This window comes from Blennius ocellaris (genome assembly GCF_963422515.1).
Source record: "Blennius ocellaris genome assembly, chromosome: 20".
Lineage (NCBI taxonomy): Eukaryota > Metazoa > Chordata > Actinopteri > Blenniiformes > Blenniidae > Blennius > Blennius ocellaris.
The window spans coordinates 6,323,191-6,467,369 of record NC_137669.1 but is presented as its reverse complement, the minus strand read 5'-3'; the positions used below and the strand labels follow the sequence as shown (position 1 = coordinate 6,467,369).

Genomic DNA, 144,179 nt, shown 5'->3' with positions numbered 1-144,179 from the left:
ATTTATGACATATACCCTAAGTGTGAGCCACTAAAACAGCTAGTGGAACGTTACGATAATATTGTGACCAGGAGACCATAGTCCATCGGATGGAAGTCGAAATTCACAATTACTTGGTGTGGAAAGTTTTTAAAAGTGCTTTTTGTCCACGAGGACACATTAATCAGTCTCAATCGCTGTTGTGGACAGTTTCCTGTCCAGTGACCTCCTGCTGTTCTGCCCCCTTCCCCCTCAGATCCTGCGCATCTGTACGAGGTACACCCCCGACCAGGACACCATGACCTTCTCGGACGGACTCACCCTCAACCGGACGCAGATGCACAACGCCGGCTTCGGCCCCCTCACAGACCTGGTCTTCACTTTTGCCAACCAGCTGCTGCCCATCGAGATGGACGACACGGAGACGGGGCTCCTCAGCGCCATCTGTCTCATCTCCGGAGGTGAGAGAGCCCGGGCCGGGTGGGGTGGGGGTGGGGGGGGGGGGGGGGGGGGTGGACGGTCCTGAGGTTGTACTGTGTACAATGTTTTTATCATTATTATTGATGGAGTCACATTTTTGTAAAGCAGACAACCAGCAACTCCTTCTGGGTGTGTGTGTGTGTGTGTGTGTGTGTGTGTGTGTGTGTGTGTGTGTGTGTGTGTGTGTGTGTGTGTGTGTGTGTGTGTGTGTGTGTGTGTGTGTGTGTGTGTGTGTGTGTGTGTGTGTGTGTGTGTGTGTGTGTGTGTGTGTGTGTGTGTGTGTGTGTGTGGTTGCCTGTTGGCTTGCTTTGTTGGTTGGTTGGTTGGTTACTTAGTTGCTTGGTTGGTTAGTTGGTTGCTCTGTTGCTTGCTTGCCTTATTGGTTGGTTGGTAAGTTGGTTGCTCTGTTGCTTGCTTTGTTGGTTGGTTATTTGCTTGCTTGGTTATTTGGTTGCTCTGTTACTCACTTGCTTTATTGGTTGGTTGGTTGGTCAGTTGGTTGCTCTGTTGATTGTTTGCTTTGTTGGTTGGTTGGTTGGTTGGTTGGTTGGTTGGTTGGTTGGTTGGTTGGTTGGTTGGTTGGTTGGTTGGTTGGTTGGTTGGTTGGTTGGTTGGTTGGTTGGTTAGTTACTTAGTTGCGCCTCCAAATCTTTCTGACGACACGGACGGAGACGTGAAGAGTGAAGAGGAGGAGGACTGAAGACATAAAGTTGCAGCTCCACTCTGGAAACACCACATTTGACTCATTGATGTCAGTTTGCTTCAGCGTCACACTTCAACAGAGGGAACATTTAATTCTAAACAATAGTTACATGCTCCGCTGCAGGATCACCTGCTGGTGTTGAAGAGAAGAAGTCTACTTCTTCTACTCCAATCTAACACTGCAGTGGAGGTGTGTTTACGATGCACTGCCCCCTGCAGGTTGGGAGCGGGAGCCACTTGTAGTGTAAATGGCACACACAGTCTCTCATGCTGATTCGGCAGGTCACGCCCATACGTCAAGCATAAAACAGCCTTAAGCTCCTCTTTGACTCAACACACCATCTGGTGGTACAAAGCGGTATTACAAAAGTGCATACTGAATCTTCTTTTTGATGAGGCCACTAAAATGAGTCTTGAGGCAATTCAAACAAATATTGGGCACTGTTTCTTTAAGCATAGCGCCCCCATATGGCTATTTAACCAACAGCTTCTCCACGTCTCACTACACATCAGACAGTTTTAAACTGGGGCTCTATTACGATTACAATTAATCCTGTTTTTTTGTTTGTTTTGTTTTTAATCAATTAGTAGTTTTAATATCAGCTCCAGTGTTTTCATTGTGACTTCTTCTCAAAAATCAAAAGTCATGCCGAGGACCTGTAGCTCTGGATTAGAATGAGGTTCTGTGGTGCTTCGTGGCTGCAGGCGTCCTGACGTGAGGCTCGTCATGGTAACAGCGGCTTGCACCTTGGTTACATCAGGTACGTAGCGTGAACCGGGAGCTGGTAGCGTGGTGCAGGAGAACTTCAGGTGCAGTGGATGAACTCATCCACTGCTCCTCCGTCACACACCCCCCCACACCCCACCACCCCACCACCCCGCCTTCGCTGCTCCGATCGATTGCACCGCTTAAATATTGAGTGGAGCTGCAGCTCAGTTTGGGATGAAAGTAAGCCGGGCTCCACGGGAGGCTGTAACCAGGTCAGACTCCGGCTGACAGCAGTGAGGCAGCACCACTGTGACGAGGGAGGGAGGGTAGGGGGAAGGGGGGGGGGGGGGGGGGGGGTACAGGTGTGTCACCCCTCTGTTCAAACTGCCCCCCCACCTCACAGAAAACCTGCCCACGCTGCCTGTTTTCCACCGAGACACCCGAGGCATCCCTCCTGTCACACACACACAGAAAGTTTCCCACCAAAGCCTGACAGACTCTCACTTCTCATTACTGCCCCCCACCCCCATAAACCCACCCCCCCTCTGTGTCAGGCTCCATGGCTGCCGCCGGCTCTCCTCTCCATTCAACAAGTTATATTTATATCCTCAATCCACACAGCCTTGGCAAATATTACACACTCTTGCATAATCCATGAAAAGTAGAAGAGCCTGCTCATGTGGAGTCACACACCTCGACTGGAGGTCCACAATCTGAGTCCAGAACCACACTGCCACCTGCTGGTCAAGCCAGGAGAAACACTCCACGCTGGCTGCAGGTTAGATCTAAACAGACAAGAGATCCAAACACTTGATGGAGCTTAACTATAAAACAGATATAAATAGACCCGATGGGATTTAAAGAGGCTATATAATAGAACATTTGTAATACTTGACATCGTCATTCCTTTTAATTGCTCCATGAGGTTGCAGTAACATGGTAACATAGATATGTTCGTAATATTATTGTTAATAGTTTTATTTCTGTTATTTTGATATGGATAACACTTTGTGAGACAATTACATTTTCTGTATTTACAGTTAGTATAGCAGCTTTTTCCACACAAGAATATTTTTGTGGTTGTTTTTGTGTTGAGCATTTTATGTATGTTTTTGACAGTATATTTTCATATATTCAAGTAAACAGGGAAAAATACACTAGAAACGCATACATATTTGTGATATTTGTAATTTTTATATATAAGTTTACTATATTTTAGATTTATATGTTGACATTCACCAAATACTTTCTTCAAGAATCAAAACTTTCGAGGTGAATTAAAAATAATTCAAAAACGGTCCAAATAGGCTAAGAAAACTCAAGGTAGTTTGCTTAAATCAAATTACTCTTAAAGTAAAGACTGGAATATTTGGGATGAGCTCAAACATACAGCGTGAAGTTTTTGTTTTTTGTTTAAATCCAAGAAATCAGTGTAATAAAGACATTTTTCAGGCTAATCCGTCATGTAATACAAGTTTTTACCACTAGCTGGTGCACGTAGTCACTTTTTAAAAAACAGAACAAACGGCAGATGCTGAATCAAGTGAGAAGTTTCTGGAAACAAGGGAATGAAAACCGCTGGACGTTAAATAAAAGTGACTCTCTACTGCCACCTAGCGATTAAAAATAAAAACGTGGCATTACCAAAATATAGTATAACGTGCCTCTGAGGCCTTTCCCAATGTGATAAACTCTCTCGTATGGTAAAACACATCAAAGTACTTCGCTATCCTTGTACTGCTGCACTAGCTGACGCTGATGCTTCGACAATTCCTGTGGTGGAAACTGATCTCTGAACAGTTCTGGATGGGTTTTTTTTTCCCTCGACTGTCCGACACGCTGCAGTTCTGAGCGCCGAGCAGTTTTCAGTGAAAAGAAAAGATCCAGATGAGTTCTTTCGACTCGACTTTATCTAATTGTGGCTATCGCTGAAATCTCTCCTCCGCAGCGAATGGGTTGACGTAACGAGATAAAGGCTTCCTTCTTAATCAAACCAGGCTTCGCACTGTGATACACGCATTAGCCTCCGGTTCCGTCTGCATCAGATAAAGCAAAGACACGGATTTGACGCAACTGAGCCTCAAGTTTGACTAAATGTGTGTGTGTGTATGTGTGTGTGTGTGTTTGTCTCAGACCGTCAGGACCTAGAGGAGCCCTCCAAGGTGGACCAGCTCCAGGAGCCGCTGCTGGAAGCTCTGAAGATTTACGTGAGGAAGCGTCGGCCCAGCAAACCGCACATGTTCCCGAAGACCCTGATGAAGATCACCGACCTGCGCAGCATCAGCGCTAAAGGTGAGGAGGACGTCCCGGGAAAAAAGAGGGAAGCGAGGCGACAGCCCGCTCACGACATCGTGTGGAAAGAGGGGCGCTCGGAGGCGTTGTAGGGGGTCGGCGGTGAAACCAGTGGGTAGTGTATATTGTCTGGTCCGAATGACGGAAAGGGACGTCGTGAACTTTAGGTTTGGGGTGAAGCCAGCAGACCAGAGCGACGAGCTGCAAGCCGGCTTCCTGCAGGGTCGTCCAGGTTGTCGGAGGTGTCGCAAGGCGTTTTGGACGGAACCAAAAACCAGAATATTTCACGCTGCTTCCAGGCCTTATGTGCTGCTCACTCTTGAATTTAACGGCTTCTCCAGTGACCTGCAACCAATCGACCAATCACAGCCTCGGTGTTCTGTGGGGCTTCGCCTTGTATTTAGGAATGGAGGGAGATCCAGGCAACACGTCCTCTCGTTTCCTCAAGGTGCGTGTCCACGAGGGCGTCTGAGAATCGCTTACTTGGCGGACGAGTCCCATCCCCAAAAAAAACTAACTACGTAACACCTGCCTGCACCTCATTGGACAAACACATGGACTCTGCAAGAGCCGCTACCTACTGCTGCACCAAGATGGCGGCTTGGTCACAAACCTTCTCTTTTAGTACTTAAACAGTTTAGCGCAAAGTAATTTGAGGCCAGAAATAAGTTGTTGCTGAAGCTGCCGTCGTTTTGGTTCCGCGTTTCGCCAAAGTTTCACGAAGTTGCGACTTCATGCAAACGAGCGAAGGACAGTTGTGTCTATAATCTATCTATCAAACTCTAGATAGATAGATAGATAGATAGATAGATAGATAGATAGATAGATAGATAGATAGATAGATAGATAGATAGATAGATAGATAGATAGATGTGAGAAATGTCCACTCTGTATGCAGACGTTGTTGTTGTTGATGTTTTCATTGATTGGTGGATGTTCAAAGTGCTTCACTCTGGATGCCATATTGAAAGAGTCTCGACATCGTTATCGTTGCAAAACAAACTGCAAAATGCAACAAAGGCAGCGGTTTCCCGACTGACCTTGGCGGTTCTTAAAGGAGACACGCTCTCACATTAGGCGGGAGTTTTAGCAACACACACACATCCACAGCGACTTAGGCGAGCTGCAGGAGACCATGGTTCTAAATCATAAAGTAACTGTGATTCACCGTGCTCCACTGGAGTCATGGCACTTTGGAGGTTTTTTTTTTTTTTTTCCCCTGAATCCTCCTGTAAATCCACTGGAGCCTGAACGCTCTCACTGATTCTCTCTGTATCCCTCCTCGTCCTCCTGCGGAACCTTCCGGACACTTGACTTCCCGCTGACCCACCTGAAGAACTTCTCTCTCTCGGCTTCCCCTCCTCCAGATCCGCTCTAAACCCACCGGCTTTTAAACTTTCCTCTTTGTACCGCGGCGTCGCCGGCTTTTGTTCTCACCCGCGCTTTTATTTGTCTCCCTAATCCTTTAAGAAGCATTTCTTCGGGGTTTCTCTCTTTATGTACTTTCTTTATTTGAAGCTGCTGCCACACAGATCACAGGAAGGTCAGAGAGCGAATGAGGAGATTCAAGCAGATTTAACTTTGTTCATTAAATTAATTTGAGTCTCACGGTTGAAATGATTTCAAAACACTTGGAAAACAAACTGCTTTAAATATTATATTAACATTATTACAGGATGAGCCATTGCACCACTAAAGTCTCTTACATGGTTTATATAGATATCTAAATTATTTAAATTTATCTGGTTTAATAATCTTTTCCACATTAAATGTACTGGCTAACAGCTGTTGAGATCTTTCCTTGTCCGTTGCTCCTGACAGGATATTTTAAATCTTGTAGGTTTTTATATAAAAAAAAATTCTTCAACGTTTAGATTTTTCACCAACAAATTGTTATTCAATTTTGGGTAAGTGCACAAAATAATCACGTTCCAGATATGTGAGGTTTGGTTCCTAACTTTGTTTGTTTTTAAATGTTAGATATATGCAGTATTAAATTTCACTTAAATTACAAACTATTCAGCTTAGTTTTGATTCAGCAGTGATTTAAAATGAGTATCATCCTTCCAGTGCAGCTGAATTCTCCCATCACACATTTTAACATAATATATTTATATAAGTCTGATACTTAGCATGAAACTAATTACAGCTTATGTAAAGACAAATAGGACATGGTGTAGTTTTGCACCCTAAGTTTTTAACTATATGTGCTTTTGGTTCATCATACACTTTTTAACTGATCTTTTTACATAAGAACAACATGGCATCTTTACCCATTTTAAACTATTTGAATAGTTTTACTGCATCTTTCTTTATTTACGGAAATAAAACACATTGTGCTGGGAAAGGTTTATGAGAAGCAGCAGGTCTGTTACGATCTCACTGGACGGACACGACGCACGTGAACCGAGAGCGATGATGTCATGGCCCCGCCTCTCGACCTATAACCCCCACCGCCTCAACATGGCGGACGACCTGCTCCGGGTGGAATTGCAGAAGCTGCCGATGGCCGTCGCTTTGAGACCACATGCTGGATTTCTTGAATACAATGATTTTTTTTTTTTCATACTCTCTGTCTTCTTCTGCATTTTCGGTGTATTTCTGTGGCAGAGTGACAGTGCCACCTACAGGCCTGGCATATGTACCACATTGTTTGGGTAGTTTACATGGTAGTGTGTGGAGAACGACAGGGAGAAAAAAATGTTCTAGCTCGTGTGGACAGGCCCTGAATGATAGCATTAGCATTAGCCTGTGTGGACAGTAACCTATGAAGCATTAGCGATGATTAATCCTACTTGGTCTGTTGAATTGCATTTGACATTGTTGGGGGTTGTGGTGTTGCAGGAGCGGAGCGGGTCATCTCCCTGAAGATGGAGATCCCGGGGTGCATGCCGCCGCTCATCCAGGAGATGCTGGAGAACTCGGAGGGTCAGGACGGCCAGAGCAGCAGCAGCAGCACTTCGGCCGAGGCCGAGGCCGAGGAAAGCTCCAGCAACAAGGGCAGCCCCAACCAGGACGCCGCCACACTGGAGTCGCCGGACTCCCCAGAGCCTCCGGACCGGGAGGAGCAGGAGGAGGAGGAGGAGAAGGAGGAGCCGGAGGAGGAGGAGGAGGAGGAGGAGGAAGAGAAGGAGAAGGAGGAGAAGGAGAAGGAGGAGGAAGAGGTGGAGGAGGAGGAAGAGGCTCCACCGGCTCCGTCAGCTCCTCCGGCTCCTCCGGCCACGCCGCCCAACGACGACCCCTAGGAACCTCCGCCGGAAACTCTCTCTGACATTCCTTTGCACAAAAGAAAGAAAAAAAAAAAGAACAGATGCGGCGAGAAGCCGCCCACCCTATAAACCCCTCCCACCCTCGAACACCCCCTCCCCCCTTTCCCCCGCTTGGTATTCCATTATCTTTCTATCTTCGTCCTATTTTTACCCTCCTTTAAAAGAAGACGGTCGACACGGAGGCCTCCAAGGATCAGCGCTTTGTGTATAATTCTGAATCCAGCTCTTATTCGGCGTGGTGTCTCTGGAAGGCGGGACTAAGACAGGAAGGGGGCGTGGCCCCCCCCAACACACACACAATCCGCCAGGGATGATACTCCTCAGGTCTCCTGTGTAAATTATTATCTGCATGACGGGAGTTTGATAAGTGGTTTCTCTCACTCTGTCTCTTTTTCTCTGTCATCTCTCTTCATCCCTCGTGCATTGTACATACCATGGTATGGTTAGATCTCTGTTTCTATGATGAACTTTGTGGTGCTTTTTTCTCATTGTCTTAAATATTATCTCCGGGGCGCTGCGTCAAGAAGGAAGGACGACTTGTAAGTCCTCCGAAGAGTTATCTAGAATGTTGTTGCATATAGACATTAAGGAAGTCTAATATTTTATATTCGTTCCTATATTTAAAAGCCGTATTTTATAACACTCCTTGGTTTCGTGTCTCCACGCCGCCAGAATGCAAAGCTTCTCTCCGTTATTATCGACAGCCGAGTCTGTTTCAAACCCGTCCGCACAACAGCAGAAGCCTTCCATACACACTCATCAGACTGAGCCTTCTGAGAGCCGGCGTGCCGAACCGACATACCGAACCGGTGTACCGAACCGACGTACAGAACCGGCGTACCGAACCGGCGTACCGAACCGACGTACTGAACCGACGTACCGAATCGGCGTACCGAACCGACGTACTGAACTGACGTACCGAACCGGCGTACCGAACCGACGTACCGAACCCATGTACCGAACCGGCGTACAAAAACCAATGTACCGAATCAGCGCACCGGACCAACATACAAAATCAGTGTGCTGGACTGATGTACCGAACCGACGTACAGAACTGGTGCACCGAACTGGCGGACCGAACCGGCGTACAAAAATCAATGTACCGAACCGGCATGTCAAAGCGGCGTACCGAACTTCCCGCATCGCCGTTCGATCCATTCAACTCGCCGTCTAAACCAAGCTGCTGTTAAATGCCAGAGATTTCTCTGCAGTCCGGTTCAACCGGGAACCTCGAGCTTCAGCTTTAACCGATATCGCACTTTATTATCTGTAAGACGAAGACTTTTCATCAGAAACATCTATAAAAAAATCTCGCTTCACATTAGTCTACTATCTAGCTAGTGAGCAGGTTTCAACTAGATTCAGTGTAAAACAGAGGAAATTAGTTTCTCTTGAGACGCTAAAGAGGGAAACGTATCCTGGAAGTGGAAGTCGCAGGAGACTGGAGCTGCTCTCATTGTTTCCCTGAAGGAAATGAGCCGAGTCGTTGTAGAGACTTGGTCACGTTAGTAGCTGTACGTATTGAACTAACTTGTTTCAGTTACTATTAGTATCTGAGTAAATGAATAGTTTCTATTAGCTCCCAACATTAGAGTCTAGTTGATTCCGTTTATTTAGGTTGCATGTTACTTTTTCTTCGCTTCAAAAGTTTACTCGCGCTGTGATTTTCACTTGTTCGTAGCATTTGTGTAATTTTAGCTCTTTGATATTAGCACTTGGCTGACTTTATAATTCAGGTTTCAGAATTTATTTCGACCCAGTCGTTTAACGTTGACCTGACTCAAAGCTTTCAATATCATTTCTTTATCAACCTGAAGCTATATTAAGGTTACGTTTTATTTTCCGACTATTTGCTCGTAACTAACTCGGTAAGCTTAACGTGTGTATGGTTTATGTTTAACAGTCATACGTTAATATTCTTATTGCGTTAACTCATCTTGGTTAATATTTCATATTGGCTGTTTTTGAACGTCCTTTTCGTCTGTTCTCAGTTTCTGACGTTAAACTATTGAGATTTCATCTCTTAAAATCAACACCAAGCCAGCGTCATAATTTATTTTAATTTGTTTTATACAAGTTCTAACTAGAATGTCATTGTGACAATTTACGTCAAAGCTGCACTGCAAAATGAATTTACTATGCAGTGTCAATGATATAAACACACACACTTAAAAAGTATGTGGGATAAAATAGGTTCTAAAATATTGGTGCAGGGAAATGCAGTAGAAATTAGTAAACAGAGAACAAATGGAAGTTATTGCACATGTCCCATGGTAATTCAGCGTGTGACTAATTTTAGCTTTTAATTTCAGCTCTGAAGAGACACAATATCTTTAGTTTTGCTCAGTTTCAGTCTAATATTGACTCTAAACATTTGCATACAGTTATAGTATACAATTTCAGCACGGTTGCTGTTTAGCATTAGCTTTTAATAGTAGAATTCTGCTTAATTTATCGTTTTAGTCAAAAGCAGTACATTACCTCCAAAAATAACGCACAACAAACTCAAAAGAGCTCAACAAAAAGAAAAAGTGAAAGTTTGATGCTGCATAAAAGCCTGAGTAAACAGAAAGTGTAAATATTAGCTTAGCTTTTTAGCTTTCGTCTATCACTTTCGGTTAGTGATAAATGTTTCCTTGTAATAATTTAGTTAATTAAGTAACAGATGCTACAAAAGATTGCAGACGTTATATATCACATTGAAACTCAAAAGGAACTCAACTACTGTCTCAGTTAGCTAACCGTTAGCATCTTTGATTGGTTTATGAATGACTCATGTAAATATCGATCAAATACTGACCTCTGTGTTCATCGTCCTGTGCAATGGTTAGCTCAATTTTGCACTTAGCACTTTTTACCGAATAAATTTGCGGCTAATATCACAAAATATTGTTTGAAACTTTTATGATGGTATGACCAATGTATTTATTTAAAAAAAAAAAAATTGTGATGTAGCATTTCTAAACTCTGAGCTGGAATTCCTTAACTTACGCTTTCCATTGACATGTTTAAATTTAAAAAAATACCTGAAGCACAAACATTGTGCTGCAAATAAGCAATTTCTTCTTCTTTTTTTTTTATTATACTTGATCTTTCTTTTTAAATTTCATTTCTGGGAGGTGCAGGAACACTGTTGGACCTTTTTTTTTTTTTTTTTTTTTTTGCAAAGGACCATAAGAAGACAGAATATGTAATATGTGGAAACATCAAAATTTATTTGGCTGCGTCGCGTTTAGCCTCGCTTTTAACTTAACGACAGATCGGAGTTAAAACTACACAAAGAGAAACGCCGGTTCTCCTGCAGCTCATTTGCTGCCTTGACCTGTACGGGCCGTTTCTCTCCGAACCACACGATCGTTGTGACGTCTTAAAAGACAAACGTTTCCCAACTGAAATTGTGTGTCGGACTAATGAGTGTGTATCTACCTCCAGCAGCACGTACTACAAACCGCACTTACTCTGCTACGGCCTTACCAGCAGAGACCCTCAACTCGCATTTTCTGAAGTGTCTTGTTAGAAACCGGTGGAGCACGGTGGCGGTGGCGGTGGCGGTGGCGGTAGTGAGTGGAAGGGGGGGAGGGGCAGGGCGGGGCACTGCAATCCTTAAAACACACTGACGACCGAGCCTTGTGGGTCGGGATGATTGTACGCTCATGCAGAAAGCACACAGACGAGCAGAATCCGACCCCGTACGTCTGACGCCTTGCTCTTCAGACTCGATGTGTAAGCTAGTTCATAACAATGCAAAAGGAGTTTCCAGGTCGGCCAACGGAATCCAGACAGTCGATCCAACCCGTCGGCGGGGCGGTGGCAGGGCGTGGTGGCCCAGAGAGAAAAGATCATCCTAGAAAGCGGCGTTCCCCCACCGCCGAGGCGGGAACGTTAGATACCGAACTCGGTGAAATAAGATGCTCCCAAACCGGGACCCGGGTCCGTCACCAAACGTTCTCTGTTCGCTGTTGACGGAACAACTGCAGCGCTTAAACCCGATGAGGCCCAACGACATCATGGAACTGATCCGATCAAGCACAAAAATCTAACGTAACTCTGGAAGTCTTTAAAAGAGAAACGGAAGGCGTTTGCCCGTCGACAGCCGCGATCAGTTCCAGCAGGCCGATCTGGATCCGACTGGTTAGGATCTTGACGGATGGACGGAGCGTCCGTCCAGGTTTTAGCACTACGTTTCTTTAACGTCGTGACTTTGAGGCTGAAGGTTTGTGGTCGCTCACAATTCAGACGTCGGTGGTTCGGTTTGTGCCGGTCGAGGTTTTCGGAAAAGTCCAAATGCTCAAACTTCTGATTTGAGCTCAAGGAAAACTCAACTTCAAACACGAAGACGTATTGCTGTTCATGTGGTTGCCACAGCAACACTTTTTACGGCTTCTACACTAATTTACAATGACGCTTAGATTATGAGACGACAAGAGCCTGTAGGAAGTGTATTTGAATTCTTTGAATCTGAATCTCAATAGTGTAATTTAAAATTAATTTGATTGGTTTGGTTTTGCTATAAAATCAACTCACAATTCAGATTCACTTTTCTCTATTCGGATTCAGTTTGTATATTCTATGTTTTGTGGCACACATCCATGACCTGGCTTCAGGCAAAACTGATCGATGGCAGATGGGACGAAACGGTTTTACTACAACAACGCACTTTACGTTCTATACCTGGCGTAAACACCTCTGATAGGGATATTTATTGGGAATACGATGTACCCAGTTGCATACTGGCCAGCCAGTGTATCGGGACAACTCCTACAAGGCTGACACCATTTTTCCTAGACCCTGGTGGCCTGAGGGCCAGTTTAGGCCTTAAGTTTGACCCACCTGGTCTCAAATATATCTCACTTTTTAGCAGTACAACAACCCTAAATTTCCACATATTATCACCTAAAGCAAGAAAACATACTTTGGATTTGTTGTTTTTCTTGCTGAGCAATGAATTAGAACAACTATGATCTGTTCGTACGTTCCTTTGCCTCGCCTCGTACCGTAGGGCTGCTCAATAGACCGCCACTGTATCGTGATCACAACAGTCTCAAGTAAGGAATACCGGGAAAGGCGATATGTGAGCTGTGATAAATTATGTTTCCATGTACGGTGCATTGATTTCTCATAATTTTTCTAACATCACGTACATGTGGTTGAATCATAGAGTATCATCATATTTATGAAAACGTCACAGACCACGTTAACTAACATCAGGCAGCCCTGTTTTCTCGACCCCGACGGGTTAAGTCGTCTTAACGTCTTAATCAACTTTGTACAAATTAAAACTCGTGTTTAACAGGCAGGTGAAGGAACGATTCCAAAACACTGTTTTCAAGTGGAGGGAACCAGAAATATATTGTCCACTCATCATTTTCAGTGACGATGGAGCCTACTGTGTTCAGTAAACACTCAACAGGTGATCAGCCTGTCCACGATTTCCGATGAAAACAAATTCGTAAGGACATGATGTGAATGTCTTGGTGGTTTGAGATTTCCTTGGTTTTTCCTCGACTTTCCAGCGTCCGGATTCTGATCTGCGACCACAAGCTACTTCAGGAAGTCAACCCGTGACATGTTTTCATTAATCGCACAATTTTCCGTGTATTAATCTGAATTAACTGTCTGTAAATTCCATCGTTTTAAATTTGCAGAGTGCATGGAAGCATCGTTTTGTCGCAGTTCAGTTAGTCTTTTGTGATTGTGTTTGTTGAATTGCGATACATTTTGCGATATATTTGCGTGGCGTCGTTTTGTGAAGGCTTTTCTTCTCGATCCCCGACAGACGACGCTAGAACGACTTTTTTAAAAAGCTCGTGTCACTTGCATTCTGGCACAAAATGTCTCCTCGTGCGTTCGCTCCCGATCGATTCGGCGCCGACGTTCCGTCTCGCGGACCTTTCTAACGGGGCAGTGAAGGATTCTGGGCCTTGGCGACACACAAAAAAAAACAAAAAAACCCTGAAACCAACACATCTGCATTCCATCCCCGCTTGGGAAATACATATCATAAGGGAAACCAGAGCTGTTTGAGTTTTCTGTTTGAATGTGAATAAGGAGTCGGAGTCTGTCAGAAGAATGATGCAGTGTGGAGGAGCACTTCCTCTTGTTTCCATGTACGAAAGGAAACGCTCTCCCTCCGTTTCTCTCCCGGTCTTGCTCTCCTGGTGAGAGAAAGTAGGGAGACGTCTCGGTGTTTTCCTCCTTTTTTTTTAAATTTTATTTTAATTGTTTGCTTTGTTTGTTTGTTTGTTTGTTTATTTGGGAGCTGGAAGTCCTTCACAGCTGAAGAATGTCTGCATCCACCCCCTGAAGTGGTGGGGATTCGTTCCGCCGCTCCTTCGGGGGGGAAAAAAGAAAAAAAAACGACTTTTGCTGAATTACTCTCGTTCGTTTCTGTTGAATGTTGTACCGACGTAACTGTAATACTCTACTATCTAGCTCACTGCAGAGATGTTATATAAATGGTGTGTGCTTTGCATTCCAATTGGCAGCTCTGTGGGAAAAGACGCACGACTCGGAATCGGAGAGGAGGAGCTGGGCCGTTCTGAACACGCAGATCGGTGACGAGTCGTTAGGTGGAAGAAACGGACGACCAAGTCACCTCATTGAAACGTTCTGTTTCCGTTACATGTCCTCTCTGAACAATCCTCAGCCAATCAGCCGTCACCAATCAATCAATCCAATCAATCGGCGGCTTATTGGCGATCCCCTCCAACAGGGTTTGACCGATATGGGTTTTGTTTTAGGTTTTTTTTTAGAGCCGGCGAAGGGTCAGTGAGTCAGATCTGGTCGTGTTGGTGCCAATAATCAGTCTGACAACAGCAGCCCTGCACGAACACACATCCGGTGGTTTAAGACTTCAGTACTCTCAGTAAATCTTGTAAAAGAGAGTCCCCGCGATGTTTCCTCATGTACAGTTCAGCACAGAATAGATGGATATTAGAGGTCCCATATTATACAGTTTTTCAACAATTTCACATCGGTGTCACAGGGCCAACAACATCCTGTTCAAAGTGTATTTCCCCCAAACCAGCCGTGGTCCTGAATGTCCATCAGTTGAAAAGTCCCTCTGGTGAGCTCTACTGAGAACACGCTGTTTCTGTGACTGTACCTTTAAATGCTAATGAGCTGTGTCTGGCCACGCCTACTCCATGTCTGTTTTCCGGTTGCGTCTGCAAGGAGAAAAAAAAATGGCCCCCGCTGGAGGGTTGAGCTCCTCCACCTGTGGCAGGGTCAACGTGAGTGTTTACTACCAGAGAGAGTGGTTGTTTCTCCTTGTGATGTCATGAAGGGTAAATTTGTTTAAAAAAAAAAAAAAAAGTGCAGCAAAAGTGAGGATTGTCATAGATAAATATTACAGTAGAGTTGAATTTCACACGATATGGGACCTTTAAGGTGTCGGGGTAACTAACATACGACACAACAGATGTTCAGTTTGGTTTTTGTGTCAATTGTTGGTCTTGAACAGGATCCATGAATCATAAAATCCCCCCAGAGGCTCATTATGAAAGTTTGAACTCAGTATTAGGAACCTTTTTTTTTTTTTTTTTTAAAGGGAGCTAATGCTAATGCTAATGCATATTTTGTATGAGTAGTGACATTTTTTTTTTCTTCCTCTCTGCTTGTTTCGATGTCATTGGGAATCAACGATTGTCTTCCGAACTCACGCAGAACCACCAACATTTCGGAGGCAGTGCTAGCAAAGCGAGCTAACCTCCATTTATCCGGAGAAGCGGCGTTCGGGGCCGTCGACGCCTCATATCGGTCTCACCCTCGCTGTCACACCTCCACCGGAGCCGCGGAATCCTGACCGGAGCTCAGTGTTCGTCGTTCCCAGTCGCTCTGGTGGAGAGAAGAGCCTCTCCCGCTGTCCTCCGTCGCCTTCGCCCATCGTCAGGATCAGAGTCTGTACCAGTCACATGCAGTGTTGACGAGACAATGACGCTCGTATTCTCGCCGAGCACGGCGGCGGGAGGTGGAACCGCTTCGGACCCTTCCCATCAGCCCCTGCTGCGGATCCTTTAACTCGACCTTCCAGTTTCGATCGGGTGTCTGCTCTCCATTTAAAATATTGTCTCTGTTTGTACATTAACATATGCTTTTTATGTTCACATACTGTCTAACTTTACCATGAACTGTCCTGGCAAAGTAATAAAATATATTTATTTTAAAGTACTCGTGTGAGTGCACATGATTGAAGTTTTGTTTCGGCGTTTGTTTCGTTTGCGCAACAACAGGTGAAATTGATTGACAGTTAGTGTTGCTTCCTACCTGGACAGGTTGATTTGTTTCACCTCTTTATTCCCGCCAAGTCAGGCGCAGTGATTCCCAAGCTTTTTCTTCAGGGACTCAGGGGAATGAGGGAGAAACCCCCCTGATCGATCAAGACAATGGTATGCTCCAACACGCACACCTGAAGATAAGCCCCATTTCCACCGCACAGAAAGTGCAGGGATAGACCGGTATGGTCCGTCACGGTTCGTGTTTCCACCACAGGAATTTGTGATTTTCCCGGAAACGACCGCTCCAAAGGCGGCCGCTTTTCCGCTCCCCCTCCGTCGGGGTACCAGGACCATGGAACGGGTCTGAGCTTGAGGAGCCGTCTGCTGATTGGTCAGTGATTTACTACACGCCCTCAATATTTTAATGTGTCGGCTGGATGAATCCTCTGCTGTCAGTGTGGTCAGCTTTGCACTGGTTGTTTTTGGGGGGTTTTGTTTTTTTTCTTTTCTTTGCTGCTCAACTTTCGTGTTGGTTGTGACAGAGTGGATGTGAGGCAGGGGGAGACCGGGGCTCGGGACTTTGCATCGCGTCAGCACGCCGCGCGCCGGGTCTGTCTTTGCATCGCGTCTGTGGTTTCTGTTCAAACGCGGCGGTCAACGTTCTGTTCATACCCGGCCAGTGCCGCTGGTACGGGGACGGACCGCGGACGTGATGCAGCGACACACTCGGAGCAGCCTCCTTGTTCCGGTGCGGAGCTGCAGGAGCGCCATCAGCGCCGGAGTGGCTGCTCCCGCGTTTGAGCAGAAAGCTAAAGGCTAAAGAGCAGCGCACCAGCGAAGCTCTGTGCCGCGGCGCAAGTCACCGGAGTGTTCGCTCTCTCAGAACCAACACGGAAGTTGCGGCTGTAAAAAATAAAAGTGCAAAGTGGAGGATGTAAACAACAACAGAGGATTCATAAGATCGAGATCTGCCGCCAGGCTGAGACGACTGTTGTAACGTCACATATCTGCGGAGCTCTTTAAGCCCCGCCTACTTTTTTAACCTCCTTTCTGCCGTGGAAACGGGTACCGGACTTTGCTCCGGTTACGCTTTGCAGCATCGCTCCGTAACACGGCTATGGTGAACCTTCCTCTGTAGACACACATGGGCCATTTTCCAATTCTTAGATCACCAGTGCGTCCGTGCATACGTCATGATACGTCATGCATACGTCAACTGCTTGGAAGAGCGGATGTCCTCCACCATCTCTTGCCAAATGCATTATGGGTGATTTGTCCTCCCAAGCCTACACAGGTCCGGTGTCAATGTGTCCTTGATAAAGTGGGCGCAGCGAGAATGCATCGGTGTGACCCATGTGTACTTGGTGAGAAACTGCCTATGAATTGGATCAGTACTTGATCTCCCACTGATGGAAAAAGGCCATGGTTTGCTCCACACAGTGAACCTCCCTCTGATAAAGAGCACATGGTACGCTCCACACTCACCTGAAGGGAGTGACCCTCCCTCCTATAGAGGGCAGCACTCAGCTTCTGCTCATTTTACCTGCAGCAGCACAACAAAGTGAGAAACTTCACTTATTAACTTTAGGGTGGTGTGTGTGTGTGTGTGTGTGTGTGTGTGTGTGTGTGTGTGTGTGTGTGTGTGTGTGTGTGTGTGTGTGTGTGTGTGTGTGTGTGTGTGTGAGAGAGAGAAAAGACAGTAAGTTAAGGTTTACTTTACCATTTTAAATCAGTAAACACTAACAGTCAAACAGCTCATAATAATGTAATGACCACTGAAAAAACTAATATTTTATCTCGTGAAAGGATCAAAACAACGGAAGCTGAATTCTGCATAAATGTTTCTGAGATACAAATTATTTTTCAATTGATCCATGAAGGAAACCTTCATGTCGTTCCTGCGATCAGCCACCGGGGGGCGACATTGCCTTTATCTTGAACGTGAAGACAGAGAACCATTTCCCAGAGTTTCCCTTTATGAGTACACGATGTAAGACTAAAGAATAAGTAGAATTTGAGCCTCGAATTTAACCCTTGATGGAAAAGTTAACTTTCTAAATAAGTTTAAAAATTAGAACACAACAAAATGCGTTTTCTTTGTGTGTGATGGTGAAATATTTTAAGCCTATTGAAACATTTTTAACCACAGTTCATGAACTTAAATGCGATTTTGGTCAGTTTTATTACATAGACATTGATGGAATAACACCCGAGTGTTGACATTCTTAATTTCTGAATGTTTCAATGAATTTCGGGCTAAACTGACTGAGCTTGAATTGATTGACTCTAAACTCTCCAGTGTGAAGTTTTTCTGCAGCGCAGTTTCTATGAATGGCCACTTGGTGGCAGCAGTAGACTGTGGGTCATCGTCGTCGTCCCCCCTCCAATCCAACCCTTCAGGTTCTCGCTCTTTCACCCACTTGACAGTCCTGAAGCCTCCATGATGAACACACGAGTCCTGGCTCTGGTCGTTTCCGTCCACTGCGAGGAAACCCGCTGCAGTAAAAGTCCTGAATGAGAGGGAATCTCGTCCCGGGAGGGAGGGAGGGAGGGAGGGAGTGTTCAGGCTCCGACACAACTTCCCCCGGTTGACAAGCCACGTCGGGAGACTTGCCAAGTTTCCAGAGATTTCCCAACAAAGCGGGAGTGTGAGCTGAGCGGGTTGCGTAATAAGCTGGACTGTGTGTGCCGTCGTGTTTGAGGTTGTTTGGAGGGAAGTTGAGTGACGGGACGTTCAGTCGGAAACGTTTTTATCTCCGTCTTTGGAAGATATAAATCTCCGGACTCGGCCTGAAGGCCTTGCACTCCGCCGCTCTTATGTAACGCATTCATACGTCGGGCAAACATCGCGATAAACGACAGGCAGCTTCCTCTGTGAAACCGAAACAGCTTTTTAACAACGGAAACCGCTAAACACCTGCCGCGGTTTTAGAAACCAGGTTCGGCTCCATGGAGGAGGAGGACGTTTGTGGATTTGGCAGTCTGGGTTTCTATTTTTCCACCATGGGTTTCGTCCCTCAACACGTTTCTTCTAGTTCCGTGAGCCCGTGGACTCTTTTTTTAATTTTCTAACTTTTCATGAAACGGGATTGTTTGTTCATCAAATGATTACATTTCTCTGCAGAAGTCCGTTTATTGGCAACTCCAGATGATCTGCACTCGTTCATAAAGGGAACAAAACCTCCGGTCAGACGGACTAATTTGAGTTTGTCGACTCGAATACGACAACATGTTGTGTTTCTGTTTCTGACAACATGAAGGCAACATGGGCCGGAAAATTACTGCAGCCCAAGACTTGAGTCCACACACACACACACACACACACACACACACACACACACAGTGGGGTTGACCTCAATTCAACAAAAACACAAAAGTCTTTGTGTGTTCAGGTTACGTCACGTTACATCATGTACGAGTACCAACGCTACCGTGGCTGCAGAGTGGAGGGGCTCCGCCTCTATGGTAAGGGTGGGGGCGGGGGGGCAACTTTAAAAAAAAATACTTGTGCTGCATCTTCATGCAGACGGACAATGAGGACAAGGTTAACCTCCTGTGTCATGACTCCCAGTCCATATTCACCTGGCTGCTTTTATTTTGACAGTCACTGTAATAACAATCCAACTTGGTGGTCTGTCTGTACCTCAGTCTGGTTCTGCAGGTTTCTTCTTGTTAAAGGAATTTTTTTTTCCTTTCCACCTTTGCAATATATGCTTGCTTACGTAGTTGTTGTTTTTTATTTCATCTCTGTAAAAGCTTCTTGAAATGACTGTTGTATTTGGTGCTTTAAAAATAACATAGAAAGTGAACCGAATGACTGAAAACCAACACCACCACTAAGACTTGATTTTGAGGGATCACTGATTGATCGTCACTCCATCACCTGATGCTGCATCGCAGACTTGCTCTGGGTTTTTTTGGTGAAGCAGTGAACTCCAGAAAGGTTTCACGTTTTGAAAAACGACGTAGTTCTGATGTTGGTCCACTAGTTGGTGCTGTTAGTTTTAGTAGTGAAAGCACACAGAGCAGAGAACAACAGACTCTAAACATTCACGAACATGGACATTGTCGTGGACAGAATACCAAGTTGGATTGTTATTACGGTGACTGTCAAAATAAAAGTACCAAGTCCGAGGAGAGTACGGACTGGGCGTCATGACACCACGGATGAAATGTTACTATGACTGCAACATAGCAGTGTTTTAGAAAATGAGTGATTTCAATGGGTTCCTTGGATCCGTTTTCAAAAAGTCACATTATCAGTGTCTTTGACCTCTGTTGTCACGGTAACGGACAAACACAAAAAAAAAGCTACCAAAGTTTCCTGTTTTCGCAAAAATTCTCACGTAATCAGGTCCTCGCCCCCCCCCCCCCCCCAGTTTTCCTCTCCGACATAACTTCTGAAGCCTCACATTGCCGACCTCTGGTGTGATTTTATTTTGAAAGCGGTGCATGTCTGCAAACAAGCAGGTTCACTACTGAGGCCTGGTTTCATTCACAGTCTGGTTAACGCTTCTTCACCTGCATGCTGACCTGTCGTGTGTGTGTGCGTGTGTGTGTGCGTGTGTGTGTGTGTGTGTGTGTGTGGGTGTGTGTGTGTGTGTGTCTTTGACGGTAACGCCGCCTGACAGCTCCCAGAACAAAATGCCCCAGTTGCCAGAGGGAGCAGGCACTCCACTGCACACAGATACTTTATTTATAGGTGGAGGAGATCGGAGAGGGGTCGGGGGTCACGGGGTCGGCTGCCGGCACATCACTGATTGTTTGCCGGACGACACATTAGACGAGCCACACACTCGACAAGGGCGGTTCTTTGAAGCGAAACATCTGGGGAGCGTGAAGCACACTGATGCAATTTTCTGTTTTTTTTTTTTTTACTGGGGCCTGATTACTTTAGTGTGTGTTGTTTGATTTCAGAGGTGCTCAAATGAGAAACAGTCCAAGTTGACGTCAAAATTAAACAACAAATCGCGGCCAAATGGCTGCCCGAAGTCGTTTCAGCTCGTCCCGCCGACGCCTTGGCAGCGGAGCTGCGAGAAATAGTTTTTGGAAGTAATGGCCCAGATAATGTTTGCAAAAGGCTTCAGACACTGTCAAATCCAATGTTCCAGGGTTCTGTCCAGTTCGGGGACGGCACCAATTACTTCCATATCAGGACGTCTCGAACTGCCGAGAGGAGAGACGGAACTCTTCCATGTTTGCTCTTGAAAAGACGAATCGGTTCCAGAAGCTTCGGCGGGTTCTGCTTGTCGGTGAAGGTTCATCATCAAAGTCTGAGGAAAACTTTTGTCTTGCCGTTATTTATCGGCAGCAACAGAGTTGTTGTTTCGCTTCTAATTGAATGTTGGACTAACGTGTAGTAAAACCTGACAAGTCACTAATGTTCCATTATTATAATCACTTCATTATTTGCTGATTTGGCACTTTCTCTGTTTCCTTCCAGCTTTGCCTTTTGTGGTTTTGTTTGTTCAGCTTTAGTTCTCTAATCCGTGAACTCGTTACATCAGGACGGCTCCAATCCAGGTCAAACTCACGTAGAATTAAATTATAAAGACATAAACTGTAAACAGACCGTTGGCCTAATATGAGTCTGAAGGACGGCCGAGGCTTTCCTTTTTTTCTTTGGTTTGTGAAATATTTTCATCACTTCATCTCATTCAGCAGTCAGTACTGTGGAGGATTTTGAAGTAAAGCACCTAATTGTTGCTGAAAAGTGGAGTAGAAATAAAGCGGCTTTGCTTTCAGGACCTTCAGCCTCAGAGACGCTGGTTTTGTTGTTGTGATTCCCCGTCACGGGTTCAATCTTCTGCCAGTAGGATAAAAGAATTTGGATTCTTTACACGCGAATCTGAACGGTCCCATTAAAAAAAAAAAAAAAAAAAAAAAAGGAATCCATTGGTTTGAATGTGTCTCACAATAAAAAACAAAACTGCATTTTATTCCATTGAAAAAAATGTCTCCGTAATTCACTCTCACTTTTCACTACATTCAGTTTTTCGATATTATTTTGTTGTGCCACACATCCGGGACCTGACGTCAGGCCAAACTAGTCGATCGCTGATTGGGGAAGGAGTGAATTCTATAACAATTTTGCACTTTCCATTCTTTACCTGGGTCAACGCAAAAAAAAAAAAAATAGCTGTACATGCCATCTGGGACCACTAGATGTCACTGTATGACCACAGAAAGCTGCTACAGGACCACAGGAGAACCGCCGCAACGACTTTAGTGGAGAAAAGCAGCGGAACTGTGACAGTGAGGAGGAAAACAAAGGCGGTGACGTGATCGTTCTCAGGATAAAGACGCATCATCGGACGGACGACTACTTCCACTTTCGTCTTTGCATTTCCCGTGAACGTCGGCGCAGAGAATCCAGCTGTGATCCTCTGGAGGGAGCCGTCGTCCCCGTCTGACGCTGAATCCTTGAACGAGAGACGGAGGGTGTATTCTGGGCTGTGTGTCACATCAGATGAGTGAAGTGGGGCTTCATGTGACGATTCCGGAGTCGTTTCCAGGCTGTGGGACTCCACGGTGCGGCTGGAAGCTCCGAAACAGGAAGTTCAGGTGTATGAAAGGAGCTCCGCCGGCTGTCACTTCCTATCGGAAAGCGGGAGTCTGTGGGCGGCGGTGACAGAATGAGGTCTTCGGTAATTGGGTTGACGGAGCAGTATTGTTATGACGTTTATAAAATTATCAGCAGGAATCCCACTAAAAGCAACTTCGGTTTGGAATATTTAACGGCTCCGCGCTGCCACGTGAGCTCACAGCAGATGGAACGCTGGCGGGATTCCAACAGAAAGACGAGTTCGCGGAACGTCCAAGAACAACTTCTGGGTAGGGTCCAAACTGGTGTTGATGGAAAACTCATCAGTACCAATGTGAAGTAATCATTTCAAACAAACCAAAGGAGGAGGTGCCAAGCAAAGCAGATCCTGACCTGGATCGACCGCGGCGGCCATGATGGATCGATGAACTGCTGAGCGCTCGTTATCTGGAGCCGCTTGTTAAGACAAGACGTCGTCAGCGTTGGTTCAAGTCTCTCGTCAAGGCTGTCAGGGCTGTCACGACTGTCCGACGACAACCCAGAGGGACAAGGACCAGACTGAAGACAACCCAGAGGGACGACGACTAGACTGAAGACAACCCAGAGGGACGACGACTAGACTGAAGACAACCCAGAGGGACAAGGACCAGACTGAAGACAACCCAGAGGGACGATGGCCAGACTGATGACAGTCAGACCAACATCAAACGCGGCAGACGAGGAAATATCAGATCAGATTACTTTACTCTGGATCAGATCAAACTTTAATGACCCGTGTGGAGAATCTGGGTCACTGCAGAAAGTTAAATAAATAAATAAATAAATAAATAAAGTGCAGAAAAGAATAAAAAAATACAGACTTGGCTTGCATGTTACTCCCATTAAAATGCTTTTTAAAGTGTATTTTAAGCATTAACTTGTCCTTTTTTCCCCCTAAGATGCAGCATTTATTCAGATGTAGTCAACAAACAGCTATTGAGAAAACAAAATGGTAATTCAGCCTCAAGCTATCGAGGTTCTGCAGGATAATTATCATGAAGTAGATTTTAAAGTGAGGGTTTGTGTATCTCCCGCGTTGATTATGCAGATTTCTCCACCTGTGCCGCCGATGGCTTCCTCCCGAGCATGAATACTTTGGAAATTGACCGAAGGTCGTCGCCAGACGTCTGCAGGCAGACGAACATCAGCTGGAAGAAAAGACCTCCAAGTGCCGGGGGGATCGAGAATGGAGAGGTTTCCTACAGGCAGTGATGGCGCTGCAGACGTCAGCTGAAACCAGGATAGGCTCTTCCAGAACCATCTTCTTCGCCCCTGAAGCAGAGTAAATGTACGCTACAAAAATTCTCCATTTTAACATCCGATACATCATTTTAAGGTAATTCACTGGTCATACCAACGGCTTTCAAAAACAACTCTGTAGCGTCTCCCAGGATTCTGGCTGCAGAAACTGTGTGGGGCTTCTTTTTTTTCTTTCTTTTTTTTTTTTGTTTTTAAATCGCTGAACCTGTTAATATTTCATAATAAAACATATGTACCTGTCTTATTTGTTCTCAACAGCCGGAGGCCTCAGGTAACAAGTGTGCACTCATTAGATCGTTAGAGTCCCTCAGGGTCTGTCGTCATCAACACACTGAGAAGGTAAACAGCAAAGTTCAACTGTGTGTGTGTGTGTGTGTGTGTGTGTGTGTGTGTGTGTGTGTGTGTGTGTGTGTGTGTGTGTGTGTGTGTGTGTGTGTGTGTGTGTGTGTGTGTGTGTGTGTGTGTGTGTGTGTGTGTGTGTGTGTGTGTGTGTGTGTGTGTGTGTGAACCCTCTTGAACTGTGGTGTTTCCGTGACCTTGGCGGCCTCAGTAACACGCTGTTCCTCCCATCGGGACTCGATGCGAACAGGTTCTGCATTTACATCAGCCGGTGTGGTTTACATATGGAGCCGCTGCAGGAAGGATCGGCAGACCGTCCTCCACCGGGTGACGGCGTCCTCCGCTGGCGCCACCGGGGCAATGACGCTCTCCGGCAGGTGACGTCCTCCGCCGGGAGACGGTGTTCTATGTCTCCCTGCCGGGTCACGATGTCCTCCACCGGGCGACGACGTCCTCCGACTGCCTGCTGGATGACAAGGTCTTCTGCCTGCCTGCCTGCCGACGACGTCCTCCACCAGGCGACGACATCCTCCACCAGGCGACAATGTCCTCCACCAGGTGAAAACGTCCTCCACCAGGTGACGACATCCTCCACCAGGCGACAATGTCCTCCACCAGGTGAAAACGTCCTCCACCAGGTGACGACATCCTCCACCAGGCGACAATGTCCTCCACCAGGCGACAATGTCCTCCACCAGGCGACAATGTCCTCCACCAGGCGACAATGTCCTCCACCAGGCGACAATGTCCTCCACCAGGCGACGACGTCCTCCACCAGGTGAAAACGTCCTCCACCAGGCGACGACGTCCTCCACCAGGTGAAAACGTCCTCCACCAGGTGACGACATCGTCCACCAGGTGAAAACGTCCTCCACCAGGCGACGACATCCTCCACCAGGTGAAAACGTCCTCCACCAGGCGACGACGTCCTCCACCAGGCGACAATGTCCTCCACCAGGCGACGACATCCTCCACCAGGTGAAAACGTCCTCCACCAGGCGACGACATCCTCCACCAGGTGAAAACGTCCTCCACCAAGTGACGACATCGTCCACCAGGTGAAAACGTCCTCCACCAGGCGACGACATCCTCCACCAGGTGAAAACGTCCTCCACCAGGCGACGACGTTCTCCACCAGGTGAAAACGTCCTCCACCAGGCGACGACGTCCTCCACCAGGCGACAATGTCCTCCACCAGGCGACGACATCCTCCACCAGGTGAAAACGTCCTCCACCAGGCGACGACATCCTCCACCAGGTGAAAACGTCCTCCACCAAGTGACGACATCGTCCACCAGGTGAAAACGTCCTCCACCAGGCGACGACGTCCTCCACCAGGCGACAATGTCCTCCACCAGGCGACGACATCCTCCACCAGGTGAAAACGTCCTCCACCAAGCGACGACATCCTCCACCAGGTGAAAACGTCCTCCACCAGGCGACGACGTCCTCCACCAGGCGACAATGTCCTCCACCAGGCGACGACATCCTCCACCAGGTGAAAACGTCCTCCACCAGGCGACGACATCCTCCACCAGGTGAAAACGTCCTCCACCAAGTGACGACATCGTCCACCAGGTGAAAACGTCCTCCACCAGGCGACGACATCCTCCACCAGGTGAAAACGTCCTCCACCAGGCGACGACGTTCTCCACCAGGTGAAAACGTCCTCCACCAGGCAACGACATCCTCCACCAGGTGAAAACGTCCTCCACCAGGTGACGACATCGTCCACCAGGTGAAAATGTCCTCCACCAGGCGACAATGTCCTCCACCAGGCGACGACATCCTCCACCAGGTGAAAACGTCCTCCACCAGGCGACAATGTCCTCCACCAGGTGACGACATCCTCCACCAGGTGAAAACGTCCTCCACCAGGTGATGACATCGTCCACCAGGTGAAAATGTCCTCCACCAGGTGACGACATCGTCCACCAGGTGAAAACGTCCTCCACCAGGCGAAGACGTCCTCCACCAGGTGAAAATGTCCTCCACCAGGTCACAATGTCCTCCACCAAGTGAAAACATCCTCCACCACGTCCTCCACCAGGTGAAAATGTCCTCCACCAGGTGACAATGTCCTCCACCTACCCTCCAGGTGACGAAGGTGAAGCCCTCGAAGGGCCTGTAAAACAACAAAATCCAGTTTTAAAGGGAAATAATCCATCTGTGATTCGTTTCTGTCTCAGACGATCAGAAAAAAGCAGAAGTGACCTCATTATGTAGAAAAGCTCCCAAACTGATGCACTGCAGTTTGACAGCGTTTAAGAAAAAGGAGAAAAAAAAATGTGTCAGCCATGAAATATCAACAGGAAACCCGGGCTTTGGTGTCAGTCACTGGAATCACAGAGCTTTTTCTGACTTTTCAAGGAGAGCCAGGGAAACGTTGTGTTTTCTGCTGGATGTTGGACCAGGACCGTCCAGCTGTGGACCATATTCACGTTAAAGGGAAGAAACGAGACGTCTGACTTCTGTCTGCAAATATTTTGTATTTGTGTTGGAAACTGAGGACGTCCATGGAGAAGCATTGGTCCTGGTCACCACATTGGTAGTAACTAGTTCTTCTGCACATGCTCAGTAGAGACACTCAGAACAAACTTTCCTCCAATGTGTCGTGACTCCCAGTCCATACTCTCCCGGGAGTTGGTACTTTTATTTTGACAGTCACCGTAATGAAACTCCAACTTGGTGGTGTGTCGTGTTCTCCCGTTGTTAGTGTGTAGAACCCGTTGTTCTCTGCTGCATGTGTGTGTGTGTGTGCTTTCATGACAAAACTAACAACAGCACAGTGGCTCAACATGAAATATAGATTTTTTTTTTTCATTCTGCCATTACTGTGTTAATCATTTTCATAGTGCTGTCATGTAAATTTTTCTGAAACAAACGCAAAATCAAAAGTTTTCACTTATATGGAATATCATGTGGAATTGTTTGTGGGGGGGGGGGGGGGGTCTGTAAAAGTCTTTTTAGAAATAAAGTTGAGTTGAACTGAATTTATTAATTTTTAAATGCTTAAAGTGACAGAAATTCAACAGAGGAATTAAAGACAAACCAGATCCAACACTGACTCACTACTGCCCCCTACTGCATTAAAGCTGGATTACTAGAGCTAAAAAAACGTTATGCATTGAGAATTCCTAAAACTAACAATGGTACCAACTACTGGTCTGACATGGCAACTACATCATTTTCAGCGTTTCACTTGTTTCCATGGAAACGTACATTGCTGAGCTCTGTGGCTGCCTACCTGCAGGGCAATTCTGTGAAGAACTTTCCCCAAGAGGATAATAATAAAGTATGTACTTTAATAAAGTATGATTCTTCATATACAGGCCTTTCACAGCTGAAAGTAACTTTCTGACAAATGGATTCATTATTTCGCAAAAAAGGGTTTCTGAGACAAATGTCTGACTTTTACTTATCTTAAAAAAAAAAGATTTAAAGTTCAGATTTTCGAGGAAATAATTGAATCTGAATACTAATTGTTTTAAAATCCTGAATGATGAAGGAATTAAAGTTAGAATTGTGACGTCTTCAGATGAATTCCAGCACTGAGCTGCTTGAGAGGAAGAAAAAACGATCAATCAGTTCAACTTAAAAGGAAAACTACCTTTGACAGAATTCTGTGGAAGAAGTGAGGAAATGAAAGTCACAAATATGAAGGAAATGTCAAATATTAGACCGAGAAAAAAATCTAAATTAAAAAAAAGTCAAAATTAAGAATTAAAAGTCAGAATTATGACTTGATGTGATTCAAATTCTGCTAAAAAGGCAAAATCCAAGTAAAATAACCAGAATCCTAGCAGACAAAGCCAGAATTCAGAAATGTAAAGAAAAGATTTAGAAGTCCACAGAACAGAACAATTCTGAATATTCAGTTAAACTTCAGGAAAAGAAAATAGAGAATTCTGCTTAAACACACATTCCCACTTAAAAAATTTAAAAAAAAAAATCCAAATACTGAGAAAAAAAAATCAGAAATATGAATAAAAAGCCATGAGACGTCTTGGTTCAATCTGATTATTTCTCATCATTCAGATTAAAAAAGACAAGAAGAAATTAGGAGAAATTACAGTCAGACTTTGATCTGATTCGGAGAAAAATGTCACAACATGCTCATTTATGTATTTATCTAGTTTGTCCCAATTCCCATCCAGACAAAACAGACGCACATACGCACGCACGCACGCACGCGCGCGCACGCAGATACACACACCGTTTCCTGCAGCCAACCGCCGTCTGAAGCTGAAGGAGAGAAAAAAAAAACTGTGAAGTTGGAGTCAGTATGAAGGGCGAGGCTTCAGCCCTGTGTGTGTGTGTGTGTGTGTGTGTGTGTGTGTGTGTGTGTGTGTGTGTGTGTGTGTGTGTGTGTGTGTGTGTGTGTCGTGCTCTCCGATACCCCGCCGCGTTCAGTCGGAGCGCTGCAGCTTCATATTATTTTTATTACAACAATATGATCATTTATTATCATGATTATTATTTGGGATTTTCGGGCTGCATGTGGAAGTTTAGTCCGTGTGCCATGGACTGAGTCAAACACACACACACACACACATACGCACACACACGCACACTCTCGCGCGCGCACACAGACGCGTGCGCGCACACACTCGCGCGCGCGCGCGCAGCCCTCGCCTGATTTGCACCAGCCCGGGTCATTCCAGGTGAAAGCCCGGCTCTGAGTCCCGTTCAGCCCGCGGAGAGCTCCACCGGCTCCGGCTGAGGAGGAATGCACCGGCACCGGGACCACGACTGAGCTCCGGATCCCTCTTATGCGGTATGTGCGTTTAGATTATTATTAATATTATTATTATTATTATTATTAAATAAAGAAGAAGAAGAAGAAGAACGGATTGGAGGTTAAGCTGGCTTGATGTGTGTTGTGACAACAGTCCAATCTATAATAATATTCATCCCTTAAATTAAATAAAACGTTTGGAATCTGCACGTTGACGTTAATACTGTTGTGTTTTTTTTTTTTTTTTTAAATGTTTTCCGGATAAAACCACGTCCGCAGAACTTCATTCACATTTACTCCAATTTAACGCCGCCTTGGCAATAAAGCTCCGAATTCGCCGCCGTCCCAATGCAATTTACACCCAGTTGGAATTATTACGATCCATGCGAGGATTCGGCTTGTTTGTTTTGGGCAAATTGTCGCGTTTGAAAGCTGCAGCGTTTATTCTGGAAAACCCCCAAGCGGCTCGCCTCTCCGTGCCCAGCGCGGTCCATCTACCAGGGCGAACGCAGGAATACGGGCACATTTCATGGGGAAAAGTTGGCGTTTTTTCTCCAAGTTGGGGGAGTTTCACTGCAGCCGAATTGTACACGCGTCTCTCGCCGTCCTGGAGTAGTTTGGAAGTAGTTTGCCCAGCGAGGCGTGGATTCAACAAATGGTGGGGGGGAGAAGCGATAAACGGATGCGACGCCCGCGTCGCGGTTCTGAAGACTTCGGGGGGAGTTTTATTGGGGTTTTATGGGCCCAGAGGTTGCAGGGTTTCGACACGCTGTCGGCTTTTGAGTGACTCGGTTCTGCTCGGTTCAGGTCACCACATGTCAGCGGACTACTAGGAAGCTTTCGCTTTCTTAAACTTGACAAACTGCGTCAACATCTGGGGGAGAAAAACCACGCAGCAGCCTCCAGAGCGCAAACGTTTGGACTCAACATTCGGCCTGTCACTTATTTATTGACTTATTTATTGTTCGCGTGCTTGTTTATTTTTTTGCGCAAACAAAGTGAGTGTATTGTGAGGAAGTCTGGTGGAGGTGACTGACAGAGGCTCCATGTGTGTAAAGTTATTTCCCAACCGCGGTCAGGTTGAGCCTCGCGGGGCGCCGTAGATCGAGGAGCGCTAGATGATATGTTGCCGTCTTCTGTGATGCCTTCACTGACAGTCGGGAAATTAAGACGCCTCAGAGGTCACTTGGGGACACTTGGTGTAAAAGATAATCCTCAGGGAAATAAAAAAACATTTATGATCCAGTTGTTGTTGATGTTCTTCTCTAAAACATCGTCAGAACCTTTTCTGAAGGAAGTTCCTCATCACACTCGGGCAAACTCGTATTTCCAGAATTTTAAATTAGTGGAACATCTCCCCGTTTTTGTTGACGTCTCGGCGTCACAGAAGCTCCAGAACCATCCGGAGGCGTCGTGTCACAAGATCCCGTTTGTTCACTGGATCCTCCAGATGTGGATTCTCACTGGAAAAACCATCATTCACTACATTTCAGTCTGTTCTGGTGGCTTCAACACTCTTTTATACCCTGAATCAGTCAAATGGTGATATTCTGACTGGAGCTGCAGCCTGTCTGATATCCCAGAATCCCTTGCGGCAAGATGGTGTCAGTCAGGAAACATATACAGTTTAATGGTTAAAGTTTGTTCTGGTGCAGGAACTTTAACTTAATATTGATTTGTGAGCTTTTCGTCGTCAGTCCAAAAAGACGCCACAGCGAGAAGAAGAGCACATCTTCAATACGAAACTTTAACATGTTAAATTACTGCTCTTATTCAAACGCCTTTGTTTTTGTAATGCTCAGAAATGACGAACACGTTTTAGAATATCGTCCACATGAACATGTTTGCAAAAAAATGGATAATTCCCCCTCGTCTTTCAAAAATGACTTATTTTTTCGCACCATATTGTTTAATAAAAAAAACCAAAAAGCTGCTATAAGCGTGCTAAACCTTCAGGAGGCGGTGTAACGAGCAGCATGAGTGACGACACGAAAACAGAAATATAGAGTTTTTCCAAAATCTGCATTTCGGCCAGAGTTTTCATATCAAAATCGTGTGTGTGTGTATGGATTAGCATGTAGCTCGTTAGCATTTAGCATCAACGTCTTCCATTAGCGCCTGGAACTTTTTAAAGCTCAATAAGCGACGTGAAGCAAACCTTTGAGCTCCTTTTGGCGACGAGATGTTTTCCTCTCAGACTTTCCGACCGGCTCGGGTGAAACTTGTTGGAATCCCAGTTTAATTTGCGAACGAACGAAACAACTTTATTTTAAAGAAACGATTTAGCTTCTCGCGAAAAGCTCCTAGCTTTGTTATGAGCTCAACGTGCATTAAATCCTGCGAGGTCGCAGTGAGACTCCGGAAATATCATTTTAATTGTTATGCAGTTTTCACATGTCGTCTAAAATAAATAAAAAGTGTTGTTAATTGGGCCTGAAAATCTTTGCTCCAAATATTTGGTAAAAGCTAAGATTTTGGTACTTCAGCCTCTTAATTTTAATTAATTAATTGTAGGGGGAGAAATAAAAAAAACCCTAACATTCCTTCTTTTCTCTTGAGTGTGTCCTCGACGCTAAACACGAAGCCTCTGGCTGACGTCAAGCTTTATCCAATTAAAAAATTATTTGTGATGAATCGGCGTGAATTGAAAATTTTTTGGGGGGGGGATTTTGAGCTGAAGTGCAAAGCCTGTATTTTAATGAGGTTTGATATTTCAGCCTCTTGTCAGGGTGGAGGAGGTCGGGGGAATTAGAAACGCGCCGTTCTCACCACGCCAGGCGGCTGAGCGGCGGAGGGTATTTCAGGTCGCCGCGGCTCCATGCTGTGACCATTCCCGCCGCCGCAGCTGCTGCCGGGAGGCATTTCTGCGAATCCCAGCGAAGCTTTTCAACGCGGTGTGTTGAAACTTGTTCCACCGCCGAGGAGACGGACGCCACGCCCCGGCCGCGGCAGCTGTCGGGTTTACGGCTCGGGGAGGCGGCGGCGGCGGCTGCAGTGGAGGGCGAAGCTCAGGCGCAGCAGAAAGACGAGGTGGAGAATCGAGGGGGGGGGGGGTGGGGAGTTTTCTCAGGAAAGGAGAAAATACAAACACAGCGGAGGATTCCAGCTCATTTCAAGAAGGAAGAGCGAGCAGGATTCTGAGGTTGTAATATCGGCACATTAAAGAAAAGCCTGTTGCGTAAAGTGGCTGATTAGATTTGAGCTTTTAGCGGCGCCGCTTCTCAACGTTCGCCTTTTTCAAAAGTGTTTTTTTCTATCTCGTCGTCTTCAAGACAAATCCCTCAGAGTTTTATAGGATTTCTCATTCGATTAGTTTTACCCGTCACCGTTAGGGGGGGGGAGCAGCCCCGGAGCATGATGCTGCTACCGCCGTGCTCCACAGTGGAAATGGCGTCAAAAACACACAAAAAAAAAATAAAATATTTAAAGACTTTTGCAGATCTTTCTGGATAAATTAATATTGCTTGGCTGTTGAAAGTGGTAACGTTCTCTTGTAAAATCCAACAGTGACAATTTAAAATGGTTTAAATTCATCACACAGAAATCAAAACGTTTCAATTCTATTTGGTTTTAATATATAAAGAGATTCATTCATTTTGCTTGCCCTTTTAGTGCATTAATTACATTTTTCCTGTCATGAAATCTTAAAGCGAACGTTAGTCTGGATTATTTAATCTGACAAATTCAAGACTAATATTTCATCACAGTTCAATCGCGTCTCAGTATTTGACACAGGATTCTTTTCTATTCAAACTGAATTTGTTTGAGTAGATCAATAATTACACTTGAATATAGAAGTATTGTTTAAACATAACAACAGAAATCATCTGAACGTTAGCTGGCGGCTGCATGTTGAGCATTAATCTGATTCCAAATGCTTGAAATTAAGATGAATAGAACGGCAGAGTTTCTTTTTAAACACAATTCTTTTTTCTTTTCTTTAAATAATCTTATTTTTATGTCTTAAAATCGTGACTCTAGAGTCTAAAATGTGTCGATATGCAAATATTTCATATCATTTGTTGTCTTTCCTGTTTATTTGACCTTTTTCTCAACCATAATCATCAAAAATCCAGAATTTAAAATGGTTGAGTAATTTATGTTATATGTAGATAAAACTAACTTTTAAATAATAGTCTTAGTTTTTGAGATTATGGCAGAACTTTTACTGTTGTCTTGCTGCACGTTTGAGCTCACAACAAAGTTGCAATAAACTTAAAGTGAAATTCAAATGATGGAGGCAGAAAAGTGTGTGCAATTGGCTAAAAGAGGAAAATAATTAACTGCGTGACATTTAATCAGGTTTAAAAGCTTCACTTTTTCATTCCAACCATCAGACGGTTAAATCAAAGTGGACCGAGTCGAAACACTGTACACATTTTTAATATATTTTAATAAAATCACATTTTTCCAGCTTTAGATTAATTGAAATGAAAGAAAAATGTGTCTTGAGTCGCTGCTTTTAAAATGAGACTTTTTAAAGAATTGACAAAGTGATTTGGGAGCGACTGGACGTCACGCTGAGGAATGAAACGCCGCCGCCTCGTTTCAAGAGACAGACTGAAGCAGACGCTTTTGTTGTTTTTTTAATTACACACAAAAGTTTTTTTATAAATTGCAAGAAAATAAAAAAGCTTTAAAATAAAGGCACAATAACTGCAAAGCTGCAATAACAAAAATGCTAAAATGACTAGAGTTTCAAAAAAATTTGATCAAATGGTTAAAATACCCTTCCTTCCTGTAGCCATAAGACTATTTAACTCCTGTTTATTTGCTGTGTTTTTAGTTAATTTCACCCTTTTTGTGCTTCTAATTAGTCACCGTTAAGACTTGTGCCTATTGATATTGAATTTCTACGCAGCCTTATTTGATATTCAACTTTCTTTCTATTTATTCGCTGTTGAGCGACGCCTGTTCTCCCTCTGGGGTTAATAGAGGAATTCTATTCTAAAATGTCAAAACTGTCTGTAAAATGCTGTGAAAGAAGGATGAAGCCACTGAATCCCGGTACAAAAACAGCTGGAAATGTTATTTTCACGTTTATCGTCCTGAATTGCAATTGAAACTTCAAAAATTCAACATAGTGGAGTTGCACGAGTTTCAAAACTACTGTAACGATATGAAACTTTAAAAGCTGCGTCATATTTAAGGCTTGAAGGTGTTTTATGGCGCCGATTAATTAGTTTTGTTGAAAAACAGTCGTTCCTGTGCACATAGATGGACAATAACTAGAATCAGTGCGACGCACGTTCTTCACTTTTTCTATTTAACAACACAACAAAACTCAAGATCGACAACCTTTATGGCCAAAAGAGACATTTTTAAGATTTTTAACCAAATGAAAATTACCCGCTGAACATGTTGAACCTTTCAAATGAAACAGACACATGAAGTTTCATATCTACAGTAGATTTGAAGCAAAAACTGTGCTTTAGGTTTCTTTTTATAGAGTTTGACTTGCAATTTATTATTATGGTAAACGTTTCATTGTATTTTCAAATGCTTTTGTACCTTATTTTAGTGGTTTCATCCTTTTTTTTTTTTCCCCCCAGCAATGTTCAGACAATATTGACGTTTCAGAATAGAATAGAAATACTTGAATCATCCTTTAAGCATGGCTCCACACAGAATTAATACAAAGGAAGTTTAATATCAAATAACACAAACATAAACAACACATAAAAACGACTTCAACTAAAACGACATATTGTGGATTATTTTGACTGTCTAACCTCGAAGTTTCATAACTTTTTTTATGGTTCAGAAAAAAAGTCTCCTGAGCAGGAAGAGGAGGAGGAAGAGGGACAGGATTTGATTTGTTATTGACAAATAGAATAAAACATTTTATATGGTTAAAAAGTGACTAATACAATGAATATGGTGTCCAATCTCCAATCTTTATACTATCAGATTTATTTCAGACCAAGTACAAAGTTAAAATATAGATTATTATTCCTTCAGATTAAAGAGTATAAAGAGATTCACCTTCCCTGAAGGTTTCATTGAGACATCTTGATTATTAAAGAAACTACAAGTGTTTTTATGTCATCCATTCATGACCCAAGCTTATACATTTCCATTCAACTTCAGGCAAGGAAAAATGTGTCCGGGCAAGTAAAAAGTTGTAAGCAACTGGCCCCAAGGGCAACTGCTCCAAAATCCTTAATGTCAAGCCGTGACAGGCGTTACATAACGACACTTAAAGTCACAGACATAATACCGCTTCATTCACGGGGACATTTAATCATCACAGCAGCTTCTCACTGCACAAAATACTATCAAGGAATAAGAAATATTCCATATTATGCAAATTTAACAAAGAAGGTTTACAATCAGTCGTTCTCTTGATGTTTTTTTTTTTTTTTTTTTTCATTTGCGCATGAAAATCGCCAGATGGTTTCACAACTATATCACGTTTACCACAGACTGTCTTGACAGTAAAACCTTTCTCGTTTCTCTTCATTTGCTTTGAATCAGACGTGTCAGACACTCGGTCTCCACAGTCGCCTTCCACTTCCTGTCTGTGCCGCTCTGGCTTCTTTTACACGAGTGAAGACGACCCACTCAGGTGAAAGTCCGCGATTTAATTACCCCCCGGCGACTGTTTGAATCCTCGTTTTATTCCTGCTTGAACGTCCACCTCTCGCCCATTAAAACCTGTAATTTGGCAACAGCCTCCTTATTGTCCACCTTTTTCATTACTGCTTGCGTAATGTATGTCTGATGCTCTCGTTTATGCATTACGACTTTTTTATACGCAAATTTTTCTTCATATTCTCACCAGAATGTTAAAAACATTATTTCATATATATATATATATTTAGTGAACTCTCTTTTTTTCTTCAGTGTATTTATGACCTATCAGCCTGAATTCTGAGCAACTTTAAGCCAAATGTCGACGCTAAACGTTGTAACAAAGCCAATCCAGACTGCGACACATGAATCACATGTCAGAGTTTCATTTTTCATGATTAAAAATGAAAAAAAAAAAACTACAAAAAGCTATATTGAACATCCAGCGAGGGCCACGTCGCTGCCCTCAAAGGCCCAAATGGAACTAAGACGGTATAAATGTGAGCAAATATAACGTGAAGTAAATGTAACGACTCCTCGGTTTTAAATAACTCAGATTTGACGACTTGTCCATATTACAAATATCACATTTGCAGGGATATAGAAAGAATATATTTGTTAGTTGCTTTGTCAAGTGGAACTTTGGCATACTTGGCTCAGCTTGGTGTCAAAATGTGGACTTTATTGTCTGTTTGACAGCCGACATGCCTTTTTGTTTTGTTTTTTTCCTCCTTGAAGCACAAACATGTTCATGACGCAGCCCAACCATCTGCATCCACTCTGCTCTTCCTGGACATTTTGGGACCATTTGTATTTCTCAATTTTACATCAAATTGCATTGATGTTTATACACTAATATCAATTTACTCATTTGATCGGGACGACGCACATTAATGAACAATCATATACGACTTGTACACAAATGGTAAATGTGCCAGATTGTAGCAAAACTGCAAATTTACATCTTTGAAGTATTATTAAAACTAAAAGCCCATCGCCATGCATTGTGGGAACTGTAGTTTATGGTCAATGCAGTTTTACAAAGATGTGGCGAGCTCCAAGAAACAAACCTCACTACTTGATAACATGATATTTTTGCAGTGGCTGCAAAAGTGCATAAACAAGCACTGCGCCTCTACTGGAAACAATACAGTATTTATTTTTAAGCCAATCAGACCATTAAGCCCTCGCGGGCCACGTAAAATAACGTGGCGGGAACACGACAGCTCCAGAGGGCAGACCCTCCAGCGCTTACTCTCCCTGCTAGATGATCTCAAGGTTGTCACGGAGACGAGGGGAGAGGAAACCACCAGGTTCAGTGACGCCGAGTGCTGGTTGGATCTGGATTTCTTGACCGACGTGACATGGGGGGGGGGGGGGGGAATGAACCACCGGACCCAGCAGCTTGCAAGATAAGGACAAAAAATGGAAGTGATGGGATCAGTGCTGTAAAGCCATGAAGAGGAAAACTGTGTTTTTACATTCAGCGAATGGAAATCAAAAGATTTCAGCACTTCACTGCTGTTGAAGGAACACAGATCTTGTGAGCCTTGTGGGACGTTTATCACCAGCCTCTTCCTGGATGTCCACGTCAGTGAGCTGCCAGCAGGGGTGGAGGAGATGGAGGAGGCCGTGAATCTCCACAGTGACGTCCGGCTTAAAAATCCCAGCAGCATTTTTTTGGGAGTTTTGGTGTAGCCCGAACGACGTCACTGGAGTTTTCACCGGGCGGCACTGAAAATGGCAGCTTTTATTTGGGTCAACGTGTTTTGTGTGAATCAGCCTTTTTCTCACACGAACGTAATGAAATCGTGAGTTCAGAAGACAGACTGACACTGGACGTTTTAAACGGCTGCAGCAGATCCTCTCCTGCTCACAGCTCTCTGGTTGCACTATTGCACTGTTTATAAATGTTTTGACAGCGTCTCTCAATGTGGAAAAGATGAGCGTCGTTACATATTCAGCATGCCGCTGACATTTCTTTGATTATATAAGTGAGCCGTTTTACTGTTTTATAACCGTCGAGAATGTCTAAAATTTAGTTGGAACCGCGCGCATATGCAGGTGATTTTGATTTACGTATCCTTTTCACATTAAAAATGCATTTATCGGTGCACGTTTTAAGTATTGTTCATTAATTAGAAATTACAAAATACGCATGCTGGCGAACGTTTTATATATGTGGACATTATGTGTTCTGTGTCAATATATTTGAATGTGAATCCAAAATAAGCACATTTACCTGTTCTCTACGGAAATTAGCCGTCTGAATAAATCTTACAAAACACCAGTCGCTCTCCGGCAGTTACATTGTTCAGAAGTCGCTCAGAGACAATAAAAGGTTGGAGACCCCTGATTTAGAAAGTTCGTTTTTGAAAAGTTCGCAGCTCCGTCCAGTGACTCGAAACAAAGTGACTCTTGCTGTTGAAAGTTTGAAGATTAAAAGCTAAAGTGAATTATAGTTTAATTTGCCAGTTTTAATAACTTTTATGAACACAGGAACTCAAATCATTGTACAAAGTAAATTGTTTTGGTTTCATTAAAAAATGTCTTTTCCATAAAATGAATGTATCATGAGTGATAATAATCATGTAAACGCAGTATTCATGACGGTAATTGTGGGACACCAGCCCTTGTGTTGCCTGTAGTTTACAATTAGTAAAGACAAAAAAAAAAAAAAGTAACAAAGGAAGTAATTGGCGCTTCGCCTTCGACAAACAGGTTTTTCAACTCGGTGATTCATCGCTCTTTTGTAGAGGCAACAGCCAACCAGCCATTTGTATATATTTCGTAGAATCATAAAACTTTTTATTTTCCAGTTGAAATGGTGGCTGATGTGACCAAACTGACAGTAGGTCATCGTCTACATATTGTTAAACTCACTGGTGGAGGAATCAGAAACACGACAACTGAAATGTCCCCCCCCCCCAACTTTTTCAAATTTTCTAATTCGATTCTCTAATTTTCTGCTCGGGGGTGAGACTCAAAACTGCTTCTTGCTGAGAACCGGTTCTCTGTGTTTCAATTCCTTCCAATCGTTTAGCAGTTTGGCAAATTTTGACAACGTCATTCCTCGGAGCGGCGGCAGGAAACGTGGCGCAGAGCAGCACAAAGTTTGGTTCCATTTCAGGAGAACAGAGCAAATATAATGAATGAAAAAATGCAATTATTTTGGTGTTTATAGATCTTTCATACCGTTGTTTTTTATGTTTGTATTGTTCCGTACATGTTGGAACACGTTAGCACTGGTGTCCATTTAGCATCGAGCTAATACAACGTCTTGATTGGTAGATTTGTCGCGCTCTCATTCATCTTCTATCTTCTTCCGTCCCAGTTTTCAATCGAAAACGTTCATCCGTTTCATCGTCACCTCCGTTAGCCGCTACTGTTAGCTTAGCTTGGCTAGCGCTCTGCTGTGGTCGGAAACAAAACTGAAGTTGGGACGTCTCCAACAAGAACGCAGAGAAAAAGTCCTGACGGGTTTTATTGACTTCCTGGAACCAACTTGATGATGTTTATCCTCTCAGAGGGAGTTTATATATAAACTATATATTCTTTTCTATAGCTCATCTATGTTGAAATGCTACCATGTTTGTTTAAGAAACGTTTCCATGACGTTTCATGTGAAAATGCATCCTTTTTACATTTTTTGTTCAAGAAAAGTTTTACATTTCATGACAAAGACCGCGACTCAAAAAAACCTGTTAGTCATGGATTTATATTTTTTTTTTGTTCAAGGTTTTTAGAAATGCAGATGCTATAATAGTTAACGAGGTTACAAATATACGTTTTTTGAATTCTGTATTTTCTAATTTATCGTCCTGCTGAAAATGAGTAATTAGCCATTGTTTTATTATTTTGTCAAAAACAAGCAGATGGATATGTTATTTTAATACAGTTAATAAGTTCATATTGAGAAGCACCTTATGTTTGAACACTGAAATAAAACAGTGAGGCATTTCTCTTTTTTTTGGTGGAGGTCATCGTAATTTGGTGAAAATGTGTATGAACAAGCTGAATCCGCTGCACTTTTATTCAGGTGTCTAAAAGTATAAAAGAGCATTAATACCAAACCCACCAGGGATTTTTCCTCCATGTGCTTTATGCTCCCTCTGCGATCGTTCTCCGTCATGGCTGCTGCAAAATACCTTCGCTATTCGATAACGGCGGCGACATTTGTTTTTGGTTTTCTGTAGAGAAATGGCCAAAGAAAAGTGTCATTTGAAGTCTTACGCCTCATCAGTTGCTCTGAAAACAAGCTCATTTCATAGATGGACAAATAAATAGACGTTTCCTCACAGCCTCAGCTTGATGTGTCGTTCTCTTTCGTCTCAGACGGATTGTGAGGCCGTCGAATATTAAAGCCGTCTCCATTCTTTGGGCTCCCGCCGCCATCTTGGATGACGTCTCTTTGGTGACGGTGCCGAAACAAAGGCTTCATTCTGCACCGCCGCATCATGGAAAAGTGCATCTATAGAAGGCGTCTCCCTGTGTTTCCCCACAATGTTGCATTGAGTGAGAAATATTCCCTCCTTCCCACTCGCCAGCAATATATTAATATTGTATACATATATCAGCTCGCAGGGGTTTCCATGTTTGCAAAGGCAAGATCACAACGTTCCCGTCTTGCCGTGGACTCCCAGGCCTCGTCTCGGTTTCCTCGCCGTCAGAATAAAGTATCATTGGCTGAGAAAATGCAGACGGTAGATCTGTGTTCCCGGGTAACCCTGATAACCTTAATCTTATTGACTGTAGAAGGAAACGCAGCCGCTGGAATTCACAGATCATGCTTGATAAAAGTCGAAGAGGGGAAATACAAACCGATTGTGGTCAGTTTGATCCCAAAAAAATAAATAAGTCAACCCATTCGGCCACCACGAGACCTTAAAAGCCTCTCGGGAGGCAATCGTGAAGTGAATAAAGAAACTATGAAGGATGATCAGTTACGAGATTCCCACACATATAATTACTAAATAGCTTTACAGTTCATGTAGTTTAATGTTGTAGAGTCTGACCTTCTCAAAAAGTGTGAAATAACAATGTTCAATAACAAATGACAGAAAAAAATATTTCATGATTTTTCTTTCAAGTAATTTTTGTGATTTTTAAAAAAAATATATATTTTTATTTATTTGTATATTAACTATAAAGTAAAAATCTAGAATTTTTTCTCGTGTGTGTGTATGTATATATATATATATATGTACGAAATATTTGTATATTTTTTTAGATCATTAATAAAGGTGCACAAACAGTGTGTTCCTTAAAGGACAATGAAAGAATTATGAAATGGTTGTTTGTGTTTTCATGTTGTTGGGCCTGCAACAAAACCCATGATCAATAAAATGAGCCAGTAAATTATAACTCTGACAGACTGAAGTCAGTTTTAATCGTTTCTAAGTATTAGGAGGTTAAATTAGACATGAGAAGTCTATCAGTTTAATTTTATTGCCGCCGAATTAGTGAGTTCCTCTCAGGCTTCGCCGTAATACAGACACTGCTTTCTTTCTTTTTCATATTTCATCATTAAACCACGGCCACTTCCTCACATATGGATGCAGTTAAACGCAGCGCAGCCTATTGCCGTCCAATAAAATCCCTTATTACATAATTGAAAATTGTGCCCAATTTACCCTCTAAATTCCCCCTAAAAGGAATTAGAGTAATTATATTAATTCCTTTCGACGTCGGCTAATGGTCACAAGTGAATGTTGATTCTTCCTCCCCGCAGTGGGGCTGATGAGGAGGGAGACTCCAGATAAAAAGCTCTGAATGGCTGTAATCAACCTCTCGTGCATTTTGCAGGTGTTAGCTCGCGCTATTGTCGGTGTCTGCCGCGGCTCTGGTGTCACGGCGGCGGGACGAGTCTGGAGGTATTTGACTCGGTCAATGCGGCGGGATTACAAGTGATGACGACGCCTTCGGGGTTACCCGGGCTGGGGACTCTCCTCCGCCGGAAGGAGGGAATGTGAGGAAGAAATGTCAAAGTGCGGGAGCGAGGTGGAAAGACACGACCGGTGTCGCTGAAGCAACACTTGACTGACAGAAGTTGGACGCTGCCGATGCTCTAACGTCGTGGTCTGCCTCGTTCTTCGACGTACCCTTTGTAAAGAGATTAATAATGTTGGTCACACACACACACACGCAGCAGGCGCTGCCATGCAGACGCTCGATTCCGTTCAGGAAGAGCAGATTGAGATGCGTCGTCCTCCGGGACACTTCCACCTGTGGACGAGGGAGTCTGATCCGACCGACTGAAGTCTGTCGCTCAAATGTCTCACAGTGTTTCTCTGTTTGATGAATCTGGAGGACAAACTGGCAGAGCAACATGGTTCCACCATTTGGAACGTTGCAGTCGACCTCATCAGTTGGTGTTTCTACATTAATAAGAAGCCACGGGGTCCCGTCTTTTTTCCAGAACATCGGCTTGCCTCCTTCGCCATCCGTCAAGGTCTTTGATCGAGAAAGTTGTGACGCCGTCGACGGATTATTTAAGTCAGAAGACCCTAAGACTTTCTAACGCGTCGGCACCGTTGCTTTGGTTTGAGATCGTTTTGCTTTTGACTCCTGTGGCTTCTCGTCTTAACCCATCTCGACTTTAATCTCCTCCTCCATCCCGCTTCACCTCAAGGTTAACCGCTCATTTACACCCTCCAACCGGCCTTTGTGTTGTTTGCTGTCTGAGCTAAAGTGACAATCGTCTCCAGTCTCATCCAGAAATGAACGCATGATCACAATGCAGTTTGTTTGTTTTTCAGGAGAAGGAAAATGGGTAAAGTAAAAAAAAATGAAGGGAAAAAGACAGCAGGAAACGTATGAAAGAAAAGAAAAGACGAAGTAAAGGACAAAGAAGGAAAATGTATTTAAAAAAGCGAAAGGGGAAACTAGGATAAAAGACAAAAGAAGAAAAAGATTAATGAGGTTTTTTTTCCCCTTCATTTCATAGAATTAACAAGTTTTTTGGCCCTGGACAAATTTTTTTTTATCTGGTAAAAAAAAAAAAATGTGACGACGGCCGTTTTGGTCACGAAGCCTACAGAGCGCCGAGCTGGTCGCTCCAGCTGGGAAACGTTTCAAAGCAGGAAGCAGCGGCTGGTCTCGCTAACACACTGACGCGATGCGCTGAGAAAATGGAATGAATACACTCCGCTGTTGCTGCACTTGACGGTATGTGCAGTCATGAATGCGATGATTCATATTTATCATGAACTGGGCTGCCCTGTGTCTCAACAACACTGGCACTCAGCGCCTCACACATCTTACTATATAATTAGAATTGAAGACGTAAATGTCAGTTTCTAAGCAGAGAGAATGTGAGGATCTGAGGTCGTTTCACCTTCACATTCTGTCCTGGTATTTGCTGACTTGTGCAGAAAACGCTCCGCCTCCGACTGAGGTGTGGAAATAGCGGAGCGTTGAGGGTTACAGAAGTAGCCGGAGTACTTTGGATGCTTCCGATTCCTCGGGTTTTAAGCGGGAACCATTTTTCCACAGTAGCCGTTATTACTGTGCCTCAGCCAATTTCCCCCAACAGCTGGATTGAGTGATTTTTTTTTGTTAAAAGGAGGTTTCAAGCAGTTTTTTTTTTTGTTTTCATAGTGGAGGGTTTCAGCTCCGGAGGGGAGGCGCTTCAGTTGTGAGAAAATAATATTTGTCTTTCTCATGATATAAAGACGTAAGAATCGTAGCACAGAAACACCGACTGGGCTGGAATGAATCATGGTTTTCATGGACGGTGCAGGAATAATCTGCCAGTTTAAAGTCATAGAGTTTCAAATCAATCAATAAAAGAAAGTCACAGGTCCTGCTCTTGTAAGTCAATAAGAACGTATCTATCACAACTCTTCAACTTGTTGACTGTTCACCTGAGATCACGCTTGTAACTTCATCCTCAAGGCCGTTTACATGGAAACGCTCTGCTGGAGACGATGTAGTTTTCCGTGTTCGTTCCAGAACCGTTGCTTGTGTCGAGGTCTTGATGATGATGACGCTTTTTACACATGGCAAACACAAGAAACTGCCTCGTTTGTCACGACTCTTACAGCAGTTGTCAACTGGTATCTTCACATATCCGGTCTTTAGACTAATTTTTTAAAATGTATGTGTAAGAGATAGTTATAGGCCATAGGAACTGTTAATCATGTCGACTTAGCGATAGCGTAGCAGTCCTTTGCTCATATGAAAATTAAAAAACAAAAATGATAGTAGTGCCATCTACTCTTAGAGCAACGCACCCGGAGATTTGAAATAAAATACAGATTCATTTGTAAATCACACCGTTCAATGTTTCTACTCGTCCCGTTACCCATTAGCGGCTAACTGTTCAATTTAACAGAGGAGGGTTTATCATGTCAACCGCCTGTGTTGACGACCACGCAGGAGCACAATCTCCCATTTCTTGATGCGCCCCGTTGTGGGCGATTCTGGTTTGAACAAAGAGTCTAAACATTAAAAAAAAAAAATCTCTTTAACCATCAAACGCCAGACTTTCAGGCGAGTTTCAACTGAAGTCCAACAGCAACACGTGTTTTAACAAGGAAACGTGGGATTTCCAGGCGACGACAGCCAAATCCTATCAGAAGTTTCGCGTTTCCTCCTAAAAACGTGTCGTTACACTGGTGCCAGAATCACACGTTGTGGAAAATGTTGTGCTTGACGATAACCGTAGCAGGTCGTCACCACGAGAGGAGGGCGGCTTTAAGAAACGAGACGTTAACTGTGGCATCGTCCTGATAGACGAGCTGTTGTTGGACGATTGTCTTGTTGTTGTAGTTTGACTCTGTTGGAGTCACTGCGCGGCTCACATCGTCCACACATTGACACTCGGTACAGGGAAACGCCGTAATAACCAATCAGTGAACGAGTCCGGTCGTGCCCCGCAGCCCTGGGAGATGTCGCGCGTTCAAATTACTAACGAAAACATTGTCATGTCTCCAGTCAGAGAGCTCAGATTTCTGGTTATTTAAACATGCTGCGGTGAAAACAGCCGAAACGTTCAACTTGTTGTGTCGTAAGACAGTCGGTCTGAACTCGTACGGTACAGATGCTTTTTTTTTGTTAAGATTCTAAACGGGTGCGTCACATTTTCACCAATACTTCATACAACGTTCTCCTTAAAAGATGTAAAACATTTCTGATGTTTTTACCTGGAAAAACAAAAGTTTCTGGATCATCTTTATAATTTTTATAATGGACTCTTCCAGAGCCTGACGTTTCCCTTTGGGGAACATTTAGACCAAATCTGCGCAGCGGTTTTGACGCAATCTTGCCAACGGACAGGCCGATGAACAAATATGCACCGACGGTTTTTATGACATTCTTGGCCGACGTAAAAAAAAAAAACTATCCGATTATAAAATACAGTTCAAATTGAGTCGATACTGGAACAAGCTCCGTTTTGGGTTTGTGACACTCTGCATCAGCAAACACAAATGTTAAGTACTTGTTTGTAATACTGAGTGCGGCGGCCAGAGAAGCAATAAAAAAAGAAAATGGGTTCAAGTCAACAGCCCATCTATCAGGGAATGACATAATCTGTGTGAGGGAGAGATTCACTTTCTCTGACGACGAGGCTTCAAGAAGCCTGACTTGACAAAATCTAGGGAGAACTGGAAGAAAAGTCTGTTTCTCACTTTTCCATGATAAAGTCATGGAGGTTCCTTCTGGCCGGTGACAACAAAAAAATGCCTTGAACGGTTGATTCTTTCCAAAAAAAGTACCTCTTGTCCGTATCGTGTGGACGGACGCCCTTCGCCCACCTCGTCACATGTGGCGGCCTCCTGATCATGTGTCGGAATGTCGAAGCGTCCAAATGCTCCCCATCGGGGTCCCTGTCCCACTCCGTCCACCAGCCCGTCCTTTACCGTCTCATTAAATACAGAAACGAGTCGGTCCAGACCTTTGGTCCTCGCCGGCGCCGAGTCGTCACAATTAGATTTGCCTTGTCAAGAGGAAACCATAATAAAGTGTCTCAAATCTACAGAGGGCCCAGAAAAAAAAAACCTCCCGCCGTCACGTCGAAGGTCTGAGCGGTTGAAAGTGACTGTTTTCTCCTCGGTTTGGCTTCGCCGGGATGTTTTGACTCATCGGAGGCCGGACAGACTCTTTCTGAGGCGAAGTGGAGGAACGCCAAGGGAAAACCAGCGGGTCGCTTGCTTTTATTGGATGTTGGTACGTTTCTGAACTGAATCATCGTCACAGGGCAAAACAAGTTGGAGGGAATGTTTGTGAAAATGAACTATAATCAACGAACAGCATAAAGACACAAATATATATAGATTTTTTTTTTATTGGAAAATAATAGATGCGAATAAATAAGTATATTTTGTTGTATTTGGAAGGCAAAAGAAATCCATCAAAATCTGTAAAATTATTTAAATATTTTCCTGAAATCAATCAATAGAATATAAATACTAAAAAATATAAAGTTAACATATGAGCAAGTCTTTGGAAAGAATTAAATACTGTTAAAAAGTCACAAACATCTAAAAGCTTAAAACATTTTAGAAATGATTGAACCGATTTGTAATAAATTATCATTTATAATGACTGATAAATAAAGATTTATTTAATAATGAGAATAATAAATAATAGTAAAAAGAAACTGGTCTGAAATAGGTTGAATAAACGAATATAAATATAGTAATGTAGTTTTACGATTTATCAAGTAAGAAGGAAAATAAAACGTAATTTAAAAGAGTCGCACAAAACAATGAAATTAAATAAACACTTTTTCGTTAGTTCGACTTTACAGATAGAATAACACTAAAGGCGTAGAAATGAAGACAGAATTATATGAAATCACATTTTAAAGATGCACAATCTTACAATAAACATCTGCAATAAAATAAATACATTGAAAAATGGCACATGAAATATAATCACAAAAAATCAAGGGAACATGAAAACTGATGATATGAAATAAATGAAATGATTATGAGAGAAGAACTAAAAAAAATAGGAAAACATTGTTATACAAGTAGAATTCATGTTTCCTGTTTATAGAAGGTTTGATTGATAATGAAGAGTTATTAGCATGTTGTATTGTTTATAATATAATATTGATCTGTTTAACTTTGTTTTAATATTATTTACTTCGTTATTATTCTTTATATATTTATATATCAGTGTTTTCCCCCTATAATTACTGTTAAATTGAGAAAAAATAATTATTGTAACGATTATGTTTGTGTTTTAAAATTATAATTATGTTTTTACTTTTGATGTTGCCGTTCTTTATGTTCGGTCACCGTTCAGCTGCTGATGAAAATACCCCCCTGACCTTTGACCTCCAATGGCGAACCCTGGTAATGATGTCACTGCGCCATGTGGCGCGTCAGAGGACAGAGAATTATAGGTTTTGGTGTTCTTCTCAATTTAATTTTCTTTGCTAAATACATTGATACATACAAACAAACCCAGAAATAAATACAGGCAGACAAAAATATAACCTTCACCCCGACTTTCCTCTGCGAACGAATATATGTTAAAACATAGAAATAAAATATTCATTAAAAAAAGGCTAATTTAAAAACTGTTGTTATTAATATAGTGCAAAGAAAAAAGAATAGCCTAATCTAAAATGCCTCATATAAATATCTATATATATTTATAAAACGGTTTTCTTCCAGTGTCAATAACTGTCGTCTCTACTTTAAATCGCCGTAATGAAATTGTTCTTCAAAATGTTCCAGATGAAAGAAGCTCAAGTCGTTTCTTTTGTCATAAGAGCAGAAGTTTGCAGGACGTTTTGGATGTTTTCACTGTTGGAAATGAGCAAATCGTTGACGTTGCACTTGTGTCTCCTTCGCCCGGTTCAGGTTGCGACGACGTTTAAACATGTTTCCTTGTTCCATTGGAGGAAAAAACAAGAAGAAATCTTTTCTCACTTTGCGCCAGGGGAGAGTCACGCTGGAGGCTCCACCTCTTTGTAAACATTGCAGAGAAAACATTGATATAAATAAATACAAAATTCATAAGAGTGGCGGACGCTGAGAGCTGAGCTTGTAAAAACTCCCACAATGCATCAGCGAGAGGAGACGTCAAAACACAAATAAATAAAAAAAACATTTTCCATTTAAAGGTTCTTATGGCGATACTGAACATTTCATTGTTTTATTCCACATCTGATTGGACTATTTCTATCCTCCCTGTTACCATTATTAGGTTCTAATGAATTAGTGTTTGTTCACTCTTTGCCAAAAACAACATTAGGTTCTTAAGGAAGGAACGTCGGTGTGAAATAATGTTAATATTGATCCTCATGTCATTATTCCAGAAATGTAAATGGTGCACCGCCGTCTACTTCATTTCTTCTTCTTCCTCTTTCTCTCTGCTGGAGGACACGTCTCTCATTTTTCCCGGCCTTCAGATTTCTGCTTTCATGACAGCCTTCGCTGAATCGCACCTTTTTATTTTTGGCAGCTTGCCTCAGAGGTCAGGAGTCTGGCGGAAGGACTTTCATGATTTTCAGAGACTTCAGCGTCTTCTTTTCTCGCCTTCTGACAAAAAAGCTGAAAGCAGCGAGGCGGCGAGCAGAAGGACTTTCGTCTGGCCTGCTGGCGATGCAGCTTTTCTCCCTCTGCTTTACAAAGTCATTGGAACCCCCCCCCCCCCCCCAACGGTCATCCTAACACCCCTAACGGTTGTCCTAACACCCCCCCACCCACCACCACCTCCACCTCCACCCCCCAACTGCAGCTGCAGCTGCAGCTGCAGGCGGATCATTGATCTGCTGGTTGGTGCCGTTTGTTTTGGTGGAGTTCAGACTTTGGCAGGGTCGTTTTAGGACACTCACACTTGAAGCGGCTGCAGCTCCTCTCTCTCTCTCTCTCCCTCTCTCTCTCTCTCTCTCGCTCCCTGTTGCTCTCACTCTCTCTCTCTCTCTCTCTCTCTCTCTCTCTCTCTCGCTCCCTGTCGCTCTCACTCTCTCTCTCCCTCTCTCTCTCTCGCTCCCTGTCGCTCTCGCTCTCTCTCTCTCTCTCTCGCTCTCTCTCTCTCTCTCTCTCTCTCTCTCTCACTCTTTCTCGCTCTCGCTCTCGCTCTCTCTCGCTCTCGCTCTTCCTCGCTCCCCGTCGCTCTCGCTCTCTCTCGCTCTTCCTCTCTCTCTCTCTCTCTTTCTCTCTCCCTCTCGCTCTTCCCCTCTCTCTCTCTCTCTCTCGTTCTCCCCCTCTCTCACTCACTCTCTCCCCTCGCTCTCTCTCACCCTCTCACTCCCTCCCCATGCTCTCCCTCACTCATTCTCGCTCTCCCTCTCTCTCGCTTGCCATCGCTCTTGCTCTTGCTCACTCTCTCTCTCTTCCTCTCTGGTTCTCCCCCCCTCTCTCACTCACTCTCTCCCCTCGCTCTCTCACCCTCTCACTCCCCCCATGCTCTCCCTCACTCTCCCTCACTCCCTCTCATTCTCTCTCTCTCGCTCTGTCTCTCTCACTCGCTCTCTTCCTGTCACTTCCCTCTCTCCCTCTCTCTCTCTCTCTCTCTCTCTCTCCTGCCGGCGGTATCGAAGCCCAGCGTCAGAGGAAGGTTCAGTCCAGATGCTGAGCGTCGCTCGGTGCTTCCAGCTGTTCTGGAGGTATTCGGAGGTATTCAGGGCAAAATGCTGTCGCTCAATCAAAGCTCCGACCTTTTTGCACTCGTAGAGTCGAGCATCAGGCTGAAGGAGCGACGTCTGCCTGCTCCATCACAATGACCATCACAGGAATTGGTTTCCTGCACACCTGGACCTGATACAGTATTTTTCCATGACTCAGCCGTATTGGTATAAATAAGGCACAATCGTTAAGATTACCGAGGAGGGTGTTATAGAAGTAATGATGTTGAGTAATGTGATATTTTTGTCACTTTTCCAGAAAACAAAGCCACTAACGTAAGTTAGGAGTGTGTGTAACCTTAACGGATGAACATGGCGACTATATCATCCATTGGGACCATTTCTGTTCAGCAAACTGCACAAAAAGCTACAAAAGAAGAAACACAGTCCTGTTTGTGTATTTTCCATGTATTCATGCTACTTTAGTATTGTGTATTAAACCCAACGATCTCGACTCGGATGGTTTATTGCATTATCAGCTGTTTTACATCAAAAATGTACATATTTATCATGTATTTTGCAGGTGTACAGGACTTGATTCCATTATTGGTGGAATGTTTCAAGGTTTGTGGGTTCAAAACACTGGAGACCCCCAACAAGGGATGTGAACTGAAACAATTTTTATGATTCCAATTTCATTTTGGAAACATCCACTACTGCAAGTTGCCCCGTTTGTCGCCTTTTCTCCTGAAATGGAACCCCTTTGCGAGAAAGAACAAACCTCACTAATTGATCAAAATGTGATATTTTGCAGTGGTTGCCAAAATGCAGAAACCACAATCTCGTCGGGACGCATCCACCAATAACGGCATCGAGTCCATACAGGAAAGCTCCCCCTCGTTGTGCTGCAGAGATACTTCTGTGTCAACACGTAATCACCATATTTTACTAATTGTTTTAACCTGCGCTCACATGCTCCCAATTGACCGAGGGTCTATTGAGAACTCTGCTATACGTGGTGACATCACCTGGAATCACCCCAACCCTAAACGATTCCAAGGAATTGAAACACTGGGAACCGGAACCGGTTCCCAGTAAGATCCAGTTCAGAAAAGCGGCGTCAGACCTAAAAGAGACCTGGATCTTTGTGGAGAATCACTGCCGGGGCAAAAACAACAGTGTGAAATATACTGAAGGTGTTACTTCAACAGCTTGTGCGGTCTGGCTTCAGGGCCTGATTAAAGTTCTGGGTAATTATCAGACAAAAATAAAAGAACATTGTGTTGGGAAGCGTTTTTGGTAACAGATGGCATCTATAGGTCCATGAAGCTTTGTGTTTTAAACACCTTCACTGCAGCATTTGGAGGCTTTCGCATCGTGGAACTCTGGAACTGACATTTTACTTTAATACATCGGCCATTTAGTAACCAATGTTTGACTTTTTTTGATTAAAATAAGGTAGGGATGCACCATATGGAAAGCTATAACCGATAATTAACTGCTTCTCATGTCCGATACTGATAACCGATGAGTTAATTTGATTACATTTATTATTAAATAGTCTGCAGTTTGAGAAGTCAAGAGATTAAAAAACATTTAAGATGCATTGATGGAAACGACTAATACTTCAGTTCTTCTGGCTCGACGAGAACAACAAACAGTACAGACTCATTTACTTACACCAGGCAGTCGCTGGCGGCTCGTCAGTCTCTCACTCTGGAAGCATCGAGCCGTGAAAGAGTTCGGGGTCGGAACACTAGGGGGCGTAAAAGCTCAGTCGAAACCACATGAAACCCGGTGGTCGTGTTTATTTTCCAGTCATAATGAACAATTTACCACAAAGATCGGTGGTGATGTTGTGTACTTTAGCTTTGAGAGCAAGCGAGCCTGCTGTAGCGACAAGCTACCCACTAGCAGATTGTAGTGATGAGTTACACATTCGCTGACTTCAGCGACCAGCTACACGCTAGCAGACTGTAGCGATGAGTTACCTGCTAACAGACTGTCGCAATGAGTTACCTGCGAGCAGACTGTAGAGTTGAGCTACACATTAGCAGACTGTAGCTACAAGCCAGCAGGCTGTAGCAACAGGGTGCAAGCTAGCAGACTGTAGAGACAGGCTACAAATGCTAGCAGACTAGCTACAAGCTAGATGTTTTCAGTGACAAGCTACATGCTAGCAGACTTTAGTGACGAGCTACAATGAAGCAGGCCGCAGTGACGAGCTACACGCGAGCAGACTCTAGCAATGAGCTACATGCTAGCAGACTGTAGTGACGGACTACAAATGCTAGCAGACTAGTGACGAGCTGCACACTAGCAGACTGCAGCATCGAGCTACACGCTAGCAGACTGCAGCGTCGAGCTACATACTAGCAGACTCTAGCAATGAGCCACATGCTAGCAGACTGTAGCGACGGACTACAGATGCTAGCAGACTAGTGACGAGCTACACACTAGCAGACTCTAGCAATGAGCTTCATGCTAGCAGACTCTAGCGACGGGCTACAAATGCGAGCAGACTAATGACGAGCTACACACGAGCAGACTGCAGCGTCGAGCTACACTCTAGCCTCATGCCACCTATAGTGTGCAAAGCGTTATGGACAGAACCAAAAGCAGAAATTTACAGCTTCTCCAATGAAGTGAACATTTACTTTATCATCACGTGAAGGTTCTTATCAGGGATGCACCAACACGAGTACAAGTACAAGCTTTAACCTTTAGCTACTTGGCGATATCGAGTATCAATACAAGTACATATTAAAAGCCACAAAGCCTGATTAACCCTCTGTATGATATACGAAGACCACACCTTACCACAAACCATCTCCTCCAGCCTCTGTCGACGCTACGTCGCCTACACCCTCCTTACAGTCTACAGTAGCATAGCCCAGAGCGTAGCGTCTCTCTCTCCGCTCTGCGCTATGCTACTACAGACTGTAGACCGAGCTGCTGGTGATGAGAGGATCGGTCACTTTGATCATGTTTAGCATGTAGCATTGCTGGCGTGTGAGCCTGAAACTCTTTAGCATATAGCATGTAGCATGTAGCACAGCTCGGGATTATTTGCTGAGCAGTTGAACTAATGAGCAACGTCTCGCTAACTGTTGGTGATAAGTTGCTGGTGATTAAGTTGCTGGTGCTGCACGGACTCCCTTTCAGCTCCTCTTGATATTTTAGCAGTATGTAGCTAACGGTCTGGCTTGCGTTTGTCATTCTCATGAATATTAATGAATTGGAGAATTCCCGGCTTCACATGGCCTCTGCAAATCATCTGCGTATTGACAGTTGGACCACGTCTTTTGTTGTGCACAACAACCCTTTGAAGCTGCTGGAGAGAGAGGGGCTCTTTTGCTCCAACTAGTGGTGGGGGGGTGAAGCTTCTTGTACGTGAATAAAACTGCATCCTGATGCATACCGCGAGAGTCGACTTTGCAATAAAGTTGAATCTGTGATTTATCATGCAACTCGTGGTAGAGTGGTTTGTGGAGAAGCGACTACAGCCGTATTACGCAACGACGAAAGAAGTGCAGGTCGTGAGGCGTCAAGGATCAGTTGTAGACTCGGTGTGATTACCTCTCGAGGTCTGACGCCGTCAAAAAGGCGCAGTGTGGATATAAAATGGCCAATACAACACAACCGGGGCGCTGCTATTGTTTCCCCCTCACACTTTCTCGCCCGTCCCTCGGTTCCTCTCAGCAGACTCTCCGACAGAAGGAAGTATGGACAGCCCGTCTCCACGCGCTGAACCTGCTTCCTGTATCACTTCTTTCACTTCCTGTTCTCCATGTCTGAGCTTGTTGGCTGGCGACGGAACCACTGGAGGAACAGCGGTGAGTCGTGAGTGGTTTTTACCTCATCCATTAGCTCCAATCAAACTCCCAAAACACCGTGAGGAGGAGGAGGAGGAGGAGGAGGAGGAGGAGACGGGGCGGGCCGGGGCCGCGCAAAGAGAAGACGTGAAGCTAATTACCTTTCCAGACATGGGAGTAATTAGATGATCAGACGAGGTAAACAAAAGGCTCTGACCTTCCAACAATCCTCACCTTGGATTCCCATTTGCTCTGCACCTTCACCTTTTCACTGAATCTTGTGGATTTGTGTCAACTTCAAATCTTCTTCACAAAATAAATCTGCTATTTAGAAAACAAGAAGACGACAAACAGACATTTGGAGCTGGAACAAATAGAAATGTGTGAAGAAAGTTGTTGTTGTTGTTGTTTTTCGCGCCGTGTGAAATATGGCTCGTCTGAATCAAAGCCCCCCCATCAGGCCCTGGTGTCGCCGATGCTCCGGCGTATCAGAGAGCAGATGGATCTGATGGATGTGATGTTTACTCCCTCGTTAAACGAGGCAGGGTTTGCCTTCATTGTCGCTGTGAAACTGGAGGAAGTACAGAGAAAACATCTGCTGGAAAATTAAAAAAAAAGTGGTTAAAAAGAGCCCGAGTTACATAAACGTCCGTTTTTTTTGTTTTTTTTTTCAACATGCTGTGATTGTCCTCGTGTCTCTGGGAGGCAACTGCCGAACAGCTACGCCGCCAAACCACAGAGCCGCCACCGGCTTTACCTGGGGTTATGGGGAAAGTAATGGAAAGTAATGGGAGTAGTGGGAGTAGTGGAGTTAGTGGTGCGGCTTTGTAGCCGGGAAGAAAAAGAAAAAGTTGTCTGACATTTGTGGACCAGGAACCCTGCAGACTGGAAAACATGGCCGCTTTCTGTGCAGCATACAAATCTAAAGTTCAGCCAGGAGAGCAAACTGTGCAGCAGTTCCCAGAAACTCTCTCTCTCTCTCACATACACACACACACGCACACACACACACACACACACACACTGCTGGAGTTGTGACCTCGTCGACACTCTATTGACCTTTGTTCTGTCCCCGAGCCTTTTATTTGTCCTCCTCCTCCCTGTGTTTTGTTCATTTCTTCACTCACCATGTTTTGTGGTGTGTGATGATGATAATGACACTGACAATGATTAGAATATTGCTGATCATTATAATCATAGTGTTAATAAGAATAAACAATAGGTTATCAGTTATAATAATACTGATATTAATGACAATGTGATGAGGCTAATGACGTCATGGTAATAATAATATATGTATAGTATGATCAAAAACAAAGAATATAAACATCTTGGTCCAGTGGCAGTGTAGTGGTTAAATAAGCCAGCTCAGGAGTTCACTGGTTCAAGTCCCACTCTCGGTTACTGAGCCTTCAGGTCCCGGAGCGCCACCATGTGGCCGTCCTCCACTGATACTTCAGGCTCAATGCTGAAAAAAGGATTTCAAATAAATCAATAAAACAATAATAAATTCAGATTATTATTGTTGAAAAAGTTTTGTTTGAGAGAGAGAGAGAGACTTGGGATTGCTATGAGGATCCTTATTTCAGAATAAAAGTACTGACTTGTCCAGTTGGATCTTGATCGAGCCCAAAAAATGGAGAGAAAAAAACGACCTTCTTTCAGTTTTGACAACAAAAAATGTGAGTAAACCCATCTACTTTAATGAGATTTGACAGACATCGTTTCTTCTGACGGTCCAGATCAATCCCCCATTTTTCTGAACTCGTAGCTTCTATTTGTGCAGCTCCTTGGAAATGGGCGCCGGTTCTGAGTAACTGGATGAAAGTGTTTGTCCCCGAGGGTGGATTGATTCATTTGGTCTGGTTCAGCGAGTGTCTGTTCGAATTCTGCCTTCGTTCGATCCGTTTCTGAACATTGTTTTATGAGAAAAGTCCAGAAGCTCAGTGTTTTAGCAGTCGATCATAATTCATGTGCGCAAATGTAAGAATTCCTGATGACGTTTTGTTCTGTTGAGACATTTTACAGGTAAAAATCCTCAATCCAGAATGTTTTGGGTTGGTTTTTTTTTATTTATTATTGTAATTTTTCTTCATCTTTTAGCCTGATGTTAAAAATACCAGAATGGAGCCAAGAGGGGAAATTATTATTATTTTTTTTTTAATCTTGGCCAATGATCCGCACAAGTGTGATCTCTACTGGAGCTGCTCTGATTGGCTCGGAAAACCAAGTCACACGACGAACACGTGGCCAAAAACGGATTCAATAAAGTACCTTTTGCACCATTTTGACACAACATCTCAAATTAGAGGCGCTGGCTTCTCACTTTGAGCTTCTTAAAACGTCTTCGACGCCACTGGAGATGATTGATTCTTTGTTTGTAGCCGGCAGAACGTCTCCGACAGTAAAACCATCCGCTGATCGAATCTCACAATAACAGATCGATACATGAAGAGGCTGGGATTTCAAACGGGTCGGTGTGGTGAACGCTTTTCGAGAAGACAGAGGTGTGTGAGTCTGTCTGGACGTCCTATTGAGGAGTGATGACTTGTATCTGTCTGGGAAAACAGCACTTTTTGGGAGTTTTCTCGATTTCCAAACAGACTTATGACTTCGGATGAGGGGGGGAAAAAAAGGTGAATGGAAATGACTGATAGCTACTGTGCTTTGTAGCGTGCTATACCAGAATCGCTCCTGTCTGAAAAGTCTTTGTACTGTTGTGTGCTTTGTGCTGAAAATCTCTTATTTTATTGAAGCTGTAATGCACCGATAACCTTCATCCGTGCTTCAGCTTGTGGACAAATTGTTATAAATCTACCGACGAATCTAAGTTTTGTGCTCGCGTGCCAACGCAGCAGACGACTGACCGCAGACAATTTGACCCAATGCCGGATATGTGCAGATATCCGATATACCCATATATTGACAAGAAAACTATTGGCGTTGCCAATAAAATAGAGAGTTGACGGATTCGTCGGCGTCTCAAAATCCGCCAGTTCCCCACTTGTTCATTGTCTCAGGTTCCGTTCACACCGCATGTCTTGATGCTCAATTCCTATTGTTTTTCTGGGATCCAGTTTTTTTTTTTGGGGGGTGTGATCAAACACGAGCTGCTGTGTGAACATGATCAGACCGGATGTTTTCGGGCCTCAGAGCGCAAGAAGACGACATGAAGTCACGCTGCGCACGCTCTTTACGCATGGCACCCCAGTCGGCAACCAGGGTTGCCAGATGTGACTCACTGTTTTCAGACAAAAACCCACACGACTCCATGAAGAAACAGCATAAATCTCAGCCTATGTAGGAATCATGTGATCACGAACACGCAAATGCACGAAATACACAAAGTTAATTGGGGATAACCCTAAACCCACAAAACGGGTCAGACATGGGGTTTCATCATTGCGTAGCGATATCTATTATCGCGTATCTATTACTGGGAACCAGGAGCCACTTTTTAAACCGAAGTACGGATCCGAACAGAGGAATTTGACGTCTCTCACAGACAAGCGCTACCGGGGGACTGGTGATTTTTGGAATAAGTTCTCCACATCTGCTTTCTTTGAATAGAGGCACTGTCTCCTGTAGCTTTTGTATCAGGAGACACGGAAAGGATGGATCATTTCTTTAAAGGAACGCTTCCATTTTTGGGGGGTGAGAAATCGTGTTTGTTCACCGGTTTTCTCAGGTAACCCTAACCCTAACCCTAAACCCTATCTCTGTCTCTAACCCTAAACCCTATCTCTAACCCTATGCCTAACCCTGAACCCTAACCCTATCCCTATCTCTAACCCTAAACCCTAGCTCTAACCCTAACCCTAACCCAAGAAAACCCTAATATTGGTGCATTTTTATTCATTTCAACCGTCAAATCTCCCTATTTGTTTCACCTAAGAGACCCAACTGGCTTCGTGTGCCAACATGGAAACGGAGCTTCAGTCGGAATTTGAAAGTTTGATATCTATGCTGGTATCGTGTGCAAAAGTTTTGATTCAATTTCCTGTTAAATACTGACGGTTGAATAACCCCAGGGCCTTTTGTTTAGCTCCGTAAATGCTGCTGTCATATTTGTGCACATATTTATTTATTTATCATGCTTCAGTCATTGGTTTTATTGTTTGTTTGTTCATGTTTTTATAGTAGAGTGTTTATCTTTTTCGGGTTTATCTCATATTTTGCTACTTCTTTTTTTTTTACCTTTTTGCTGCTGAAACAAGAACATTTTTCTGTTTTTTTGGATGACTAAAGTACAATCTAATCTAATCGTCCCCTTATAGCTTGAGCCAGTGGAAACCCTCTCGCTTGTCCTACGTTTCTGTTAAATGCCAAACTTCTATAGATAATTGTTTACTGCTGTTGAGATCCATATTAAGTGTCGCTCCTCTTGAGATGGTTCTGGATATTTCAAAGTCTTTACGTGTGTCTGTAACTGTGACAATTGCTGTAAAGATTATTTCACAATTTTAATGACAAAATAGTTGGAAATAGTTGAACCAACATAATTGATTTGCTTCAGCTGGTAACGTCTAAATGAACTTCATCTAATTCTTCCAATTAAGTTCCAAGAAGTTGGTTCATTTAGATTTGACCAATTGAAGCCATTCAGTTAAATTAGTCCAACTATTTCCAACTGTTTTCTTTTTCCAGTGTACATTTACTATAAATTCTGTTCCAGATGTATTTTAATCAGAACCATTGGTATTAACATGTTATATTGATATATTTGCATTAAAACTTTATATTTAATGAGTCACATCAACTATATGATTAATATTGAAATAAATTGGGTTCATTTGAACACATCCTGATTGACTTTACGGAATTTCTTCTATTTTGCCGTCCATGTTTAATGTGATGTGACGATTGGATTCAAATCAAACCAATGTTGGTGGATTTGTTCCCTCGGTCACCGCTTTGTTTTGGAAAAGGTCAGTCGTCAAAGGTCAGTAGTCCTCAACTCGTGTTCGACCTCCTTCACGAAAGCAGCAGCACAGGAAGTCGAATCAAAACTTCAAATACATCCGGTGAGTTCATCAGTGTGAACTGGAGTTTTAACTTGGCGGGTAGATTCTCGTCCACTTCCCCTCCGCCGAGGGCTTTTAAGGCGAAAGATTTAAAGTGTGACTCACACCGAAAGGGGGTTATGTATCTGACACACGCTGACTCAGCTCATCTACGGTGCAGAAAACTCACGTTGTGCGTTATCTTATTTCATTTTTTTCTGCTCTCTTGCATGTGATGTCATCGCGGTGCGTAAACTCCGACACTCCTGCAGGTACGTCTGGCTTCTTTTATTTGTCTTGTTGATTGTGACCCTTCGGCCTGAGGGTGGAGTTGTCCTCCGCCCTCTCTGGCTCTGGCGTTTCAGTCAGTGGGACCCAAATGTTGTCAGCTGAAGCCGAAACTGATCGGCCAGATTCATCGTCTATGTCTTTGTGAAGGTGGGTTCATTTAAACGACAGTGCTCTTTCTCCTTCCCGTCGTTTCCCTCAGCGGTCGGTTAAAAGGAGCAGCCTGTTGGTTTCCGTGATTCCAAGGAAGGTGGAGTGTAAAAACCCACACAAGGTCTCAGTGTTTCAGCCGAACCAGAAGAGCTGATTTGAGGGCAGAGGGAGATACTCGGAGGGTTTGTCAGTTCGGTGGGAAAAATATGCGCTTCTGATAAAAGCAGCTTTATCTAACAAGAGCAGCATGACCTTCAGTATCTGCACGAGTCCTCAGGCCACAATCTGCAAATTGGATTTCTCGTTTTTTTTTATTTTATTTTTTTTTATTTATGAGCTAAAAAGTTGGATGTTTGATTTAGAATTTTAAGTATGCGTTTTAGCAGATTGAGCCCGTCTCAGTTGATTTGGTCATTTTCACCATGTTGGATGTTGGCTTTACCTTTTCTGCTGGTTTTAGTTGTTGAAACTAATTTCAGTGAACTTGGTCATCTTTTGTTTAGCGGGGAGGTACAGAGAGAAATTTGTGTGTTGGTGAAGAGCGGGAAGTGTTCCTTTAAAGCGAGACTATTGACGTTGTGTTCACGAGCTTTTAAAAGAACATCGGTACCGATCGTGGTATTGGTATCATGGTATTGGTATTGTGGTATTGGTATTATATTGGTATTGTGGTATTGGTATCGTGGTATTGGTAGTATATTGGTATTGTGGTATTGGTATCGTAGTATTGGTATTATATTGGTATTGTGGTATTGGTCTTATATTGGTATCGTGGTATCGGTATTATATTGGTATCGTGGTATTGGTATTATATTGGTATTGTGGTATTGGTGTCGTGGTATTGGTATTATATTGGTATCGTGGTATTGGTACTATATTGGTATTGTGGTATTGGTATCGTGGTATTGTTATCGATTGCCTTGGGTTTTTCGTTTAATCTGGACGAGGCCCAGACGCCGGTCCGGGTCTTGCTCTAGTCCAGGTCTGGCTTCCCTACTGGAAGGTTCCCTCACAGCAAGCAAGGCAAACTTTTGATCGGCCAGAGTCCTTAATCTGAAGGAGTTAAACCCTCTGCAATTTGTTGCTGTGAATCTAAAAAAAAACCAACCTGATAAATTCTTACAGCTATTTCTGGAAAGTAGACCATAACTTTGATACGGTTAAGTTTCTCTGAACTCTAACAAGCCATCGTCAAAATCGATTTAAAAAAAGAAATACTCACCAAAAAAAGAGGAATATAGAAAAATACTGAATACATTCTTGATTTTCCTCTTTATCCGTGTTCAATGACAAACCTCTGCTTCAAAATTTTGTTTTAAATAATTTAAAGCTACAGTACACACAAGTTTAACCAAGTTCTGCACCCGAGGTGGCAGTAACTCGGCTCGTTTCCTCAAACAAGACATTGTCTCTTTTTTTAGTGCTGATTTGGCAGCAAAAGTGGAAAATCAACACCCTCTTGTGGTCCAAAGTGGTATTTTCGGGCCGATCGGGGTGCAACTAACTGGACATTTTGTTGAACGGTGATTTTAGCTCTTTTGACAATAAATTGTAGTTTGTTCATGTCTCCTTCTTGAACATCTCATTTGGTCAATTCTTAAAAAGGACATCGCCTCACTGATCGAGTTTGAAGGAGCCGTTGTTGTTTTCCAGCTATGGAGGAGGTGGCATTTCGCAAATAAGGAGGTAAAAGCTATTACTTCCAAAGTTGGTAAAGTTTACAGTAAATTCTTCTGGAAGAACAGCAATGTCTGGTGAATTCACAATAATTCTTGAGTTTCTTCTCGACTTCAAAAAAGGGAAGCCTTTGGGCTTTCTGTAAATATTCTGTTTATCAGCCTATCTTTGAACTTGAGTCTGTTTTTCGCCAGTTGATTGTGCGTCTCCACTGTGCCCGTCTTCTCCCAGTTACCTTTGAAAGCCACATCAACCTTTTTTATATAAAAAAAACAATACCTGTTACCGTAGCTTCAAACATATGCATACTTATATAATACATGAGTTTTTTTGTAAATTTAAAGATGTGCAATACATGGCTTTATTTTGTAATTGTGTTAAACCATCAGCTGCGTACGGTTGATGAATGAATTCCCCGAGAGCGTCAACGAACAGCCGTCGGTGAGCCGCTGTGGCTGCTTCCTTTGAGAAAATGTAGATTTTCCAAAAATGCGACTGAGGGATGGAGGAGGTGACGAAGACGAAGACGAAGACGAAGACGACGGCGGCGGAGGTTTTAGTCAGGAAGAGCTCGGTGCGTCACTTTAGACATTATAAATGAACAACACTATTCCTCTTAGACTTTCTGTTCTGCTCATACAGTGAGTCACACACACACACACACACACACACACACACACACACACACACACACACACACACACACACACACACACCACAAGTTGCTTTCACTCTTCTCAAACGGGGTCCAGTTGGTTTTAACATTCAGGCGAAGCGTCTCGCTGCTGTCGGGACATTTGTTGCGTCGGTTTGGGTTTTTGCCCGAGGTGGAACAGACGCTTCCGGTCGGACGTGGGAACGAGGGGATGAGAAAGAAAGAGGCTAAAATGACTGTTGTGCTGCTCGTCTGCACTTGGTCCTGCAGCTCAGGGAGCCTCGGTGGACGGGAGTCCTCAGATTGTGTTGACGCCAGTGTTTTTCACAGAATAGGATTTAATCGTTTCATTACCGCTGGCGAGGCTGAACCGTGTTTCTCCGGACGTTGCCGGATATTTCCCGATGGCCTCAAGGTGAATTAATGAACTGTAATAAAACACTGATTTGTTAACTTCATGGCCACGTGGCTGCTGTTCTCTACCTGAAACTGATTCACTGGAAGAGCTCGACTCTCGGAGAGCTCGGGTGCTTCCGAATCGTCCCTCCTATCTCCTTTCCTATCCACTTTTCCTTTCCCGGATAGGAGGGACTATTTGGATGCACCCTTCGACTCTCGCGGAGTTCGACTTCAGGACCTTCTCCATTTCATTAGATTCTTCCTCATTGTTTTTCTTTGCATGTTCCGATTTGTTGTCATTATTCTTGTAATCTTTAAATGAAACCAGAATATGAGATAAACCACTGCATTTATTTCAATGTGTAACTGATGACCAATGTCCTGTTTTTCAACAAGCTGTTTGAGCTTTTCCATGAAAACGTGATTCGTAGAAACTGAGTCGGAACAGATTTCATCCAGATTTGATGTTAGTCTTGTTTTGTTCAAGTCAGGTCTCTGTTTTAGATACGATGATGAAGATAAAGCTGGTTGTTGGCCAGTGAGAATAAAATTCTTGGGTGGAACATTTTACCTGCTGGAAGAAGTTTTCTTCTGGTTTCATTAGTGGACCTGGACCGTCTACAACAATAGCTGCTGGACCTGACAAAGAAGGTCTTTAAGGCACTGAAGGTCCTTACGGTCCTGAAGCTACTGAAGGTCCTTACGGTCCTGAAGCTACTGAAGGTCCTTACAGTCCTGAAGCTACTGAAGGTCCTTATGGTCCTGAAGCTATTGGAAGTCCTGAAGGTCCTTATGGTCCTGAAGCTACTAAAGGTCCTTACAGTCCTGAAGCTACTGAAGGTCCTTATGGTCCTGAAGCTATTGGAAGTCCTGAAGGTCCTTATGGTCCTGAAGCTACTAAAGGTCCTTACGGTCCTGAAGCGACTGAAGGTCCTGAAGATCAAGTCTAGTCGGTCTCATTCGGTCGCTCTGAGCTAAACCTGGAAAATAATACGTTTCTGAAACGCAAGTACCAAGGTCGTTCATTTCTTGTGGAAACGACATTCATCTTCCAGAACACTGTTATCGTGTTTGATGTCACAAGGCGTTGGAACCAACCCTCCTGGCGAAGGCAGACTTCCATCCTGGAGGGTCGCCAGTCCAGAGTCCGGGTCAATAACTGACCTTTGGTTCAATGAGACACTTTTTGGGAAGTTAAATCTCAGATTAAACACTAAGTGAAAGAGCACATCTTGAAGAAACGGATCAGATTAAAGGTCGGAGTGTCCAGATCTACTTCTTAGCAACTCGCTCTTGTCATGAGTTCTCAAAGAAAACGTTGTGTAACGGGGATCCACTCGTCATGAATGAAGCGGAACAAGTTACACCAACAATTGTAAAATGTAGTTTGTTGAGTGGATTCATGTCTCTCTGGGGTTAAAGATATCAGTTGACGTCTAAATCACTCCGAGTGTTTCTGAGAGCTTCCAGCTGAGGTTCTGGAGTTGGTCGATCAGAACAGCAGGATCCACCGTGTCCAAGAAGGACTGAAGCTAAAATGACACCTAATCAATAATCACCCTGATCAAGTGTTTGAAGAGACGTCCAGACAGATTCTTGGACTTTCTACACATTTGAGACAGAATCAAGGTCTTGATATGCAATTTATCTGGCTTGTTTCAAGTGTGAAACTGAAGGAAATCACACTTGTTTTAATATTTCTAGCTCAAGAAATTAAAAGTTTTCTCTTAAACATGATCTTTTCTCTCCTGGGTTCTGCCGTCCTACAATATAATATATTATTGGGATCAATGGAGGCTGAGTGTGACCCAGACGATGTTTTGGACGTGTTTAAAAAAAAAAAAAAAAAAAAAAAAGCCAACATACTTTCACTTGATTTTCAAATACAGATTTTACCAAACATATTCCTGAGCCTCATAAGGTCACTTTTCTTTTCCTTTTTCCTTTTATTTGTTGCGATGGCAGCCACGGAGTTTATTATCTAAACTTTACCCAGACATTAAAGGGCAGTCACGATATTCTGGTAGCTCAGATATTGAAACGAAGGCTTTTGTCTTTTTTTTTTTTGACATTCTTGTAACCTGCTGTGAAATTACTTGTTTGTAACAGTCATAAACCGAAAAGCTCATTTATGTTCTCTGTTACCAAGAAAATGATTTCAAACGTGTAATCATTGCTATTGTTATACTTTTGTGCGTATAGTTTGTTGCAACAAATACATCCAGCAGAGGGCGCCACTCTAAATCCACATACGGGATCTTTACCAAGAAGAGTCAAATTCAACGGTCAGTTCAATGTTTGCCTATTGGTAGGCTCTTTGAGGACGTTCTCCTATTCGTCATTCATGTCTAATCTGAACACTGCCCCCACATGGCTGCCGGAGGTAATGCAGTGTTTGGTGTCTAACCCAGAGCTGCAAGGTTCATGGACGGTTCGTTTATCCTCAGAATCTCCACAAACAGAACTTTTTTTTTCAGCCTTCTTGTCTTTCTGTCTCTCGTCTGTCTTTAGCTGATGTTACCTGAGCGAGCGGCGTTCGCTTCCAGCAGCATAAACAATCAGGGCAAATAGTGGCGTCGCTCCAGCCTGATGCCGCTTATTGAAACTGGATGGAGCCACGATGAGCCTCTTTTTTTAGCCCCGGCTTGTTTACTGCAGATCTAATGAGAGACGGGCCTCTTTGTTTGGCTTCCGCCGACTGTAATGGATGTTTTCTCAAAAACGGGTTGAGTAAAAGGAAGAAGAGTCGGCGTACAGACTGCAGACGCCTGTGGCAGGGTTCAGTTACCATGAAGTCAGTGATCACAGATCAATCTATCTCTTCTGTATCGAAAAACAACTTTTATTTTTGAACATTTTTTCCCACATTTTAGGAGAAATGTCTGGCGTCTGTCTGCTATGACGAACACGTTTCATTACTGTGACTGTGTCATCGCCCTCATGCTGCCATTGCGGCCATTATTTCACAGAGCAGACGATTCGCTCACTTCAGATCGTCCGTTGGGCAGCAGAGCACCTCGTCTTCTTCTCTTAACTCAGCATTTATAGTTGTAAAGTGCTTTCATGCAGCCCTGCTGATTTCAGTCAACGATCGACTGGAAACGTCTTTGAGAAAGTCCCGATCAGGCATTTGGATCGCAGCACCTCCAGTTTGTAAGGAGACCAGAAGGTGTTCCCACTCTGCAAAGGGAAATTCTTGTTTTCCCTCAAACATTCGACCGCTGTTCAGTCCTGCTATCGTTAATCGGCACAACCCTGGCGGCGGCGGCTCTGGAGGAGGCAGATGAGAACAGACGAGGGAGGCGAACAGAAATGAGAATGATTTTGCTTCTCATGTGTCAGGCAGACGTTTTCACGATGTCAAATATCAGAACATCTCGTCCACGTGTTGGAGATCATCCAGTCGACGTGAGAAAGTCCTGAATGTGTGACACTGACGTCAGACATGTGTTGATGTTCTCCGTGCAGGAAGCTCCTGGGAGACCGAGGCTCTGAGGTTCGCTCAGAGCGACTGAGTCAGATCAACTGGACTTGTTGAAGATGTTTTATCAGAGTTTCAGATCAGTTCATGCCGTTCCTTTGCCGAGGCTGGACAGTTTATCCCATTGATGTGGAGCTCAGATATTTAAACTCCTTTACCCATGAATCTGTACTGATGACAAAAACCTTCTCGGACTGATCCAGCTGATCTGATTGTGTCGCTTGGGGCTACGATACGGTTCTTCGGAGGGTTCATACAATGTGGAGATATTTAAATATTGCTGCTTTTCCAGAGTGACGATCATCGCTGGCAGACGGCTGCGTTGTAGCTCCGCCTCATGGAACCATACCGATGTGCTAGCTACCTCAACGGAGAGGTTACCAAAAAAATGGTAACAGTTGGGTACGATACTTTAGGTACCATCCATAACTTTTATCAGTGGAAACAATTGAAAATAAGAACTGTACCAACAGATACTACACAGAGAAAATAAGGTGTTTGATTGTGACGTTCCAGGAAGTTCCAGAACGTTCCAGGTTTAGCTCAGAGCGACTGAATGAGATCCACTGGACTTGTTCTTTAATTAACTTGAGCACGTTTGTTGGTTCGTTAGAGTTTAAATACGCCGCGTCAGTTATGTAAAGTGAAGAAAACGATGAACTGATGAAACCCCTCTTGATAAAAAACATCATCCAATTCAGCCGCTCTGAGCTGGAACCTTCTGGGACTTTTATTTGCTTCAGTTTCATTCCATCCTTCACCAAAAGCCTCAGTCCGATAACATTTGAGGCCAAATATGAATATTTCCTGATGTCGGAATCACACATTGAGGATTTTTTCACATGTAGGCAGGATAATCTCCAACATGTGGACCAGATGTTCTTTTTTCTTCTTCTTCTTTTTTTTCTGTCTCTCTCTCTCTCTCTCTCTGCTTCTGTCTGTTTCTGATGGAATCACCGCCTGGAATAGCTGCAGAGTTTTCATTTAGCCAAGGGAAGAAAAAAAGCAGGAAAGCGTGGCCCGCCTGACTCAGTCTGTCTCTGATGCTAAAGGGTCGTCTGAAAAACAAAAGCAGCAGAATGTGGATCCGGGACGTGGGAAGAGGCGGAGGAGGGCGCAGTGCCAGAATATGTGCGAGCTGGACTGGTTTCAGGGAAACAGTGGAACTGGAACCAGGAGAGGAGGGTGGCTGAAGACTGCAGGACGCAGGGAGGAAGGAGGTTTTACCGTCAATCATTCTAGAATGATCCACGGGGCAGAAAGACAGGAAAGGAAACCCTCTAATAACACGTTACATGCCAGTAAATTCAACATGTAGATTCTTCTATTCTGGCTTCATGGATCACTGCGTCTTTATCGTCGCGCTATTTTTATGCCCAGTTCCAGTTTGCAAACTACTTATTTAAGGAGTCGTCACCCGGAAATCTCATGTTTCCTTGTTAAAACATGTTTATTGGTGTTGGACCTCAGTTGAAACTTGTGGAACTTTTTTGTTTGTTTGCGCTCTGTGTTCGAACCAGAATCGCCCACAAGGGGGCGCAGCACGAAACTGGAGGTTTTGACTGTCGTCAACACAGAAGGATATCACAAACCCCAAACTGGTTTTACTAGTCCTTTTAGCGGTTAGCAACTAGCCACTAGTGGTTAGCCACTAACGGGGGTTAATATAAACGTTGAGCCATGTGATTTACAAATGACCCTGTGTTTAATTTTACATCTCCGCGTGCATTGCTCTGCAGCTGGATGTTTGCAGTCGGCTCCATGATTGTCTTTTAGTTTTACTTTTTGTGAATAAAGGACCGCTATGCTATGCTATGGGTTTCCATGATTGACAATTCCTGCAGCCTATCAGCAGCCTGGAAACGTGAGGATACCAGCTGACGACTCCTTTAAGTAACTGATGGGTAAAGTTATAGACATAAGGTAGTTTAAAGGTTTCCATCAGTTTATATGGACCAGCCTATTATTGAATTAGTATCACCAATATTACACAAATGCTCGGCTATAGAAGCAATAAAATGATCTGTGTTCTGAACAGTCATTCACTTCTCACTACTACATGGTTAAGGATTATATAATGCTCAAGGTTGAAATGTACACGAAGCTTAATTATTGTTCTGCTAACAACAGGAAAAAACATCTGGAACAAACTTGTAGTTTGGCGAGGACAGACGCCTGCAACTTAAAGCTCTCCTTGGCCCCTGTGTCCTAACGGAACGCTCAATATATAAAATAATATGGAAGATAGCCAGTATTGCTCTATTGCTTAAAAAGGGGGCTTCAAATGGAAGAAACGACTAAACTGGCAAAAATGGCAGCATAAATGAATAAATAAATAAATAGAAAAGGTCAAACGGCAAAAGAGTGACAGCTAAGAGTACTACTACTACTAATAAAAATATCATAATGGTGATAATTATAATAATAATAATAATAATAATAATAATAATAATAATGAAGAGCAGCTTAAATCATAATTGTTAAAAAGGGATTTAAAAAAAAAAGCAATATGGCTAAAAGTGTCAAAATGGCCAAAGCAAATAAAATGGTTAAGAAGACATAAAACAACTAAGAATGATTAAAAGGGCAAAATTGCAAAACTTAAAATGGCTATAAAAAAAAAAAAATGCAATAAAAGGCCACTAGAAGTTAAATGCTAACATGCTAAGCTAGCAGGAAGCCAGCGAAACGACATGTTCTGGCTGGTTTCCCCGCTGTAGCAGCACGGGGTTTCAGTGTCGACTTGCAGAAACACTTGGCGGGGTGGTTTTATTTTCTCTGCGGTACTCGCTGGCTGCTCATCTGGAAACTGATCTTTTTGGTGAAGCGACTAGAACCAGCTCCCGCCTCTCGTCTGGGTTCCAGGAGGTCCTTCCAGAGAAGGAGGCTATTTTAAGATGTTCCTGTGCAGATTATGACCAGACACGGAGTGAGAACATGTTTTATATGAAGTGTGGAGTGAAATTCCTTTCGAGGGGAAAGTTCACTGATCTCCAGGACTGATCCATTCTGGACCAAACTCTAGAAAACCACCGAGAAAAAACAAGAAGCTGCTTTATTTACACTCCCATCGGACTTGGATTTAGACTCAGAAGCGATTACGTCACTCCAACTGACCAGTGACAGGAATGACGACATTTACTTTTCTAAGTAGCTTAACAGGAATGTTGCTAAATGGCTTTAATGACGTTAGCTTAGCACTGTTGCTAAGTAGCGTTAACTAAGTTGGCTGAATTATGCTTTTCTTCTTATTTTAACTTTATGATTTCGTTTCTTTTTACGCGATAAACTACTTCCATTACTTCACATCACATAAGTAGAATGATTTAGCAATATTGCTAATTAATGCTGCTTGAGTAACTTTAGTAAAACTATATAGCAAAATTGCCAAGTTGTATTTAAGTTACTCTAGTAATGCAACTTTGTTGTTAAGTGGCATTTCTTAAGTGTCTTAAACTAAGTAGCATTACTTGGCAATACTACCTAACCTCCTTAACTATCAATAATTAGTGACAAAAGAATATAACATTACTTATTAGCATTATTTTAGTTAGCTCACATTACTTAACTGAAGGTACTTTGTAGTAGCGTAACTTAGTTATGTTGCTAAGTTGCATTACTTAAATTAGCTGAATTGCCTAACTTAACATCACCTAAGCAGAACAACTTTTCCTATATAGTTTTTCTAAAGTTACTCAAGTAGCATTAATTAGCAATGTTGTGATGTTGGATTACTTAAGTTACCTAACGTTACTTAAGTAGCATGTCTTGGCAACATTAAAAAATCTGTAATTTAGAATTTGGCGAGCATGAATTCACAGCACATGGAAACATAATTATATGTATTGCACATACTGACTTGCAATAACAAGAAATTGGCCATATACTGTGCATAAATGTGTGATTTAACTATTGGATAAAAAAGTGAAACGCCTCATCATAATTTAAATCAACTTCATTGAATTCAGTGTTGTCCTGCAGTTTGAGGCGGTCTCCAGGAGAACCTCCATCAATCAAATTGCACTGTTGAATCCTCATGTCCTGGTGAGATAAAATAAAATTAAATCTCCTTTTCGTTAATCCTGCAACCTTTTTCTATCGATTTATTTTGTTGGACCAGAAGTGAGTCGAATCCTTTCACTCTGGTTTGAGGCTGAACTCTCAAACAAACAGAGGAACGAAGCCCGGCCAAGAGGATGGAGGATTTGCACTTGTTTACCGCTTGTTTGAGCTCGTTGGTTGTCCTCAGTTTGCCCTCCTGCTCCGGATCCAATGTTTGGAGTGTTGGGAGGAGCGATGCAGTGAGTCCGACTCGTCACGTAGCAGGAGAATCAGGAATCAATGAGAACTTTCACGGCCCAACAGAGGTTCCCGTTCCAGCAAAGCAAAGAATTTGATCTTGAATGTCTTTTTGTGTACGAAGTTTGTTCCGAGAGAAGAATCGATTGAAGATTGAAAGACGTGGGCTTCATCTTTTAACGTCTCTGTATTGAGGGAAAACTCACCGGTCAGGAGAAAAGATGGTTTGTCTACTGAATAAAAAGCTTCTATTAAGCGTGAAATATTCAAAAACCTTCCATCTTTGGGTATTTGTGTTTGTCTCTGTATGGACACACGACAGTCCTGCAATACCAGTGGGAGCCACGGGGCAGTGTTTTGACGACAACCAAATAACGCATAGAAGTCCTCAGATTGGCTTTGTGTTAGCATTAGCATTGGTTCAATTAACATTATTAATTAGCATTTGACTTAATAGTTATTTATTTTAAAACTTGTTAGCATTAACCCTTATCCACAGATTTTGCAAAATCTCAAGCACTGTTAGTAAGAAAACACCAAACTTCATTTCAACTCGCTTTAGTCCAGCGTGTGATCAAGAATGGGTTCCACATACCATTTAGTTTTCCGTTTTCTTACAGTCCATTAAATCCCATCATTTTGGATGATTTTCTTTGGTGCTGTAGCAGCTTTCTTCTGCAATACAGTGACATCTAGTGGCTCAGCATGGAATCAACCATATGTTTTGATCTACAGGTTACATGGCCAGCCAAGGAAGTACAAGAAAATGTGACTTGCAGTCAGTAATATAAGTATTTTAATTCATTTTTGATGCCATTATTGAAATTTTGACCCCAGAGTGTCAAGTTAAACTATTAATCAACAAGTTTTTTATTTACACAAGATGACAACTGACCCATCATATTTGTCATCTATACATTAAGTCACACGGCCAGCCAACGAATTCAAATTGTTAAAATTTTTTAAAAATTTCATAATTTTTTTTTGCCAGTTTTCACACTTCAGCAGTGTTTTGCCCAGTGGGCCAAATGGTTGACAGCCCTCGCTTCGGAGTAACATATGAAGAAATAAAATGTATATCCCGTGTGTTTGGAGAGGAAACGGTTCGGTTGAGCCTGAAGAACATCATGGAAAACCAGCAAAACACTCAAGCTACAAAAAAAAAATCCACATGGCTGTTTAAAAACTGGGTCTAAAATGTAATGTTGGATTGAGGCGGGGTCGCTTCTGAGCAGCCAAAGTCAAATAAAGCTCAAGGAGGCGGCGAGTCTCTCCGTCAGGGTTTAGAGCCACAAACTTCTCCACATTTAGTGTGTGTGTGTGTGTGTGTGTGTGTGTGTGTGTGTGTGTGTGTGTGTGTGTGTGTGTGTGTGTGTGTGTGTGTGTGTGTGTGTGTGTGTGTGTGTGTGTGTGTGTGTGTGTGTGTGTGTGTGTGTGTGTGTGTGTGTGTGTGTGTGTGTGTGTGTGTGTGTGTGTGTGTGTGTGTGACTCACTGTATGATCAGAGCTGTGCAGCACAGGAACAGATAAATACCAGGCTTTGGAAAGCTGTTTGCCAGATAAACACAACTATTCTTGGTTTTTCTCTTTTTTATTAATGGTGGGAAAAAAAAAGAGAATTCCACCAAATCACATCATTTTGCGCCAACTAACATTTCCTGTATTTGACAGATGGGAAACAACAGTGAAGTTCTGTTTTGGTGAGTTAATGGAAGATAAATCCTCCTCTTAGAAATGTCGTATGAGTCTCGTTGGTACAGAAACCTTGTATTAAAAGTTCCTTGATTTTCCCTCCATTTCAATATTGGATCATAGGAGCTGCATTCAGAATCTGCTGTGTCTGTGTGAGCTGGACTGTCTCCGCCCACACATGCCCATCTATGGGAAGAGGAGGAAGTACTTCCTCTCGTGGTGCCATGTGCCAGAGCAGAGCTGCCTAATTGTGGGCGGAGTGAAAAGGGAGGAGCCGACCTTGATTGTGATTGGCTAAACCCCCTGATGACACTATATAGGGTTTGATTTCTGATTGGCTGGTTGGAGCAACACACTTTTTAAAACCTGGAACAAGCTAGGGAGAGAGAGGACACACTTTATTCACTTCTGGGGCGTCGGTCCAGGTATGGAGACGATTATTATTAATTTTGGAAAATGTGAATTTTGCAGAATATGACCACTTAAAATTTTATTTTACCAAGTATAATAAAATGCCTCGGTATAACCAAGTATGTTTGGTGTAAAAATCAAACTGAGTATTTCTTCTTTATTCTAATAGCGCTTGTGGTTCCAAACTGTATAAAAGCTTACGGAACATTTTTAAAGCCAAACCTTGATTGAAACACTGTTTATTGCCCCCAACGGGGTATTTTCTGTGTGAGTGTGAGCACATTAGGTGACTAATGTCAAAGACGCATTCAGCTACTTCAGTTTCAGAGCACAGAGCCAGTTAGGTTTAATAAACTGTTTGTTGAAGCTCTACTCTGAAAGCCTGGACCCTGTCAATACTACTGACCACTGTATTGTGACGACGATCACTTAAACTTCACGAGTTATTGAGTAATCTCGATTGTTTGTGGTACCAAATTCTAACCAAATATTTGTGGCGCCAGAACAAATCCAATTGGTGTTTGTGCTTGTGATATTTAATATAAAGCAAAGTCTAACCAATTACTTGTTGTACCTCGACAGAGTTGGATATTTCTGTGACCATGTGTTTGTCAGTATCTATAACAAGTACTTGAGGTACCAGAATTTTATCAAATAATCAGAATTTTGAACCTAAATCTAACGGAACATCTGTGGTACGCGACCTTAATCAAGCACTTGTGGTGCCAACAACCTGCTAAATATTTGTTCTTTAGGTAGTTGTAAAGAGAGTAAAGTACTTGTGATAGCTATCAGCTAAATGTTGCCGAGTACTTTTGGTGCTTGAACAGACGGAGACAGCGTTTTCGTTCCTGTAGTCAAACTGCAGCCGGAGCCCAGCGTTACGAGCTGCTTGTCACGGTGCCAATAATCTGGGGTCAATTTGTAACCACTGTGATGTAAGCACAAGTACTGTGAGGACTGTTTCCTCTCCAGAACTTTGAGTAATACTCTGTGTGCCGTCTGTCAGCCGTGCAGAGAAACAAACTCTCTAATGTCTCGTCTAAACAACTGCCTCTTCAATAAATCCATCTTGTTCCCACCTCACCGAGTTTACCCTGGTTTACTCCAGTTTACCCTAGTTTACTGTACTCTGGTTTACCACACTCTAGTTTACTATTGTTTACTCTAGTTTACTATTTTTTTTACTGTGGTTTACTCTGGTTTACCTTACTCTAGTTTACTGTTGTTTACTCTGGTTTGCTCTGGTTTACCTTACTCTAGTTTACTATTGTTTACTGTGGTTTATTCGAGTTAACCCTGGTTTACCTCACTCTCGTTTACTATTGTTTACTGTGGTTTACTCTAGTTAACCCTGGTTTACTGTACTCTGGTTTACCTTACTCTAGCTTAATATTGTTTACTGTAGTTTACTCTGGTTTACTTCAGTCTGCTTTACACTACTCTGGGTTACTCTGGGTTATTCTAATCTGGTCTACTCTGGGTTAACTTACTCTGGTTTACTCTACTCTGGTCTACTCTGGGTTAACTTACGCTGGTTTACTTTACTCTGGTCTACTCTGGGTTAACTTACTCTGGTTTACTTTACTCTGGTCTACTCTGGGTTAATTTACTCTACTCTGGTTTACTCTGGATTAATTTACTCTGGTTTACTCTACTCTGGTTTACTTTACTGTGGTTTACTGTTTTTTACTCTGTCAGGAGTCGTTAATCTGCAGCTCAGAACCACCATCTTCACTCCTGATTAATAAAAGTATGAATAACTGGAGAACAGAGGTGTGTGTGTGTGTGTGTGTGTGTGTCTGTGTGTGTGTGTGTGTGTGTGTGTGTGTGTGTGTGTGTGTGTGTGTGTGTGTGTGTGTGTGTGTGTGTGTGTGTGTGTGTGTGTGTGTGTGTGTGTGTGTGTGTGTGTGTGTGTGTGTGTGTGTGTGTGTGTGTTCGAGCTGAGAGAAATCAATGTTCCAGCTGTTGGGTGGAGATCAGCCACGGTGTTCATGGAAAACAAAGAATTGACTTCTTTCCAAATCTGTTTGGATCCAGAATCCAAGGATCTGCACTTTCCTAGTTTGTCCCTTGATGTTGTGCGTTGAGGCTCGTCGTCGAGTCCCGACGAGCCTCGTCGGTCTCCGGGACCCTTGGACGTCTCCGTCGGGACGGACCGCCGCGGTCCTCTGGCCTCCATTGTGTGTTCCAGTCACATAATGTTGTGCAATGTCAGACTTTGAGCGGATGGTGTGTTTTAAAGTTCTGGCAGGGTTCCTGGGGAGCCAGGGTTTGCTCCAGCCTGGTATTCAGGTTTCTGCCCCAGAGACGTGGCGGGCGACCAATCAGAGGAGGAGTTCTGGAGAGTGTCCTAGGGTGCCCATTACTGACCTATTTACAGTTCGAGAGGCTCCGACACTTGTTTTATAAACCCCCGTGATGTCGGCCGTCGCCTCATGAGGGGGGCGGTGGGACCGTCAGTCACTCAACTTTCAGATCGGATTCCTCTTCAACCAAACCTTTTTGATTTGCGTTTCTCTCGCTTTGTTTGCGTCCGTGGTCTCTTTGATTTCGCTGCTTGGAATTCGGCAGCAAGCGGCTTCCCGCCGTCTGCCAACAAACATCTTGTCCGTCCAACACTTCGCCACGGCGCTGGAGGCCTGCCACCGTCCATCTTCTCCTTCCCGCCAGCCTCTTCCTCTCTTCCATTCTCTTCCATTCTTCCGTTCCGTCCGTCCTCTGGTCTGGTGAAGCTCGGTGTTTTCATGAAATGACGACATCGCTGCAGAACAGGAGGGAAAAACCTCCTTGGAGCTTCTATATTTAGACGATTGTACACAGCTCACTTCCAACACTGATTCTTAAGGTTACCGCAAGAATCTTTGCCACCTAAAATAATCCTGTTCCCTGGGCCAGGCCCAGGTCCTGGTCCTGGACCAGGTCCAGGTCTTGGTCCAGGTCCTGGTTTGTCTTGTCAGAAATTAGATTTTATGTCATAAATGTAGTATGTCTTGAAGTACTTCTAATGTCTCAACATCAACCTCAACAAATACTTCTAGTCTCCAAATGTAACCAAGCACTTCAGGTGACTAAACATTATCCGATACTTTCTGTGCCTAAATCTTACTGAGGAGCTTTGGTAACGACAAAAACCAAATACTTTGAAAATCTCAACGTAAACAATATGATCTGAGTTTGAACTTGAACAAGTACAAGTAGTTTTGGTGCCAAAAGCTCAATGAGGCCTTTTGGCGTCTCAACTTGATGACGTACTTTTTGCATTTGAGTCCCTCTTTACTGGAGAACGAAAGAAATCCTTCTTCCATTTCAGTAAACGTGTCGCATGCAGATGCAAAGTTTTTGATGACGATCGAGAAATGCTGTAGTTTGCATGCCTGGCCACCAGCTGGTGCTGCGAGTTGTTTGTCATACAATAGTACGATTTAAACACCAGGTCCCTTTCTCCGTCCGTCTTCATGGTATCGATCCACTCAGTGGGGGCTTGGGGTTTAGCAGTTAGCTGCTAGCCGCTAACAGGACTAGGATAAACATTGAACCAAGTGATTTACAAAAGAGCTTGTATTTTATTTTAAATCTCAAGGTATAACGTGTTCCATAAGATTTTTAATATCTGTAGGAATTTTTTGAAAGCAGGTGTCACATTTTGATGGTTACTGCCAGTGTTATCATTATATTTGAAAATATGCACAATCATGCTAACGCTATGCTATCGTCTTGATTGGCGGTTCCTGCGGCCAATCAACAGGCTCCTCACATTTGTTAAGTGGAAGTTGTGGGATGGAAAATAGTCAGAACGGCTCCATAGACCGGCTGAATCTCGCTTCCTGCGCCGTACACTGTATTTCCGCTCCGTCTCTGAGACCTCCGTCACCAAGACTAATGAGCAAAACATTTGCAAGTGGAGGTAAAGGGAAGGTTTCCATCAACACGGGCGGCTGGGCTCTCGAAAAAACAAGCTTTCCTCTGAGGTCGACGGCGAGGCGTTCGCGGTGCAGAGTTCACAGGAGTGTTTTCTTAATGCCTGCTTTTATTGCGGGCGAGCGACTTGGGAGAGACTCATTAAGACACAGATGAAGGGATAAAACTGACTCCAAACGTTTCACATCCAGTGTTTACAGCAGTGACTGATGCTGCGCTGCTTCGTGGTGGTTGTTGTTGTTTAAAAAAAAAAAAAAAAGCTGCTACTTGAGTCCAAAGGTGATCTTCATGAAATTAATCTTGTTGTTGAGTCCAGCCTGCAAATATCCAGCTTCCACTAAGAACTCTGGTCCTTCAAAGAAACACGAATTACAAGGCGTCTTTGCGAGTCCCCGGTGTCGTGGCTGAGAAAAGTGTTTGCAATGCCTGGAATTGTGTTTACGTCCGCCTGAATAATAGATAATGGCTCACTTAAAGTCTCGTCTGAGGTAAGCTGCTGGAGTGCATGGCGTCGTGTTTGGGGAACTAATGCGGACGAGTTTGAGCGGGAAATAGACGGCGTCGATTCTGGTGGTGGAGTCCTGCTAGCATGCTACGTTAGCATTAAAGTTTACCGAGGCCACTCTATTCCTCCGGCAGCTTTCAGACACAAGACCTTAAACTGTTTTACAATAAATACAAGAAACCGCCTGTAGCTTGTGTTGATGTGCCAATTGGATTCAAATCCACACTGGGTCATAATGAATGAAGATTACAAAATCAATAGACGTCAAGATGTTGAAATAAGACGTGAGATCATTGAGAATAATATCACAGAGCAGGGCAGCAGTCTACTACCATATGAGTAAAGTTCTAAAAGCAACACTTTAGTCTTGAGATTTAAGAAAAATACTTCCATTAAAATGTTTAGAATTGTGACACGATGTGGAGAAAAAAGGTTGAAATGTATCTCGAAATATTTAGAATAACATTAAAATGTGTTCATACATTTAAGAGAAATGTGGTGAAAATAGTAAACATTGTTAAAAGATTGAGAAATAAATATTGACACATGTTAAATAACGTTAATAAACAAACACATGCCAATACAGTTTTTATATGAAAAACTAAATGTATAATATTGCCTACGTGACTATTGAATAAATTGTGTTTTTAAAGTACAATAAAAAGTTCAGGTAAAATCAAACACTATTTGAGGAAGAAATGTGGAGAACTCTATCAAAATAAATGATTTGGAATATTACTAAAATAATTATTAAGTATGTTGACAAAAATACTGAATTGAAGTTTAAATGATCATCGTTAATAACATCTAAAATGTTAAAACACTCAAAATGTAAAAGAGAACTTTGAATTAGTTTGATTATTGTAAAATATTTGAATAATTTTGATAAAATCAAAATGTTTTAATAAAAATAAAGTAATGTTGAGGACAAAATAGTGAAAACATTTTGTTTTTTACAAAACATTGAAATGTTTGTCATTATTGAAAATGTTAATCATTAATAATAATATATAGGATAAATGATCAAATTAAGTCTAAATATTGGAAGATAATTATATTGTTGAAATATTGAAAATGCTGATGAGAAAAAAGTTTGGAAATGTTTTTTAAATATTATTAAACTGTTGTGAGAATAATAATCACGTGAGAATATTATGAATAACCTTTCAACATATATTATTGGAAACAATTAAAAATCAGCATATAATGAACAATGTCAAAATATTTGTTAATAATCAAAGATTCTTGCAGTAACAGTGAAATATCTATGATGAATATAATAAATGACAGAATTAATTTCAATATTAAGACATTTGATTGCATTTTGTTGAGATGGTGAAAATAAAATAATGTTAAAATGTTGAAGATAAAAGATAAATTTTATTTTTAAAAAGGGTGGAAATGCAGAGAATTAAGCGGATTGTCACAATGTGACTGTTGTTCCGGTAAACCTCAGATTCATGATCAAATGTTTACATCAACATCAGGATGTTTTGATTGATGTCAGCAGATTAAGTGAAAGATTTTGTGATTGTGTATTATTGTTATTCAAAACATTTGTTATTATGAAATATCAAGAATCACTAGTATAATATATTCTAAATATTGAGAAAGCCATTGAAATATTTATTGTTCAAATGTCACAGCAATTATTCACATTTTGAGGAATTTAATATGTTAAAATGTTTTAATACACTGCAGACTTGTGATGAAATGTTTACATTAACGTCTAAACGTTTACAATGTTGAATATTGTTGACTAAAACCTGTCATTGCGTCGTACGTTTGAGGAATCTGGGGGATTTTTAACATTTCAACAGTGATGGGAGGCTGCTGGCGGTTTGTGGGGATGGTTGAAGTGCAAAATTAGTAAATAAATCGAATAAAAATGTACTTAACATGAAGAAGAAGGCAATATTTAGGAGGCGGCTGTACTGCGCCTGTGTCAATAGTTCTTCTGCACATGAGCGAGGAGACGGACAATAAAACTCCATCGTCTGTCCATCATGTCTGTCCTCACATTGCTCTTGTTTGTAGTGTATTATTCTCTGCATGTGTGTGTGTGTGTTTCATTATAAAACCTCATTACCGCTCATTACTTTGTTTTCAGCGTTTCTGCCGTTTCTGTGGAAACCGACATTAGAGAAGCAAAACTGTCCTGAAATGAAATTGCAAAAAAACAAAAAACAAAGGGACCCTTGGGGAAGGAGCTCCTGTTGTTCCACGTGCGGGAGACAAATGTCTCTGATGAGAGAATCTTGAGACGGCGGGAGCGAAAAAGCGTGTGGCGTCGTGGACGTGAGCAGATCGTGTGATGTGTGATGTGGTTTGGATTCCGGGGCAGTGAAAAGTCTCCGCCAAGTGAGAAATAAGTTGTTTTTTGTTTTTTTTTTACGTTCAACCTGAAACGACCTCCTCGAGGGAGGCGGGACGTTGATACGAAGGAAGCGCCGCGCCTCAGACCGCCTCCACAGTCTGTGTTATCGATCATTGGGTGGAGCAGCGTCACGCTAAAATCGCCTGGTCGTCGTCGTCGTTGTCGTGTTTGGAGTTTGTGTCTGATTTCACGGCTTCGAGGCGTCTCGCTTCCCGCCACAACCGCCAACGCCTTCCAGAGGCGTTGGGGTGGGGGGTACAAGAGCGGCACGTCGATGTTTGTAGTTGTAATTTTTTCTCCCTTAACCCCCCCTCACCCCCACCCACCCATCCCCCCCCCCCCCCCCAACCCTTCTAGCCCACCCACCCGTCTGCCCCCCCAACTCATCCACATCTAATGAGAGAAGCCAAACACTGTTTGTCAGAATCTAAGTCAAATTCCTCCATCCTCCGCTGATCCTGTCTATGTCCTCCCTCCCTCCTCTCTGCATCTCCCCCCCTCTCTCTCTCTCTCTCTCTCTCTCTCTCTCTCTCTCTCTCTCTCTCTCTCTCTCTCTCTCTCTCTCTCTCTCTCTCTCTCTCTCTCTCTCTCTCTCTCTGTCTCTCTCTCTCTCTCATTGTGAACAGCTTACTGCAGTATCCTTAAAGTCCCCCTGCATGTGTCCTGAGTTGTCCTCTCTTTTTCTTTTTTCTTTTTACCCAGCATGCACCGCGGCGATCTGGAGCTGTGTCGGCTCAGGACGGGCGCACACTTTTGATGTCGGGGAGGGGGGGGGGAGTGGATGGGTGGGAGGGAGGTGGGGGTAGGAGCAGACGCTATGATGCAGCTTTATTTGCTCCTTTCAATGGTTTCCCTCAGCGCCGCTGCTGTCATCACTTTTTTATTTTTTTGGCTATTTTTTTTTTTCCCTCTCTGAAATTATGTCCATGGGGGGCTGAGGGGCGGGGGGCTGAGGGGCGGGGGGGTGGGGGGGAGGTGGGGGTGGGAGGGTTGCTGCTAACAGAGCGAGCGAGCCGGCGCATTGTCCTGATGTGACCTGCTCACACAGCCACGCTCAGGCTGGGCGGGAACGCACAGTGTGTGCGTGTGTGTGTGTGTGTGTGCGCGCGCGCGCGGCACACAGAAGCATGAAATTTTGGTTTTTTTATTTTTTTTATATTTTCCTTCCCTCCAGCACTGATGCACATCATGTTCCCCCCGTTAACCCTTTAAATGCCGCCGACCTGCGCTCGTCTCAGAACACGGCGTCACAGTTTAGCCGGCACAACAGTCGGCGCCGACACGTGAGCCGGTTCTCCACGACCACGGTGACATGCATGCGTCGCCTTTTGTTTCTTCTTTTTCTTTTTCTTTTTTCTTTTCCTTTCTTTCCCCAACGCACTTCCACATTTCCTCCGCTCTTATTTCTTCTGCCGCTCGCAGGAACCCGTGAAATGAAAGCAGAGAGTCTGCCGATTATCGCCTATATCATGATGCACCGTTTGGAAATAAACCCTAAAACAATCAGCTCAGGTTTAAAAGAGTTCATCGACGTCGTCTCGTATCGTTTCCTCTGATTTTCATTCATTTTTCTCACAGAAATTGATTAAAAATATGCGTCAAATAAATGACATAAATAGCAAAATATTGTATGAGTTGTATTTTAAACTGACAAAAATATTCCGAAAATATGAAATAGATTCTCCTTTTAACGTTGTTTTGAATTCTGACCTTAAATGGCTTCTCTGCAGGAGCGGCTTGCGAAGCGTCGTCACACTTTTTCAGCCTGTCGGAACCATTTAAAGACTGAAGACTGGAAAACGGTGTTATTTAAAATGTCTGCATTAAAACCTGCAGGATTTCACCTGAAAACAAACGTCGAACAGATGAATTCATGATTTATATTTAACCTTTAATCAACATGAAGATAATCAAAGTGTCATTCCATCCAGATCAGTGTGTGATTCAGTTTTAAATCAGCTGCTTGTTGGAAGGGATTCTGGTTGAGACATTTTCTAGATGTTCACCACGAAATACTGTGATATGAAGTCCTGACTCCAGCTCCTGCAAAATTCAGGCAGAAAAAAAAAGATTTTAAGTTTTGCAGCTGTGATGTACTCCTGGTTTCTGGCTCTTCTACAATAACAACAGTAAAGAGTCCTGAAGCTTGTCGACACTTTGACTTTCTACCCGGAGACACTCTGACGTTCAAGTCGAAGAAAGTTTTAGACAAGATCTGGTCCTGAACTCTGACTTGAACCATCGCAGTCGGGTTCTTCAGTCTTTTTCTGCTTATCATTGAGAAATGATCCCCAACCAGAAGCTCAATAATGTGACGACCTCGTCGGAGGAAACTACCGTATTTCCCGGACTGTAAGTGGCTCCAGAGTTTAACTTTGCGTCAGTCAAAGAAAAGCCGACGCCTGGATGAACGGCGACCTTCTGACTCCGTTCAAACTCACCTGAACATCCAGTTTCTATCGTCACTCTCCTCAGTCCATCTCTTTTTAAAACCTTCTTCGCTAAACTGAAGAACCTTCCGGGACGTAACAATCAGGAACTTTGTCATTTACAGGTTAACAACCGTTTCCTGCTGTAATTCAGGTACTGAGATCGATGGGTGTGGCGTCTCTCACTATATCCGACTTTCTCAGCTTTTGAGCTGAATTCTGATTCGAGATGGGTTTTTTTGGGGGGTTTTTCCCCGTATTTGATGTGATGTGAAAGCAGATCAGACCCTCCAGCTCTTTCTGTGCAACATTCTCTCTCCCTTTTTTTCATGGTACTTTCTGTTCAAGGGATGAAAGTTATGAATTCAGAAAAGTCTTTCGTAGAGTTCGTCGCCAAAAACCCCTAAACCTGAATATGTCACGTATTACCACTGAGTATCAATAGTATGTCAACTGAAAACACACCGAGGATGATTGGTGAAGTTTATCTCCAGTAATCGAAGGGTTTCGGGTGTTTTCTGTCTTTCTTGTGGTTCGAGCCTCGACTGGATGTTTTCCACGCGTCAACATATCTGCCCTGCGGCACTCGGTTCCATATAAACGATCACGTTTATCTCCATTAATTAAAAGTTAAAGCATAAAGCTCAGTGACTGGGTTTATTCATTACATTTATATGTCATTTCTTTATTCACTATGTACACTAATAACGTGGTTCATTTGGGCAGTGGTGATCTGGGAGGAGTGAACAGACCACCGGGTCAGATTATTAAAAGTTTCTTCAAGAGGATTAATTATTATTTATGACGTGCGATTTTATTTTTTAATTATTATTACTTGTCATTGATGAGCCCCTTCTGCCTTTCTGAAATGACTACGACCATTTAAAGTCACCGCTTTTATTCATTCATTTTATTTGTTTGTTTGTTTGTTTTATTTACACACATTTACAGGCATTCCGGCAGGGTCGACCTGTATGGTCGCTCATTCCAGTTGATGGCTTCAGTAAACGGGTGACGACGAATGCGACCAGAGCGTCACTCGCACACCTTCGCCGACGTGCGGTCGTTTACAGAATTAAGTTAGCATCGCTAGCATGATAGCTCGTTAGCTCATATAGAGGCTAACTAGCCTGTAAGTGATTCACAACTTGACTTTGTGAAACACTGATTGATAGATGGGTAGGTAGGTAAGTAGATAGATTGGTAGGTAGGTAGATTGGTAGATATAGATAGGTAGATAGATAGGTTGGGAGGTAGATTGCTAGATAGATAGGGAGGGAGGGAGGTAGATTGGTAGATAGATAGGTAGGGAGGTAGGTAAGTAGATAGATTAGTAGGTAGATTGGTAGATAGATTGGTAGATTGGTAGGTAGGTAAGTAGATAGATTGGTAGATATAGATAGGTAGATTGATAGGTAGATTGGTAGGTAGGTAAGTAGATAGATTGGTAGGTATGTAGATAGGTAGATTGGTAGATATAGATGGGTAGATAGATAGATAGGTAGGTAGATTGGTTGGTAGGTAGGTAAGTAGATAGATTGGTCGGTATGTAGATTGGTAGATATAGATAGGTCGGTATGTAGATTGGTAGATATAGATGGGTAGATTGGTAGGTAGGTAAGTAGATAGAATGGTTGGTATGTAGATAGGTAGATTGGTAGATATAGATAGATAGATAGATAGGAGGTAGATTGGTAGGTAGGTAAGTAGATAGATTGGTCGGTATGTAGATAGGTAGATTGATAGATAGATAGGAGGTAGATTGGTAGGAAGGTAAATTGGTAGATAGATAGATAGATAGATTCCATGGTAAATGGAGTAATTTCACTCCAGAAAATTCTAGATTTGCCGTGGCAGCATCTCGGTTCACGTGGGGCCAAACAGCCTTACATAACCCTGGTCTGAACCGGAGCAAGGTCCCTCTCAGGTGGGCCGTCCACGCTCGCATCTTTAAACCCCCCCCGCCGGCGCCGCTGACCTTACATCCACCAGGTCTCCCGTTTCCTCCCACCGTCGTCGAGGGCGACAGAGGAAAAAGAAGAGAACGGCAACGTGAGGCACAGCGACGTGAGTCAGAAAGCAGTTTGAGGGACGTTTTCTCTGCTGAAAACAATGAAAAGCACCTTCCTCTGCAAAGTCACTCAGCCTATTAGTGACCTTACGTAATGTCGTTAGATAACCAAACTAAAACCCAGCATCCATTTTAATCACGGTCCTCCAATAGTCCGCTGATATTCTGTTGTGCTTCCACTCACTTCCTCCCCGAAAACACATTTCTGTGTGTTTCCACCTGAAAAAAAAAAAAGCTGCATTTGTACATTTAGGCTCCGTTCACTCCGATTTTCTTTCTTTTGTTTGTTTGTTTTTCATTTCGATCATTTCAAATGCCGCGTGAAAGTGATCGGACCGGATGTTTTCGGGCCCCAGAGCACATGAGCCACGCGGAGCACGCTGTTCACACACGGCACGCCGGTCAGCCACCCGGGTTGCCAGATGTGACTCACTGTTTTCAGCCCAAACGAGATAAAACCCACACACCTTCTTCCTCCCGCCGCTCATCTGTGACGTCAGTCACACGTCAAGGACAAGGCATCTGGCTCCACATGTTTTGACAATATAAACGTTCTATTCTATCTTTGACATTTCATAAATGTATATTTCAACTTGCGACACTTTTTTTTTTTTTTTGACATTTTAAGGGGGGGCGTTTTTTTTGCATTTAGTCATTTTTAAAATGACGTTTTTCTGGTTTCCTTCCCCCAGTCGGTGCCATTTCAACAAGTGTGGCTGGGTCTGGGTTCAGTTTGAGTGAAGGGTTGATTCTCCGGCGACCATGTGGACGGCGGCTCAGCCTTTTCATCCCGCAGCCGATTCATTGCGGCGCCACGGTCGCTCTGTCAAAGTCACATAAAGTCAACTTAATGGTGCTCGTAGGCCCGTAACGCTCCGTAAGGCTGCGCCAGCTTACTCTCTCCGACTGAAGTGACTCATGCTGATGTGACACAGTGAATTGTTTTGCACTTATATAATTGAACGTGTCCTCTTGCGGGGGTCAAGTCGTCACCGCAGCTTAAACGTGACCAGTGGCGGAGGGATTTCAGACATTTTCCAACACCTGCCGTTACATTAGCTCCATGTGAGGTTCAGAAAAATGTGACACTGATCAGTTGGAGGGTCTAACGGCATTAACTGCTCTGGATTTGCTTAATTTTTCACTTTGTCAGTCTCTTGTCATGTCTTGACAACAACACTGCTCCCACAAGAACTTTTACCAAAACTCCTTCAAATGATATTGTAGCGATCACGGAGGTGGTCGCTGCAAGGCATGATGGGAATTCATGTTTTGTTGTTGTTGGTTATTGTTGGGCTTGGTGTTGTGTTGATTGTGCTTTTGCTGTGTTTTTGTTCCCCAGTTCAGGGAGTGTTTGTTTCATCTAGTTTATTTTGGTTGCTAGAAAGTTGGGTTGCACCATGAGTGATGGGGGTGTTGTGTGGAGTGTCGTCCGCTCTGAAGTTCCGGTTGTGTTGTTCGTGTTGTCAGAATAAAAGCCTCTGGGTGATCAGCTGGCAATCTAAAAAGAGCAATTCTTCCACGGCGCTCGCCACAATATTTCCCTGTAATGCAGGAACAAGGTTTTGGGTTCGGGTTCCATGTCGGGCCTTCATGTGTTGGATTTGTAATATTTCTCTTTCTGCACGTTTGGGTTTTTCTCCTTCAGTCCACAAACATGCCACAGAGGTAGTTTGCCCAGCGATGGTGGCCCGGAGACGTTAAACACTTCCATGGACTGGAGTTGAGTCTAGAGAAAATGCCACTTGGTTCATGGCTCCTCACTGATCCGGACGTTCTCGGACCATGATCGTAAGGCTCTGTGCCACGTCTCTGAATCACATGGTTCAAAGTTAGCGGTGAGCTACGGCTAACCTCTAAATTTAACATAGCTGGTTCATGATATTAGTTTCCTGTGTGGGCGACATTCAAAGCCTCCTGTTTTGTGGAATGCGCCCCCTTGTGGGCCACTCTGGTTGGAACAATGAGCACAAACGACAAAAAACCCTCCGACATACGTGTCTTAACAAGCAAACGGGCGACTTCCTGGTGACAGTTCCTTTAAAAAAACACACTAAACCAGTGTTTTTCAACCACTGTGCCGCGGCACACTGGTGTTTCCGCGAGATCTAGTCAGGTGTGCCATGGAAAATTATCCAATTTCACATGTTTTTCTGAAAAAACATTTGCTCTCACAGCCGACAGTGTGTTGCAGAGTAATCGTGTATAAATATTCTTCGGCAATAGATGGCAGCACAGAACTTTGCCGGTGCAATGGTAACTGACAGACGTCAGTGTGGTTAATCTCCACCTCCTGCTACCATCTTGTATCAAAGTATTGTGTCAGTGACAGTGATGGAGAAGTTTTTGAAAAGGAAGAATGTGAACCAGGATCTCAGCTCTTCATCCGTCAGGTCCAGGTTTCACACTGAGGGAGTCAAAATTAAAAAAAAGAAATTGGGAAATACTTTTTTTCTGTATTTATTTGATTCCTGTTGATAAAGCATTGATGAGAATGACTTTATATTGTTAATAGAGGCTACAGAGTTTCACATTTTAACATTTTCGGGTGGTGGTGTGCCTCCAGATTTTTCCAAAGACAAAAGTGTGCCTTGGCTCAAAAAGGTTGAAAAACACTGCTCTAAACATTGAGTATATTCTGTACACGCTATATATATTGCTGACAGATTTGGACCTGTTGACAACAACACATTAGGAATGAACCGTTCACTTCGGGTTCTGAGCTGGAGGAAGTTGGCGTCTCGCTGGTTTGGGCCTCCTGCCATTTTCCACGTTTGGGTCATTTGAAGCCGAATCCGTTAGCGTCGATGCTTTTCATTAAGACTCGCAACATCTGGAGCCGCTGGTCCTGATGCTCGTGTGCAGTAGATCACAGGAACCCGGCGGCGTTGGGCTGCAGCTTCACGCTGGGCCCGGAGATTCGGGTCACCGCGGGCTTCGTGAACGGGATGTTCTGTTCCGACTGGCAGGCCGGGGAGGGTTCTACCTCAGGAATCTGCCCGTTGCCTGGTTTCTAGCTGCTTTTTAACAAGAAAAAAAAGCTGATTCTTCTCTGTAGGATTTGCATGATTTTTGCTGCTTTTCGTTTTACTTTAAAAACATGTTAACGAATATCTCATAATAGGACTGAGATATCAGGGTTTTTTCCACTAAAAAGCTTCACACACAATTCATTTATATTCAGCCTAAATGGTCGCTTCACTGTAATTTAGCTAATTTTGCTGACGCTTCATCCAGCAGCCAGGATGGCCCGGCTCTATATGTGGAAGAAACTTTCCGCATTTGTGTCACTGGTCTGTTTTGTTGCTATTTTGACACTTAAAAAGGTCAACCTCTCTGCCTGATTGGACATTTTAAAGCACCTGTCAAAGGTAATTTCTTCCATCTCGTCCTGTCGCGTCCTGTACTCACATAGGATTCATGGGCGCCACTTTCACGCTCCGCCTGTATGAGAAACTTTCCCAGTTCCTCGTTGAGCCGCTGCTTTTTAATGACAGCGGCTGACTTGTGAAGACTTTGCTGAAGACATGTTGCACTTCCTGCTTCGTCGACGACACAGAAGAGCTGCTGGCAGGTGAAACGGGAATCGGGTTTATTTATCCGCCATCCCCTTTTATTGTCCCCGCGCAGCACAACATTTCACCGTGGTTCGTGAATCACGGCGCCAGTGTAGCATCCTTACCGTGGGAGAGCGCCGGTCGTTAAAATCTACGACTTGTATGCTGCAACGCACAATGAAATCTACCCTGATGCTATTAAATATACAGTAGTGTATGAGTAATATGAGCAAATCACCATCGTTACTGTCGAATATGCAGCAGTTTACTGTACAGGACTGTAGAAATCACCATGGAACCTGAAGTATTTGGTCTGTTGAAACACCAGCCGATACGACATGAGACTGTTTCAAATACCATGATACGCAGTAATAATGTGCCAAAAACACCATGTCACTGCCTCAAATACCATGTTACATGGTATTATTTAGCCAAAAATATCATGTTACTGCATCAAGTACCATGTTACATGGTATTATTTAGCCAAAAATATCATGTTACTGCATCAAGTACCATGTCAAACGTCATGATACGGTGAAAAATATCCTATTACTGAATCTAATATCATGTCACCTGGCAATGTTTAATCAAAAATACAATGGTGAACATTGTGATACTGTCAAAAATACCATGCTACTGCTTCAAATACCATGTCACAAGAAAATGTGAAAAATGCTGTCAGTCTGGATGTGATCAGGACTCTGCGGGGACGGTGCCATCTGTTGCAGGACGCCTCCATGATGTCGTCGTAATGACTTGAGCTCTTTTTTTTTTTGTTTTGTTTTTTGGCGGGGAGGTTTGTAAAGAGACGACTTGACAAGAGAGGAGCTCTAACGTCTGAAGTGGCTGTGATGTTTCTACTTTGATTGGACTCCTCGGCTCCTATTTTCCACTGTTTGTTGGTCGGAGCGTCATCAAGAGTTAATGGAGCCGTGATTAGAGGCAGAGCTCGCGCTATAATCACTGATCAGACAACCAGCATGCGGTTGGCGGCGAATGTTTGGATACAGGAAGAAGAAGAAAAAAACGGGCTTTCATGAGGATTCCTATCAAACACTTGACACAGCGCAGGGATAGACCCAGATAAAATACCTCCGCCATTGAAAACCATTGAAGCCAACCCATGGGGGTCTACTTCAGTCCCCCTCCAGACTCTCTCCAGAGCTCCTCCAGGACCCCCTCCAGACCCCCTCCATCCTCATCCAGACATCTTCCAGACCCCCTCCGGACCCCTTCAGGCCTCCTCCAGAACCCCTGCAGACGTCCTCCACACCCCCTTCAGACCTCCTCCACACCCCCTTCAGACTTCCTTCAGACCCCCTCCAGACCCCTTCCAGTCTCCCCCCAGGACCTCCTCCAGTCCCCCTCCAGGACCAGATGTTTGGTCTGAATCGTACTAGAGGATACGTCCCCTCAGAATGTTTAGTTCACTGGAGACGAAGACGACTTGCAGCAAAACTAGATGCTAAAAAAAATGTGCGTCACATTGTCAAATATAACTCCGGTCGCCATGGAAACTGAGTGTATCAGGGTTCGTCTTTCACAACTCTGTCTCTACCTCCCTCTCTCTTTCTCTCTCTCTCATGAACTCCTTCCTTTTAATTTCTCTCCTCATGTCTATCTTCAACCCCCCCCCCCCCCACCCCACCCCCCCGATAAAAAATAAATACGCACATTTCCAACTGGAGGAGAGTCTGTCAGAGTCCAGAATCACAGCTGGCTTCTAGTTTCAAGCTGTTTGTGGAGAAGAAGCTCGGCGGCTGGAATCATCAGCGAGAAAGACAAAACTCTGCAAACGTGACGCGTTTGCTTCCATCAGCCGAATGCGATTCAACTCGCATCCCCTTCGGTTTCTGTGGCGGCCGTCACCAGTCGCCTTCGTTATGCAACCAGCTAACCTACAAGCTGTCGGCTTGAATCGGGACGGGGAAAAAAAGGGTTTTAAAGGATAAAAGTCTCAAATCTGCCAGAACGTCAGTCCTCCGATCGCCTGCCAGCCGTCACATGGTTCACGTCTGAGCCAATCACACTGATTGGCTGTTTAACGTGACACCTGTTAGTCAGTGGAACGTATTGGATGGTACATTTGTCCTGAAAGTTTGTGTTTGTTACACAGCAGTATTATGTCAACAATACCTTGTTACACAGCCAGAGATACCATGTTACTGCATCAAATACCTGGTTGTGTCTTACCTACCTGATTCAGAGCACGGTTCCGTCAGATATGATATGACCAGTGGCGGATATTTCAATGGGCGAAGTGGGCAGCTGCCCAGGGCGCCAACTCAACAGGGGTACATCATGCACGGCTCACATGCAGTCTTGTGACTCCGCCCCCTGTCTGCACCGGGAAGATAATGTGACAGTGGAGCAAACGTTTAGGAACGTGGGCAGAGTCAAACGCTTGAGGCATTTACGGTCCGTACAGTGAAACGGAATGAAACCAAAGGTCGATTTATCCTCCCCCAGAACGATCAGAAAGTTTGGCACTCTGGGGTCCTGCCGAATAACATTACGTCATTTTCTTTGTCCAGCTCCCTAAATTTGGTTTGGCCCTGCCAACCGTCCGGGCCGGAGTACGTCGGTGCCGCACTGCCGAAACTTTGGCACTGTGGTGAACTGCAAATTCTCGCTATTGTATGAGCCCCGCAGCTCCTTAATATGTCGGAGGGCGGCTTTACGTGATGCCCCTGAACGCAACACTCAAAACTGTAAACTCCTGTAGTTAAAACTGGAAAGACTGCCCAGCGCAGAAAACCAGCCATGACCATGTTACACGTCATGATACTGTCAAAACGACCACATTATTGTCTCAAATACTATATTACATGGCATGATTTAGTAAAAAAAATGCCATGTTACTTCATCAAATACCTTGTTACACGGCATACTACTAGTATTTGAGTGAGAAATTTGTCTGAACATCTAAAAAAAAAAGAAGGAAAAAAAAAAAACCCAGCTCTTATCAGGTGTTTGCAGTCAACTGAGAAGTTGTCCAAAGAAGGACAAGGCGTGGAGTGGTGGAAAGGTGGTGTTAGGGTGAAGCAAAGCACCATAAAATGACAACAACCCAGTCGAGCCGGTCTCTGGTACGAGGAGGTTTGATATGGGGGAGGTGGTGACCAGCTGAGCCACCAGCCGGAATGAACACATGAAAACATGTAAATGAACTCGACGTATAATCAGGTCTTGATTATGTTCCACTGTTTTGTTTTGTTTTTTTGTTGGGTTTTTTTTTGGGTGGGGGGATAGACAGGGTTATTAAAACAATTATTTCCATTCAGATGGAAACATTTTCCCTCCCAGATGAGCAGAAAGTGTGCGAGCTGCACGGGGAGGAGAAGCTTTCCTATTAGCACTCCCATTAAGTCTGATTACAAGTGATTACTGCTGCTGGAGAGAGAGAGGGAGAGAGAGAGAGCGAGAGAGAGAGCGAGAGCGATGACCAGTCCTGTCCTCATCACCATCCAACCACCTCGGCACGGTGCTGATGCATTAGCATTGATGCGTGCTTCAATTATTCCTCATGCTTCTGCAGCTTATTGTCATGTTTTTGCCACAATTTCCACCGTCGCACCACAGCTCCCAGCAGTCCTTTCCTCAAAACTTGAAAAGTGAAGCTTTAACGTGTATCGCCATATATTGCCATTTCTTGTATTTTTTTGTTTTCTATTTTTCAAAGATGGTAATAGGTCACTTTCATTTCACACCTCAAATGAAACCAACCGAATTTCCCCATTCAACCACAAAGTGGTGCTGTTTTCATCTCCCCCCCCCTTTGCTGTTTCCTCGACTGGAGGTCTGCACCTTGTCGTTGCTCCACGGAGTTGATTGTCTTGTTGTGGTCGGGTTTTAGAGAATGGCGAACAAACGAGATGCCCCCGGCCAATCAGAGGCCTGCCGTCTGCCCCCGGCCAATCAGAGGCCTGTCGTCTGCCCCCGGCCAATCAGAGGCCTGTCGTCTGCCCCCGGCCAATCAGAGGCCTGCCGTCTGCCCCCGGCCAATCAGAGGCCTGCCGTCTGCCCCCGGCCAATCAGAGGCCTGCCTGCCGTCTGTCGACCTCATATTCTCGGCTCTGAACCGTGGTTGAGGAGGTACTAGAAGAATACCTGGTATCGGGTACTAACGCGTATTGGGAAAGCCTAAAAAAAAAAAAAAAAAGCGAGGTGGTTTGAGGCGGCGCCGTGAGGCTCCATTTGATTGGCTGGACATGCTGAAGTTCATGGAAATGTCTCAAAGATGCGTTTCAATAGGTTTTGCAGCCAAAGTCTCCTCAACAGAAGTCGGTCTCATAGGAAGCAAACGCCTCGGTAGATTTCAGTTTCTCTGGGAGTCGATACTCCCTCATACTTGACGTATCTTCATATATTCTTCCTCAGACATTATTAATGTCTGACGTCAAGAAGACGTTTTAAATCCCTGCAACTGTGCGCCGGAACGCTTTGGAGGTTCCCGAAGAAATTCTGCTTGTCGAGTCTGATTCTTGGCGTCTTTCCGTCACGAACACACTCCAGCATCCGTCTCTTCTCCCCTCGCCAGGCGGTGGTGTCTCTCTCACACACACACACACACACACACACACACACACACACACACACACACACACACACACACACACACACACACACACACACACACACACACGCGTGTGTAAACAAAAGCTACAAGCTTCATGGACTGATGTCAGGGCAGCTGGTGGAGGAGTGAGGACGTGCTCCGACACTTTTCCTGACCCACCAGAGGTTAAGTGGGTTTTAAATCCGCCGCGGGACTGGCTTGGCTGTGGTCGGCGTCGCTTCTTAGCCGGATGTGGCGTCCTGCCGCACGGCCGGGCGCCGCGGCGTCGAGCTTTTACTGAAACCACCAAACAAGATGGCGTCTGTGAGGAGAGTTTTAGTCTTTGGTGACAGTGGAAAGCTCATCATCTCTGTGTGTGTGTGTGTTTTCTAGGTGTTTCTCTCGGGGAGCTCAGCGGCTCCTCAGCGCTGCCTGGAGTCAAACTTCATCACTTCCTCTGGTAAGACCTTCATGTTGACACACACACACACACACACACACACACACACACACACACACAACTCGTATCTTTCTGTACGTCCCAGACTAAATGACGTGACGTTTGTTTAGTGCGTGTGCATGGTGTGTGTGTGTGTGTGTGTGTGTGTGTGTGTGTGCGTGTGCGCTTGCATGCGTGCGCGCGTGTGTGTGTGTGTGTGTGCCACATCAGTATTAGATGTCGTTTTGCATAAAAACAACCATGTTGCTCAACTGTTGTTTTTGTTTGGGGGGGGGTTTCAGGTTATGAGGAGAATTTTTATTGGTTTTCTGAAGTTTTGTTGTTGTTGTTTTTAGGTTAATATCCAAAGTGTTGCTCCATGGGGTTGCTGCAGGTTGAAGTTGCTTCATGTGGTAGCAGGTTAAAGTTGCTCCATGTGGTTGCTGCAGGTTGAAGTTGCTCCATGTGGTTGCAGGTTAAAGTTGCTCCATGTGGTTGCTGCAGGTTAAAGTTGCTCTATGTGGTAGCAGGTTAAAGTTGCTCTATGTAGTTGCAGGTTAAAGTTGCTCCATGTGGTAGCAGGTTAAAGTTATATCATCATATTAGTGAACCTGGTGTTCTAGTGACAGCAGGTTTCACACATTCACACCTACAAGCAGCTTCAGGTTAGTGATGAACCTCCTGTACGACGTCGGCCATATTATCAGACGTGAGCAAAGCAACCAAAAGTTTTAGCCCCGCCCTTCGCCGGTAATTGCCCCCTGCAGAGACTGCCGGAGGCGATGGAGCGCTCTTACTACACATGTGCGTCTCTTTCATGGATTAGGTGCTGTGACGTGAATCTGAATCTGCCCGCGCTTGACTTCACGTCGTCATTTTCAGACGTGTGACGTTGGGTCTGGATGATTGCGTGACGATCCTCCCGTCCTCGTTAGCTCCACTTGGTAGAAATGTCTGTCTCTACTGTGGTTCCTTTCCACACGCGACTCCACGTAACCCGAAGGGCTTTTGGGGACTCGGCCGTTGGCCTCCGTTCGTCCATCGGCTCCACCTCTTTAATGAAAACACCATCTGCCGGCCGCGCCAGTTGCCATGATGATGACGTGGATCAGGTTGCCCGCTGTGATGGGGCTCAATAAATTAAGTATCAGAAAGAGCGTCCAGGCGTAACGGAGGGCAGATCGAGATGCTCTGATCGGTCAAAAGTACATATTGAAGCAGCTTTAAATGATCTGAGCAAAAGGTTTTTTACACACAATAAGTGGTGAATGAATGTGAAAATAGAAAGCAAAGCTTTTTATCCTGTAGACTTCATTGTATTTACTTCATGTTGTGTTTTTTAATACAACAATGATCAAGATTAAGATGCATTTATTGTGGAATATGAAAAACAATGAAATTCTGTTGACATTCTCTGACATATTGGACATAGAAAGTCACAGCCAAATGTGAAAACTAGAAATAAAGAATATAGGTATGGTATTTATAGAATATAGGTACTTTATAAAGTTGATATATTTAGAATAGTATTGAGAACATTTGTACTTTTCGCTCTGTTTTAACATTTCAACCTTTAATATTTCACCTTCATCCTCCACGTGGTCTTGACCTGCAGTTAAACATGGAAGGAGTCTTTTTTTTCTTTTATTAATTTATTTTATTCTTTCGGAAGGAATCCTTTTTTTTCTTTTTTAAACTTTTTTCTTTTATTATTCTTTTGGAAGGAATCCTTTTTCTTTGTTTTTCTTTTAATTGTTTAATTGTTTTTTAAATTCTTTTAGGACTGTTTTTTCTTTTTTTTCATTTAATTGTTTAATTGTTTTTTTTTTATTATTTTGAAAGGAATCTTTTTTCTTTTTTTTCTTTTTAATTTTTCTTCTAATTATTACATTTTTTTATTCTTTTAGAAGGAATCTTTTTTCTTTTTCTTTTTTCTTCTAATTGTAATTTTTTTTATTGTTCTTTTAGAAGGAATCTTTTTAATTTTTTAATTTTAATTGTTTAATTGTTTTTTTTTATTCTTTTGAAAGGAATCTTTTTCTTTAATTATTAAATGTTTTTATTCTTTTAGAAGGAATCTTTTTTTTCTTTTTCTTTTTTCTTCTAATTGTTAATTTTTTATTTATTATTATTCTTTTAGAAGGAATCTTTATTTCCTTTTCTTCATTTTTTTCCCCCCTTCTTTTGGAAGGACTCCTAATTACAGTTTGGAAAGTGTGCGTTGGGAACGGTCCTTCCCTCGGGTTCCAGTTCAGGAAAGTCTTCTGGTGTGGTTACATCATGTGGAGTTTCCCTCTTCCCCTCCGGCTGCTCCGGGGGAAGAAGTGCTCGCTGGGAACCTTGGATCCGGTTTCTCCCGCGGCCTCGTCTTCTCGCTCCGTCCTTGCCGGGAAGCGCTGCTGCACAACTTTTCCCTGAGTCATGCAGCTGTCGGGAGTTCTAGCAGCTCTGACTTTCTGTTGCCAGGAGTTGCGCTGATCGCTTTTGTGGCAGATGAAAGAACGAAGGCGGGCGCTTGGTGTGTTTTGAGCGGAGGCGGCGGTGAGTCACTGCAGTATGGAATCTGTACTCGGTCCGTCCACGGAGCTTCTGACGATGTCGTCACGCGGACGGGAAAGCGTATTTCCTGGACCGTGACTCACACGTTTTGTAGTTTATTGGTTGCTCATGCAACTTGTAGTCAAAGAGTCGTCATCCAGAAATCCTTCGCTTCCTTGTAGAAATGTGATTTCGAAGCAGGATTACTATTGTAACTAAACGCTGTAATCCCAGCTCACGTACCCTAGTCGTGGGTGAACAATTCATCGCTTGGCCGCCACAAGCCAGTTCTCCTATACCAGTGTTTTTCAACCTTTTTGAGCCAAGGCACACTTTTGTCTTTGGAAAAATCTGGAGGCACACCACCACCCGAAAATGTTAAAATGTGAAACTCTGTAGCCTCTATTAACAATATAAAGTCATTCTCATCAAAGTTTTATCAACAGGAATCAAATAAATACAGAAAAAAAGTATTTCCCAATTTCTTTTATTTTATTTTGACTCCCTCAGTGTGAAACCTGGACCTGATGGATGAAGAGCTGAGATCCTGGTTCACATTCTTCCTTTTCAAAAACTTCTCCATCACTGTCACTGACACAGTACTTTGACACAAGATGGGAGCAGGTGGTGGAGATTAACCAGACTGACGTCTGTCACTTTCCATTTCACCGGCAAAGTTCTGTGCTGCCATCTATTGGCGAAGAGTATTTATACATGATTACTCTTCAACACACTGTCGGCTGTGAGAGCAAATGATTTTTAGAAAAAAATGTGAAATTGGATAATTTCCCACGGCACACCTGGCTATATCTCGCGGAAACACCAGTGTGCCGCGGCACAGTGGTTGAAAAACACTGTCCTAGACCATCTCAGGCCACAAGATGTCACCGTTTGACAACCACACACACACACAAAAAAAATAGAGAAAACATTAACGTTTGTTTCCCTTTTCATTTCACATTTTTCGGCGGATGCCGCCTGTATTCCAGACAATACGGTAACGGCGTTGAGGAACGCGGCTCGGATTTGTTTGCCTCTGCGGCTGCCAGCAGTGACTAACGGGACAACATGTTCTCCATTAAGAGGCCGATTTCCTGCTTCCTTCCTTCCTTCTTGGCCTCGGGCTTCACGGGGAACCGCAGCCAGTCAAGTAACAATGTTTTCCCTCAGTCGGCTACCGTCCGTCTTCTCTAGAGCTTCACAAACGAGTTTAGTGTGGAAGTTTTGGTTGCAAAGTATAAAAGGGAAAGTATAGAAATGTAAAAAGTGAGGTGATCCAGGACTGAGCCCTGTGGGACCCCCCCCCCCCTCCTCCCCCGGTACCAGGGCTGAAGGGATACGCCGCTCTGCATCCTCAACGTTGCTTCATATTTATTGTGGCGAAGAGAAAGACATTGTCCTGACATTGTGGGCCACTTAACAGACAACACTATGGAAATGTTGAGCTGAGGGGATTTATGCATACTCAGCATTTCAGATTTTGAGGTACGAAGACTACGGTTTAGATAGTACTCTCACTCGAAGCGATCAGTTTAATCCTGAAGTCTGTACAGAAGCAGAGAAGAAAAGAAATTTACTACTCGATTGTTTTCATTTTTACTCGATGGATTTAAATTTTACTACTTTATCATTCATCTTTTGATGACTCGATGTTTTAATGCTTTTATTCAATGTAAAGTGACCTGAAAGACGCCTACAAATTAAATGTATTATTATTATTATTATTACTCAATAGATTTTAATGATACTACTCAATACTCGAGTATACGACTGTTCCCAATCTCCAGACAGCCTCGTGTCCCAGTGTGAAGTTATTTCAAGCTTCAGGCTCAATGGGGGGTCTGACCCAGGCTGAAATATCAGCACAGAGGAAAAAAACTCCAAATCATGTTTCACCATGACATATTTTATTATGGAGTTTAATTCTTTCCATGGAATCACTCAGTGTGTGTCTGTGTGTGTGTATATATATATATATATATATATATATATATATATATATATATATATATATATTCTGTCAAATTTTATACCTAAAGTTCATCTCATCTTCTCCAGATGTGAGTTTCTCATGAAGTCTGAAGTGCACTCCACATTTCTGAGGGGTTGTTTCCTGTCGAGTGTGGCCCGTCGCCCCCAGGCGGTCTACAGAGGTAATGCAGCCTCACAGTTTCATTTCATTAAATCCGCTCGCAAAAATCTCCCCGCTTGTGTTGGTGTTTCCCGGTTCCAGTGGAGGGACGCCTGCCCCCACCACTTCCACCAGTCTACCAAGAAATGGCGTGGAGCTGTTTTGATATCGAGGTCAGGTTTGGTGTTTTGGTGGGTTTTGAAGCGGTGCAGAGTTTCCACCAGGACCATTGTGAGCCAAATGAGCAGCAAACTGGATCCAATCAGGGCGCCGCTTGTGGGAAGTTGGGAGTAGAAATCAATAGAATGTGAGACAGGCTGTTGTGTGGCGGCGGCGCCGCCGTGAGCTGGAGAGCAGGAGAGGAAGCTGCAGGGTTCCTGACCCTCTGATCTCCAGCGCTCGCTGGGAGAACAAGGCAGGAGTTACTTAATTCTCACCGTCTCGTCTGGAAACCATGGAGGAACCACCCAGACACCATCTAGACACCATCTGAAAACCACCCAGACACCATCCAGACACCATCTGAAAACCACCCAGACACCATCCAGACACCATCTATAATCCATCTACACACTAAACCATCTACACACTAAACCATCTACACACTAGAAACCATCTACACACTAAACCATCTACACACTAGAAACCATCTACACACTAAACCATCTACACACTAAACCATCTACACACTAGAAACCATCTACACACTAAACCATCTACACACTAGAAACCATCTACACACTAAACCATCTACACACTAAACCATCTACACACTAGAAACCATCTACACACTAAACCATCTACACACTAAACCATCTACACACTAAACCATCTACACACTAGAAACCATCTACACACTAAACCATCTACACACTAGAAACCATCTACACACTAAACCATCTACACACTAAACCATCTACACACTAAACCATCTACACACTAGAAACCATCTACACACTAAACCATCTACAATGGATGAGAAGTGACAGTCCATCTCTCTCTCTCTCCCCCTCTCTCCCCCTCTCTCTCTCTCTCTCTCTCTCTCTCTCTCTCTCTCTCTCTCTCTCTCTCTCTCTCTCTCTGTCTCTGTCTCTGTCTCTGTGTCTCTCTCTCTCTCTCTCTCTCTCTCTATCATGTTACAATAACGACAGTGGTGAAAATCCATTATTGTCACTTTGGTTTATGTGCAAAAACAGCATTGAGAGGGGCAACAAGAACCACTCAGCTGCCCTCCCCGTACCACACACACACACACACACACCCTTATATAATCTCTTTGAATTATGAAGGTGGGATATTTATGAAAAGGTGCCTCACACCTCGTTTACACATTGTCAAATCAAAACAGAAAACTTTTTAAAGTTTTCTGTGCCGACGAGTGTCGGTATGGACGACAAACGGCGCTCTGAGTCACTGACCTCTTTTTGAGAACGCTCCGATTCCGTCTCCATGGAAACCGGAGAAACTAAGCCACTAACTACACTATTTTCATGCCATGTAAAAAGACCTCATTGTCTTTGTCTAAACTCTCTATTTATTGAACATATTGACATTATATAGAACAAACAACATGGTAGACACACACATTCACATTAGATTAACTTAATGTCCACAGTTGTCCCACTTATTGGTGATTGCTTTTGTGTTTGAGTTTGATTGTTTAATTTGAAGAGTAATGAAAAAGCGAAACCGGCGTCAATTTCTAAACTCAAAAAAATAAAAACGGGAACAAAAAAAGCTGCGTTTCATTCTCTCTCCGTCGGAACCAGTGGCTTCCCCAGCTGCTGTCTGGGGATGAGATTCTCTCCGGGGTGAAGAGCAGCAAACCGGAGCGTCGTTTTCCCAGAATGCTCCTCTCAGCCAGCTGTTTTCCAGACAGCTGTGAAGCAGTGTGGAGGCCGACCCACCAAATCAGACTCTTGAGTGGGAGGATGTTTTCACACTTTCTCTCATTCCCCGCTCTTTCCCACTGAGCGTGACTCCCAGCAGCTGGTCACAGATCCAGCGTGGACTCTGAGGTACAGCTCTTACTTCTCAGCCCCCGTCGGGAGAAACAACCGGGATTCTGGATCCTTCAGATGTGGACTAATTCATTGACATGCTAAATTAGCATCTAGCATCTGCGTCTGCAGTCACTTTAAACTGGGTAGTTAGTACAGCTGCCTTTAGCGCAACGGCTTTTAGAAATGGGAATATTACTTTTACAACGGCTAATTCTAGTACTGCAACATTTAACATTGCTACTTTTAGCACGGTAACTTTTAACGTTACAACTTTTAGCGCTACAACTTTTAATACTGTAACTTTTAGCATTGCTACTTTTAGCACTGCAGCTTTTAGCACAGCTACTTTTAGCATTGCTACTTTTAGCACTGCAACTTTTAGCATTGCTCCTTTTTGCACTGCAACCTTTAAGATTACAACTTTTAGCACTGTAACTTTTAGCATTGGTACTTTTAGCACTGCAACTTTTAGCATTGCTACTTTTAGCATTGCTACTTTTAGCACTGTAGCTTTTAGCACTGCAGCTTTTAGCACTGCAGCTTTTAGCACTGCAGCTTTTAGCACAGCTACTTTTAGCATTGCTACTTTTAGCACTGCAGCTTTTAGCACAGCTACTTTTAGCATTGCTACTTTTTGCACTGCAACCTTTATGATTACAACTTTTAGCACTGTAACTTTTAGCATTGGTACTTTTAGCACTGCAACTTTTAGCATTGCTACTTTTAGCATTGCTACTCTTAGCACTGCAACCAATTTTTAGTGCTACTACTTTTAGCACTGTAACTCGCATTAACTGTAGCTAATTAATTAAATTGGACCAGTAAAGTTATTGCATTTGAACATAAAAGATACTGATTACTCTTAATTTTTCCCTTTAGTTTAAAGGTCTCATGTTCCACATTTCAGGACAGTTAGTTAGAAATATTGTGTCTGAACGTGTTGCTTTGTGTTGTTACGCTAACGCTAGCTCCTGCTAACTGTGAGGGGGAACTTTTATGGTTTCTTACATAATACTGAATTCATTCAGCACATCAGTAATCTTTAACCACAGGGAGTGTTTATTTCCCTGCATGATGTCATGATTTTATAGCAGACAAACCAGATCAGGAGACTAATACAGACGTCAGAGTGACTTTATGGGAAGAAGTAATCGTTGCCTGAGGTGTCGTCTCCAGACTTCTTACCACACGTGAATAAAATAAAGCACATATGAAAACCAGCAGGAACCAAGAAGTTCTACGTCTGTCGGATCTCAACGTTGGTAAAGTGAACAAAGCAAACTGTGACACCAGAAGAGGGTCAGTCCAGACTGTCTCAGATTTTTTTCACAGTTCTGGTCTCGTCAGACGAGTTCTCCACCGTTCAGCACTGAGCTCCGAACCCGACCATATAAAGGAAGGAGGCAAAGCTTCTCCTCTGCAGACTCCAGATCAGATTAGACCTTTAACGTCATCCCGGATTGAACCACATGTGCTTCAAGGTCAATAATAAGCGATAGAACAGCCGCTATGTCGCTGAACAACAACAAAATGGCCGACCGCCTGCTCCAGGTGGCGCCGCTTTAATAACAACTCGTGTGGATTTATCGAATAAGAGGATGTTTACGTGCTCTGTCTTCTTCTCTGTTTTATTGGGGGGGGGGATTTCTGTGGGGGGGTACAGCGCCCCCTTTAAGCCTGGCATATGTACTACATCGTCTTCAGTCGTTTTCATGGTGTCATGTGGACGGAAAACCTTTTAAGGATGAAGCTTGCGGGAGCAGTTTTAGCTATACAAGCAATTCTTTTTTTTTTCTCTGTTTCTTCTTTTTGCCTTTTTTTAGTGTGACCATTTTTAGTGTATTTGTTTTTCTTATTATTTTCGTGCAATTCTCGCCATTGTGATTAATTCATTTTATTTTAATGTCAGTCATTTCTATTAGTTTAGTGGTCTTGCATGCAAACTACAGTGTTTTCAGCACTTCTGGTGTTTCAACATAATTTGAGAAAGACACTGTGGTTTCCGCCGATCGACCGGAATGGTGTGTGTGTGTGTGTGTCTGTCTGTCTGTCTGTCTGTCTGTCTGTCTGTCTGTCTGTGCAGTAAAAGCAGTCAGATGCGAGCGGCGACTCTCTGACGTCCCTGCAGGTCGCCGCAGTCGCTTTGCTCTTAAGACTCCCCTCGTAGAACCGTGGCCTCGATCGCCCTGCCGCTGTGGATGTTTTATTTATTATTTGATCTTCTGCTGACGGTGAAACACCCGGCGTCCCTCGTAGGGCCACAGACGGTAAAGGGCAAATGGAAACGATCATGTAGAGATATCATCTTATTCTGTCCGCTGAAGAATAATACATGACCCCGGAGCATTAGCTGGCTACACGGAGCTCGGGAAGCCCCGGCACACTGTGGAGGATCATTATCAGTCCTGGACAGGGACGCAGCCATCGGCTCATACACTTCTGATGAACTCTTATTGAATCTAGGGGAAAAAAAGATCCAAATTATAATCAATATACAATCACTTGTATATGTAGACACAACAGACATATTGCTGTAGATAAGTACAGATTGACTCGCTCTCGCTCTCGCTCTCGCTCTCTCTCTCTCTCTCTATATATATATATATGTTTTTTTATTCACTGTTATGTCAACAATTTTTTCATTTTTAGGGTTATTATATTTTAGCGTGTGTAATTTCTATTTTATTTAAAAATGTTGTGTGGGACGGAATAAAGTAACTGACTTGGAGATACATATGTGTATGTGTGTATATTTATATGTGTGTGTATGTGTATAATTAAGATATTGCTGTTACTATTGAATATTTTATATATATATATATATATATATATAAACAGCTGATTGTCCAACTGCAACGCAAAACTGGTGTCTGTGTGAAAATGTAGTTTTCAAGTGTGTTTTGGAGTTTGGCCACTAGATGTCACTGTCGCACACTCGCAGCACAGCACCTGTCTGTCCTCAAACAGCCTCTGATGTAAAAACAGAAATGGCTTCAGACTGCTTGTCAAGGCAAAGAGACTCACGACACCCAGTCAGTGACGTTCCTCCCTTCTTGCTCGTGATTTTTTTGTTGTTTTTTTTTTTTAAATATGTCTCGGCAGCTGATCCAGCCTCACTTGTGAGCTGTGAGTGGAAGTGTTGTGCAGACGAGCGGCGGGGGGTTGACTGACGGCTTCTTGGCTCTGTGTTCAGCTAGGTGAGGTATCCAGATGTCTGAGGAGGCTCTGAGGATGACGTCACGGCCCTGAAGCCCACCAGTATGTCAGGTAAGACCCCTGGTGGCGTCACTCCCACACTGCCTCTCGTCCATCAGGAGAACGAACGTCTCTTTTTAATGGAGAGAAACTGAGTTTTCCCCCTCAGAACAGCCACATATCCATTCAGTTAACCTCAGAATTTAGCAATGCGGATCCCATTTGTTTTATTAGTGCGCAAAATAAAACAGATCAGTGCCGATTAGACCATATCTTTTCATGAATGTTCACCCTTATCGGAAAAAAATACGTCCCAAATTATTTGGAAACGGATAAAAAGTGTCAGCCTTTGAAGTTTTCTTGATGGAATTATTCAAACAAGTAAAAAAAAAGAAGAAGAAGCCAAAGGCCTCTCTACACATAACCAGTAGCAGGAAGCTGTGCTGCGTCCACGATCCAAACGTACCGACATGGCGATTTCTGTTGTGATTCCGCTGCTCTCCTCAAACCTCGGTCCACCGGAACAAACCTGCACCTGAAGGTCAAAGTTCACCGTCCTGAACAAAGTGTCAGGGGGAAAAAAATTCCAAAGATAGAAATGGCGGCGAGAAGAACCGGATGCCGACATGTTTTGTTGTCGTGGATCGGATTCTGACTCTCTGACGCAACAACAGCTTTACTCGACACGTCAATGAAATCCTCCTCTGACCTTTAAAGTTAAACATTTAGGATCCAGTCGTAGTTGTTGACGTTCGCCTCCGACACGTCGTCAGAACCTTTCTGAAGGAAGTTCCTCATCACACTCAGACAAACTCATATGTCCAGTGTTTTAATTTGATACCCCAGAAACCCCTTGCGGCGGGTTTTTCCAAGATGGCGTCAGTCAGGAAACATAAACCACATCTGGACTTCAGCGTGAGGGATCTGTGAAACTGCAGGTTGAAATGAGAGCAAATGGGTGTTGATGGTCTGGTTTTATCCTCTGGTCAGAATCACACCTTTATGTTGAGGAGAGTTTAGCGTTTGTTCTGGTGGAGGAACTTTAAAACCACTGGGATGGAAAACATGTTATTTCTCACAGGGGAAAAAAATAAGCATCATTCTTAAGCTATAAACTCCAAACGGCTCCAAACAGTTAATCCAGTAATGAAGGACGTAAAACAAGAGTTGCCATGTGACGCCTCGACCGGCTCTGACGGGGGTCAGTGGATCGGTTAAAGCCCTTCAGTTCACAACGTCACATCAGAGCACAGCTTCCACTGATCCTGTGTAGAGGAACCCCTTTATTGGAGGTGATGATCTTCTCTCACCACCAGAGGGCCCCGTTTACCAACACCCCCCCCCCCCCCCCCACCCCAACCAGATTCCTCCTAAAACAGGAACACGGCAGCTTTTACTGTTGTTTTCACACATTTTTCCACCTGAAGAAATCGTTAGATCCTAGTTTAGTCTTAACCTATGAAGGAAAAGGTTTAAAAATAAGAAAAAATAAGCATTTTCGCCACTGATGAGCTCATGAGGAAATGATCCTGACGTCTCTATTCAGTCACACCAGGGAGCTAAAAAAAAAAGAGGCCTGATACTACAAACCGGGATTAACATACCCGGGATATCTCTCCGTTACCGGGGTTGACTAACCCAGACCGTCACCCATCCTGACGGGCGTCAAGTGGCGAGCTCAGCCCAGGGTTCCGAATTCGAACGAGAAGCGAAGCGGCGTCGCCCCCGATAGTAGAGACAATCCCGGTTGGTAGTAGAGGCCTCAGGACACTGACGATTCCATGTCTGTCATGCTGTTTGCTTATTGTTGTTGTTTTCTCTCCTTGAAGCCTCTGAATGCTTTTTGATTTGAGGTGGACAAAAAAAAAAAAAAAAAGCATCTTGTTTTGTCTGCGCTTCCGGAGCGTCTCTTTTAAAAGTGCCTCTCCCATCTATTTTAGAGCCAGCAGAAAATTGCTCCCCCCGCTGGAAAGATGAGGCCATTCAAAATGGTAATATTTATCCTCCCTCTCAGCACTGCTTTCCTCCTCTCTGTCAGAGCTTCAGGCCACTCGGCGGGAAATGTAGGGCTCTTCTTGTATGGAGGGCCGCTTCACTTCTAGACCCGCTTCACGTCTTTCTGAATGCTCAGAGTCCAGACTGGCCAATTGGGTTTTTGTTGGGTTTTTTTTATGTGGCTTTCCTCTTCTTTTCCTGCTGTTTTCAAGACTGTTTCCAATGATTCAATCCAAAAGAAACTACCTTTTCTAGAGTAATCTAGTTTTATTACTTGAGGTAATGGAATCCTTACAGACACTCAGAGTATGATATGTTTCACTTATTACCCGGGGTAGTGAAGCTCACTCCTGTAGAAGTAGTCTTTTAGTCAGGCCATTATTTTTATTTTTTTTCCTTTTTAATTTTTTAAGTGGGATTTCCAGAGGGGGGGGGGAATACAAAGAAAAAAGTTTTTGTGATCATAGAAAATGAAACAAGAAAATCATCTGTGTATCAGTGAGGAGCGAGAGAATCAACTTGTAAAGTCCATTAATGGTAACAGAGCTGAGTTAATGAAAGAACAGACAAGGTAAATACTTCTGGTTGATTATATTATTATTATTATTATTATTATTATTATTATTATTATATATTATTTATGTTTGAGTTTTACGATCAACTAAATATTCAATAAACAGCAAAGTTTACAAGTTTACAGCTTTACAAAGAGAAAAAGTATATAATTGATTGTTATTACCAAAGGTAATGGAATAAGTGTGAAGCTTTTAGCCAAGTTATACTAATCAGACAGTGACAGCACTGGAACAAAGTCCGATCGATTCAAACAAATGTATTTTATGGCTTGTTAACAACTTAGCAGTTTATAGCGACACACAGTTTGATACCCATCCGATGCTAACGTTAGCCGCCAACAAAGCTAAAGATATCCTGTATAATCTGTTTAATGAAACGCAACGTGTGTGATGATGGACTGAAGCGGTTGTCATGAGTGAGAATCCCGTTGAAGGTAAGGCCTCGTTGATCGTGACTCACTCACTCCAATACCTTTGACGTCTGCATTCCGCTAATCGCTGACGCTTCACCGCTGCTGTGTTTCTTCTTCTACGCCGCCGATCTCTTCCCTGAATGTCCTCCAGACTCACTGAGGTGGGATGAAACGCGGCGCCGCCTCCGTTTTATTCCCTCCGCTGCTTCTTCTGACCTTTTCCTTCCGTCTCGCCCTGCCGCAGACTAACTTCACTCTACATTTCAGCGTCAAGGCGCCGTGCAGGATTTCAACGACGGTCCTTCACATCACACCCACCTTTTCCTTCACTCTGGTTTTTTTGGGTTTTTTTTCCTGACGTCTGAAACAAAACCTCAAATCTACATGTGTAGTTTCCTTTTTTTTTTTTTTTTGATCCATTAGAGTTGAAACCAGGTTGATGAATCCGTTGACGTTATGAGGGTTGGAGTATCTTCCTTTAAACAATCGTCCACAACATGAAGTAATGTCAAGTAAAATGTAGATCAAACGTGACCAAGAAAATTTTAACCTTGAAAATGCTACTAATTCTACTAATGATGATAATAATAATAATAATAATTCTAATAATTATAACCAGTAGACCAAGATTCCTGGAAAAAAAATACCCAGAAAACAAAAAAACAGCCCAAGAAAAAGTAGGTCAAGAAGCTAATAAAACAGAAGAAGGAGTCGACCAGTAAACTACAGAAGAAATAAAATATGAAATTAAGAAAAACCAAGTAGCCCGAGGTAGGTAGAAAAAAAACATTTACCAAGAAAACAAGAAAAGACAAAACAAGGAAATGCAAGAAGATGTGGACCAAGAAAAATGAGGTCGACCAATAAATTAAGACGAAAATAAGTTATGAAATGAAGAACAGCAGAATAGACCCAGATACCGAGAAACCAACAAAAGCAGCTCTCATCTCAAAGTTCAACATTGCCCTTGATTTATTTTCACGCCGTGAATTGTCCAGTTTGGACGACAACAGGAAGTTACAAAATATGGTCACGTCCCAAATAAAGCATTAATAGGTGATTTTTTTTTTTTTTCCGGGAAATGAGATTTTGTGCGTCTTGGTAGGAAAAGCTGCTTTCTCGCCGTCTGTTGTTTGTCTCTGTCCAGCTTTATCTCAGGTGACGTAACGGCGGCGGCCTGTCCGTCAGCCGCGCGCCGCCGGGAGACGTTCGCTCAAAATTCCACGTTGTTGGGATTGAAGACGGGTTGTTTCCGGTCGTCATGCTTTTTGTTTTTCCTCATGCGTGTGGGACATGTGAGGTTTTGTGTGGAAGCGGTTATGTCGCTGCAGGCCTTTTTGTATCTGGACGCTGGCCCGGCGCCATATTTCTAATGAGCTCAGTGTGGGAACCAAAGCTGCTCAGCAGAACTGAACAATGAACCCCCAGCTCCTGTTCTCATGTATTTTGTACATTTTGACCCCGTTTTTCCTGCAGAAACGCTGAAAATCCTTCGGTGAAACGAGCCGGCTGTTCTGCTAACTGTTCCGTTTCCTCTTTGACATGAAAAACCAATTTGAGGGGTTTCCAGGGTCTTGATCTGCCCCAACACACACTCCGGCCGTCGTTCGGCCACGTTGTCGCTCAACCTCCTCTCTGTCACGTCCTCGTTGATCGCTGCTTAAAACAAATGAAGGAATTAGAAGAAAAGTGTGAAAAACATCAAGTGACTCAAAAGGGGTGCAGTACGTATGCCAGGCCTGTAGGTGGCGCTGTGGCACAGAAATACAGCAGGGACGGAGAAGAAGATGCGAAGCATTGTCTTCCATAAATTCGTCATTATGTCTGGGCCCCGCCCACACCGGCCAAAACCATATCCCTTCCCCCCGTCGTTCTGAAGAAGGTCCCCGCGCGATGATGATGTCATGGCCCCACCTCTCGACCTATAACTCCGCCTCCTTCAACATGGCGGACGACCTGCTCCAGGTGCAGTTGCAGAAGCTGCTGGTGCTCGTCGCTTTAATAAGACCACATGATGGATTTGTCAATTTCTCCGTTTTTTTTTTGTTTTTTTCATGCTCCATGTCTTCTTCTCTGGCTTTGGTGTATTTCTGTGGCAGAGTCACAGCGCCGCCTATCGGTCTGGCATATGTACTTCATCGTTTTAACAGTATTTTTCATGGTGTTGTGGACGCAGATGTTCCCCATGTGGACGGGGAACTTTTTCAAAACAACAAGGAGAAGAGGTTTTGCTTTTCATGACTCCTATGCAGCAGAACGTTTGAAGCGTTTATACAGTTATTTACTCTCCTATAGTTTATTCTTATTGTGTATTTGGCTGATAAAAGCGATGCAGACTCAGACCGGTGTTCCAGTGAGCTGCAGCTCCCCTGAAGGACGCGTCCTTTCCGAAGACGAGTCCTCTAAAAGCTGTGTGGTCTGCGGGGTGAAGCTAACCAAATGAAACGGGGTATTTTTGGACTCGCAGTTTTGCACCGCGACGCAGAGCGCCGGTTGCCTAGCAACTGTGTCGTCGGTCCGGTGATGCCACGGAGAATTGAGACGAAGCCTTTCTGTTCGGTGACAGTTTTACTGGAGGAGCTGGAAATACTTGACACTGCGGCACACACTCCTGGAATCATGATTGTGCCACAATCCTGAGGGCACAGAGGAAATAAGAAAAGAAAACCCCACGTTCACTTTTAGTTTGAAGGAGCAGAAATCCAAACCCTGATCAGGTTGTTTCAAACTCCAACAAGAGAGTCGGGGGGGGGGGGGGGTACAGCGACTATACTTTACTCGACCGAGGAAATATTTAAATATTGCTGCTTGTCCAGAGTGACGATTGTCACTGACCAATCAGCAGAGAGCTCCGTTGTAGCTTCGCCTTATGGAACGGTACCGAGGCGCTAGCTACCTCAATATGAAAAATGGTAACGGTTTGGCACAGTACTTTAAGTACCAGCCACAATTTTTTGTCAGTAAAAGCCGCCATTACAACTTAAATACAGTCAAATAAAAAAAAAAAAAGTAAATATTTGACAAAACTATAAAACTTGATGGGACGTTCATTCTAAGAAAATTAAGAAAAGGAGATTGAGGAGGGAGAAATGTCTGAAGGTCAGGAGCTGTACGGGATACAGTCAGAGATACAATCTTATTAAAGATCCATCAGATTAATGTGACAATACAGCTTGAATACAGTCCAAAAAAATAAAAAAGTAAAGTTGGGAGAAATTACTGAAAAAACAATCATGCATGTTTTTGTTGCTTAAAAAAAAAAAAAAGAACAAGCCAAGGAAAGTATCTACAGTTAAAAAGAGAAAAGAGGTACTCCAGATCTGAGAGCAGATTTATTGTATTATTATTCAGTAAGATGTATAAAACATTTTGTGAGTGAGTTGTAGAAGATCCTTAGAAGAACTATTTCAGAGTTTCTTGGATAAAACTACAACGTGACTAAAGTGCTTTATATTGCTATTTTTAGTTATAATCTGAACAGAAACAAAAGAAACTGGCTCCTTCAGGGAAACTTCTTTGGCGTGGGTTTTTTACTTCAATGAAATCAGTAGAATATAGTATGGCTCCATGGATCCATTCGAGTTTACAACACTAAGTCTGAGTTTATTTATAAAGCACATTTAAAAATCAACTCTTTGTATACAAGTTAAAAGCCGTCTTGTTCCGTACAGTTCTGGCAAATACTCTGTAGAGGAGTTTTCTATACCTGGGTACTTATATATATGTATGTCCTGTTCTGGACTTTAAACTGGAGTCCCAAACTCTTCAAACACATCCAGATCATTTCAATACAACAAAGGTTGTTTAAGGTCTGGAGTCCTTCAAACGGTCTCTTTCCTCTTTAAACGACAGCTGGATCCTTTACACCTGAACTGAATTCTCAACTCTTTCTCTATTAATCTGTATCTCATTAATCTGCACATCGAGGTCTTTAAACCAGAAGTGGCTCCTTCACAGAGTAGACACACACTCCTTCAACAAAACTGTGGACTATTTCCATGAACTCGTCATTATTAGTTTGGAGGAAAAGAGAAATAAATGTTTTAGGGAGGAAAGAGTTTCTAAGAGGTTTTTTTTTTGTGGGGGGTGTAAAACTTTTTTTTTTTTTATTAAGACAGACGGAATGTTGTCACCATCTAAAAAGTCCAATTTGACCTGAAGCAGCTTCAATGTAGAAGAGTCTGCGGCGGAAACGTAAAAAAAACGAAAATATTGAATCACCTCAGGAGAAGTAAGCAAATTTCAGAGGGAAATAATGTCATTTATTATGTCGTTTTTGATTGATTGAGTCGCCTTTGAGGCGTTAAGCCGCAGGGCGACGGCTCGGAGGCGGTCGTGGAGTTAAGGAGGCTGAACGAAGTCGACCCGGGAGCGCGGTTCTGCCCTGGAGGTTAATCCCTGGTGGAACCTTCTGCCACTCCCGGAGCTTACCTCCTCTCTGGAGGGAAAAAGTTGGCCTCCTCCCGCGGCCTCCTCAGGTAACGCAGAGTAGCCCGGGACAACTGGCATGTTGACCCCAGAGCCCCTGAGTGGAACAGACTCCGCCACCACCCAAAAAAAACCTCCCTGACCGGCTGTGAACCCCCGAGCCCTGAGGCCATCCACTGTGGGGAGGGAATAAAAGTGACCGTGCTGGATGGCCAGGGCTCACACGCGGTTCCCCCCGCCGGGAAATACCACACACTTTCCACCATTCCAACACGCGAAAATCTGCAAACGCACAAGCGGGCCGCATCCAACACAACGTGTGAACACAAACATGTGACACCTGGACTCCCAGCCGCGGGGGTTTCAATAAGAAAAGGCTGTAGTCCCGGAGGTAAGTCCAACTTTTTGTTGTTATTGACCCGACAGAAAGGCGTCACAAGTGGCTTTTAGTGTGTTAATCTGCAAATACGTGGTGTGGTAACTTCGCTTCATGCAGCCAGACAAAGTAAAACATAAAGAAATGATGCAGAATTCAAGAATAAAATACCTTTCTCTATTCCACTGACATTTTATTCAGGTAAAAGCACTTTTAACTAATTTGCATTTAATTATACATCGGACGAACCTCAAATAGTCAACGAATCTCCAAAAGGCCTCAGTCAGATTAACTTGCTTTCGCGTTGCTTTTTGATTTATGCAAAATTTAAAATAATGCATTTTTAGTAAACCTGATTTTTACATGTTTGATATTTTGAAGTAATTTTAAGTCTTGAAATGAATAAACCATAAACCCCTTCATGTCCCCTTTTAAATCACTCTAAATACACATACCGGTAGTTAGAATAATATGACAAATAATTTGACGTCTAATCTAAGCCAACTTTATTTATATAGCACATTTAACAAGTGTTTCACAGCTAAAACTAATAACAAAACACTCAGTGAGTAAAAACGGGGTAAAGGAAAAACAAATATTCCAGTACTCTAATAGTGTTAAAGCCAGCGAGCACAATACCGTATGTGTGTCGAGTCGGCGTTGGAAGGACTGAAGACACCGAGTGGTTCTAATGGAAAGAGACGGAAAGACGGTCGCCTCTTTTCTTTAGTCTGGATCTTCGAACATCGAGGACAATCTGATTTGTTGACCTCAAGGATAAAGAGCATATTAATAAATAAGGTGTCAACCCATTAAATACCTTCAAGACTAATAGAATAAAAGGAATTATAGTTTTGGAATTGACATTTTCATTTCCCGTTCAAAGTTGTACATTCAGATTAAAATGAAAATAAACACTTTTGTAGATTATGAATAATTAATTTTGTGTGTGTGCGCGTGTTAAAACAGCACTAAATGAAAAATTTTGGAAAAATTACGCCATAAACTACATTAAATTTCATAAATAACACCAGATATATTCCTATACAGTATTGCTGTTAATCCTATATAATGCCGCGCATTCTCATAATAAAGTACACGAATTACAATAAAACATTTTAATTATCTAGAGTATCTCAAATATTTTTGCTCCAAATTCTTTTCTATTCTATAAGTTTCTCTGAATTCTCCCGATGCTCAAAGGATGATTCATATTAGATGAGATTAAATATGCAGTTATCGATCTCTGAGACACACACACACACACACACACACACACCAAATGAGTCCAGTCCTTCGTTGTAAATGTAAATTCAAGAAAATTTATTTATTTAGGCAATCCAACACTATCTCGTTATCTGGGATAATGGTTAAATTACAATATTATTATAATAAAATAATATTTGGTAACTTCTTTATTTCGTTCTGTTTCGTGGGTTGATATAAAACTTACTGAAACCATGAAAAATAAAATATGTAAATCAGAACCTTTTTATAATTTCAGGTAATTATGACTTCTTCTTTAGTGTAGAAATTCACACAATTTTGTTTTATTTATATTTTTTGTTTAAATGTGATAGAATAGAACAGGTGAGGTTAGACACATGTTTAATTGTATTTGTTAATTATTCATCCTAGTATAAGATGGAAGGAGTTAATAAAAAAATTCTTACAAAACAATTGACAATAGAATGTTATTTATGCACATTTTTGAGAAAATAACCGATAATGTGTATGATTTTGATCATTATTTATTGATAAAGATCCAGCTCATAATAAATAGTGTTCACTTGTTTGAACTGATCTATTTCATAATGGGAAGTTTCCAGTGTTGCAACATCAACATATTGATGGGTGATACTATATAATATATAAGAGCAGTCTATATGAAATGACTTGAAGGAAATCGCTTTAAATCATTTCTTTTAAATGCCACATTTCCCAGCAGTCAAGGTTTTAGTATTGAGTTAAATCAAAGAGCAGCATTTTTTATTTCCACGCAACTTTACAGAATAGTGTGAGCACTTGTCATTTGACCTCTTCGGTACGGGCTTTGTGCGAAAGTCGACTTAGTTTAAAGACATTAGTTGAGAGAATATGAACTTGTGGGTCGGAGCTGCTTACTGTCCACCAAATAGGAACCTTACGTTCTCCGGCACATCGGCGCTGCACAAAAAAACCCAACAAAAATAAACTGAGATGGTATCGAAAAAAGAGCTGCAAGAAAAGCATTAAAAATGCGGCGAAGCTGTTGTTCCCCGGCGCTTCAGACACCAGATTGTTGTGGAATTGACAGGCGGTAAACACCGTCTGATGGACGCTTAGCACTTTGTCGTTTTAAGAAACGCCAAACAAGATTAGCGCTGAGACGGGGACGTCACCTCAACAAAAAGTTAAACTGGTATCAAGGCTTCTTTGCGAAGCAGATTGGCCCTGGCAGAGGCTGCGTCTTACCAGCTGCTGCTCCTTCATCACATTTCGGGGCAACATAGTCACTTATTATAATAATGGAGTCACTAATCCGGCAGTAAGCCTGTTTAACTAGCCAGATTGTATCAATTCAACACTCCCATGTCGACGTCGGCTCCTGTCTGCTCGCAGGAGTTCTTCATCTATTGAAATATGCTAATTTAGTGAATTTAACATTGTCGTCTGCGTGAGTTTAGCCTTTCCTCCAGACGTTTTACCTGCAATTATGCTACGTTTCCTAACTCTTCCGTCTGTGTGGCGACTTCTGTGCACATTTTTAAAAGCATAAAAGAGGTTTGTGCAGCAGAAAGACGCTTCGTCTTGGACTTATATGTGCAGGAAGGTCAAATGTGGATTGCGTCTTTTACGAGCTGGATATTATCTCGGGGGGGGGGGGGGGGGGGGGGAACTGACCAAGGTGAACGGAGGCAAGAAGATCTCCCAGTCGGTTCATGTACAACTCTCACTAAGCAAAGAGCTGCACGGGATACAGTCAAAGATACAATATTATTAAATATCCATCAGATTAATGTGACAATACAACTTAAATACAGTCCAAAAAAAAAAAAGTAAAGTTGGGAGAAATGACTGAAAAAACAATCATGCATGTTTTTGTTGCTTAAAAAAAAAAAGAACAAGCCAAAGGAAGTATATATAGTTGAAAAGAGTAAAGTGCTTTATATTGCTATTTTTAGTTATAATCTGAACAGTAAACAAAAGAAACTGGCTCCTTCAGGGAAATTTCTTTGCCGTGGTTTTTTACTTCAATTAAATCAGTAGAATATAATATGGCTCCATGGATCCATTCGAGTTTACAACACTAAGTCTGAGTTTAATTATAAAGCACATTTAAAAATCAACTCTTTGTATACAAGTTATTCAAAATGCAACCCAGTGAAACGTTATGGCAAATAAAGTCTGTCAATTCAAATAAACCCGTTTAAAATTTGCTCTGTTGCAAACAAAACTTCTAGTTAATCAAATAATGCTTGTTTTATTTATTTTTTATTTGTAATTTGAATATTTAAGCTGACAGAAAAAACATGTAGTAACGCCTTGAGTCTTTTTTTCTGTGTCTGCAAATCGTATCGGATAAACTACCAATTTTTTTACCTCTTTAAAAATGGGTTTTATTCATTTAGATTTGCGTTACATATAAATATACATTACACAACTATTAACCATTAAATAGCCGTAACTTTTGTTCGTAAATTTTGTTATTCATCCATCATACACCATATATGTAGAATGAGATACACGTCACTTCACTTTTATATCTTAATAATACTTGTCATTTATATTTTATATTTATATACCACTTGTTTTGAATTGGCTACAATCCTGCAGCTCTTGTTTTCCAGCAAGGTTGTATTTCCTCATTGACTCTTTACAGTTAACAGTGAACTCACACTGTTTTAGGGACTTTGGTGTTTCTTATGTTCGACTGGTCACAAAAATATCAGTTGATTGTTGATGGGTTGAGGCTTTTCCAGTGTCGTCATGGTCCTTCTGGGGTCGAGTCTTCGAACGTCTTGGTATGTCTGACGGAGTCGAGGCCACTCTTAACGTTGCTCGTGGTCCATTTTGAACCAGTACACGTGTTCATCTTTCAGCCATCTTCCTTTTGGACCGTCAACCAGCAGGTCAGTGGTCAAAGGGCTGAACACGGTACGGAACGGACCCGCTTTTCACCTGGTTCACTCACAAAAGTTGCGGACAGACTCGAAAGTACCGTACCCGACTGGTGACATTTTTCGTAACCTCTCGGTGGGGGTAGCTAGCACCTCGGTAAGGTTCCGTAAGGCGGAGCTACGACGCAGCCGTCTGCTGATTGGTCCGTGACGATCGTCAGTCTGGACAAGCGGCAATATTTAAATATCCCCTCGCCCTATAAACACGCCGCTTTGTGCTCAATGGTTGTTTAGCGAATTGGTTTATTGAAATGTGGGCGTGACGCCGCCCCCTGCTGCTAGTCTATGACTACTTTAAATCCAGTAGCATTGTTGCGTGACTTTTAGGTAGCATATGGAATTACTGTCGGATGTCTTTGGGTTTCCCTTTATTCTGACACGCCTGTGGTGTTTTCTGTATGACCCATGCGTGTGTGTCGAGCCGTGCGTCGTCTAAAACGCGGCTTTATTCAAAAGCTCTTTTACCGTCACGCAACACAACCGACCGGCCCAAATCGGCTTGCTTCTTCTCTTTCATATGGATCATCTGGCATGCTGCAACTAATGAGATTTAAAGCAGGTCATTGCCTCGCGGTCACACTCGTAACTTCAACAACGGCGGGACGACTTGTTGAAGCCGGAGTCGTCTTGTGCTTTGACACATTATCACTCTGCCAGCTTGATCTCGAGAGCAGCGGTGATTGATACGCCAAAAGGTGAATTGCGTATCGACATCCTAGCGTGGCTGATACCACAACAACAACAACAACACACACAAAAAAAAAGCCCATGAAGTTTGGCAAACCCCTCCTGAACTTAAAGGATTAATCCGTGTTCCTTCAGTATTGATGATCTCCCGTCTTTTTCTTGAAAGACGTGATGGGAAGCGTTGGTCGACCAGCTGTGACTCGGAGGGTTCAGCCGAGTGCAAGCGGCAGGGATTTCAGAGCCCAGACTGCAGTTCCGGTCGGCCGTGGCACGTCGCCATGTGTTCACGCCTTCGCCCGCCCGCCCTCCCTCCGGGCTTCCCCGTCCGCCGGGCGGCTCCTCGCCCGACGTCTTCCAGACCACCGGGCCACCAGCTGCTCTCCGTCTCGTTCAGACTGTGTCACAACACGTACCGAGCCGCTTCCTCACGGCGTCAGCAGGTGGAAGACGCGACTTCCAAATGTATTTTAGGATTCTTTAATCAGGTTGAAGCTTCTTTTTATTTTAACCACTCCTGAAAATACACTGCAAAAAAGAAAGTAGTTAATTGAATCAAGTTCTTCGGACTTAATCTAATTCATTCATTTGATTTGACCAATTGAATTTATTCAATCCAGTCGGTCCGGCTATTTTCTTTTTCCTCTTCTTAGTACTTTGCGCATTATGTTCTGTCACCTCAACTTAAAACAGTTCGCTTCACATAATAAGAAACGTTTGTCTCAAGTGTTGGGTTTGACACGTCGACACGCCGTCTTCAGGGTTTGGGATGTTTCCTCGCGTGACACATTGATCCGGGGAGGTTTGGAGAAACGCTGGTCCCTGATTGAAGAAGGCATTAGGAAGGAGTCCCAGTACCAGAAGGCTTATCCCGTCAATATCAAACAAGAGGACTGATCAATATGTCTGAGTGAAGCTGGTGTCCAGGATAATGAGATATTGTCGCAAATTATATGGATCAAATTATGTGTCTTGAAACATTAGTGGTTTTGGACCAGACGCCATCGAACAGCTTGATTAACAAATGTAGTGAAGATTACTGTAGTACTATTCAGGAGGGGGAAAACATGATTATGAGGATTTAAAAGTTGTTTTTCTGAAGCCTTTTTTTTTTTTTTTTTTTTTTGAGGGGCAGAAGCAATTTACCACAACTATCACAGAAGCTGATCTATAAGAAATATCACGTTTCTTAGTTTTATTTTTAAATGTTTGTTGCTGTCATCCTTTATTAATCTAAAACATAAACACTTCCAGTTAAAATGGAAACAGACGTGAACACATCTACATAAAAAGTTTATTTCAAATTACTACTCAAAATCTTTTAATTTTCTAAAATAATTTAAGCAAAAAAGAAGAAAATGAATGTGTACTTTTTTTTAACCACACAAATATTTTAATCCTCTGAATGGTTATATAGAAAGTGTATTTAGCTTGTGTTTAATTTACTTGTTACATGTTTTTTTTTTTTTAAACCTGTTGCTGCTAATATTTCCATTAAATAAATACATTTTAGTTTAACCCACTCGAGAAAATGTTAATATTATAAGAATATTCTATTTTGTTGAATTATTTTATACATTTGTGAAGACGTTTTCATTTTTGGGTTAATTAGTTAAATATATTTGTTTCTTTTGGACCATCTATAGAACTATAGGAGTGTCCTGCCCTGAACGGGATAAAGTGGTATAGAAGTTCAATGGTTGAAATCACATTTTAAAAAATAACATAAAAATCAAATGGTAAATGAGCTTCAAACATTGATTATAGTTTTTGCAGTTTTTAATAATTAAAAGTGTAATTTCTTTAATATTTATCTTTAGTTTATATACATTTAAAAAGTCAATCTTAAGTGGAAGTTTTGACAACTTAAAGATGTCAAAACTTGTAACACAGTTTTAGTGTCTCACAAACTATAAAAATATTTTCAGCAATTTAATGATTTAGTTTCCTGTACTTTATATTTACCAACGCATATAAACAATCCAGAAAAATATCAAGATAACAAATGGAAATGGAAACGTTCTATTGATGTGAATGTTCCGGTCGTTAACATCGTGTTCATGAAAACATAAAGTTCTTAGTTGGAAGAAGTCGGAGTTCAAACTCCTGTAAAAAAAATAATGATAATAAAATTCACAGGGGAATAATAGTGTCAATGAGCTTGTTTGCAGATCAGCGTGGCTTTTCCCCGAGGTGGGGTCAAGGGTTAGAGGGTTAGGAAACGCCTCGGGGTCTCGCCGAGCCTCGCAGCGAGACGTGGACGGTACCGGTATCGGGACCGGGACCGGGACCGGGACAGGCGGAGTTGCTGCTTTCTGCGAGACGTCTCGAGGTTCTCGTAGAAGTTTTCTTCTTCTTCTTCTTCTTGTGTCTTTCCGTCTTAAGGCTTTGTGGCCAGCACAGATGTCCCGCCGTGGTATTTGCACTATCGGTGCGCCACGCGAGATCTTAATCTGTGACTTTGCCGCTGTCTGCGGCGCATCCAGGATTTGTGGAGTGTCAGATTAGAGCTTTGCGTCGTCATAAATCTCTGCTTCCCAACTTGGCCGGCTGGTGGCGGGCGGGGCAGTCGCCCGGTGCAGTTTGAGGTCTTCACACGAAGCGTCGGCGCGTCTCCAACAGGGTTTGTTGGTGGGTTTTTTTGTTGTCTTCATGTGGCTGGGTGGTCGTCTTCCCAGGACCCCGTCAGACCTTTCCTGCCTCGGCGAGGGCGAACGCTTGTAGACAGAGAGTTTTCCTGGCTCTCCGCGATGAACTACTGCCTCCCAGATGTGTACGACACGGCCCACGCCGGGGTGGGGGGCTACCCGGTGCCGGGCGGAGGGGAGCACTGCATGTACCGGGGCGAGGCTCCGGGGTTCGGGGCGCACTGCGAGTCCCAGCCGCTGCACCACCCGCCCTGCGTGGAGCCGCCGTGGCTGCCCGGACAGCACTACTCCTGCTCCTACTCCGCCGCCGCCGCCGGGCCGCCCATCTTCAAGAACGAGTTCTGCAGCATGGACATCCCGCTCCACCACTTCCACCACCAGCCGTCAGAGTACTTCCCCGAGATCAAAGCCGACTTCTCCCACCTGCACTGGATGCAGGGCGCGCACAAGAAAGGTACCGCCGCTCGGGACCGCGTTCGCCCGCCGCTCGGCCGGGAGAGACTTAAATACCTGCGCTGACGAAGTTAAACTACCGGTAGACGTCTGTAACGAGAAGATATCTATCTATCTATCTAGCTCTATGTGGCTAGCTCTTTATTTTTCCTCAAGAAACATAGAATGGAAAAATCCTTTTGTATAAATAGACACTGTGTGTGTGTGTGTGTGTGTGTGTGTGTGTGTGTGTGTGTGTGTGTGTGTGTGTGTGTGTGTGTGTGTGTGTGTGTGTGTGTGTGTGTGTGTGTGTGTGTGTGTGTGTGTGTGTGTGTGTGTGTGTGTGTGTGTGTGCGTGCGTGCGCGTGCGTGCGCGCGCGCGCGCGGGCGGGCGCGTGCGTGCGTGCATGCGTTCCCCGATTTCTCCGTCTGCCCCTAATTACTGATGCTTTGGCCCCTGATCAATGAATCCATGATGTCTGAGCATAAAGCCAAGATTTAAGGCGTTTGGCTGAGCGGGACCTACTGAGGTGGGGTGGAGGGTGGGGGTGGGGGAGGGGGGTGGGGGTGGGGGGGGTATTGATTGGTGGTGGTGCAACAGAAGGCCCCCGTGCAGGATGCTATTTGAAATGAGCAGATATTGATCAGCTTGGAACCTGCCAGAGGTCAGTGTGTTGGGCTCATTAGGGGCGATCTGCACGTTCTCCTCCTCAAATCTGTCGGTGTTATTCTCGCCACATCCAGTCTGTGTCCGTTGTACTCGGGATTACATCAATACCGTGTCCGTTGTATTCAAATCACGTCAAATATTTACCGTTTATGTGAAGAAAAACACAACTTAACTATAACTCTCAAAACAGGGTCAACCTTTTACAGTGACATTTAGATTTTCGTACAGTTTAACGGTCTGGAAACGTCAAATTCGTTCTCAAAATTTGGGTTGAAGTTTGAAATTTTGATTTTTACTCGTCCACCCTTCTCAGCTGTTTTCCTGATATTTCAACGATTTTCCGAGAAACATGGATTTTAATAAAGTATGAATATTTTTGTAAATCTTCATGTTAATGGTTAATTGTAACTTTTATAAAAACTTAAAATTCCTATTGTTTTTATTCTCAAAGTTTCAGTTTTCTTAATATTTGAATTTATTTATAATTTCTAAATATTTATTTAATTAATTTATAATTTATTTTAAGTGAAGTTAAGTTTTCACATATGGCATATAACAGCATGTCAACCTTTATTTTGTTGTTTTGACTATTTATATAACAATTTCAAGTTCAAGTTTTTACTTTTGTGTCAATGTTTTATTTCTGATATTTATGGGTTTTTTTTTTTTTTTACTTTTCAACTTTCTTCAAATTTTCTCAATATTTGAACCGTATAAATTTCCTTTACTATTTTTAATCTTTCGCTTTGATGTTTATATTTCAGGCATTTCTTGCTTCCACTTTATTCTGAAAGAATATTTCTTTTGAAGAATTCAAAACTTTACATTTTCCACAAAGTTGATATTTGTCAATGTTCCCTTTTTTTGAAGTGACGCTTTTAATGTATTCTTTACATTTCTGCTTTCCTTTTGAAGTTCAGATTTTATTTTGAAGGGCAACTTTTCCATTTAATTTCAATTAATTTACCACAATTTTTCTGTATTGTTTTGTCTTTTTGAGGTCGGTTTATTTTGAATGTCTTGGCTTTGTTCTGAAAGAGTCGACTTTAATATTGACAGTTTGACTTTATTTTGAAGCTCTGGTTATATTTTTATCCTCCCGCTTTCTGTCAATTTTTGACACTTTTACACTTTTTACAGAGTTCCTCTGACTTCCTGTCCAGTGATTGCTGTTTCTCCACGGAGCTGTGCGTCATTGCTCCGTGTCTTTGTTTGCAGGGTACATACCGAGTTACCTGGACAAGGATGAGTTATGTGTAGTGTGCGGGGACAAAGCCACGGGCTACCACTATCGCTGCATCACCTGCGAAGGTTGCAAGGTAGGACGGCTAGCGGCAGCTCGGACGGACGCGCCACCGCCCGAGTGGAAGCGCCGTCGCTTGCCTTCGACGACGACAGCGACGACGACGATGACGTGAAAGTTTTGTCCCAACAGGGATTCTTCAGGAGGACCATCCAGAAGAATCTCAACCCCACCTACGCTTGTAAGTACGACGGGAAATGTGTCATCGACAAAGTGACCAGAAACCAGTGCCAGGAATGTCGCTTCAAGAAGTGCATCGCGGTGGGGATGGCGACAGACTGTGAGTCCCATATGTTCCGTCTCTTGGTGTTGGCTTTAGAGCAGTGGACGATTAAAGGACACTAGATGTGGTTAGAGGTCACAAACTGAATTATCTGACCAACCATTTCTAGCTCTGCGATGAACAAGCAACAGTTTCCACATATTGAGCTTTGATTTGTCAACCATTTAAGAGAACTTCATAGAACTCCACTCTTGCACTGTAACTATTGGATAGAACCTCTGGTTTCCCTGCACACGTCCATTTTACTATTACCTGAACCTTCTGTGAATTTGTTCCTCAGCTTTTAACCCTCGATTAGCCGTCTTTGTTGTCTTCATCCTGGTACTCCGCTTCTCTCCGGGCCCTCAGAAGTTTCTCACAGACGCTCAACTCGTTCAGTTGTTTTCTGTCTTTACTTTGGCGACATTTTTCTTTCTCTGTCGGTCGAACACTGTAGTAGTGGAGGTTGTTCTGTGGTACGGAAGCAGCGTTCTGTGGTCATACTGAGACATCTAGTGGCCACAGATGGTATGATTTTTTTGAAAAATCTTTATTAATTCCTCTTCTTCTTCTTCTTCACCCCTCCTCCTCCTCTGCAGTGGTGCTGGATGACAGTAAGAGGATGGCCAAGAGGAAGCTGATCGAGGAGAACCGGGAGCGCCGGCGGAAGGAGGAGCTCCAGAAGACGGTATGGGACCGGCTGGAGCCCACGCAGGAGGAGTGGGATCTGATCCGCATGGTGACGGAGGCCCACGTGGCCACCAACGCACAGGGGAACCACTGGAAGCAGAAGAGGAAGTTCCTGGTGAGACGTGCCTCCTCCCGCCTCTCCTTCCGTCTGCTCCTCCTCCCTCCACAGCCTCCATTGTATCGATTCCCCCTCGAGCCTCGACCCCCTTTCTCTCTCCCCCCCCCCTCCCCCTCCAACACCCCCTCCACCCCACCCCCCTCCTCCTCCTCCGCCCACGGTTCCACTGTTCCCTGTGTTAATATGTCCATGTGTTTTTGTATCTCCTTGTAGAATGGGGAGAATTAGCTGGACGAAGGACAAAAGTGTGTTCCTCCACGCAGCAGCACTAGTTTATATCAGAAACCTCTCACTCTTTGACTCCCTCACTCTCTTTGTCTCTCTCTCTTTCTCTCTCTCTCTCTCTCTCTCTCTCTCTCTCTCTCTCTCTCTCTCTCTCTCTCTGCCACTCACTCTCTGCGTCTCGCGCCAAAGCTACGATCCTAAACTTGCTAATGCCAATTAACCTGCCTCTTATTTTTTTGATTTCTTCTCATTCTCTTCTTCCTTTCGCAGCTTTGATTTCACGCCTCACTCCACTTCTTTATTTTGTCTCAACTAATTTGGCTTTTCTTTCTGTTCAAGTCTAATCGCCATGTCCAGATTGAAAGTCTGTCAGCTGTTGACTTGATGTTGGGTTTCTGTGGTCCCAATCGGAAGCTCAATGAAAACTGCGCAAATTTGTCCCGTCGTGTCTCGACATGCAAACGGAATTAAACGAGTCACTCGATCGGCAAGAAACAAGGAAAGTTTATTCACCCCTCCATACACTTTTTTTTTTTTTTCACAAGCAAGTCTTCGTGTCGTGTTAGCGTCATGTTGGAGTTCGGGTTTGTGTTGTCATCGTGTTGAGGTTGTGTTAGCGTCATGTTGGACTTCCTCGTCGGCCATTTCATTGGACGTCTCGTTGGCGTTGGTCGTCTCTTTGGTCGTCTCATTGGACATTTCGTTTGACGTCTCGTTAGATCCCTCGTTCGTTGTCTTGCTGGGCATCTCATTGGATCCCTCGTTGGGCGTCTCGTTGGGTGTCTCGTTGGATCCCTCGTTGGGCATCTCGTTGGGCATCTCATTGGATTCCTCGTTGGGCGTCTCATTGGGCGTCTTATTGGAGCACTCGTTGGGCGTCTCGTTTGGGCGACTCGTTGGGCGTCTCATTGGATTCCTCGTTGGGCGTCTCGTTGGATCCCTCGTTGGGCGTCTCATTTGGGCGTCTCGTTGGGCGTCTCATTGGATTCCTCGTTGGGCGTCTCATTTGGGCATCTCATTGGATCACTCGTTGGGCGTCTCGTTGGATCCCTCGTTCGTCGTCTCACTGGGCGTCTCGTTGGATCCCTCGTTCGTCGTCTCATTGGGCGTCTCGTTGGATCCCTCGTTCGTCGTCTCGTTGGGCGTCTCGTTGGGCATCAGTTTGCGTCCGACTCTGGCCACAGAAACTCAAGCCTGATGTCTGCTCACCTGTTTCTTCTATCTGCACTCTTTCATCTGTCTTCAGTTTTAACTTGTTTTCTTTTTAGTTGACGGGTTCTTCATTGAAACTTCACGATTCCTGTTGATTATCCAACAGGTCGAGGAAGCAATGCTTCTTAATGAAATAACATGTAATTTATTCTATACTTCTGACCAGAGTGCAGCGGGGGTGAAAGAAGCTAAGGTAAGATGCTTGAATTAATTATATGATCCATTTCTTGTTTGATTCTATATTTTATTAGTTTTGCCAAAACAAAATCAAGAAATAGTGACCAGAAAGATTAAGAGAAGTCTATAGAAATTAACAAGCCAGATTAGTCTGAAATACCAGTTTGTACCACAAGATGGTACATTGAGACACATAAAAAAATTTCCTGTATTTATCAAAAACCAGAAGGAAAACTAGGAATTTAGACTGAAAATGAAGAATCATTCCAGTCGAGTTAGAAGTGATGACGAATAAAGAAATATTAGTGTGTACTTGGCCTCTGACTCGCCTCACTTCCTGTGTCCCCAGCCTGAGGAAATTGGTCAAGCGTCGATGGTCAGTGCGCCTGAAGGAAACAAAGTGGATTTAGAAGCCTTCAGTCAGTTTACAAAAATAATCACCCCTGCCATAACCCGAGTGGTGGACTTTGCCAAAAAACTGCCTATGTTTTGTGAGGTAAGAGCCCGGAAACCTGTTTTATAACAATATGTCAATCAATTCAGTCATGTGTTTTTTTTTTTAATTTTTTCTCCGGCATGCTAACTGTTAGCACATGCTAACGGAAAACGTCCTCAATTTTAATAACGTTTTGTGTTCTTTTGTAAAGATTGTATTGATGCTGCAGTCAAATGGAAAGATCCCAGTTGGGATCTTTCCAACTGATCTCCAGACTTCAATTCCGAGTCTGGAGCGTTCGCGCGCGCGCTGGTTAGCATTCTGCCCGCTAGCCTGGAGCTAACATGTTCCTCTGCCTGCAGCTGCCTTGTGAAGACCAGATCATCCTGTTGAAGGGTTGCTGCATGGAGATCATGTCGCTGCGTGCGGCAGTCCGCTACGACCCGGAGAGCGAGACCCTCACGCTGAACGGGGAGATGGCGGTGACCCGGGGGCAGCTGAAGAATGGCGGCCTGGGTGTGGTGTCGGACGCCATCTTTGATTTGGGCATGTCGCTGTCGTCCTTCAACCTGGACGACTCAGAGGTGGCTCTGCTGCAGGCCGTCATCCTGCTCTCATCTGGTGAGCTCAACACGTGTTCTCATCATGCTCTCATCATGTTCTCATCATGCTCTCATCATGTTCTCATTATGCTCTCATCATGCTCTCATTATGTTCTCACCATGCTCTCATTATGCTCTGACCATGCTCTCATCCTGCTCTCATCATGCTCTCACCATGCTCTCACCATGCTCTCATCATGCTCTCATTATGCTCTCATCCTGCTCTCACCATGTTCTCATCATGCTCTCATCATGCTCTCATTATGCTCTCACCATGCTCTCATCATGCTCTCATTATGTTCTCACCATGCTCTCATCATGCTCTCATCATGCTCTCATCAGGCTCTCACCATGTTCTCATCATGCTCTCATCATGTTCTCATTATGCTCTCACCATGCTCTCATCATGCTCTCATTATGTTCTCACCATGCTCTCATCATGCTCTCATCATGCTCTCATCAGGCTCTCACCATGTTCTCATCATGCTCTCATCATGTTCTCACCATTCTCTTCAGATGTTCTCATCATGTTCTCACCATTTTCTCCAGATCTTCTCATCCTGTTTTCATCCTGTTCTTCCAGTGAGCTAAACATCTTATTGTGTTCTCAGCATATTTTCATCATGCTCTCATTATGTTCTTCACATGTTCTCACTATTTTCTCTGGATGTTTTCATCATGTTGTCAGCATGTTCTCACTATATTCTCATCATGTTCTTCTCGTTCTCGCCATTTTCTCCACGTCCTCATCATGTCCTCACCATTTTCTCTAGATGTTCTCATCATGGTCTCACCATGTTCTCACCATTTTCTCTAGATGTTCTCATCATGGTCTCACCATGTTCTGAGCCCACATTGATACATTCATCTCATCACAGCTTCTCTCTACAACCTCCACAAAGTGACCGTTGAGTTTTGTTTCAGAGAGAAGAAGCTCTCATGTGAGATGTTTTCCAAGTGTCCATCCTCGTCCCGACTCTCTGGACGTTAGTGTTTGACCAGGCAGGGGAGTTTCTCTGAACGGGAGTGATTAGATGTCAGCACTGCGGCGTGGTGGGCTTAACCTCCACCCCGTCTGCCTCCAATCAATACTGGCAGCAACAACACAACAACACACATGAGTGGGATTAAGGTTCACACTCATGTTGGGGGACGACCTCATCATGATCTTTAACTCCAGGGTCAGAACAAGCTCTTGACTTTTGTCACTTGTAATCAGATACTCGCTAAGCAAGTATCTGATTACAACTAAGAAAAGTCCCTTCATTTGCTAATTATACGTAAATTGTAAATAAAAAGTAACTAGTTACTCAGTAGGGTACTTTGTGTTACTTTTAATTGTAATCATGTGCTGTATTATTGTAGTGTTCCTCAATTAGGGGAGGAAGATGCTCTATAATCTGATGTTAGAGGAGGAAGATGCTCTATAATCTGACATAATCTACCATGACAGACAGAGGCTCATGTTATTTAAGGCTGCTAATGCTAGATATTAGCCAATGCTAATCTTAGTCACAGTGTTGAGGATTAACAACACACACACGCACGCACACACACACACAGATTTTTCCCTTTTCAAGTGACCGTGAACTCGGTTGCCATAGAAACGAGGAGCCAGGTCGCCGTAGACGGCCGCCCCTGCGTTAGCGTGGCCGGCTAATCCCCAGCCGAACTGACCGACCCCTCGATGTTCGTGTCCCCAGATCGGCCGGGCCTGAGCAGCGTGGAGCGGATCGAGCGCTGCCAGGAGGAGTTCCTCCTGGCCTTCGAACATTACATCAACTACCGCAAACACAAGGTGGCGCACTTCTGGCCCAAGCTGCTGATGAAGGTGACGGACCTGCGGATGATCGGGGCGTGTCACGCCAGCCGCTTCCTGCACATGAAGCTGGAGTGTCCCAACGAGCTGTTCCCTCCGCTCTTCCTGGAGGTCTTCGAGGACTGACCAGCGTGTGCGTGTGTGTGTGTGTGTGTGTGTGAGTGTGTGTGAAAGTGTGTGTGTGTGTGAGTGTGTGTGTGGCAGCACCTGGGCACCCTGGTGGTCTCGGGTGGAACCAGCAGGAGACCCGTCACAAAGGAACTTTATAAAAGCACTACTGCGTGTCACTTCATTCCATAGTTTAGCTCTGCGGTCTAGTCTTTGGATGGAACCATTCCTCACAGTGCGGGTACATGTGAATAGCCTTTCTTTTTCTTTTTTTTTTTCCTCTCTGTCTTTGTTGTTGTTGTTTTTACTGGTTTTATTTCTCTTGTTTTTGTTGTCGTGGATATAATCTCTCACCTCGGATTTTGCTCTTGGTTATTTTGTCTTGATGATTGTACAGTTTGGTGATCTTACCGATCTTTCCATCCTTTTATGTTGAGAACTCAGTGGCTGCTCACCTCATGCACATGATAACACAGTGTTAGCAACCCGTTAGCCCCTCTGACCCCCCCCCCTCCCCCTCATCTCCACCGTACTGTGACCTGACCCGCTACTCGCAAACGCTAACCCGCTAGCCCGCGGACCCTTGCACGTTTTCTGTTTTCGGGGGGGAGGGAGTAGAACCAAACGTTCCGGGATATTTACAAAAAAAAAAACACAAATCAATGTTTCCGATTGCAAGGAAACCAAAGTTTAGTGACATCACCACACCGTTTGTGCGCCGCGGCTGTGATGCGGTGCGCGCACCGCTAACACTACGCGACGTTTACTGTTTGATTTCGTCTCGCGAAATCCCCCGAAACGAACGCGACTTTGTTGTCCGAGCAGAAGTACGCACAATCCTCGCCTTTTGTGGCAAGCAGCTACGTTTTGTTTTGTTTTTTCACGTGAATGCTAACATGGCATGCTAATGGGCTAGCGCGCCTCGTTGACTACGGTAACATTGACTGTTGTGCTGCGACAGAATATTCACGACGGTGCACAACGATGAGAAAACAATATTTTTGTCAGTTGGAAGGGAATGTTTTTTACAAAATGAGCAAAAAGGCTAATTTATATATTTTAAAATGTGGTAATTTAACCAGAGCGTCATCTGCATAAGTGATTTGAGTAGAATTCTATCAGGAAGTCTGTGATGTAAAAAAAAAAAGATTTATTGTAACTTCGACTTCACAAGCTTTTTTTTTCCAATAGAGGAGAAATCTTGACAATGAAGAAAATAAGTGAAAAACTGAAAATGATCTACATCTGAGGTGAAATTCATCAGATGATTTCCTGTTAAGAGATCCAAAGTGCAAATACAAGTTAAAAGTATCTTCACTAAAATTCACAATAAATCGATTTACAAATATTTTAATAATTTTTTTTTCCCCCTGAGCCAAAACACCCCAAATATTCTTTTTATAAATGTCTTTTAAAATGTTCTGTATTCTTTGTCATTTGTAATAATAAAATGATATATTTTTACATCTTGGTCGAAAGTTAATTTATCACATTTTGGGACATATTTTCTTTTTTTAGTTTTGCGAAGACAAAAATAAATAAAAGTATCTTTAGTAAAAAAGGAAAAATAGTCTTAAAAGGTTTTTCCTAATTTTGTTTACTTTCCTTTTTTTTCTCTAAACTTTAATCTACGCCACTTTTTAATATTGCTACTTTCTTTTTATTTTGAAAATGCACTTTTCATTTTTTGTGTTTCATGTTTATATATATATATATATATATATATATAAGCAACATGTCATCTTTATTCTCAGTATTATAACTTTACATTTATTCTGAAATACACTTATCATAATGTTATGTTTTTTATTCATTCTTAATATTTTGCCATTTATTTCCGATATTCGGATTTGGCCGTGATTTTTTTTTCCCAGACATTTTGCCATTTCTCAGTACTTTTATCTGATTGTGAACATTTTGAGTTTTCTCAAGATTTTATTAGATTTTATTTTTTTTAAATGAGCCTCTCTGTTGTGACAATTTTACTTTTTCTTCATATGAAATTTCTCTTTTTTTTTTAACAATTTCAAAATGTATTTCTCAGCATTTTAAGTATAATTTTACTACATTGTGACACATTCCAAGTTTTTATAGAATAAGTTAGAATAATTTCTTTTTCTTTCCTTGCTTGTCAGAAGAATATCTTTTTTTTCTGGGGGGGGGGCGTTTTTCACAATTTTTGACATTTTGCGTTCATACATTCGACGTGCTAATTGGAATTTTGATGAATGTGTTGTAAAACATTCCCAAAACTCCGTCTGGGTGAATATCCTGTCGCAGCGTTCACAAAGCTCTCCGGATTGGGTGATTGTGTCCACGTTTGTCGCCTTTATATTTACCAGCCGGACGATAAGAGAGGAGCCTCCGACCGCCGACAGTAAAAGGAATGCAGCAGTAGCATTTACGATTAAAAAAACGTATTTTAAGGAGAAGAGAGCGAGGGTTGATCGGTCGGGACAAAGAAAAAGCACATTAATGGCACTGATGTCAGGAAACGACAATCATAGAGTAACTGTGTGTGTGTGTGTGTGTGTGTCACATGTCGTGCCAAAACCAAGCGAATGCCCCGCCCCCTCCCCGATGCTAGCATGCCGCTCGCACGCCGTCTTCCCTCCAACTCGTGTTTCCGTTTGCCGCTTCGCTCCATCGTTCTCCAGGTTCCGTCGGGTCGACTGCTCGTTGAGGCGGTGGCATCATGGTGCTATGGTGGCTACGCTAGCTGGACGGCGCCCCCCCCGGGTTCTGACCCGCCACTGTGACCGAGACGGAGCCGTCGCCTAACCCTCCCTCCGCGTCGTTCAATGGCCGATGGTCGGTGTTTCTCGCTCTCCTCAGCTTCACACTTCTTCTCGCCGCCGCCGCTTCTCTTCTCGTCGTTCTGATTTTTGTTCACGGAAGCAATAGAGACGCTGCAGAGTTTCTGAATGAACCGGACCTCACACACTCACCTCGCAGACTGAACTGACTTTAAAATGCACAGACAATCAGAGGGAGAGATGAAGCCGGACGGAGGGAGCGAAGGAGGAGGAGGAGGAGGAGGACGGCCATGTTTACGCTCGCCCGACTTCCCGTAGAAAAAGAACCCATTAAAAAAAAACAAAAAAAACCCCAACATGGTAGCTAGCTCGTTAACCTGTTAAAGAAATGTACCTGAAACGGACAAATAAAAATGATCCATTATGCTGCTTTTCTTCAGATTGGTTTATAGTCTGCCAAGTTTTTTTTGTTTTCCCCCCAGTTGTAATTTGACATCAGCCTCTTTATCCTTCTAGGCCTGTGGAAGATTCCGTTATTTTCCGTTTCCATCAAAACGTACAAAATTCACCACAATCAATGCAGAAAACTTACAAATATCAGTATCAAGAATATCAATGCTTAAAAAAAAGAAACCTGTTAGAGGACAAACAAAAACTGTCTATAAAAGACCTCAACTCTAAAACGGTTTAAAAAAAAAAAAAAGATACACAAGCTAAAAATGGCCAAAGCAGCTGAAACAAATCACTAAGTCTGCTTAAAAGGGTGAAATGGTGCAAAAATCTTAAAACATTTGAGAAACCGATCATTGCTGTATATAAAATATAAATAAATCAGTTAAAAGTATTAAAAAAACAACCTCAAATAACTGAAACGTCTTGAATCACTGAAACTGTTCAAATACTTAAAATGAAGTCAAGTCAAACGCCTGAATTCCTAAAAGTGCTAAACCAGCTTAATAAGGTAAAATTGCTAAAACTCAATGTCGTGAGTCTTTAAGTGAAGTTAGAAATAGTCGTTCAGCATGATGGCGTGTCGTGCCACTGTCCCTTTAAGAGCCAGATGTACATCTGCTGTATTGTTATGAGGACTGATGGACTGAAAACGGCTCAGGCATAGAAAACGGCCTCATTAAATGAATGGGAATATAAAAGATTTATTTTCAGTTTATTCTGTGTCAGAAATAAACCAAAGCTCCATGGCATCATTTCCATAAAGAGATTAAAACATCAAATGTCACATCCAGCAAAAATGTGTTTAAATAGCTTCAATAGAAAATATGAATTAGAAACATCAGGTACATATTATTAGTTAAAGGAATAACATTTCATGTTCTGGGTTATTTATAAGCATATATTCAACGTTAAATAAAATAGCTGGAATTGCAAAAGACATAATTTTTTTTTATCAAAGTTACCTAAACTAAAATGTATATCTTTTTTTTTTCTTTGAGGAAAATGGAATAAAAAGATGAAAAAATAAAACAAAATGGTGTGAACTACTACTAAACTACTAAAAAGGAAACAACTAAAGTAGCCAAGATGTATAAAATTTTAATAGAAGACGGACAAAAAAAACCTTTAATTATATCTATTTTTTCAATTATAATAAAATATATATAAATTGTGCTGTTTTCTTCTTCTTCAATTCGTATGATCGTCGTGTTTTGAGGCTCCGGACACATTTTTTAATTTGGTGGAAAAGTACTTTTTAACCAAACTTGTAACTAAATGAAGTCGTGTTAGTAACCGAGTTGAATCACTGCATGACAACCAGACGAAAGTAGATGAAAGATCTAAGATCAAAGACCTCGTGGTTGACTTCAAATGCGAGTTGATAAACGTCACTTTGGTTTGTTAAAAACGTGTTCCCAGTGAAACGCCTGGTTCTGGCGAGAAAACATGGCCGCCGCCCACTGGTCCACGCTTCTCTCTCCCGCGAGTTGTTACTCCTAAAGGTTACTCAGTTTTACAAACCAATAACCATAGAAAAGCTATTTTACCATACAAAGGAAAAAGGTTGTATATTTTCAAACTGCAGTTTTTTTTTTTTTTTTTTGTTTAATTTTTTTTTGTTTGTTTTGGTTTGGGTTTTTTTTTTTTTTTTTACAGACGTCGTTAAATGGAATAGGGATATATTGTTTTTTTTGCATAGTGTCCAAAAAATAAATAAATCTTTTCTCTTGGAAAACAAACACACAAAAAAATACTGAGCGGGATGCAAAAAAAAAAAAAAAATCACATGAAAATGTAATTAGTTTAGCTTTTAGTTAAAAAAGAATGACACGATCACGAGTGACGACTCGTCCAAAACACCCGGGTTCAGTTTTCCCTCCTTGTGTGTTTCAGTGTTCAAACTCATCAACACATCAGAAATAAATAAAAACATGGGAATAAAGAGCTGAGAGAGAGAGAGAGAGAGAGAGAGAGACGGTCTGTGGCAGCAGATTCTGATCCAAAAACAAGAAATAATAATAATAATGATGATGATGATGATGATGATAATATGTTGCTGTGGTTCTTACTGCAGGACGTCCAGACGATTTATTTTGACGCTAATATCGGATGTTTGCAGCGAATGTGAATCGGCTCGTAAGAATAAAGACGGATTGAGAGAATTTCATCTGGTGCTTTTTTTTATTTATTTACAATTATGTGTTGATTAAAAAAAATTTTTTATTATTATATGCACGTTTTTTTTTTTTTATTACTCTGTGTGTGTGTGTGTGTGTGTGTGTGTGTGTGTGTGTGTGTGTGTGTGTGTGTGTGTGTGTGTGTGTGTGTGTGTGTGTGTGTGTCAAGCATAAGCATGTATAATAATGTACTTTTTAATAATAGATTTTCTAATGTGTACAACTACATCATTTCTTCATTTTACCATTGAGGGCCTGTTGATGTTTGTATTCATTGTTTATGTTTGGAGTTAATAATGAAACTAAATGAGCTCATAGAGCTGCTCTGTTATACAACTCGCACATTAGAGCTCAAGGTGCAATGACGCCACCTGCTGGACAACACACAGTACTACACACAATTGCGTTAAGTATTTGGATAAAACCTGTCAAATTGAAGTTGAGTTGAAGCTGCAATTATGCCACCTGCTGGAGAACACACACTACCGCACACTACCGCACACTACCGCACACTACCGCACACTACCGCCAGGCCCGCCTTATCCAACGGGCTAGCAGGGGCTGGAGCCCAGGGGCCTACTATTGTCAAGGGCCTATCAGAATTAAGGAAAAAAGGAAAAAGAAAAGATGATTGGTCGATTTACATGTCAATCACTTCACTTTGCTGCATGACGAACCGGATGATAGTGATGCGCTCCCACGTGTGTACCTGGAGTAGGCCCGCCCTACCTGGCCCAGAGGGCCAAATCAGATATAATCGAATTCCATATTATATTGTAATTTGTTTGTTTTAACTGTCAATCACATACAACTGACCAATTAGCTAGAATTTGTCATACATTGATGCTGTGACAAATTCTAACCAATCCAAGCGCATAGAAAGACGTAACTTATGTACGTAACGCATCTATTCACTTATAACACTTCTTGATAGCGACTCGTAGCGAGAGACAGAAATGTCGGGGAAGAAAAAGTTTGAGAGCGGTGCACAGAAAAGAAAGACGCAAAAGGAGAAGGAGCGTCGTGATAAAGAACTTATGAGCCATATGCCGAAGCTAATGGGCTTTTTTAAATCAAAAACCAGAGGTGGAACCAGCGCCGCGGACGCAGGCACCTCCACAAGCCTCGGCGAACTGGCACCCGCAGCCGCTGCAGCCAGTGACCCTGACACGGGAGGCGCAGGCCGCGCAGCTGACAGCGAGAGCGGAGAGGAGATTGTTGGCTCTCATTCCGGTGAGGAGGAGCTGCTAGAGGAGGTGCCACGGCCCTCCCCGTATAGCCAACCCCAGCCTTCAACCACTAGCTATGCAGCTGCCATTTCACCGCTACGCCCAGACGAGTCGGGGGAGGAGAGCGCGGACCAGGTAGGAGCAGAGACGGAAGGCGCCGCTGAAGCAGACACTCCTCCCGCAGCAGGAGGAGGAGTGGAAGAGGACTCGAACATTGTGGACCCCTTTCACTCAGACCCTGTTCGATGGGGGGAGCCTGCCAGTGTGGCAGAAAACGTACGTGGCTATTGGGCCAAAATGGGACCAGAACGCTGCCAGAATAAGGACGCTGATGTGTCTGCTTCAGAACGCCAGTTCAAAAGCCAGAAACGTTTTTTTTCCAAAAGCTATTTCATGCGCAAACTCATCAATGGGGAAAATGTACATAGAGAGTGGCTCTGCTATTCTCCACAAAGTGGGAATGTGTTTTGCTCGCCTGAGGTCAGGGATGCACCAAGAGAGACTTAGCCATCTTTCACTGATGTCACTTGAAAATGACATACTTCGTGACTTGGACTTTACGGACATAATTAAAGACTTCTCAACCAGAAAGTCAAGAAAAAGACCCTTTTAAGATGTATAGCTTTGCTCATATTTATTATTTCTGCCATATTTTTGAAGCATGTTTTCTGTTGTTTGCAAGAGACAGTCTGTTTTAGTTGAGTTGTAGTTGTTGTTTTTTTTAATTAAAGATTGAGATTTTGATACACATTGCAAGATGTCATTTAACATTTATTTTTGACACATGTAGGAGTTGCAGGGTTGGGTTTTTTTATGCGATTCGGGGTTAGGGTTTGCGCTCAGGGGGGGGGGCCTACAATTCTGTTCAAGCCCCGGGGCCTATGGGTACATTAAGGCGGGCCTGACTACCGCACACTACCACACACTACCACACAGTAACACACAGTAACACGCACACTACCGCACACACTACCGCACACACTACCACACAGTAACACACAGTAACACGCACACTACCACACACTAACACACACACTAACACACACTATCACACACACCAACACACACAAACACCACACACACACACCAACACACACATTACCACACACAAACACTGCCAGACACACACACACATTACCACACACACTACCACACACTACCAGACACACATTACAACACACACATTACCACACACACACACTACCATCCACATATTACAACACACACACACTACCACACACACATTACAACACACACATTACCACACACTACCAGACACACTCACACTACCACACACACATTACAACACACACGTTACCACACACTACCAGACACACTCACACTACCACACACACATTACCACACACACACACTACCATCCACATATTACAACACACACACACTACCACACACACATTACAACACACACATTACCACACACTACCAGACACACTCACACTACCACACACACATTACAACACACACGTTACCACACACTACCAGACACACTCACACTACCACACACATATTACAACACACACGTTACCACACACACTACCAGACACACACACATTACCACACACACCAACGCACAACTACCACACACATTACAACACACACGTTACCACACACACCAACACACACACTACCACACACATTACAACACACACATTACCACACACACACACTACCATCCACATATTACAACACACACACACTACCACACACACATTACAACACACACATTACCACACACTACCAGACACACTCACACTACCACACACATATTACAACACACACGTTACCACACACACTACCAGACACACACACATTACCACACACACCAACGCACAACTACCACACACATTACAACACACACGTTACCACACACACCAACACACACACTACCACACACATTACAACACACACATTACCACACACACCAACACACACACTACCACACACATTACAACACACACATTACCACACACACCAACACACACACTACCACACACGTTACCACACACACCAACACACAAAAATGACCAAACACAATGTAACAAGTTGGTGTATCAGTGGTATTTGATGGTATTTGGTGGTATTTGGTGGTATTTTGTGGTATTTGGTGGTATTTGATGGTATTTGATGGTATTTGATGGTATTTGGTGGTATTTGGTGGTATTTGGTGGTATTTGATGGTATTTGGTGGTATTTGGTGGTATTTGATGGTATTTGGTGGTATTTTGTGGTATTTGGTGGTATTTGGTGGTATTTGATGGTATTTGGTGGTATTTGATGGTATTTGGTGGTATTTGAAAGCCTCAGTTTAAAGTTGTTATTGTCGCAGACAAACGGTTTTTATTCGCTCTAATTCTGATTCAGTTTTGACGTATTACTCCTCGGATTTTTAGATGTTTTATGTCACGTATATGTGTACAAAGTGGGTTATTGTTGTTGATTGTTTTTACTTGCTGCAACACAAATGACCCTGCGGGACACAAATGAACCTGAACTCCATCGACTGATAGATACAGATGAATGCTAATGCTATTGCTACTGCAGGTGAACGTCTCAGGCCTCGTTACCATGACAACTTCCCAAGTGACAGTCGTTCCAGAAAACTTTTGCGTTTACACACACGGCGACGGCAGACACTGAAAACAACGTAGTTCGCTTGCCTAACCACGAGGTGGCGCTATTTTTTTGTTTTTGTTTGTTTTTTGAATGAAACCACCAACAAGCCGCAGATGGAACAGATGAAAGAAAAGGACACTTCCGGAGCATTTATAAAATTTATTTATATAGATATATTCATCTAAACAGTCAAGTGTATGATAGTTTGTATATATTTATATAGAAATCTAGGCAATCCTTTCACGAGAGGAGAGAGAACCACATGTCAGCGACACAACGACAGAAGCTCTGGATATCACACGTCCACTCATCTCACTCAAATACAATCACGTCAGAGACTTTACAATCGTTTCCTCTTTACAGCTCCGCTCTGGACACTTTGCTTCTTTATTAGAAAAAAAAAAAAAGAAAAAAGACGTTTGGGAGCAGGTTTGGACCTGCTGGTGACAAAGTCGTCCTTTGATTTCTTCTTCTTCTAAGTCTTGACGGGAGCAGAAGCAGACGACCTGGTACATTTTAGATTTTTTGTTTTGTTTTTCCCACAGAAGAAATAAGAAAAGAATAAGCCCCGCCCACTGACAGAAACACAGTAAAAAGCACAAAACACGAGACGACGTCTTCTTCCTACGACGGTTGGACTAAAAGGTCGGCGGTTTCTGAAAGCGGGGGACTCGTAGCAGCTTTGTTTTCTTCATTCATTCATTCATTCATCAAGTTGTCGTCTGCTTGTCGAGATTTGAAAGAGTCCTTTCAGACCCACGACCACCTTTTTTTTCCTTAAAATCGCAGCACCGAGTGAAATCCATTTGTGTCATTGAGGGGAAAGAAAAAGAAAAAAGAAACTAAACTAAATATACAAAGTGTGTCCGACTGTCCGCTGCACAGTTTCAACCAGTAAGCAGTCACATATTGCACCATGAATGCAAAAAAAAACAACAACAAAAAAAAACAACCTATGGAGAAAAAGTGCTTCTAACGTTTTTGTACAGCGGCTACGCACAAACACACACTAACGCGGGGCGGGGTGGGGCGCCCCCGCCAGGACAGTACTGGAACATGTTTTTGCTGGACCCGCGGTCCGGCGCCGTCATCCGGGAGCTTCAGGAATGCACCTTGAAGGCGAGCAGCTCCTCCGAGTGCACGTTGTTGAGCGAGCGCAGGTCGGGCAGCTTCAGCAGCAGCTTGGTGAAGACGGCCGACTCGTTGGGGTGGTTCTTGGTGACGAGGCTGCGCAGGGCGCGGATCAGCGTCTCCTGCAGCGCCTCCACCGAGTTCACGTTCTCGATGCCCGAGCGATCTGCGGGAGGGGAGAGGAGGGGGGAGGGGGAGGGGTCAGCACGGCGGCCTACATCTCAGGAACACATGTAAGGCGCCATATATGGTCACTTCCCTCTCACGCCAACTCATTGCTTTTTTTGAAGCTGAATTAAGTTGGTGCATCACAAGTATTGAAAAATTGACTTTTCTATTCTATTAACATTTGAAGGATAAAGAGAGTGAATCTTTCTATTAAATCGACTTTTTGACCTGAACTGGACAGAAACATGCGAGAGGTCGAGGTGGCGGCGGCGGCGAGCCCACCTGCAGACACCAGCACCACGGCGGTGAACAGGCTCATCTCCTCCTCGCTCAGGCCCAGACCCGCCAGCTTCTGGCTGAAGTCCAGCATGGAGCCCAGCAGGTCGCCGGCCCCCATGGCCCGCAGGCTGTCCACGCTGTACTTGGCCCCGCCCAGGAAGGTGACGCAGCGCTCCGACACGTCGAACAGCGAGGCGAAGCGCACCACCAGCACCTGTGTGTGGGGGGGGGGGGGGGGCGGCGAGGGAAAGTGTTGGCGGCGGTTCTACGGAGTCCTAGGAGGTTCTGTGGGGTTCCGCGAGGTTCTACTCACCTCAAAGGTGCCGGCCTTCAGCAGGCTGACCTGGTCGTGCTGCGACAGGTCCCTGAAGCCGGGGATCTTCTTGGCGAACTCCACCACCTCCCTGACGGCGGGCGTGAAGCTGTGGGAGAACTCCTCCCACACCTGGTGGCCGGACTTGTGGGGGTCCACGTGGGGCGACGTGTTCATGGGACACACCTGAGGACGAGACGGCGGGTCAGACTCGTTCGCTCGCCGGGGTTCACGGCTCTGGCGAGGCGGGGACGCGTCTTACCAGGTGCATGCGGTTGCCCCCTCGCCACAGCGGCGCCCCGTACCCCCCGACGGCGGGGCCCCCGGCGGGCGGGGCCCCGAAGGCGCCGTGCTGGTAGGCGGGGCAGTGGCTGGGGGCGCTGCCCCGGGACAGTCTGAAGGGGCAGCGGGTCGGGCCGCCGGGCTCCGGGTCCCGGGGGCCTGCCTCGGGGGCCGGGGCGCGCGTCGCCGCGGTGACCAGGTTGTTGCGGCGGTTCCAGGCGTCCTGCTGCTGGCCGCTGCTGGACGGGGGGTCCCGGGCAGGAGGGGCGCTCTGCTCCTGGTTGTACATGAAGGTCTCCTGGTGGGCCCTGGTCACCGAGCCAATCACCTCCTCCGAGCCGCTGTCCGACGCCGAGCCGGGGCTGGTGTCCATGGAGACGGCCGGCTCGGGCTCCGGGTCCGAGCGGCCGGAGAGGCTAGGCGAGGTGGACGGGGAGCGGGAGGGGGCGCCGACGTGCTCGGCGGGGGGCGGGGGGGCGGCGGCGGCCGGCGGCGCCTGGCTGTTGTTCATCATGTTGTTCATGGCGCTCTGCATCTCCAGCAGCATGCGCTGCTTCTCGCGCTTCGGGATCCGACCGAAACGCACCGCTGGAGAAACAAGACAAGGGTCACCACTGCGTCGGCCATCTTGACACACCGAGAAGGAATGAATCAGTCAATGTAGAGACAGAGGAGGACCCTGGAGCTTCCAGGACCGGTCCAGGTCAATGTTTCAGGACCTTTTAGGACCGGTCCAGGTCAATGTTTCAGGACCTTTTAGGACCGGTCCAGGTCAATGTTTCAGGACCTTTTAGGACCGGTCCAGGTCAATGTTTCAGGACCTTTTAGGACCGGTCCAGGTCAATGTTTCAGGACCTTTCAGGACCGGTCCAGGTCAATGTTTCAGGACCTTTCAGGACCGGTCCAGGTCAATGTTTCAGGACCTTTTAGGACCGGTCCAGGTCAATGTTTCAGGACCTTTTAGGACCGGTTCAGGTCAATGTTTCAGGACCTTTCAAGGCTCCTGATTCTGGACTACACCGGATCTCTCCAGATCAACTCCATAACAGTGTTTTCATGAGATCAACATCAGTATTTCAGAGCAGTTTGATTGTGGGTCTTTTTTTGAGGACGTTTCATTCTTTAACATCTCAGTCTGGTGGGCTGATGACAAGCTAACCGAGCTAGCTGGATAACGTAGCGCTAAATAACCGATTATCACCACTGGAGGCTTCTGGAAGCTTTGAGAGCTATTGAAGAAAAGAAATGGTAACTTTAGTGGGCTTATTCGGCTCACATCCATCATATTAAATAAAGCCGGTGCCATTGTAGAAGACATGGCACCACCTGGTGGCGCGAGCCGGTATTACATGATGTTAGTCAAGCATGCTAATGTCTGTAGAACAGTTTTGAGGTTTAACAATAACCTTTACCAATCTTGATGTTCTTTAACGGAGCAGACACTTACAGTCCCGGGACATGCCCACCAGGAGGCATTTCTTGAAGCGGCACTGCTGGCAGCGGTTCCTGTTGATCCTCATGATGGGACAGTTGTCGTTCTTAAGGCACTTCTTGTACTGGATGTTCTGCTGGATGCTCCTCCTGAAGAAACCCTGCGCGTCCACACGGACAAACAGACTTGAGACAAAGGTCCTCCTGGAGCTCAACATGGCGACCCCCCCGGACGCCGGGGGTTTCGAGGGAAATGCGGCTCAGTGACGTTCAGCATAGGTTACAAACTAAAGCAGACCGTCCGCGGGCCAGAACCCACCAGAAAGGTTTTAGAGCAGCGGTGTCAAACGTCAGGCTCAAGACGCTCCAGTCCGCCCCGGAAACAACCCAGCAAAGTGTTTTCACTGTACTTTACACCGGCAAGTATGACTGGAGTATCTTCATACCAGAACTGCAGTACGAATCGTTTTGGTTTTCTAAACTTAACACTCTGTGCCACAATGAAGGAAAACTTTTTTTAAATAGTTTAAATTCAAAGATTATCATCCCTCTAGTTCACCATGAAAAGAGAAGAGACGGTGTGGAGCCGCTGAACTGAAACGTTTGACACCCCTGATTAAGAGTTTTAACTCGTTCAGCCAGAAAACGTCAAATTCAACTATTTTGAGGATTTTTTTTTTTTTTATGACGTACCAGTCATAGCTCTGTGTGTGTGTGTGTGTGTGTGTGTGTGTGTGTGTGTGTGTGTGTGTGTGTGTGTGTGTGTGTGTGTGTGTGTGTGTGTGTGTGTGTGTGTGTGTGTGTGTGTGTGTGTGTGTGTGTTTACCCACAGTAAATTAGGCCACGTATCAAGAAGTATGAGGGGCAGATATATAAATATGAACCAGTTTCTTCCCTCAGTTGGAGACGCACAGATGGCTACAGTGACCCACTTTTACTCTGTGTGTGTGTGTGTGTGTGCGTGCGTGCGTGCGTGCGTGCGTGTGTGTGTGTGTGGTGTCCTCACCTTGCAGCCCTCGCAGGCGTGCACTCCGTAGTGGAAGCCGGACGCCACATCGCCACACACTTTACACAGCAGCACCAGGCCGTTGATTTCTGAGCGAAGCAGAAATAAAATATTCATTTAGTGGATCGTGGACCACTTTGTACCACCAGGTGGCGTCGTGAGTCGCTCATCGCCACAAGATGCGAACAGTAAGAAATGACAGACACAAGCTGGGACTCAAGCAGGTTAAAGCTCCCGCTGTCATGTGATTTTAATTTGACTTTTTGTTTTTCTTTCAAACTACACATTTCAATCCTTTTCAAACATGAACGTCAAACTATCTGGAGACGGGATCCAATATAAAACGGATCAAATCTACCAAAATATTTGAATTCTTACATTTTTTTTCCCCCCAATAAATGGAGATAACGGGTATATTTTTGTTGTGTCTTACTTGTGATGCCAGACTTGGCGGTGGACGAGGAGCGCCCGCCCTTCTGCGTCCCCGGAAGGTTCTGGTTTCGGCCCAGCGAGGGGCCCTGGCTGGGGGCGGGGCCAAAATTGGGGGAGGGGCCGCGGGGCGGCGAGGTGGACTGATAGCTGCCGTTGGACGAGTCGCTGTGGCACGACTCGGGACTGGAGGACGAGCTGGACGAGCTGATGTAGGCTATTACGCCACCTGGAGGCCAGAGGGGGGGGGGGGGGGGGGGGCAAACAGGTTAGAATAACCTCATCGTCTTATTTTGAGTTTGTTTTCATAAAAAGGAAAGTTTAAAATCTTTCTGTCGATCTGGTTGTTTTTGTCCTCATCCACCCTTTTCTTGTTTCTATCCATCATTTTGTGTTTTCCTTTTTCTTTCTGTGATTTTTTCCACCTTTATCTTGTTTTTCCACACATTCTTCCTGCTTTTCTCCACCTTTTTTTTAAATTTTCATCCAGTTTTTTCCCCATCACTAACTGTACCTTTGTTCATGTGGAGCAGTTTAGCAGTAGAAATCAAGCTTATTTGCCTTTTCACCAGACACAGTTGCTGAAAACTAAACAAAATCATACTTTTATCACATTGCCAGGTTTTGCACTGCTGCAAAAACCCTCAAAAGTTGTTTTTTTTATGTTTTAATGGAAATGAACTAATTCACTGTTTCAGATTTTAAATGTGTCTGATTGAACCAGATTGAAATCCTCCATTTCTAACTGATGTTCTCAGTGACACCCAGTTGTCAGTAGGTGGCGCTGGTGGCAGGGAGTCTGACAGGGATTTGGCTCCCTGCATAACCCCCCCCCCCATGGAATGCATGTCACCATAACCAACCAGCTCATCTGGAGGAGGACAAATCAGAGCGGGGCGGCAGCTCTGAGCCAATCAGAGGCCAGCAGGCGTGGTGATGTCACAAAGCCGACCTGATTTCTGCCCTTCAGATTAAGTAACAATATTACATAATGAGAGATCCTGCAGGGTGTGGGGGGGTGATAGTGTGTACACACACACACACACACACACACACACACACACACACACACACACACACACACACAAGATTAAATCCCATTCACATTCCAGAGTTTGTTTTAAACATTTTTAAAGGCACCTTTAGATAAAAACAAGCAGCTGCATTTCATAATAAAAGGTTCAAATATATATCAATAGCACCAATTTATAGTTTTAATGACTGAATCGCTCATAAAAAACAACACATGCACGTTCCCTTTATCAACACTTCCTGTGCTCAGTAAGATCATTGTGTTCTTTTAATGTTACAGCTCAGAAAAGATCAAGAAAATAATACATTTCCAGTCACCTTTGAAGAGTTGTGTGGAAATGTGTGAAACGTTTGAAGCACCAAACCAAGGTGATAAATCATCTTTTAATTTATTTTACTGATAAACAACAGATTGTATGGATTCAGCTGTGATGCTGTGGGATGGAAATGCAGACATAATTTATAACAGTGACTAAATTGGTGTTGAATTAAAAGTGCTTTTAATGCAGCTTATGCAGTGAATTGATGATTAATCATTCACATGTTGAAGTGTGACAGTTTATGGCGGACGGGCCTTTCTTTCTCCCGAGACTTTCAGACACAACCCTGAACTCCATCCCTGTGTGGATGATTATTTTAAACTTGAGGGTTTACATTACAGTGAAATAATAAGAATTGCAGTAAAAGATAAACTGATCACTGACCTCTAAATATTTAAAATTAGACCCTCGTCAATCGTGTGTTGGACATAATCCTGGGGGAGTTAATCTGACCAAGATGAGTTTCTAGACCAGGTCTTCAATAGAGAGTTAGATGATAGGAAGGAAGGACTGCCTCTGAAAGTGATCTTACATTATGGGAGATTAAATAAAAATAAATAAATAAATAAATAAGGAACTCTTAAATCACCTATTTTTACATACAGATAAATATATAGGGGTAGAATAAATACAAGTTTAATTTTAAGAGGATTCAAAATGTGTTATGAAATAAAGAGTTGATTATGTAATTAAGATAGAACACTGTGAACGTTCTGCTCCGTTTCGTTCAGGACTTTGAAACTTTTTGTAATTTGAAACTTTTTGTTCTGTAATATATACATTTTTTTTAAATGTGTTTTACAATGGATGAAATAAATAAAAAAGCACAATTTAATATCATTCTAGCAGAGTGTAGTCACACGTCCCTTCCTCTCGAGCGCCCTCACGTGGCGCCAGCGCGCGCTTTCCTTGAGGAATAATAGAAAAAGTGGGTCATCGCGCGCCGCCTCACGTGTACAGGCGGCGGGACCACACGCCAGCAGCCGGGGGGGGATTATGCAATGTCTACGTCACGGCGCCGCTCGGCCAATCAGAGCGGACGCACGCGCGGCGTAAACACAGTCGCACATGGCTAGGCGGAGGGGTCCATGTGAGCAGGACCGCAGTGCCGCCGCTTCGAGGAGCGACGCAACAACAGCCCCGCCTGCCGCGAGCCTGCTTTTACCGTCCGCACGGAAACGCGCCCGGAGAAATGACGTTAAAACACCATTTCATCACGATATTGTTTCACACAAATAACAGCAACATCCAGCACGAACCTCAACCCCCCCCCCCCCCCCCCACCCCTCCGGAGATAAACGCGTCGCCGCGGTGAAACTCACCAGCTTTAGCCGCCTCCATGGTGCTCCTGCCGGGGGAAGCTGGTCCTCCGCTGCTACCTCGCTGCTGGAGCCGTTTTTAATGTCTAACGCTGTTCAGCAACCGGGAAGTCGCTGATTGAGCCCCGTTCAGAAACTACAACATGGAGCACGGAGAGAGTGAGAGAGAGGAAGGGGGGGGGGGGAGAACCGTGGTGCGCACCGGCTGAACTCGGGGGAAACAGCGGCGGGGCTTCAGGCGGGTCTTCCTCCGGTGAAGAGGCTGGCAGAGAGAGAAGGAGCACGGGGGGAAATAAGCCGCTGTCACCGGGATCCGGGTTCTATTCAGAGCCGCAGAGAGACAGAGAGAGAGGAGCCACACGGCCGCCGAGCTGAGGAGGACTGCTGCCGGAGAGGAGCGACTCCAGGTCCGTGTGAGAGACCATGTGACCCCGATCAGAGCTCCTCCCTGCAGCCCGCAGCGTCAGTAACCCACTGACATACTTTCACTGCAGGAGTAGACAGAGACAGGGTCCCTGTCCTGGACAGACGGAGACAGAGACCCTGTCCTGGACCACAGGCGGCGGCTTCGGGGTGCTGCGGCTCCCCCTAGGACCCCCTGAGCACCCCCAAGAAATGTGATCTATTTTTTCAGTGGTTTATTTAAAACAATAAAAATATCAATGTGTTAAGATTATAATTTGTTTCCTAGTCAATTAATAAATACAGTATTTATTTCTATTTTGTTAAACTAAAAAGCCATGTGATGTGATTCAGCCAATCACTGCAGCGCATGCATTAACCTTTGAACTTTACAACTTCCTGTTAGTACGAGTGCATTTTCACCGGTTACTGTGTAACTTAGTAATAGTAATGAAACATGGAGCGCTTTTTGCAAACAAAATAGGGAAACAAATCATTGAGGCCTTTGCTCTGAATAACAACAACCGTCGTATAGTTGAGGCTCCATCAGTGACATTCTTAGTTTACATTCAGTGGTGTGTTTTAAGTGGCAGCCCACATGTAAAGAACCTATATAAACATATATGTTTTAATATAGGTTTTGATATAGGTTTTTAATAGATGTGACATATATAAAATTGGCCGTTTTCCTATATTGTATGGACATAAATGCACATATATGTACACATATACGTGCATACAGGCATATGTATACGTACATGCACGTATTATATACACCTATATGTTCTTCTTGTATAATTGTTTTTTAGTTAGTTCTTAGTCATTGCCTTGATGATGTATGACAGTTGCCAAAGTGAGATATGGGCTATATATATGTGGAAATAAAGAAGCAGTACAGGAGACCTATATGGCCTGTATGTTCACATATATGCACCTCAATTTTGCCTATATGTGGCATATATGCAGCATATATGTGCATATAAACTGCTCGTACGTTTCATATATGCGCATATATCCTCGTATAGGTTCTTTCCATGTGGGAGGCTTGTAAACCTTTCATCACTTTGGATAAATACTTTTACTTTATTTGCACGACTGTTAAGTGGGCAGCGCACACGTAACAGTAGAAAATAAACTCGAGATCCCTAAATTCCTGAGAACCGTCACTAAAAGCTCAAGCTCTGGCGCCGCCACTGTCCTGGACAGACAAAGAGACAGAGTCTGTCCTGGATTGTCCCTGTGCCCAAACCCCAGATAAAATCAGCTCTCCTGTCACAAACACAAGCGGGATTAGAAAAGTCACTCCCGTTGTCCCAGACCCAAAACCAGACCCCTCCCCCAAACCCCCCCCCCCAACACTCAAGATCCCAGAGTGGTATCGATAGATAGATAGATAGATAGATAGATAGATAGATAGATAGATAGATAGATAGATAGATAGATAATTACTTTATTCATCCCCGAAGGGAAATTGTCTTGTTGCAGCAATCTGGTACATACAAATATTATAAAATACAATAGAATAGAAATAAATGTAAAAAATTTAAATGTAAAAATATCTGGGTATAAGACATAAAGTAAAACACAGAACGGAACATGGGCACTTAGAAATAAGCACGAGATAAAAGCAAGATAAATAAATAGTAAGGTGCAGTGGCCGAGCCATTAGAAGTAGGCATTATATAATAATAATAACAATAATACAGATAATAACAATGTGCAATAGTGTATAATACTCGTGTATAGTACTACTAATAATGGTAGCAATAATATAACAATAACTATAACTATATATATATATATGCCAGTATTAATAATAACAATACAAATAATACCGTCTACACCGGCGGTACATTGTGATAGAAAGATGACGTTTGAAATACAGTTTACTGTGTTTACTAAAACATCACTGAAAGACTTTTCAGTGACTTTTCAGAATAAAAAACTTTTTTATTTTACCAGGCGATGGTAAAAGTTCCACTCCAGCCAGAAGACCTGCAGCGTATTTCAGTCCAATCAATCGCTGCATAATTTGTCTTTCTGGACCGATTTTCTGCAGCAGTGAGTGAGAAGGCAGAGGAGGACGAACACAGCCTGGTTTCACAGTCACAGACGGACTGTTACTGACACCAGGGCTCATTTCATGCCAAACCTGACACGTCTCATGTGCCAATTACTGGGGGGGGGGGCAACCTGTGAAGCTCTGGTGAACTACATGCCCAAGAGCATTAAGGCAGTGCTGGAAAATAATCCTGGCCACACAAATTCACTTCTGTTGCCAACAGTTGAGACATTAATGGTTGTATACTGAGTTATTTTGAGGGGACAGTAAAGGTACATGGTTATACAAGCTGCACCTTGAGGACTTTACAGTGTCGCACAGTGTCATTTCTTCAGTGTTGTCCAATGAAAAGGTGCAATAAAATATTTGCAGGTTTGAGCTACTGTGGTCACCGTCGAATCACAATGGAAATGTGTTTGAGGGTCCGCCCACATGACAACGCCGTTTCATATAACCTCATCGTTCTGGTCAATCATCCACACAGTGAATTGTTTTAGGAGCCTGAAAAAGTTATTTTTTATTTGGGCGGGGGGAAGTTTATTTCTGTGGCAGCGTTACAGTTCCACCTATTGGTCTGCCATGTGTAAAACATCATTTGGACTAGTTTTCATGCTACTGCCTGGACGCAGGACGAAGTTGACCACAAATTAAAATGTATTAAAATGAAGTGCATCAAACAGTTGTGTCTGTCTCCAGATCGCTGAGCAACTTTTTGAAAGAGTCCAGTGAAACCAGGTTTTTGTGTTTCTGTGTTTTCTTGTAGTTGGTTCCAAGCAGATTCCAAGCACCTTTGAGTCTAAATGAAATGTGGGACTGTGGAGTTTGACGTGCTGGTGGAGGACGTTATCAAACATCCGGGAGTGTGACGGCAAGTGACTTTGAATTTGGCACAATAATTCAAATTCACAGCTAAACAGATTCAGGTGATATTACAAGATTTATCAAACTTATAATATGTTATGATATCTCACACCACAGTGCAAGGGGAGCAACAAGGGTCAAAGGTCTTGCTCGGGGACCAACGTCTTGACTTGTCTGCCGTCGGATTTAAACCTACAAACGTCCAATTCCGAGTCTAACCTCCGGTCCACTGCTGCTCAAGTTAAAAACACAAAAATGATCATCAACGAAATATGCTTGTGTTCATACCAGCAGCCCT

The 144,179-nt window shown here is 43.5% G+C and overlaps 3 protein-coding genes across 8 annotated transcripts in view; 2 read left to right on the top strand and 1 right to left on the bottom strand.

Annotated features, from left to right (window-relative positions):
- LOC308144368 (retinoic acid receptor beta-like) overlaps window positions 1-15,235 on the top strand; it is a gene marked incomplete at both ends in the record, with an annotated part of 99,178 nt that extends 83,943 nt beyond the window's left edge. Inside the window, 4 exons of the mRNA XM_080515473.1 lie at window positions 236-440; window positions 4,004-4,162; window positions 7,007-7,193; window positions 15,097-15,235. Coding sequence (XP_080371599.1) covers window positions 236-440; window positions 4,004-4,162; window positions 7,007-7,193; window positions 15,097-15,235 — 690 coding nt within the window. The remainder of the gene's footprint in view (window positions 1-235; window positions 441-4,003; window positions 4,163-7,006; window positions 7,194-15,096) is intronic.
- A 13,237-nt stretch (window positions 15,236-28,472) lies between these two features.
- On the top strand, window positions 28,473-125,063 carry thrb (thyroid hormone receptor beta). Of its 6 annotated transcripts, none has more exons than XM_080515701.1 (12): window positions 28,473-28,606; window positions 90,352-90,418; window positions 94,994-95,088; window positions 100,263-100,336; window positions 102,205-102,255; window positions 117,864-117,964; window positions 118,081-118,228; window positions 118,810-119,015; window positions 120,622-120,648; window positions 120,982-121,128; window positions 121,431-121,689; window positions 123,374-125,063. In XM_080515701.1, the coding sequence occupies exons 4-12, from the start codon at window positions 100,330-100,332 to the stop codon at window positions 123,613-123,615; spliced, it is 1,188 nt and encodes a 395-aa protein (XP_080371827.1). In that variant the 5' UTR covers window positions 28,473-28,606; window positions 90,352-90,418; window positions 94,994-95,088; window positions 100,263-100,329; the 3' UTR covers window positions 123,616-125,063. The 6 variants fall into 6 exon arrangements, with proteins under 6 accessions (XP_080371827.1, XP_080371823.1, XP_080371824.1 ...); XM_080515697.1 differs by having other exon boundaries at window positions 120,562-120,648; XM_080515699.1 differs by lacking the exon at window positions 28,473-28,606 and adding an exon at window positions 41,829-42,307 and having other exon boundaries at window positions 120,562-120,648.
- Window positions 125,064-132,990: 7,927 nt separating this feature from the next.
- On the bottom strand, window positions 132,991-140,921 carry nr1d2b (nuclear receptor subfamily 1, group D, member 2b). Its single transcript, XM_080515696.1, has 8 exons — window positions 140,560-140,921; window positions 137,890-138,114; window positions 137,457-137,545; window positions 136,467-136,611; window positions 135,000-135,607; window positions 134,738-134,923; window positions 134,428-134,638; window positions 132,991-134,143 (listed from the first exon to the last, which is right to left on the bottom strand). The coding sequence occupies exons 1-8, from the start codon at window positions 140,576-140,578 to the stop codon at window positions 133,947-133,949; spliced, it is 1,680 nt and encodes a 559-aa protein (XP_080371822.1). The 5' UTR covers window positions 140,579-140,921; the 3' UTR covers window positions 132,991-133,946.
- Window positions 140,922-144,179: the final 3,258 nt, after the last annotated feature.

What these genes read in the sequence shown, in the direction of transcription:
- nr1d2b (XM_080515696.1), bottom strand. An exon ending in CGCCAAGTCTGGCATCACAA is followed by an intron (nt 137,546 to 137,889) that starts GTAAGACACAAC and finishes TGCTTCGCTCAG; the next exon opens with AAATCAACGGCCTGGTGCTG. An exon ending in CGTGGTGCTGGTGTCTGCAG is followed by an intron (nt 134,144 to 134,427) that starts GTGGGCTCGCCG and finishes CCCCTCCCGCAG; the next exon opens with ATCGCTCGGGCATCGAGAAC.
- thrb (XM_080515702.1), top strand. Translation starts at nt 115,646, where the DNA reads ATGAACTACTGCCTCCCAGATGTGTACGACACGGCCCACGCCGGGGTG. An exon ending in TCACCTGCGAAGGTTGCAAG is followed by an intron (nt 117,965 to 118,080) that starts GTAGGACGGCTA and finishes TTGTCCCAACAG; the next exon opens with GGATTCTTCAGGAGGACCAT. An exon ending in AACTGCCTATGTTTTGTGAG is followed by an intron (nt 121,129 to 121,430) that starts GTAAGAGCCCGG and finishes CTCTGCCTGCAG; the next exon opens with CTGCCTTGTGAAGACCAGAT.